This window comes from Phyllobates terribilis, unplaced genomic scaffold (genome assembly GCF_046119375.1).
Source record: "Phyllobates terribilis strain yellow unplaced genomic scaffold, ASM4611937v1 Scaffold_10__3_contigs__length_209671492, whole genome shotgun sequence".
Classification (NCBI taxonomy): domain Eukaryota; kingdom Metazoa; phylum Chordata; class Amphibia; order Anura; family Dendrobatidae; genus Phyllobates; species Phyllobates terribilis.
The window spans coordinates 133,361,884-133,469,892 of record NW_027362770.1 but is presented as its reverse complement, the minus strand read 5'-3'; the positions used below and the strand labels follow the sequence as shown (position 1 = coordinate 133,469,892).

General features: G+C 45.7%; 2 protein-coding genes across 3 annotated transcripts; one reads left to right on the top strand and one right to left on the bottom strand.

The window, feature by feature from the left end:
- The first annotated feature begins 25,582 nt into the window (after positions 1-25,582).
- On the top strand, positions 25,583-50,072 carry DCTN4 (dynactin subunit 4). 2 transcript variants are annotated; one of them, XM_073649808.1, is made up of 14 exons: positions 25,583-25,807; positions 27,714-27,784; positions 38,232-38,410; positions 39,237-39,280; positions 40,958-41,065; positions 42,093-42,113; positions 42,280-42,353; positions 43,256-43,368; positions 43,829-43,938; positions 46,389-46,462; positions 46,631-46,685; positions 47,136-47,243; positions 47,597-47,694; positions 48,331-50,072. In XM_073649808.1, exons 1-14 carry the CDS (start codon positions 25,673-25,675, stop codon positions 48,551-48,553), a joined length of 1,413 nt encoding a protein of 470 aa, XP_073505909.1. In that variant the 5' UTR covers positions 25,583-25,672; the 3' UTR covers positions 48,554-50,072. The 2 variants fall into 2 exon arrangements, with proteins under 2 accessions (XP_073505909.1, XP_073505910.1); XM_073649809.1 differs by lacking the exon at positions 42,093-42,113 and having other exon boundaries at positions 48,331-50,071.
- A 13,933-nt stretch (positions 50,073-64,005) lies between these two features.
- On the bottom strand, positions 64,006-79,357 carry MYOZ3 (myozenin 3). The gene is made up of 6 exons (XM_073649807.1): positions 78,922-79,357; positions 74,260-74,346; positions 70,770-70,924; positions 69,206-69,410; positions 66,893-67,067; positions 64,006-64,763 (listed from the first exon to the last, which is right to left on the bottom strand). Exons 2-6 carry the CDS (start codon positions 74,336-74,338, stop codon positions 64,577-64,579), a joined length of 801 nt encoding a protein of 266 aa, XP_073505908.1. The 5' UTR covers positions 74,339-74,346; positions 78,922-79,357; the 3' UTR covers positions 64,006-64,576.
- Between the last annotated feature and the right edge of the window lie 28,652 nt (positions 79,358-108,009).

Here is a 108,009-nt window from a genome sequence, read left to right as displayed (position 1 = left end):
ATGGCCCCACATAGACCTCCATACAGAATAATGGCCCCACATAGTCCTCCATACAGAATAATGGCCCCACATAGTCCTCCATACAGAATAATGACCCCACATAGTGCTTCATACAGTATAATGGGCCCCACATAGTCCTCCATACAGTATAATGGGCCCCATATAGTCCTCCATACAGTATAATGGGCCCCACATAGTCATCCATATAGTATAATGGATCCATATAGTTCTCCATACAGAATAATGGGCCCCACATAGTCCTCCATACAGAATAATGGGCCATACATAGTCCTCCATACAGTATAATGGCCCCACATAGTCCTCCATACAGTATAATGGACCCACATAGTCCTCCATACAGTATAATGGACCCACATAGTTCTCCATACATTATAATGGACCACATAGTCCTCCATACAGTATAATGGGCCCCACATAGACCTCCATACAGAATAATGACCCCACATAGTCCTCCATACAGAATAATGGCCCCACATAGTCCTCCATACAGTATAATGGGCCCCACATAGTCCTCCATTCAGTATAATGGGCCCACATAGTCCTCCATACAGAATAATGGGCCCACATAGTTCTCCATACAGTATAATGGCCCCACATAGTCCTCCATACAGAATAATGGGCCCCACATACTCCTCCATACAGAATAATGAGCCCCACATAGTCCTCCATACAGAATAATGGGCCCCACATAGTCCTCCACACAGTTTAATAGGCCCCACATAGTCCTCTATACAGTATAATGACCACAAAAAGTGCTCCATACAGAATGATCGGCCCCACATACTCCTCCATACAGAATAATGGGCCCCACATAGTCATCCAAACAGTTTAATGGGTCCCCACATAGTCCTCCATACAGTATAATGGGCCTCACATAGTCCTTCATACAGAATAATGAGCCTCACATAATCCTCCATACAGTATAATGGCCCTACATAGTCCTCAATACAGTATAATGGGCCCCACATAGTCCTCCGTATAGTATAATGGGCCCCACATAGTCCTCCATACAGTATAATTGGCCCCACATAGTCCTCCATACAGTATAATGGACCCACATAGTCCCCCATACAGTATAATGGGCCCCACATAGTCCTCCATACAGTATAATGGGCCCCACATAGTCCTCCATACAGTATAATGGTCCCACATAGCCCTCCATACAGTATAATGGACCCACATAGTCCTCCATACAGTATAATGGACCCATATAGTCCTCCATACAGAATAATGGGCCTCACATAGTCCTCCATACAGTATAATGGACCCATATAGTCCTCCATACAGAATAATGGGCCTCACATAGTCATCCATACAGAATAATGGATCCCACATAGTCCTCCATACAGAATAATGGCCCCACATAGTCATCCATACAGTATAATGGCCCCACATAGTCCTCCATACAGTATAATGGCCCCACATAGACCTCCATACAGAATAATGGCCCCACATAAATAGTAAAAAACTAAAAAATGATAGTGTTGGCCCTCTTAAAAATAGTCTGGGTGAAATGGTGGATGAGGATAAGGAAAAAGCCAATATGCTAAATGATTATTTTTCAACCGTATTTACACAAGAAAATCGCATGACAGAAAACATGATTAGTGATAACATAAATTCTCCATTAAATGTCACTTGCTTAACCCAGCAGGAAGTACGGCGGCGTCTAAAAATCACTAAAGTTGACAAATCCCCGGGCCCGGATGGGATACACCCGCGAGTACTGCAGGAATTAAGTAACGTCATAGATAGACCATTATTTTTAATCTTTAAAGATTCCATAATAACAGGGTATGTGCCACAGGACTGGCGTATAGCAAATGTGGTGCCAATATTCAAAAAGGGGACAAAAACTGAACTTGGAAATTATAGGCCAGTAAGCTTAACCTCTACTGTGGGTAAAATCCTGGAGGCTTTCCTAAGAGATGCTATACTAGAGTATCTGAAGAGGAATAACCTCATGACCCAATATCAACATGGGTTTACGAGGGACCGTTCCTGTCAAACTAATCTGATCAGCTTTTATGAGGAGGCAAGTTCTGGACTGGGCCTAGGAAATGCAGTGGATGTTGTGTATATGGACTTTTCAAAAGCTTTTGATTCGGTTCCACAAAAAAAGGTTGAAACATAAAATGAGAACAATGGGGACAGGGGAAAATATATGTAAGTGGGTTAAGAACTGGCTCAGTGATAGGAAACAAAGGGTGATTATTAATGGAAAACACTCAGACTGGGTCTCAGTTAACAGTGGGGTACCACAGGGGTCAGTATTGGGCCCCCTTCTTTTTAACATATTTATTAATGACCTTGTAGGGGGCATACAGAGTAATATTTCAATATTTGCAGATGACACTAAACTCTGCAGGGTAATCAATACAGAGGAGGACAATTTTATATTACAGGAGGATCTATGTAAACTAGAAGCTTGGGCTGATAAATGGCAAATAAGCTTTAATGGGGATAAATGTAAGGTAATGCACTTGGGCAGAGGAAATAAAATGTATAATTATATGCTTAATTGTAAAACACTGGGCAAAACTGTAACTGAAAAAGACCTGGGTGTATTGGTGGACGACAAGCTCACGTTTAGTGGCCAGTGTCAGGCAGCTGCTGCAAAGGCAAATAAAATAATGGGATGCATTAAAAGAGGCATAGATGCTCATGAGGAGAACATAATTTTACCTCTATACAAGTCATTAGTGCGACCACACTTAGAATACTGTGTACAGTTCTGGTCTCCGGTGTATAAGAAAGACATAGCTGAACTAGAGCAGGTGCAGAGAAGAGCGACCAAGGTTATTAGAGGACTCGGGGGTCTGCAATACCAAGACAGGTTGTTACACTTGGGGTTATTTACTGTGGAAAAAAGAAGGCTTAGGGGTGATCTTATTACTATGTACAAGTATATGAGGGGACAGTACAAAGACCTTTCTACTGATCTTTTTACTCTGAGGACTGAGACGTGGACAAGGGGGCATCTTCTACGTCTGGAGGAAAGAAGGTTTAATCATAATCACAGACGGGGATTCTTTACTGTAAGAGCAGTGAGACTATGGAAATCTCTGCCGCATGATGTTGTAGTGAGTGATTCACTATTAAAATTTAAGAAGGGCATGGATGCCTTTCTTGAAAAGTATAATATTACAGGTTATAAATACTAGATCCCTTGATAGGGCGTTGATCCAGGGAAATAGTCTGATTGCCGTATGGAGTCGGGAAGGAATTTTTTTCCCCAATGTGGAGCTTAGTGTTGGCCACATGGTTTTTTTTTGCCTTCCTCTGGATCAACATGTTAGGCTATGGGTTGAACTAGATGGACTTAGTCTTCCTTCAACCTTAAAACTATGTAAACTATTACATACTGTAGTCCTCCATACAGAATAATAGCTCCACATAGTCCTCCATACAGAATAATGGCTCCACATAGTCCTCCATACAGAATAATGGCCCCACGTAGTCCTCCATACAGTATAATGGCTTCACATTAAATAAATAACATCTGCAGATCTCAGTACAGCAGGAGCGTTGTAATGACGTCATCGCACCCGCTGCGCTGAGACATCAGACATAAAGGTGACGCTCCCTCCTCCATCATTGATTTCAACTGTATCGGTATCTTGGGTCAGAAAGGACTCCCACCCCCAATTGGGTGTGGCATTTAAGTGGTTAAAACAGCAGCAATCTGTGCTAGCTCAGATTGCTGCTGTTGGAGGCAGGTGATAGCTCCTGAGCCTTCACCATACATGAGCACCCAACATCCTATGTACATGTACAGTACGTCTGATGTCACAAAGAGGTTAATGAGACTCTCATTGACTTAGGAAAGGATGTCGATATTTTATTTTCAGCAGATGACCTCTCTGATCCCCAATCACCAGCACAATTAAAGGGATTGTAGCTTATCCTTATTGGACAGGTCCCAGAGTTTGTCTTTCAACCAATCACACATTAAAGGGGACATCCAGCCTTGGGATATACTGTAAGTCTGCAGTCACTCTATGTGACTGTTGACTTGTGAATCCTCACAAAGCAATTCTCTGGTGCCAGCGCCGGGAGCAGAGGTCATGTGAAGGCAAGTATGTGATTTGCATACATGCGGTCACATGCCAACTAGATGAGAGCGGCATGACAAGTCTAGTCGGAATGTGGCCGGAAGTATGCAAATCGCATCCGATCGATCCTGGCGCTGGCGAATCCCCACTGTGTGCAGTGTGAGTGACTGCAGACTTGTACCCCATGGACGCACGTCCCCTTTAAAGGACTTTCCTAAGAATACATGATAAATGTTAAAGTCACAGAGAGACCCTTTAACCCACTAAAGTTCCTTTCTGAACAAATGATATAACAAGTTGATCAACACTCATTTAAAGGCCCTATAACATTCACTGATACAAACTGCATTGGGGCAATTGATTGTTAACCCCATGGTGACGTCGCCAGTTTTTTGCTTCCGTGCTTTCTTCTTCGCCATGCAACAGCCATGACTTTTTCACTTTTCCATTCACATTGTCTGCAGTTGTGAATGATGCCATTCACTTTACCGTACAATGGACTGAAAAATGGGAAAATAGGGGTGGAATTGTAATAAAAAAAAACAAAACTATTGTCTTTAGTTTTTACAACGGTCAGTTAGTGGTAAAAATTACTTTGCTCTTTTGCTCTACGGGTCAGTACAATTATAGCGATATCAAATTTATATGGTTTGTTTTTCTTTGTTTTACTACTTAAAATAAATTAAAAATATTTATATTTTAAATATGTTATTTTTCAAACAATTTTTTAATGTTTTTTACATGCTTTTATTAGTTCTCTTAAGAGAATTTGAACCTGCGATCAGTTGATTGCTTATAAAATACACGGCAATACTGTAATATTTCAGTCTATGGTAGAATTACTGGTCTCCTATGAAGCCCAGTGCTACTGTCTTCATATATCAGCACAGCTTCTATCCTGCACATATTACTCTCTTAATATATCACCACAGCTTCTATCCTGAACATATTACTCTCTTCATATATCAGCACAGCCTCTATCCTACACATATTTCTCTCTTCATATATCAGCACAGCTTCTATCCTGCACATATCACTCTCTTCATATATCAGCACAGCCTCTATCCTGCACATATTTCTCTCTTCATATATCAGCACAGCCTCTATCCTGCACATATTACTCTCTTCATATATCAGCACAGCTTCTATCCTGCACATATTACTCTCTTAATATACAGTTATATGAAAAAGTTTGGGCACCCCTATTAATCTTAAGCTTAATGTTTTATAAAAATTGGTGTTTTTGCAACAGCTATTTTAGTTTGATATATGTAATAACTGTTGGACACAGTAATGTTTCTGCCTTGAAATGAGGTTTATTGTACTAACAGAAAATGTGCAATCTGCATTCAAACAAACTTTGACAGGTGCATAAGTATGGGCACCCTTATCATTTTTTTGTTTTAAATACTCCTACCTACTTTTTACTCACTTACTAAAGCACTTTTTTTGGTTTTGTAACCTCATTGAGCTTTGAACTTCATAGCCAGGTGTATGCAATCATGAGAAAAGCTACTTAAAGTGGCCACTTGCAAGTTGTTCTCCTGTTTGAATCTCCTCTGAAGAGTGGCATCATGGGCTCCTCAAAACAACTGTCAAATGATCTGAAAACAAAGATTATTCAACATAGTTGTTCAGGGGAAGGATACAAAAAGCTGTCTCAGAGATTTAACCTGTCAGTTTCCACTGTGTGGAACATAGTAAGGAAATAGAGGAACACAGGGACAGTTCTTGTTAAGGCCAGAAGTGGCAGGCCAAGAAAAACATCAGAAAGGCAGAGAAGAAGAATGGTGAGATCAGTCAAGGACAATCCTCAGACCACCTCCAGAGAGCTGCAGCATCAACTTGCTGCAGATGGTGTCACTGTGCATCGGTCAACTATACAACGCACTTTGCACAAGGAGAAGCTGTATGGGAGAGTGATGCGAAAGAAGCCGTTTCTGCAAGCACGCCACAAACAGAGTCGGCAGAGGTATGCAAAAGCACATTTGGAGAAGCCAATTTCTTTTTGGAAGAGGGTCCTGTGGACTGATGACACCAAGATTGAGTTGTTTGGTCATACTAAAAGGCGCTATGCATGGCGGCAAAAAAACACAGTATTCCAAGAAAAACACTTGCTACCCGCAGTAAAATTTGGTGGAGGTTCTATCATGCTTTGGGGCTGTGTGGCCAATGCCGGCATCGGGAATCTTGTTAAAGTTGAGGGACGCATGGATTCCACTCAGTATCAGCAGATTCTTGACAATAATGTTCAAGAATCAGTGACAAAGTTGAATTTACGCAAGGGATGGATCTTTCAGCAAGACAATGATCCAAAACACCGCTCCAAATCTACTCAGGCATTCATGCAGAGGAACAATTACAATGTTCTGGAATGGCTATCCCAGTCCCCAGACCTGAATATCATTGAACATCTGTGGGATCATTTGAAGAGAGCTGTCCATGCTCGGTGACCGTCAAACTTAACTGAACTGGAATTGTTTTGTAAAGAGGAATGGTCAGAAATACCTTCATCCAGGATCCAGGAAATCATTAAAAGCTACAGGAAGCGACTAGAGGCTGTTATTTTTGCAAAAGGAGGATCTACTAAATATTAATGTCACTTTTCTGGTGAGGTGCCCATACTTATGCACCTGTCAAAATTTGTTTGAATGCAGATTGCACATTTTCTGTTAGTACAATAAACCTCATTTCAAGGCAGAAACATTACTGTGTCCAACAGTTATTACATATATCAAACTGAAATAGCTGTTGCAAAAACACCAATTTTTATAAAACATTAAGCTTAAGATTAATAGGGGTGCCCAAACTTTTTCATATAACTGTATCAGCACAGCTTCTATCCTGTACATATCACTCTCTTCATATATCAGCACAGCCTCTATCCTGCACATATTTCTCTCTTCATATATCAGCACAGCTTATATCCTGAACATATCACTCTCTTCATATATCAGCACAGCCTCTATCCTACACATATTTCTCTCTTCATATATCAGCACAGCCTCTATCCTACACATATTTCTCTCTTCATATATCAGCACAGCTTCTATCCTGAACATATTACTCTCTTCATATATCAGCACAGCCTCTATCCTACACATATTTCTCTCTTCATATATCAGCACAGCTTCTATCCTGCACATATCACTCTCTTCATATATCAGCACAGCCTCTATCCTGCACATATTTCTCTCTTCATATATCAGCACAGCCTCTATCCTACACATTTTTCCCTCTTCATATATCAGCACAGCTTCTATCCTGCACATATCACTCTCTTCATATATCAGCACAGCCTCTATCCTGCACATCTTACTCTCTTCATATATCAGCACAGCCTCTATCCTGCACATCTTACTCTCTTCATATATCAGCACAGCTTCTATCCTGCACATATTTCCTCTTCATTTGCTGTCCTCCTTTTCTATAGTCTGTATTCTCTGCCCTCCCTGAGACTGTACGTGCCTTCTTCCCTCTCCACACTCTGGAGATCTGTGTACAACCACCTCCCAGCTGCTATCTACATAGGGAAGAGTGGGGAAGAGCCCAAACCAGGAGCTCTGAGGGATTTGTATGTTTTTTTTTTCAGATTACTGAACTATACAAAGGACCTACAGACACGCTACAGCATTAAAAGAGTAGAAAATATTTAAAGAGTAACTTTTTTTTTAAATAAATCAATAGTACACGTGAAAATAAGAAACTTTGTAATAGATTTTATCAGAGAAATATTCTTCTTTCTTCTCCTGGACTGATCATTAACTCTCAAATCATAAGTAATCTGTGTTCGGTGAGTACAGATGTTCCCATTACTGAGAGAGGAGATGACAGTTGGTGCTCATACAATTCTATGGAGAAATGTAACTGTCATTTCAGGAGAACTAGCAGTGGAATGTCTGTGTATTCCGCTAGCTCCTCCCACTCCATATAACTTTAAAAGCACCAACTGTCATCTCCTATCTCAGCAATGGGAAAATCTGATTTCGCGGAATACAGATTTTACCAGTGAATTGAGGATTTCAGAATGAAAAATCAGTCCAGGAGGAGAAAGAAGCGGATTTCTTATTATTGCTTATTTTCATGTGTACTATTGATTTATGAAATAATAAAAATTAAAACAGCGGTTACTCTTTAAAGGTTTGTTCTCAAAACAAATCCTACAAGGAATAGCCCTTTAATGAAGACTATACAGAACACTGTTTAACCACTTTCTGGCCCGGGCATATTAATACGTATCTGTGCCCTGGGCCTTATGGGCCTGATACGTATTAATACGCCCACACACAAGCGGTTTGTTACAGCTGACACCCGGTACTATGTGCAGGAAGCGGTCCCACACCGCTCCCGGCACATTAACCCCCGAAATGCTGCGGTCGAAATCGATCGCAGCATTCCGGTGGCAAGAGGAGGTAAGCGCGATACTTACCTTCTCTGCCGGCGTCCAGCGGCATCTGAGTCCGGTCCCGGATGTTGCCATGGTGACCCGACGTCATCATGACAACATCTGGGTCACCAGGAGGCAGGAAGTTGCTTTGGTCATGCGCAGTGCACGACCAAAGTAACTTCTCCCTGTGCAGCGCTGACAGGCTGCATAGCACAGGGATGGTGCTGCAAAGTAAGAAAAATGTCAGAAAGTGAAAAAATTTAAAAAAATTAAAAATTGTAAAAATCTAAAAAAAAAAATAAAAAAAATAATCAAAAAAATAAAAATATATTGTACCCATAAATAAATAATCTTATGAAAAAAAAAATAAACCAATAAAAGTAAACATATTTGGTATCACAGCGTCCGGAACGACCTGACCTATAAAACTGTCCTGCTAGTTAACCCCTTTAGTGAACACGGTAAAAAAAAGAAATAAAAAACTAAACATAAAATGATGTTGCCTCATCATACAGCCAAACAAAAAATGGAATAACAAGAGATCAAAAAGACGAATGTAAATAAAAATGGTACAGCTCCAACGGCGGAAAAATAAAAAAGTTATAGCTCTCAGAATAAAGCGATGCAAAAACAATTCTTTTTTCTATAAAATAGATTTTATTGTGTAAAAGCGCCAAAATATAAAAAAAATATATAAATGCGGTACCGCTGTAAACGTACTGACCCGAAGAATAAAGCTACCTTATCAATTTTACCACACACAGAATGCATAAAAAAAAAAAAAAACAATTCTGGAATTGTTGGTTTTTGTTTATTCTGCCTTCTAAAAATCAGAATAGAAAGCGATCAAAAAATGTCACGTGCCCGAAAATGGTACCAATAACAACGTCAACTTGTCCTGCAAAAAACAAGCCGTCACATGACTCTGTCTGCCAAAATATGGAAAAATTATAGCTCTCAAAATATGGCGATGCAAAAACTAGTCTTTGCAAAAAAATGCGTCTTTTAGTGTGTGACAGCTGTCAGTCATAAAAACCCGATATGAATCTGGCATCGCTGTAATTGCACCGACCCGAAGAATAAAGACGTCTAATCACTTATACCGCACAAGGAACAGCGTAAAAATTAAACTTTAGGGTTAGGGTTGTGCTAGGGTTAGGGTTGGGCTAGGATTAGGGTTGGGCTAGGGTCAGGGTAGGGTTAGGGTCAGGGTAGGGTTAGGGTTAGGGTTGTGCTAGGGTTAGGGTAGGGTTAGGGTTGGGCTAGGGTTACGGTTGTGCTAGGGTTAGGGTTAGGCTAGGGTTAGAGTTGGGCTAGGGTTAGGGTTGGGATTTTTTCAGAAGTAAAGAAAAAAAAATGACGACGATATGGCGACTAATGTTGAGCGCAAGTGCTCGCTACTTGAGTTTGCATCGGGTGCTCAGGTATGCACCGAGTATGGCGGGTGCTCGAGTGACATGCTTGAGTCTCCGCCCCAAATGTTTTGCAGCTGTTATACAGCCAAAAAAACCTCACGGGGATTGCCTGTCATGCACGAGCGATTCCCCCATGTTTTTTTTGGGTGTCTAATAACTGTGAAACATGCGAGCACGCGCGATACATGGTGCATACCCGAGCACCCGATGCAAACTCAAGTAGCGAGCACTTGCACTCAAGACTAATGACAACTTATTCAATATGATGACCTAATGTTATCTAATTCTGTGTCGTACCTCTGGGTTCAAAATGTTCACTATACCCCTTGATAAAATCCTGGAGGGGTGTAGTTTCCAAAATGGAGTCACTGGGGGGAGGGGGGAGCGGTTTCCACTGTTTAGGCACATCAGGGACTTTCCAACATGCAGCATGGCGTCCACTAATTATTCAAGCAAATTTTACATTCAAAAAGTCAAATGGCGCTCCTTCCCTTCCGAACCCTGCCGTGCGCTCACTGGTTTCCCCCACATATGGGGTATCTGCTTACTCAGGAGACATTGCACAACAAATTTCATGGTGCAATTTCTCCTGTTACCCTTATGAAAATGCAAAATTGGGGGCTGAAAAACATTTTTGTTGAAAAAATGTGAAAATTGTATTTTTACGGTTCAATGTTATAAACTTCTGTGAAGCACCTGGGGGTGCAAGGTTCTCATCATACATCTATATAAGTTCCCTGAGGGGTCTAGTTTCCAAAATGGTGTCACTTGTGGGGTGTTTCCACTGTTTAGGCACATCAGGGGCTCTCCAAACGAAACATGGGGTCCGCTAATTATTCAAGCAAATTTTACAATCAAAAAGTCAAATGGCGCTCCTTCCCTTCCGAGCCCTGCCGTGCGCCCAAACAGTGGTTTTTCCCCACATATGGAGTATCTGCGTGCTCAGGGGAAATTGCACAACAAATTTTGGGGTCCATTTTTTCCTGTTACCTCTGCGAAAATAAAAAAAATTGGGTCTAAAGTAACATTTTTGTGAAAAAAGTTAAATGTTCATTTTTTTCTTCCACATTCCAAAAATTCCTGTGAGGCACCTGAGGGGTTAATAAAGTTCTTGAATGTGGTTTTGAGCACCTTGAGGGGCGCAGTTTTTAGAATGGTGTCACTTTTGGGTATTTTCTGTCATAAAGACCTCTCAAAGTGACTTCAAATGTGATGTGGTCCCTAAAAAAATGGTTTTGTAAATTTTGTTGGAAAAATGGGAAATCGCTGGTCAACTTTTAACCCTTATAGCTCCCTAACAAAAAAAAAATTGGTTCCAAAATTGTGCTGATGTAAAGTAGACATGTGGGAAATGTTATTTATTAACTCTTTTGTGTGACATATCGCTCTGATTTCAGGGCTTAAAAATTAAAATTTTGAAAATGGCGAAATTTTCTAAATTTTCGCCAAATTTCCGATTTTTTCACAAATAAACGCAAGTGATATCGAAGAAATTTTACCACAATCATGAAGTACAATATGTCACAAAAAAACAATCTCAGAATCAGGGGGATCCGTTGAAGCGTTCCAGAGTAATTACCTCATAAAGTGACAGTGGTCAGAATTGTAAAAATTGGCCTGGTGATTAACCTACAAAGCACCCTTGGGGGTTAATGGGTTATCCCTAAAAAAATCAACTTATCCGCTATTTATAAGATAAAGGATCACTTGCTGATGTCTGGAGGTTCGACTGCTGGGAACCCCAGAGATCCCAAGATTGGTGCGCTGGTACCCCATGAATGGGGCTCTGCAGCCATGCCCTGAACAGAGTGTTGGGGGAGATTTATTGTTACACGCACAAGATCCATGGGGATGCTGGGTGTCAGTGGCCGGATAGAAACAGTGAATGGAAATGAACAGCACAGCGCCATAATCTGTGAAGTGGCTGTTCCCCGGTACTGCAGCTCAGCTCCCATTTTCTTCAATATGAGCTAAGCTGCAATATCTAAGAACGGCCACTACACAGTGCTGTTCAGCTCCATTTAATGTTTACATCCATCTGTATTACTTTAGGGGGTCTTGTATAGGATCTGTATTACTTTAGGTCATCCAATCTGGGGTCTTTATTACTTCAGGGCCGGGGTGGGCAATTCAGTTTTCTAAAGGGCCACATAAGATACCGTGACTGTTGCGCATGGCAAAACCAACTGGACAAACTCAACTCAACATTATTATTATTATTGTTTTATATTAATGTTTATCACTTAATATTGAGCAGAATGAAGTCTGGTGACTCTCTGCTACTGCTAACACATTTTAAGGCAGGGCTTATTGTAACATATACTCTTACTGTACCTGTAGCAGAAAATCAAAACTATATAATTTACTGTTTTTTATAACGTTTATAAATCATACGCTCCTGTTATTCAGCCATTGTACCTTGATCAACAGCTCGCAGCAAAATATAATGTCCCCACATAGCCCTTCAAACAATTTGATGTCCCCACACAGCCCCCCTGTTTTGACAAGTTTTTACCACTAAGGTTCGGATACGGCTTTAAAGAAGGCAACCCTTTGCGATATAACGCAATTTTATTTATAATAGTTGATTTAAAAGGTAAAATACATAATTAAAGGAATAGTATGATATGATGATATTGCATACACTTTTGTATATGTTATAATACAAAGGTTAAGTACATATATATATACTAGATGGTGGCCCGATTCTAACGCATCGGGTATTCTAGAATATATATGCGGCAGACCGGGCGCAATCAGCAGAGCGGTGTTTAAATTTGGCGCCAAAATCGCTGATTGTTCGCGGCCGGCAACCGTGACCAATCAGCAAAGCGGTGTTGAAATTTGACGACTATATCGCTGATTGGTCACAGCCGGCGGTCGCGACTAATCAGCAGAGCGGGGTTTAAATTTGGCGCCAATACTGCTGATTGGTCGCGGACGGCAACCGCGACAAATCAGCAGAGCGGGGTTTAAATTTGACGCCAATAATGTTGATTAGTCCCGGTTGGCAACCGCGACCAATCAGCAGAGTGGGGTTTAAATTTGGCGCCAATACTGCTGATTGGTCGCGGACGGCATCCGCGACCAATTAGCAGAGCGGGGTTTAAATTTGGCGGCAAAATCGCTGATTGGTCGCAGCTGGAGTCCGCGACCAATCAGCAGAGCGTTGTTTAAATTTGGCGCCAATCTCGCTGATTGGACGCGTCTGGCGTCCGCGACCAATCAGCAGAGCGTTTAAATTTGGCGCTAAGCTCGCTGATTGGTCACGGACGCGAGCCGCGACCAATCAGCACAGCGGTGTTTAAATGTGGCGGCAAGATCGGTGATTGGTCGCGGCCGCTATTTAAATGTGGCGCCCAAATCGGTGATTGGTCGCGGGCAGCGGCCGCGACCAATCAGCAGAGCGGTGTTTAACTTTAGCGCCAAGAACACTGATTGGTCGCGTGCGGAGAGCGCGACCAATCAGCGAATCGTATTGGTGAGGACCGGGGAGCGGAATCGTATTAGTGAGGACCGGGGAGCGGCGCTGCCTGTGCGGCTACTTCCGCTGCGAGAAGCCGGGAGATGAGCGACTGCTCGCAGCAGAAGTATCCCGACCCGCAGCGCCGCTCCTCGGTCCTCCCTTGACACGCTAGCCGCTGATCTCCCCACAGTATCCGCATGGTGTTACAAAGGTCTGGACATTTGTGTTAAAAATCGCTGATTGGTCGCTGGCGCTGCCCGCGACCAATCACCGATTTGGGCGCCAAATTTAAATATCGGCCGCCAACCAATCAACGACCTTGGCTCCACATTTAAACACCGCTGTGCTGATTGGTCGCTGACACTGGGCGCGACCAATCACCGATATTGGCGCCACATTTAAATAGTGTCTGCGACCAATCAGCACAGCGGTGTTTAAATGTGGAGCCAAGATCGGTGATTGGTTGCGGCCGATATTTAAATTTGGCGCCCAAATCGGTGATTGGTCGCGGGCAGCGTCGGCGACCAATCAGCACAGCAGTGTTTAACTTTTGCGGCAAGATCAGTGATTGGTCGCGGGCCAAGACCGCGAACAGTCATCGATTTGTGCGGCACATTTAAATAGCGGCCGCGACCAATTGGATGTCAGCGCCGCTGCCCGGTCCTCCCTTCACACCCTAGCCGCATGGACGTCAGCGCCGCTCCCCGGTCCTCCCTTGACACCCTAGCCGCTGATGTCCCCACAGTATCCGCATGGTGTTACAAAGGTCCGGACATTTGTGTTAAAAATCGCTGATTGGTCGCCGACGCTGGGTGCGAACAATCACCGATTTTGGCGCTACATTTAAATAGCGTCGGCGACCAATCAGCGATGTTTAACACAAATGTCCAGACCTTTGTAACACCATGCGGATACTGTGGGGACATCAGCGGCTAGGGTGTGAAGGGAGGACCGGGGAGCGGCGCTGCGGGTCGGGATACTTCTGCTGCGAGCGCCCGCTCATCTCCCGGGTTCTCGCAGCAGAAGTATCCGCACAGGCAGCGCCGCTGACTTCCATGCGGCTAGGGTGTGAAGGGAGGACCGGGGAGCGGCGCTGACATCCAATTGGTCGCGGCCGCTATTTAAATGTGCCGCACAAATCGGTGATTGGTCGCGGTCTTGGCCCGCGACCAATCACTGATCTTGCCGCAAAAGTTAAACACTACTGTGCTGATTGGTCGCGGACGCTGCCCGCGACCAATCACCGATTTGGGCGCCAAATTTAAATATCGGCCGCGATCAATCACCGATCTTGGCTCCACATTTAAACACCGCTGTGCTGATTGGTCGCGGACGCTATTTAAATGTGGCGACAAAATCGGTGATTGGTCGCGCCCAGCGTCGGCGACCAATCAGCACAGCGGTGTTTAAATGTGGAGCCAAGATCGGTGACTGGTCGCGGCCGATTAGTCGAGTGATTAGTCGGGTCCGAAGACCGCGACCAATCATCGAATCGTCTTGGTGAGGACCGGGGAGCGGCGCTGCCTGTGCGGGTAGTTCCGCAGCGAGAACCCGGGACATGAGCGAGCGCTCGCAGCAGAAGTATCCCGACCCGCAGCGCCGCTCCCCGGTCCTCCCTTCCGCATGGAGGTCAGCGACGCCGGCGGTCCTTCCGCTGCTACCGGCCGGGAGATGAGCGCCTCGCGCCGGTCATCTCCCGGCTGCATCTCCGTTCCGCAGATGGGTCCGGCGGTCGAGGTCCTTCTGATGGTACCGGCCGGGAGATGAGCGCCTCGCGGCGCTCATCTCCCGGCTGCATCGCCGCTGAGCTCCGTCCCGCAGATGAGCCGCTAACAACCGCCATCTTTTTTCAGAAATCCCGAGGCGCTGATTGGCCGCTGCCGGACCAATGAGCGACGCGGGATTTCCAGGACAGACAGACAGACAGACAGACGGGATAAGACAATTATATAGTAGATATATATTTCTATATACAGTACAGACCAAAAGTTTGGACACACCTTCTCATTTAAAGATTTTTCTGTATTCTCATGACTTTGAAAATTGTACATTCACACTGAAGGCATCAAAACTATGAATTAACACATGTGGAATTATATACTTAACAAAAAAATGTGAAACAACTGAAAATATGTCTTATATTCTAGGTTCTTCAAAGTAGCCACCTTTTGCTTTGATAACTGCTTTGCACACTCTTGGCATTCTCTTGATGAGCTTCAAGAGGTAGTCACCGGAAATGGTTTTCACTTCACAGGTGTGCCCTGTCAGATTTAATAAGTGGGATTTCTTGCCTTATAAATGGGGTTGGGACCACCAGTTGTGTTGTGCAGAAGTCAGGTGGATACACAGCTGATAGTCCTACTGAATAGACTGTTAGAATTTGTATTATGGCAATAAAAATGCAGCTAAGTAAAGAAAAAGGAGTGGCCATCATTACTTTAAGAAATGAAGATCAGTCAGTCCGAAAAATTGGGCAAACTTTGAAAGTGTCCCCAAGTGCAGTTGCAAAAACCATCGAGCGCTACAAAGAAACTGGCTCACATGAGGACCGCCCCAGGAAAGGAAGACCAAGAGTCACCTCTGCTTCTGAGGATAAGTTTATCCGAGTCACCAGCCTTAGAAATCGCAGGTTAATTGCCGCTCAGATTAGAGACCAGGTCAATGCTACATAGAGTTCTAGCAGCAGACACATCTCTACAACAATTGTTAAGAGGAGACTTTGTGCAGCAGGCCTTCATGGTAAAATAGCTGCTAGGAAACCACTTCTAAGGACAGGCAACAAGCAGAAGAGACTTGTTTGGGCTAAAGAACACAAGGAATGGACATTAGACCAGTGGAAATCTGTGCTTTGGTCTGATGAGTCCAAATTTGAGATCTTTGGTTCCAACCACCGTGTCTTTGTGCGATGCAGAAAAGGTGAACGGATGGACTCTACATGCCTGGTTCCCACCGTGAAGCATGGAGGAGGAGGTGTGATGGTGTGGGGGTGCTTAGCTGGCAACACTGTTAGGGATTTATTCAAAATTGAAGGCATACTGAACCAGCATGGCTACCACAGCATCTTGCAGCGGTACGCTATTCCATCCGGTTTGCATTTAGTTGGACCATCATTTATTTTTCAACAGGACAATGACCCCAAACACGCCTCCAGGCTGTGTATGGGCTATTTGACCAAGAAGGAGAGTGATGGGGTGCTACGCCAGATGACCTGGCCTCCACAGTCACCAGACCTGAACCCAAACGAGATGGTTTGGGGTGAGCTGGACCGCAGACTGAAGGCAAAAGGTCCAACAAGTGCTAAGCATCTCTGGGAACTCCTTCAAGATGTTTGGAAGATCATTTCCGGTGACTACCTCTTGAAGCTCATCAAGAGAATGCCAAGAGTGTGCAAAGCAGTCATCAAAGCAAAATGTGGCTACTTTGAAGAACCTAGAATATAAGACATATTTTCAGCTGTTTCACACTTTTTTGTTAAGTATATAATTCCACATGTGTTAATTCATAGTTTTGATGCCTTCAGTGTGAATGTACAATTTTCATAGTCATGAAAATACAGAAAAATCTTTAAATGAGAAGGTGTGTCCAAACTTTTGGTCTGTACTGTATATATATACTCACTTCATCACCAAAGAGCTTTTAAACATTATCCATCTGGAAGATCAGAGAAGCAATTTCACCTAGACAGAGAAACCCCTGGAAGTCTTCACAACACTGCATGGGCAGGTACATACAACACTACACATCAGTGCAGGTACAACTTATGGCGTCTGTCTCAGTATTATTTCTCTGGTCTTATATAGTGAAAGTAGTACACTACTAAATCTAATTGACCTTTGCCCCCACAGTGGCTGGCACTTGGAACAAAGGTAAATGACTGTGCCAGTTATAGCACTGGTTGCCCGTCCAATATAGAGTTCAATTTAAACTTATCACGCTTACCCACAAAGCGCTCCATGCTTCAGTACTCCCCTACATCTCCTCCCTTGTCTCAGTCTACCACCCTACACGTGCCCTCCGTTCTGCCAATGACTTAAAACGAAAATCCTCCATAATCCGAACTTCCCACTCCCGTCTCTAAGATTTCTCACGTGCTGCACTAATTCTCTGGAATGCACTACCCTGGACAGTTCGATTAATTCCCAATACCCACAGTTTCAAGCGGACCCTAAAAACCCATTTCTTTAGACTGGCCTATCGCCTCAACACACTATCTAACTGTCCCAGTTTTGGCCCATATTAAAGTCTTCTTCAATTTCAGGTTCATACCATCCATGTACTTAATAGCCTCGGTCTGGACTGTACACATATTGGCTGGCGATCAGTCCATGTATTATTATTTATCCTATTTAGTATATCAAGGCTGCATCATACAATATATGTACTTTTTACCTTTTGTGTCTCCCCCATTTCCTCATAGACTGTAAGCTTGCGAGCAGGGCCTTCACTCCTTTCGATATGAGATATGCTTATTCTGTATTGTCTGTATGTACCCTATCCTAAGGGGATGGTTTTAGCGGATGATTGACATAAAAATAATAATGGAAGTGTACACTGTGTACAAGAACATAAAGCAAGGCATGAACAAATTATAGCAAAAAATAAATTAGCTGGCGTAATTGTGACGCCTCTCAAGCCCTGCCCTGGGAAGATGGGGTACTCGGAGCCGGGTCAGATGTTGAGAACGGGGGATGCAGTCGTGGCCTGGACCCGTTCCGTGCCCAGGGCCGTCACATTAAAAATGATGTTAGGGCTATCCGGGTAGAGTGGTGGTTTATCGACTACGCCACCTGTGGTGTCTGGTGATGCGCCACCAGCGCCGCTACAGTCCACTGAGGCCCGGTGTCATGACGGCTACAGTTCTCGCTGCTCCCCACAGGCGGAGCGCGGCCTCAGGGCAGGCAAGGCAGGATGATGGGGGAGTAGTAGTGCGGGAGTAGAGACGCGGGCACCGTGTTGCGTAGTATGGCGCGTAATGAACAGTCCGGAGGCCATAGGGATGAACTTCCAAGGCTTTACTCACAGTTCTCATAAGCAGAGCAAGGCTTCTCCCTGCTCCTCGCGGAGTCCTGCGGCCACCAGGGACGAGGGTCCGACTACCTCCGAGGAAGTCCAGTGTCAGGCAGCGTCCCTACACCAGAGTGTTCCTGCACTACAGACTTTACCCCTTCCCGTCTGTGCGTGTGTAGATAGGCCGGGTCTCCCTCTGAGCTCCTCTCAGGTGTATGGCTCGGGTGGCAATTCCTCTCTATCCCAAGCCCGGCGGGATCCTGGACATAGAGTGCGAGGTCGGGTGTCGGGGGCCGGTACCCCTCTTGCAGCCGGAATCCCTCTGAATAGATCAGGTAGGCGAGGACAGGTGGCGTACTCCGCTCCGTCTGCATCCTCCCCGGGACCCATTTGCTAGGGAGCCACACTCTAAAGCTCCCGGGCCTTCTTGATCCTGGTCCTTGGTCGGGTTGAGACATTCCTTGTCTGCAACCTCCCTCTCGTCCCATAGATCGGGCTACGAGGGCTGTGTCCCTTGCCGGTGCAGGCCCACACAGGATCTGCGCTCCCGGAGGGAAGTCACTTTACACACAGTTCATGACAGCACAGTACGACCACTTGACAGACACACCGTCAGAGACCACACAGGTCTGAAGAGCTGAACAGGCCCACACAGGACCATCAGCAAGACAAAAGAGGACCAAAAAGAACCAAGAAGAGACCAAGGATCAAGATGGCATTCTATTAAATATCAAATTAGAAGTGTAACTGACTAACTGTTCCTCCACCCACACCCACTAACTGGTTCCTACCACTTTGTGTTCCCCAGTCTCCCTGTAACCAGGGGAGCAGCACCTAGTGCATACTAGCTCCCTCTGGTGGAGAAATGTGGTGTTGGATGCAAAGCTAGGTAACTACCATCACACCGGACTTACCTCAGAGGAGGAACACCACACTCCATTAAAAAAGTGCAGCACTCCTGTGGCGGCCGAACCCCCAGGGGTGCCACATAATACTCAAAGTCTTCATGGCAATCATCTCCTCTGCCAAAAAACTTTCCCCAATGCAGTTCACACAGGCACACCATGGATTGCACGTGAAGTTCTGGGTCACAGCTTCTCCTTCTGTGTCCTCATCTTGAGTAGCTACCCCTATAAGCTTTGTCCATAACTGTAAAGGGGTCGGTACTGCCACCAAGTCTCAAATATATTGATAGCAGTGGTAACCTTTGTCACGCAAAAATATCTAGTGTTCATCATTTGAGCCAAGTAAATCCATAGATTCTGTTAGGTTTTCCACGACGCCACATTTTCCACGGTTGGCCTCTCGATTTTCGGTTTGAAGATCGCTTGGGTCATCATTTCCAGATTTTCATCTAAAGGGAAAACACATATTATTCTATGGACAAAATCCCGGTCAGTTGGGACGTGTTCCCCCTTCTTTTGCCCGGGTTTCATAACTATCAACACATGGTCTGCTCCTCGAACAATTACCTCAGCAGGTTCTGGAGGACCTTTGTCACCCAGTTGTTTCACCCAGATTTTTGCACCATCATTGATAGGATGTGAGGATCCAAATCCTTCACCTCCTCTGACTGTCACAACTGCAGGGGCCCTTACTCTGACCACCTTCGTTTTAGAAATAGACAGTACCAGTAACTGAGCTATCCTATCTCTCTTCTGTATTATCATGACCTTTTCTTTATCATTCATTAAAAGTACTTTAATCTCTCCCTGATAATCCTGGTCTATCACTCCTCCCATTACCTGAATACCCTTTAAGGCCAAGCCTGACCTTGAGGTTATAAGACCAAAATGCTCAGGTGGCATTTGCAAGCCTATAACAGTCCTGATTTTCTTTACAACTCCTTTGAAGTGACTTTCATTGTCACTTTGAATCTGTATTTGGATACCATAGTACAATACCATTGCTTACAAAGTCTTAATAGTATTGTTAGCATTGGCCATTTTACAGGTACAAATCAATGTAAACCCAGAATACGTGTCCACAACCATGCATACGCATACACATCCTCCATCCTGTACAGGAGGGCCAATGTAGTCCATTTGCCAAATTTTTGGACTATTTGTCTGCTACTGAGTTGAAGAGTCTTTCCAGGGTATCTGAAGCACAAATAGCATCAACATGAAACACAGTCACTTTAATTATTTGTACAATTGCCCAGATATCTTTCCACAATCCTTTTCCGCATACTTCTTTGCTATGTATACTTGTAGTCTGATAGCCCACTGCGTTCCACACACGGTTGTTACCTTGGTAACTAGCTGACCCTTCTGTAAACCACTCTTGTTTCCTCTGCTCAGGAATCAATTGTTCAAAGGATATCTCCTGCTCCTGAAGTCCCACAGAGACTTTGCTTAACTTCTCATGCAATGTGGAGATTCTACTAACTCCTGGTTTTGCTCTGTCCTGAATTGCCTCAATTTGCTTTCCTCCTAATTCTGTAGTTATAACCTTGCACTCACTGAATTGTTTTGGAGGTCCATTAATCAAACTGGCCTCTGCCCCTGTATCTACCAACATTTGTGGGGTGTGGCCAGCATGTCAGTCACTTTTATCTGTCTCCCTCCATCGATCCTCCATTTCAGATGAAGACATCTTATTAGGAGAAAATGATGCCCCCTTCTGTTGGGCTTTGAATTCCTGTATCAAGGATTTAACTTCAGCATAAAGATCCTCAAACCCCTGTGCTGTGGGCTTTGCTGGTGACGAGGAGGGAGTGGGCCCGCTCTCTCCCCGTGTCCTGCCCGACACCTGCTGTGGGGATTCAGAATCTTTTACTGTAACCTTCCTATTATGTGAAACCCCTGACTTTTTATTAAGTCCTCTCTTTTGATACAATTTCTACATCTCGTCAGTACCAATCCCGTCTATTTTATCCCTGTGGACACCATCCTTTATCAGGGCCATAAACATATCTTTCCGGGTAATGCGGGATCTAGGATTGTAATTACTTTTGACATTGTCATGCTGCTCTTCAGAAGGAAAATTACCCTTTTATTTGGGACCCCAATCTCCCAGATCCCCTAACTGTCTAATTGCCTCCAATGTATTGGCGATAGTTTTCCCAGTCTGATTTACCATTAGTGTCATCATGATATGCTTATAGGCTGGAGGGGCATGTCTAATGATATGATTTCTAACAGATACACTCACAGCAACTTGCATATAACCATCATAGGTGCTTGCCGAAATAGCATTTTTCATGACCTCCTCCTTCAACCTCTGAGCACAATTTTTCAATGTAAACCATGGTTTTCATTGGGCGGCCAGTCCGCCTCGGATGGGTATTTATGCTGCAATGCCATGGCCACAACATCAAGCATACTACACACCACATGTGGCTGCTGAATTGTCAAGGTACGGAAGGCCTCCTTCACTACAGGTTCATGACTGAGTTGGACAAATTTTGGGCCATCCACAGCTCCATGAGCCCTTTTCTGCAACATGCTGATATCCATCACATCTGTCCATTAATAACTTATTCTGACGCTGTGCTATAACCAATGCATTCTGGGCCTCACACAACTGTCTTTCCAATTCCTGAACTTTTGTTAATATAGGTATTCTTTCCTCATGCTGTTTTCTATATGCAGACAGCAGGATCCATCCACGCCTACCAACAGCGCCCAACTCTTTATCTTTTTCTACTTTCACTTTCTGCAAGCATGCAACTACATCATCAGGTTCAGCATCCTTCAAACATTTGTCCCATGGTTCACTCAAAGCAACACTGTGGGACCATTTGGTTGCCAAAATATTATAGGGAGTCTGTTCCCAACCTGGAATCTCAATAGACTCACTTACACCTACCTTTCTCTTAAAGAGAGGCATGTTTTACGCAATATCACTCTATCACACCTTATCACACAGAGTCCTTATAAATTCCAGATGATTGTAATTTTTAACAAAAAAGAACTTCTGAGCCTTCTACGCATCCTGCCGACTACGCCAAATGTTTCGCCAAGTTTTTAACACTAAGGTTCGGACATGGCTTTAAAGAAGGCAACCCTTTGCGATATAACGCAATGCAGAATGATGCCCTCACATAGCCATCCACACAGTATAATGTCCTTTCACATCCACTCACACAGTATGATATCCCCACACATCCCTCCATGCAGTATAAGGTCCACCCCCCCCCACACAGTATGATGTCCCTGCACATCCCTCCAAACAGTATATCCCACACAGCCCCTCATGCAGTATGATGTCCCCGCACATCCCTCCACTCAGTATTATATCCCCACACATCCCTCCACTCAGTATGATATCCCCGCACATCCCCCAGGCAGTATGATGTCTCTTGCACATCCCCCACGTAGTATGATGTCCCTTGCACAGCCCCCCATGCAGTATGATTATCCCGAACATTCCTCCACACAGTATGATGTCCTCACACAGCCCCCCACGCAGTATGATGACCTCGCACATTTTCCCAGGCAGTATGATGTCCTCGCACAGCCCACCACACAGTATGTGCCCTGTCAGGAACTCCACAGGGACGACACCGGGGAGATCACGCGATATCTCGCCGTGCCATCACGCTGTCAGTATTTCGTCCATAATCGCGAGCTCACGATCCAGACTACTCACTCCTTAGGTATCGTCAAGCGACCAGTGAGCGTATGGCGTCACACCTCTGGGTTCCAAAGCATGGAATACGTGTTTACGCCCTCCGTATGGTCACTGTCAGTTTCACGATAGCCCAATTATTAATATTCTCTGCCACCACCGGCCGAGTTTGAAATATAATACAGGCCTGGAAGGATGCCTGCGTTTTGGTAGCGTATATGGCTTCGAGGGAGGGAACGATTACAGGACAAAAGAAACAGAACTATTAAATTTTATATTTAATCCAAAAGGGAGGTAGTGTTTAGGAAAAATATATACAAGGATGTTACAAAGGAGACATTAAAATACATAAGCAGTTACACAAATAAAACAGGATAAAAGGAGAAACTTACACTATAAAGAACGCTGCGACGATTCAATATAGGTGGAGGGGAGACACTTCATTTACTGTTATCGAACAGGGTCCTCCACTATGATAAACATATACTCTCGGACAAATAACACAGCTTCAGTCTCAACAAACTATTTTATGCTGAAGGGAGAGACCCCCCTGTGATGACATCACAGGGGCTGGGCTCCACCCTTCAGATTTGTATTAAAACCCTGTTTTTTGGGATAACTCATCGTGCGTTCATCCCAGAAGCCCCAAAGTGATATCATATTTTCTATTATGATTTTACCTTCATTTAGAGACCACACATCGCATAGTTGCAGTCTGCTATTCTGGTGTTTTTGAGCTACAGCTCTACGTAGCATTTTTCAGCGTCAGAAAAATATCTCTATCATTCCCTAGCTGGTCCTACCCCTAAAAATATGGGTCCCGTCATCATCAGAATTATGGAACTTCAGTTATTCCATATTTCATATCGGAGTTGAAGTGTCTGGAGATTTTGTTTTTGAAGCTCGGGAAGCAAGCTCCAACAGTTACACGCAAATTATTGCAATCCTGCCACTAATTACCCCCTGCGTCTGCCAGGGACAAGATGCTCACATTTTAACTAAGTTTTAACACTTCTCGGCTGGCATTTGTTTGTGTAAGCTATTTTGGCTGTGGGTGATAATTTGCAGTGAGACACTGTAGATATATCTTGCATATTCCTCAATATTTCCCTGACATGCCCTCACAGCCCCCCATGCAGTATGATGTTCCCACAGTTTCCCACAACTACTGACAATTTTAAAAAATAAAACTGCTAACCTAGCCCCGTTCCCCTGCTGCTCTGGAATATGTAGTGTATCTCAGTACAGCAGGTGAGCAGGTGGTGCAATGTAGTGACATCATTACACCTGCTGCTCTATCAGACTCACAGGCTCTGTGGTGTAGGCGGGAGCTGACACTGGGCAGGTCTACCCTGGTCCAGCAAGCAGGACAGGACAGCCAAAGGGCCGCATTTGGCCCTCGGGCTTCAGTTTGCACAGATCTCCTTTAGGGAGTCTGGTCTGGGGTCTAGAGTCCGTATTACTTAAGGAGGTCTGCTCTGGATTATTTTAAGCGGTCTGGCCTTGGGTCTGTATTTCTTTAGGGGGGTCAGGTCAGAGTCTGTATTATTATAGGGGGTCTGTATTACTTTAGGGGGTTTGGTCTTGGGTCTGCATTACTTTACAGGTTCAGGTCGGGGGTCTGTATTACTTTAGGAAGTTTGTATTATTTTAGGGGGTCTGCATTACTTTAGGGGGCCTGTATTATTTTAGGGGTTCAGGTCGGGGGTCTGTATCACTTTAGGGGGTCGGCTCTTGGGTCTTTATTACTTTAGGGGTTCAGGTCGAAGGTCTGTATTACTTTAGGGGTCAGGTCGAGGGTCGGTATTACTTTAGGGGTCAGGTCGAGGGTCTCTATTACTTTAAGGGTTCAGGTCGGGGGTCTGTATTACTTTAGGGGGTCAGATCGGGCGTCTTTATTACTTTAGGGGGTCAGGTCTGGGTCTGTATTACTTTAGGGGGTCAGGTCTGGGTCTGTATTACTTTAGGGGGTCAGGTTGGGGGTCTGTATTACTTTAGGGGGTCAGGTTGGGGGTCTGTATTACTTTAGGGGGGTCAGGTGGGGGGGGTCTGTATTACTTTAAGGGGTCAGGTCTTGGGTCTGTATCACTTTTTGGGTCAGGTCGGGGGTCTGTATTACTTTTTGGGTCAGGTCTGAGTCTGTATTACTTTTTGGGTCAGGTTGGGGGTCAGTATTACTTTAGGGGGTCATATCGGGGGTCTGTATTACTTTAGGGGGTCAGGTCTGGGTCTGTATTACGGACCCCCGACCTGACCCAAAAAGTATTACTTTAGGGGGTCTGGGCGGGGTCTCTGCTGGCATTACCCTATAGTGTCTGTATAACTTTCTATGTCTGGGTTGAATTACTGTACTTTAGGGGTCTATTTTATTAAATCTAACCTGGAGTATGTAAGAAAGGAGTCTTGATGAGGGTCTATATTCATTAATGAGGGTCTGTATGTAAAGAATTTTTTTTTTTTTTTTACAAAATTGCCCAGCACATTGTAGACGTTTGAGCCCTGGTCTGTAACCTGCCACTGCGGTCAAATAAATAAGTTTAGAAGAGCAAAGCAGACGGCTCCATCACAACATGCCCTTGTTCATATACTTGTTAATAAAGTTTTGACATTGACAATCAAAACGGAAGGGGGGGGGGGGAATTCGCTAACCGATATCACGTGACCTAGATGTGTTACGTCACAGAGATGGTGTCAGCAGCCGGACCCACCCTGGTTACGTGACCTGGAGGGCGGGGCACTTCGGAAAATGGCGTCTCTGCTGCAGCTGGAGAGAGTCTTGTACTTGGTTCACGGCGAGAATGAAATCCGCGCTCCGTTATCTCAGCTGTACTTCTGCCGGTACTGCAGCGAGCTCCGCTCTCTAGAATGCGTCTCTCACGAGGTAACTCCGCCGTCAGCCGCCTTTATTAATCCGGCATCATTATACACAGTGCTTACCGCTTCCGTCCAATGGGGTAGCAGGAATCTCTCTATCCTCTATTTGATTGGCTATTTTCAGATGTCAGTCACTTTATAAGGGGCTGGGTTTTGAGCTGCGCGCTGTGATTGGTTGTTTGTCGGAACGGTCTGAGCGCTGATTGGATGGCTGCCTGTCACATCTGCTGGGATGATGCAGCACCTGTTCCAGGCTACACCTATAGGAAAGGCCGTGGTCTGAGGCCTAGTCTTGTCCAGGCATGAATGCAGTGCTGTCGTAAAAGTGACTCCACATTTAGATCAGTTATCAATATAGCATTTCTCTACCATTTTGCCAGTCGGTGCGGCGCTGACCCTCTGTTATTCCTCCAGGAGATGTATGACTGTGTTATTAGCAGGATGTTATCGCTTCCTTCATCCACGCGCCCCCTATTGACAAGGGGAAGGATGAGGCTCAGTGTGAAATGGTCTCATACGTTTCCAGGAGGAACAACTGAGGACCGCGCCCATCGCTGACATCTTTGTACTCCTGTGGTGTAAAGTATAAGCCATAAAACAATCACAGCTTCAAGCGCCATATGGGGAATAAAAAAAAAAAAAAAAAAATAGTTAGACTTTTTTTTTTTTTTTTTTAATGGATAAATATTTTTGGGGTTTTCGCACCTTTTAGAAAAATAAAAACACAAATTGCAATTAAAAAAAAATCAAGACGTCATTTATACCCCAAAAAGTGCATCGATAAAAAGTCGTCTAAGTGCCTCCAACTTGTCCCTTAAAAATCAAGCCCTCCTATCGGTACGGGGCTGGAAAATGAAAAAGAAGTTATAGCTTTTGAAGAGCGCAAAAATTAAAATTGTCCGGGGTGGAAAGGGGTTAAAAGAATAAAAGTGCACACAGGTACTGATAAAGCTAAAATAGAAACATGGCAGTCACTCATCCATTTGATCACCCTCTGGTCCAGCACGGTGACCCCTTTTGGGGCAGATGCTTCCTATAAAGGGGGATTCCAACCTAAAGATGTTATCACCTACTTGCTGGAGACATGAGAACTGCTAAGTGGTGTGGGTCAGATATGAGAAGAACGGGGGATCTCACTGACTGCTTTTGTGATTTGGTTGTACCCCCACTGATCCCACTATCCGAAGAAGGACGATTGGTAACTTGTGTGGGCTGGAATACGTCCATATTTAGGGGTTTGTCCTGTCATAACATCATCAATATCTGATCGGCAGGAGTCAGACACCCAGAACTGATCAGCTGTTAATTGCTTCGGTGGCCATGATTTTAAAGGGGTTGTCCACTCTTCAGACAAGCCCTTCTGAATTCGTATGTCCCCCCCTCCCCCAGTAAAATAAACAACCCTATACTCCAGTGCCGTCTCACCGTTCCTGAAGTGTCAGCACCGACTTTCCCGGGGATTGCGTGACATTGTCATGCGATCCCTGCAGCCAATCAGTGCTGGCTTCACACTCCTCTCCTACGGATGTAATCTACATCTGGAGAATGTGAAAGGACAGTTCCAGCTGTTTGAAGGAGGAGAGAGTGAAGCCCCCGCTAACTGGCCACAGAGATCACGTGACATAACAATGTCACACAAGCCCCAGGAGAATAAGTGCTGACACCGCTGGTACGGCATCGGAGGTGATTATAGGGGAAAACATATGGATTGAGAAGAGGTTGTCCGAGTTGTGGTCAACCTCTTTAATGTTGATGACTTATATAATGGATAGGTCATCAATACTTTATGACCTTTTAAAACCCCTTTTCCCGCAATCAAAATAAGGGTGGCAGGAGGGAGTGGAACTGGATCTATAGGACATATAATGGGTCTTTGCTCTACTCGCCATTCATGTTTCCTTTCTTTCCTACAGGTGGACTCTCACTATTGTCCCAGCTGCTTAGAGAATATGCCGTCGGCTGAGGCCAAGCTGAAGAAGAACAGGTCCGTTGTTCTGCCCCACAATCTTGTATTTTGATTTTGCCCCTCTTTCCATTGTGCTTGCTTTCCTTTTCTTTATCTCTTCATTGGGGGACACAGGACCATGGGTGTATGCTGTTGTCGCTAGGAGGTTGACACTAGGCCAAAAAAGAAAAAGCTCCTCCTCCGCAGTATACACCCGCCAACAGGTATCAAGCTCATCAGTTTAAGCTTAGTGTCTGTAGGAGGTAGACCTGGATCCCAACAGATCCAATCCTGTTGTGTTTTATTAATCTTTGTTCTTTATTTTTCAGATACAGCTCTTCAGGGTTAACAGGGAACACTGCGTCCCCTGTTATCCCCATTCTCAAGCGACCGAGAGACTAGTGTGGCATTCCCCACATCGCCCACTCTCGGACCCGCTGGGCAGGACCTATCCCCTGTCACCTTCGGGTGTCTCAGGGTGATTCTTGGTGGCCAGTCCTTGCCTATTTCCCACCCCAGCCCCCTCCTCGGAGCGGCCTGGGAGGGAGACGGTGGTCACTGCGGTGACCTTCCCCCAGATTCTGGGGTCGACACCGTCTCCTGCACCGGTCAGTGCGGGAAGGAGGAAGAGCCAGGATCCCCCCTATCCACGGAGGACCTCCTGTGACCATCCTCAGAGGGGGAGAGGAAGAAGAGATATCGGGACCTCAAACAAAAGTATAATCCCTACCACTCCTGCTGCCTTACAGCTGCTGCCCCCCAGGCCAGAACACTAGACATGGACAACAACAGCTTACTTACAGCAGCGCTTCCCTGGCCACGCCCCCTCTCCTCACATCTTCATGGCATCCCCCGCAACATGGCGTCCACCCCCTCTCCCCCCTCCTTCTTTTTTTTGCGCGGCAAATCTGCCGGCGCTTCCTCCGTTCGGGGGGCGTCTCGGGTGGGGCGTTCTTTTTACCGGCGGGTATACGCCCCCTCCGGCAATCGGCCAATTGGGGCCAACGAGCGTTGTGATGCGTCCGGCACGCCCACATTTCTCCCGGGGACCTATCAGCGATTGGTTTCCTAAGCCCGCCCCCATTTTTTCCACCTATCAGAGCCTCGGCTCCCCCAAGTCACTCAGGACAGCACGCTCTGCTCCTGCCCCGCCCCTCTACGCTTTTCTCTGTTCCTGGCTCTGCCTGCCAGCTTCAGCACCACACCTCCTACAGCGGCTCCCTTCAGCCTCAGCTCCGGAGTTTCCAAGGGGGATAATGAACCGTGGATATTCCCAGACCGGGTAGGTCCTGCCCTGGCACAACACACACCTTTCCTGCCCATTGGCTCCCTCCTCTGCAGTATTCCTGGTTAGGCACATATGCCCAAGCCCAGGGAGCTTTCTGTCCGTCCCGCTCACACAGTCACATACTACGCCTGTGCTCTTCCCCAGAGGTCGCCCTGGGATCTGACTCGGCATCAGATTCTGACTCTGGATCCGACACGGACCAATATTCTAAAATCCACGACATGGTTGACAGCCTTATATCGGCCGTTAATCAGATCCTTCATATTAAAGAGGACGAGAGCCCTTCTCAGGACTACTCCATTTCCTTCAAGAGAATCAAGCGCCCGGCTCGCACCTTTTCTAATCATACAGAATTTGATGGTGTCCTTCAGAAACAGTGGGAGCATCCAGAAAAGCACTTCACTGGAAAGAAACTGTTAGACATGCTATACCCTTTTTAACCACGATCTTGTCAGCAAATGGACGGAGTCTCCTTCTGTGGATCCTCCTGTCTCTCGGCCAAGACGGTGCTGTCTCTTCCAGACGGTTCCTCCCTCAAGGACACTACTGATAGACAGGTTGAGGCCTTGGCTAAGTCAGCCTTTGAGGCTGCTGGCACCTCTCTATGTCCTTCCTTCGCCTCAACTTGGGTATGAAAGGCAGTCTCCGCATGGGCCAAACAGTTTAGGCAGGGCATCCTAACGGGGACTTCCCCGGACGATCTGGCTGACCTAGCGGATCAGATCGCCCACGCAGGAAAATATCTGCTCACGGCGTCCCTTGACGCCGATGCCTGTTGAGCAATATCATTGCTATATGTAGAATTCTTTGGCTGAAGGCTTGGAATGCCGACCCGGCCTCCAAAAAATCACTAACAAATCTCCCTTTTCAAGGCTCCAGGCTGTTTGGGTCTAAGTTAGGCCAGATCATTTCTGATGCCCCTGGGGGGCAAGAGCACCTCCCTTCCCCAGCCGAGACCTAAACGCCCCTTTCCTAGGAGACTTTCCCTTCAGTTCCTTTCCTTTCGTCCGTTTTCTCAACCGGGCCCCTCCTCTCAACAGGACCGTACCCCAGCACAGCGAGAGAGACGTAAGCCTACCTTTAGGCCTACTCCCAACTGGCGCCCATAGGGTCGCTCTTCTAAGCCCTCTGGATCCCGATCACGATCCAACAGATTTTCCTCAGCATGACGGGTCACTCCCACCTGGGACTTCTCCCAGGGTGGGCGGCCGTCTACTTCTGTTCCGAGACTCTTGGGTCTCGGCAATAGAAGACCCCTGGGTCAAGGAGATTGTGATCTCCGGCTACAAGATCGAATTCAACGCCATGCCAGGAACACGATTTCTCAGGTCCCGCCCCCCGCATCCATCTCTGCTTCCCGGTTTCCTTCAGGCCATCACCTCCTTTCTGCGCTTAGGAGTCATAGTTCCAGTCCCCCTTCAGGAAAGGTTTTCTGTTTTTTACTCTCAATCTTTTTGTTGTTCCAAAAAAGGACGGCTCACTACGTCCGGTCCTGGACCTCAAACAACTAAACCGACAGGTACGCATCCGGCACTTCAGAATGGAGTCCTCAAGTTGGTAATCGTCTCGATGGAAGCCCAGGAATATCTATGTTCAGTGGACATTCAGGATGCGTATCTTCACATCCCAATCTGCGCACCACATCAGAAGTTCCTCGATTTGCCTTCCAGAACGCACACTATCAGTTCACTTCTCTCCCCTTCGGGCTTGCCTCCGCCCCAGGGTTTTCACGAAGGTAATGGCGACGGTCATGGCCATTCTACGAGCCAGGGGGATTGTAATTATCCCCTACCTCGACGACCTATTGAGCAAGGGTCCCACTTTCAGGGACTGTCTCCACAATCTCCAGATCACCTTGAACACACTCTCTCGGTTAGGCTGGCTGATCAACACAGACAAATCCTCCCTGGTCCCATCTCAACACGTAAACTTTCTAGGGATGCAGTTCGACACTACCCATGCCCGGGTCCTTCTCCCGAGGGAAAAAGATAAACCCTCTCCACCGGGGGATCCACCTTCTTTCCGACCCAAGTCCACACTCTCTACACCTATGCATGAGTGTCTTGGGAAAAATGGTGGCAGCTATGGAAGCAGTGCCGTTTGCCCAGTTCCGTACCCGGCCTCTTCAACTGGCCCTTCTGTCAGCATGGGACAAGAACCCGTCGTCTCTAGATCGATGCATCAGGTTACCTCTTCATGTGAGAAGGTCATTAACATGGTGTACTCGCCCCTCTTCCTTCAGACCTAGGATGGTAATTCCTACCGCTTCGCTGGCAGGTGGTCACGACCGATGCCAGCCTCATTGGTTGGGGGGGGGGGGGGGGGAGAGTCTTCGTTCACCACACGGTGCAGGGCCAGTGGAGTCCCCACGAAGTATCCCTACCGATCAATATCTTGGAGATAAGGGAGATCTACCTGGCGTTGCGTCACTGGCAGGATATTCTTGCAGGGTTCCCGGTCCATGTACGATCGGATAATGCCACGGCTGTGGCGTACATAAACCGTCAGGGAGGAACGCGCAGCAAGTCCGTCTTGAAAGAGGTGGCAAGAGTGCTAGTTTGGGCCGAGTACACAGTTCCGGCAATCTCGGCAGTCCACATTCCGGGGGTCGACAATTGGGCAGCCAACTTCCTCAGTCGACAGGGCCTTGCCTCAGGAGAATGGTCTCTCCATCCCGAGGTGTTCCATCCGATTTGCTTACGATGGGGCACGCCGGACGTCGACCTCATGGCTTCTCGGTTAAACCACAAGGTTCCATCCTTTGTAGCCCGGTCCCACGATCCCCTTGCGATTGCTCAAGTCGCGCTAGTCATATCATGGTCTCAGTTCCTGCTGCCATATCTTTTTCCCCCTCTACCATTGATCCCTCGAGTCGTCAAAAAGAGCAAGACAGAAGGAGTACCGGTAATTCTAGTAGCCCCGGATTGGCCCAGACGCGTCTGGTACGCAGATCTAGTAAACCTGCTCGTCTACTCCCCCTGTAGACTGCCGGACCGTCCGGACCTCCTCTCTCAGGGGCCTATTCTTCATCAGAGTTCTCGTTCTCTGAATTTAATGACATGGCCGTTGAGGCCGCAGTATTGAGGAAGGCGGGTTTTTCAGACAACGTCATCCAAACCCTAATTAGTGCCAGAAAACCCGCAACCTCGCGCATATACCACAGAACCTGGAGAGCCTTTTTTCATCACTGCGAGAAAGATCTGCAACTCCCATGTCCTTTTCGTTACCGGTCATTTTGGCCTTTCTTCAGTCTGGTCTGGAAGCGGGACTCTCTCTAAACACTCTCAGAGGCCAAGTTCGGCCTTGTCCATTTTATTCCAACGTAACTTGGCTTTCCGCCCTCAGGTCAAGACGTTTCTACAAGGGGTGGCTCACCTGGCGCCGCCTTATCGCCTCCCGGTGGATCCATGGAACCTTAATATGGTCCTAAGCGTCCTCCAACAGCCCCTGTTTGAACCCATTCAAGACATCTCAGCCTCTCTTCTCTCCTGGAAGGTGGCTTTTCTGGTGGCCGTTACCTCTATTAGGAGGGTTGCAGAGCTCGCAGCCCTTTCATGTCTGTCACCCTTTCTGGTCTTCCATCAAGACATGGTAGTGCTCAGGTCGGTGCCTTCCTTTTTGCCGAAAGTAGTCACCTCTTTCCACATCAATGAGGACATTGTCTTGCCTTCCTTCTGTCCAGCCCCAGTGCACCCACGGGAGATATCCCTGCACAAACTGGACCTGGTCAGAGCTCTGCGTGTGTACCTTTCTAGAACGGCTTCCCTCCGGCGTTCGGACGCCCTGTTTGTCATCCCTGAGGGGCGTCGCAGGGGCTTTCCTGCTTCCAAGTCAACCATCGCCCGTTGGAAAAGTTCGACCATTTTGGAGGCATATCGCGTCTCGGACAAACCTCCCCCTCCGGGGGTAAGGGCTCACTTCTTCCGGGCGGTGGGGGCCTCTTGGGCTTTTCGCCATCAGGCTTCAGCTTCTCAGATCTGTAAGGCCGCAACCTGGTCTTCACTCCTCACCTTTTCAAGGTTTTACAAAGTCCACACTTATTCCTCGGCTGATGCCAGTCTTGGACGGAAGGTTCTGCAGGCGGCGGTTGCCAGCAGTCTGACCTAATCTGTGACTATCTTTTGTTCTCCCACCCTAGGGACTGCTTTTGGACGTCCCATGGTCCTGTGTCCCCTAATGAAGCGATAAAGAAAGAGGGATTTTTGGTAGTCACCGTAAAATCTTTCTTGGAGCCTTCATTGGGGGACACTTCACCCTCCCTGATTTTGGGCATATGTCCAGTTGGCCCTGTTGGGCATCTAATTTAGTTTCCACGGTTGTGCCCCGTTGGGCATTGCATAGTTAATTATTTTATGTTACTCCTACTGCTTTAGCCACTATCTGATAAGCTTGGTGCCTGTAGGTGGGTGCTTACTGCGGAGGAGGAGCTATTTTCTTTCTTGGCCTAGTGTCAACCTCCTAGCGACAACAGCATACACCCATGGTCCTGTGTCCTCCAATGAAGGCTCCAAGAAAGAGATTTTACGGTGAGTACCAAAAATCCCTCTTTTTCCTCCTATGTATAATTATGGGGTGTAGCCCGCACAGCCGGCGTCGCGTAACTTCTCGGAGGCTTTGTCTCTGATCCTCGCACTCTCTGTATTTGATCTGTTTCTCCTGGCAGTGTTTCTTTTGATAATATGTCAGGATCCACATTTCACAAGACCTTAATTATTATTATTATTATTTATTATTATAGCGCCATTTATTCCATGGCGCTTTACATGTGATAGGGATATACATAACAAAAGCATTTACATAATCTTAACAAAACGAGTCAGCGACTGGTACAGGAGGAGCGAGGACCCTGCCCGCGAGGGCTCACAGTCTACAAGGGATGGGTGAGGATACAGTAGGTGAGGGTAGAGCTGGTCGTGCAGTGGTGTTTACTGCAGGTTGTAGGCTTGACGGAAGAGGTGGGTCTTCAGGTTCCTTTTGAAGGTTTCCACGGTCGGCGAGAGTCTGATATGTTGGGGTAGAGAGTTCCAGAGTAGGGGGGAAGCACGGGAGAAATCTTGTATACGATTGTGGGAGGAGGAGATAAGAGGGGAGTAGAGCAGGAGATCTTGTGAGGATCGGAGGTTGCGTGCAGGTAAGTACCGGGAGACTAGGTCACAGATGTATGGGGGAGACAGGTTGTGGATGGCTTTGTATGCCATGGTTAGAGTTTTGAACTGAATTCTCTGGGCAATAGGGAGCCAGTGAAGGGATTGACAGAGAGGAGAGGCCGGGGAATAGCGGGGGGACAGGTGGATTAGTCGAGCAGCAGAGTTTAGGATAGATTGGAGAGGTGCAAGAGTGTTGGAAGGGATGCCACGGAGCAGGAGGTTGCAGTAGTCGAGGCGGGATATGATGAGGGCATGCACTAGTGTTTTTGCAGAGTCTTTGCTGAGGAATGCACGGATCCGGGAGATGTTTTTGAGTTGGAGTCGGCAGGAGGTGGAAAGGGCTTGAATATGTGGCTTGAAGGAGAGATCAGAGTCCAGGGTTACCCCAAGGCAGCGAGCTTGTGGGACTGGGGAGAGTGAACAGCCATTGACGTTGATGGATAGGTCGGATGGGGGATGTGAATGAGAGGGTGGAAAGATGATGAACTCTGTTTTATCCATGTTGAGTTTTAGAAACCTGTCGGAGAAGAAGGATGAGATGGCGGACAGACATTGTGGGATTCTGGTTAGTAGGGAGGAGATATCGGGTCCAGAGAGGTAGATCTGTGTGTCGTCAGCATAGAGGTGATACTGAAAGCCGTGAGACTCTATGAGCTGTCCCAGGCCGAAGGTGTAGATGGAGAAGAGCAGAGGTCCTAGAACTGAACCTTGGGGGACACCGATAGATAGGGGGCGAGATGAGGAGGTGGTGCGTGAGTGGGAGACGCTGAATGTCCTGTCTGTTAAGTATGAGGAGATCCAAGATAGAGTCCGTGATGCCAAGAGATGAGAGAATCTGGAGTAAGAGGGAATGGTCCACTGTGTCAAAGGCAGATGACAGGTCCAGAAGGAGGAGGACAGAGTAGTGTCGCTTGGATTTGGCATTTAGTAGGTCGTTGGTGACTTTGGTCAGGGCAGTTTCAGTCGAGTGATGCGGTCGGAAGCCAGATTGTAGACGGTCGAAGAGGGAGCAGGAGGAGAGGTGGGAGGACAGTTCAAGGTGGACATGTTGTTCTAGAAGTTTTGAGGCAAAGGGGAGGAGTGATATGGGGCGGTAGCTGGTCAGAGAGGAAGGGTCAAGGGAGGGCTTTTTGAGGATGGGTGTGATTGCGGCATGTTTGAAACATGAGGGGAAGACTCCGGTTGTTAGTGATAGATTGAAGAGGTGGGTTAGGGTTGGGATGAAGACTGAGGTGAGGTTAGTGATGAGGTGGGATGGGATTGGGTCAAGTTCGCAGGTGGTGAGGTGTGATTTGGAGAGTAAAGAGGAGACTTGACCTTCTGTAATGGTGGAGAAGTGGGGTTTGGAGGAGGAGGGTTGAGTAGATATGAGGAGGGGTTGTGTGGACTTTAGGCCAAAGTTTTGTCTGATGGTGTCAATCTTCTGTTTGAAGAATGAGGCAAAGTCGTCGGCTGAGATGAGAGAAGAGGGAGGAGGTGCTGGGGGACGAAGGAGAGAGTTGAAAGTGTTAAATAGCTGTTTAGGGTTGTGAGATAGGGAGGATATGAGAGATGAGAAGTAGGTTTGTTTTGCTGTAGTGAGTGCGGACTTGAAATTAGTGAGGGATTGCTTGAATGCGATGAAGTGCTCGATGGAGTGAGACCTTTTCCATCTCCGCTCCGCAACCTTGGAGGCCCGGCGCAGTTCTTTGGTAAGTTTAGTGTGCCAGGGTTGCCTGTTGAATGTGCGAGGTGTGGTGTGTGTGAGAGGGGCGATCGAGTCTAGAGCTGCAGCTATTGTGGTGTTATATGAAGCAGCAGCAACGTCTGCATCGTGCAAGGAATTTATGTCTGAGAGGAAGGAGGGATTCAGAGAGAGAGTGTAGGTCAAGGTGTTTGAGATTTCTGCGAGGGTGTGTGAGTTTGTGGAGTGGGGATTGTGCACCCGGAGAGGAGAGGGTAGAGAATGTGAGGAGGTTATGGTCAGAGAGAGGGAGTGGTGAGTTAGAGAGGTTAGATAGGGAACAGAGGCGGGTGAAGATGAGGTCCAGTGTGTGGCCATCTTTGTGGGTGGGTGTGGAAGACCATTGAGTGAGTCCAAAGGAGGAAGTGAGGGATAGGAGCTTAGAGACAGACGAGTGGGGAGTGTCAATGGGGATGTTGAAGTCACCCATTATGATAGTGGGGATGTCAGTGGAAAGGAAGTGAAGCAGCCAGGTAGTGAAATGGTCTAAGAAGGTGGTGGCTTGCCCTGGGGGTCGGTAAACGACGGCCAGTTGGAGGTTGGAGGGGGAATAGATGCGCACACAGTGCACCTCAAAAGAGGGGAGTGTAACGGATGGTGGCAGTGGGATTTTGGTGAAAGCGCAGAGTTCTGATAGGAGGAAACCTACGCCTCCACCATGTTTGCCATTGGGGCGGGGGGTGTGGGAAAGGTGGAATCCACCATATGAAAGGGCAGCTGGGGAGGCTGTGTCAGAGGGGGTGAGCCAGGTTTCGGTGATGGCGAGGAAGGAGAGTTTGTTTGTAATGAAAAGATCGTGGATGAAGGAAAGTTTGTTGCAGACAGAGCGAGCGTTCCATAGAGCTCCTGTTAGTATAGCTGAGGAGGTGGGTATTAGTTGGATGGGTATGAGGTTAGAAGGGTTGCGACAGTTTGAGGAAGGTCGTGGATAGGAGGTAGAAGTAACTGTGGGGATATGGCGAGGAGGACCAGGATTTGGAGATATCTCCTGCAGTGAGGAGGAGCAGAGAAAGTGTTAGCAGGTGGGAGCAAGAGAGAGCATGAGATGGCTGTCTGTGTTTGGAGATCCAGGATTGAATGTTGAGGAATAATTTGGAGGAGGAGGTGAGATGAATGGGGAGGATAGAGGGAGAGATGATGAGTTTCTTACTTGGTGTAGGGATTTGAGGGGTTATTAGAAAGTGGAGGACTATAGAGGAAAAAGTGAGAGCTAACAGAAACATAGTTTAAGGAGAGTAAGTGGTCAAAGTGTTTGTTACCTGACTCCTGCCCTGACTAACTGCCTCTGAAATAACTGCCACTTCTCTCCGAAGCCACTTTGCACAAGAAGACGCGTGCACACCCCAGCACCTTAATGGCCTCTCCGGTGGTTATACCACGATGGACATGCATCTAACACATTTTTTCTGTAATAAATATTGCTGCAAGTGAATGGAAACCTTCTTGTCCAAGTCTAGGACCTGAAGTCCTGTCCTGATCATAGGCTTGTCACACAGGTGCATATAAATAATATAGGGTACTTAGTAAACACAGTTTTTGATCAAAAAAGCGTAAAAGCCATCCCACCACAACAAGGTGACCCAATCGGGATGGTCCTAACCTCTAGTATTAAAACCTCACCTTGTGTCAGCCGACCTCAATGTAGATAAGGGCAGAGCAGAAGCGAGGCCGACTGTTCAGGTACCCAGCCATGGGAAGCTATATAAATGAAAGGCTTAGCTCAAACAGGTGAGCCAAGCCCCTGTGTGTACAAAGTACAAGAAACTGCAGCAAAACCAAAGAAATGAACTGGAGTATAAGAGCATCTACTTTGGTAAGGTGTTAATACTAGAGACATTATAGGACTGTCCTAATTTGGGTACACCATGTCGTGGTGGGATGGTTTTTACGCTTTTTTTTTTTTTTTTTTAAATCAAAAACAGTGTTTACTAAGTTCCCTATGTTACTTACATGTACTAATACGATTTACTTACAGCAGGGTATATGCTCATTTTGTTCCTATCTTAGGTTTTGTCTGTTAGGCGGCCACAGTGTGAACATGCTTCTGCTCCGGCTCATTTCTTTGGTTTTTCAGGATATAAAAAGTTTCATTCACTGGCAGTAATCAGAGATCTGATGTTGACTATGATGAGGTTTTGAAACCCATATTTTATACTGCAGCACTTCTGATTTCCATGGTTTGTATCTGGGCATGTTAGTGTGGTTGTAGGGATTTCTCCTGGGCATTGTTGGCAGATTAACAGGGGTCTCCGGTAATCGCGGCTTATCCCTTTTAATTACTTGATGATGGATTATCGATGGTGACCTGTTCTGTGTGCTCCTGTGCAGGTGCGCGAATTGCTTTGACTGCCCGTGCTGTATGCACACTCTCTCCACCCGGGCCACCAGCATTCCAGCTCCTCTCCCTGATGACCCGGCCAGGACCACCATGAAGAAAGCCTATTACCTCGCTTGTGGCTTTTGCCGCTGGACCTCCAGAGATGTTGGCATGGCCGACAAGTCAGTGGGTGAGTATGCTACATGGTCCAAAGCCCCCCCACACACACACACATTCGGTAGGTGTCTGCCAATCATTCAGCTGAAAGCTACTTCTCCCTACTAGACAGGAACTCTGAACTTGGCCAATGACACCCTTTAAGAACAACTGGGCAGCTCCTCTCCGCAGTGTGACACCCAGTATTGTGCATCTATCCAACGTTGCATGCACAGTATCTGATAGACATCCACACACTGTGTCATCAGTGTGACACGTACCAGCGCCTGGGAATCAGCGGTACAGTTAGCGCTGTTCCCAGGTGCTGAAGGAATCTGTTAATTGTTCCCTGCTGGCGCTGCGATCAGTGCGAGCAAGGGACAATGTTGAGAGTAGTATTCTGCTGCCTCCAAAAAGTGTAAAAATAAGAATTAAAATAAAAAAAATCATTATACTCACCTGGCGTGAGGGAAGCGGCCACACACGCTGAGGAGAATGACTCTCCACAGCTAGCGGGCAGCTGAGCTCACTGAGCGGTATCCTGTCACTCAGTGAGTTCCGCGCAGGTCAGGAGCCCAGTCTTTCTCTGCTCCTCAGCGTATGTGGTCGCCTCAAGTCAACAGACTGCGTCACTTCCATCTTTTTCTTTGTGCCTCTGGTGGGAGAGACATCGGATCAATCACTCGGGGCAGTCTTACTCCCCATGTAGAGGCCACATGGAGATAAGATTGGTGTGGACCATCTAGGGACAGAATATCAGGAATTTACAAGCTCTTGATTAGCGCTTATCTGCCCTTCATTCTTCCCTTTCTCACCGGTTATGAATCCTCTTTGTAAAAGCTTTTGCTTCTCTTTTGCAGCGAGCGGTGGATGGCAGGAGCCTGAGAACCCACACAACCAGAGGGTGAGTTATGGGAGACGCGGAGACTAATGGAGATCTGTCTGCTCCCCACAAGGCCATGTGTAATTGGGATTGTAGCGGTTGCAGAACCCCACCCGCTTCACGCTTCAAGAACGCTGTCACGTGTATGCATACACTCAGGCGCACATATGACATGCTGCTGTCAGAGATTGACAGCAGCATTTAACAGGTTATCTATGAGAGACATACACATGACATTGTGCAAATAGAAATATGCAGCAGAGCTTAACCGGTCAACTGTTTATTCTGTGCATTGGAATAGAGTAGGTTTTACGTCAGTCCTATGCAAAGCTACAGATAAAAGAGCTTGAAGGGCACAGATGTAACAGAGGTGAGTTTCTGCAACAGTCCTAAGTAAAAGCACAGGTATTCTAAAATCCTAGAAAGCACAGATGTAGCAGAGTTTAGCTTGTACTGCTGTCCAACTACATCTGTGCACACTATCACCTCGATTTATCATTTCTAGTTATTTTTTTTTGTCTTGTTGTATTTGCTGACATTTATTGCCCCAAATTATTCAAAATTGCGCACGTTGTTCATGAATTTGTTGCAAAGTTAAAAAAAAATTTTTTTTTTTTTTTTTCTTGTTGCTTCTAATTTTTGTGACTTTGAGTAAAAAGCCTCAACTTTTCCAAAAAGTTGCCAAAAATGCAAATTTTTGATGTAAGGACAAAAGATCACTCCGGGGAGGACCAGCGGGGGATCGCGTCATATTTTGGATCCTTTTAAAATGTTGCAATTGATGGATCAGGTGAAAACATCTGGAATCACTAAACTTCGCCCACAAAAAGGAAAAAAGAAAACAGAACATTCAAGCGCATATAAAACATACTTCAAAAAGGGGCAAATAGAATAATGAATTGGCTGCAAACAAAAAACAGACGCCACTGCAATGACTCTTAGGACTGTAGCACAAACTCAAATCTGCTACATCTGTGCACTCTGACGTTACATTGTTCTGTGTGGCATTACATAGGACTGCAGCACAATCTCAACTATTTAAACCACGGATTATTTTGGAAAATAATTTGGTGCACAGATGTAGCAGTTTTAAGTTTAGGCTGTTATCAGGGGTGCTGAATTAGAATTGCAAAATCATTACACCTTCTGCCCCCTGAGGCTGGACTGCCGTCCTGTTCACGTTTGATTTAAAGGGAATCTGTCAGCAGGTTTTTGCTATATAATCTGAAGACAGCATGCTGTAGGGGTTAAAACACAGATTTCAGTGATGCCTCTCTTATCAAGCTCTGAGGTTTGGTTTGCTTACAATGATTGTTTTAGTACCAGGAGCTTATCATTGCTGTGACACATGCTAGTCGGACATTGTACATACAGAGCCTGGAGTGGGTGGGGTTAGCTTCCTCAGCTCTGCTGCAGTGCTAAATCTAAAAGCTCTGATTGTGTGAGAACGGCTGCATCCAGTAATCTAAGTGATGCATCGCTAGATTCAGCTTCTCTCTGCCTACGTTATGCTTTTCTCAGATGAGGTAGCAAAAAACGTGCTGATAGATTCACTTTAAGCACAGGGTTACAAGATATTTCTGATATACTTTGAGTTAGACGTGATCAGGAAAGGTCACCTGAATGTTTCGGATGACGTCTTATCTCTGGACGTTGTATGTTCTCCATTTGTCCTAAAATGTCCTTTTCTTTCTGAAGATTAACAAGCTGTTGGAGTATTATCAGCAGCTCGCACAGAAAGAGAAGATCGAGCGCGACCGCAAGAAGCTGGTGCGGCGCAGGAACTACATGCCCCTCGCTTTTTCTGTAAGTACCACGTTTCTTAATCCACCACTTGATAGATAATGTGATAAATAGAAAATGTTTCAATCGCTTTATATAAAAGAGCAACATCATTATCTCCGAACGATCATCCTTCCTTCTCTCAAGTATAACCCGTCTCTAGCGGCAAAAATGCCGAGAGGGCGTACAGAAAGTCGGGTGAGTCTTTGACAGACAGGAAAGCAGGAGCAGAGAGAGAGGCTGCAGAAGAGAGAGGCCATTGAGCAATTCATGCTGGGAAGACTCAGCACCTATAGTGCTGGCAAAATGCTGATTGAAGAGGATTCCTAGAGCAGGGCCTCAGAGGCGTTGCATTATATAGTGATTCTTATTCATTGTGTGGATGCAAAGAAAGAAGAACATGCATTAACTATTGTATTCTTGAGGTTGCATCATTAGGGCATGTGCGTGGCAGAGGGGGGTCTTGTGTTCAGGACCCCTTACTTTAGCCATAGAGCTGCTCTGGACGCTGTACTGCAGTGGACGGCCTGGTGTGCATTCCCAGGAACAGTATTTTTGTGCTGTAAAAGCATCTAGGACCTGAGAGAAAAGCTCAGGGGTGGGGGAGGACTTAATCACCAAAGGGGAGCACAAGTTCCCCACAACCCCCCCTACTTTAAGGAGGACACCTCTACAGGAGCTCTAAACAAAATATCGACAGCACTTAATAAGGCTGCATTGCATATTGTACTGGCATTTTGAAGATAGCAGCCCAAAAGTATTGTTTTCTTTGAATTGCACCTTCTATCTTAGGCATGGTTTCCACCATGCTTTACACTGCAGCTCTGTTTGTGCTAGTTGGTATTATTCCAGTAAATCCAGAATGATTCTAACCTGCAGACAAACTCATTATGCACTCTGTGCAAGGAGCATATACCCCGGGGGTCCATTTTAGGCAGGGTTAAACCCTAACTTGGCATATTATGGATGTACTGACGTTCTGTGTAATCTGATGTCGCTCTTTTGTTTTTGCCCTGGTTGCTTTCATGGTTAATATTGGGATATCCTCCAGCAACATACTATTCATGTAGCGGTAAGTCCCCGGCCTCCTGTTCATTAGTACTCTCCATCCATCATCTCCGGCGGTCCGCACCCCATGACCACTAATTATGTCATACACGGGTTATTGCTTTTTTTTCTTTTTGCCCTGATTGTTATATCATTTTTTTGCTCTGAACAAAAGTTTGAATTTTCCACAGGACAAGTATGGCCGAGGTACAAGACTACAGCGTCAGAGACCCGGGGTCCCTATTACCCCTCTGGCTGGACTCACGTAAGTACATTGGCCATCAATCAAAGATGTCCAATAAAGGAACCCAACGGAGACACCTGATATACTGTATACAGGCAGCTTAGCTGCATTTTCTTGACAGCTTCTAATAGCCTGAAATTTTTCTCTTTTATTAGCAGCTTTTTGGTGCTTTTTTTTCCCCCTGTGCTTTACACTGCAGCTCCACTTGTTATATATATAGAAATACGAGCTCCCCAGTAAAGCCCCCGTCTCACATAGCGAGATCGCTGCTGAGTCACGGTTTTGGTGACGCAACAGCGACCTCACCAGCGATGTCACTATGTGTGACACTTTGCAGCGATCAGGCCCCTGTTGTGAGGTCGCTGATCGCTGCAAAGTGTCCTGGACCATTTTTTTTTTGTCGTTGCTCTCCCGCTGGTCATCACACATCGCTGTGTGTGACCAGCGGGAGCAGCGATCAGGCTGGTAACCATGGTAAACATCGGGTTACTAGGGGCACACGCGCACCTAGTAACCCGATGTTTATCAGTGTTACGAGCCTGCTAAAGTGAGAGGTAACCTCCCGCTCACCGTAGCAGAGTGGTAACCATGATAAACAACGGGTTACTAGGAGTGTGTGTGCCCCTAGTAACCCGCTGTTTACCATGGTTACCAGCCTGCTCCTGCTTCAGCAGGCTGGTAACCAGGAGCAGGACATCGTGGAAAGATTCTTTCCACGATGTCGCTGCTCCCCTGATCGTTGGTGAGCCTGCCTGTTTGACAGCTCACCAGCGACCACATAGCGACGCAGCAACGATTCCTGACAGGTCGTATCGTTGTCGGGATTGTTGCAGCGTCGCTAAGTGTGACGGGGCCTTAAGTCTTCACAAGGTGAGCTGATTCTCGTTGGGTTAGTGCTGACGCAGAACATCTTCTCTTCCCAGACTGAAAGAAGGAGAAGATCAGAAGGAGATAAAGATCGAACCTGCACAGGCGCTGGAGGAGGTGGAACCGCTACCGGAGGACTATTACACCCGGCCCATCAACCTAACAGAAGGTAACACGCCCGCTAACCATTATATCCCCGCCAGCGATTAGGATTCCCTCATTAATGAGCGGTCACAGTATTTGGCTGGGAAAAAAATGAAGGCTAAAACCGTCACATCTGTTATTACTGTAAAGAACGCCTGCAGTGACTAGTGCATGTACAGTAGAAACTGCTGCCTGGGGGAATAATTCTCAGGAGCCATCATAAAGAGATTATTGGATGGTAATACCCTTTTACAAAGCTTTTTTTTTTTTAACCAAATGTAGACCGCACTGCTCACTTTCTTAACTGCTTAACTGATCACTAGTACGGGGGTCCCGAGTGCCCAATCGTTACCTCATATCCCTCTTCTGGGGATCTTGGTGGTCCCACTTGTAGATATCGACCTGTGACTTAGTATTGGGAAAGTCAGAGATAAAGATGGCTCTACTGCTCTCCCCATTTTAATGCTTCCTTTCCTAATTTGCAGTCACCACCCTGGACCAGCGCCTCCTGCAGGCCGACTTCCAGCCCATTTGCGCCTCCCAGCTTCATCCCCGCCACAAACATCTCTTAATCAAGCGCTCCCTCCGCTGCCGGGTAGGTATAGTATCTACTATATAATTGGCTTATCCCGTCTGTCTGTCCAGTCCTCCGTTCACACTTGCCGTCGGGAGATCAGCGGCCCTAGCCGCATGGAGGTGAGCGGCGAAGCAGCCGGGAGATGACTGGCGATCCTGCCAGGAGCTGCTGTAGACAGGACAGACAGCCCTGGAGCATAGACAGGACAGACAGCCCTGGAGCATAGACAGGACAGACAGCCCTGGAGCAGATGTAAGGAAAGAAGGGGAGGATTAGTGTTTATTTTTTTAACTGTGCTGTGGAGATGGGGGAATGAGGAGGCCATACAAAACCAGAATGAGGAGGCCATACAAAACCAGAATGAGGAGGCCATACAAAACCAGAATGAGGAGGCCATACAAAACCAGAATGAGGAGGCCATACAAAACCAGGATGAGGAGGCCATACAAAACCAGGATGAGGAGGCCATACAAAACCAGGATGAGGAGGCCATACAAAACCAGGATGAGGAGGCCATACAAAACCAGGATGAGGAGGCCATACAAAACCAGGATGAGGAGGCCATACAAAACCAGGATGAGGAGGCCATACAAAACCAGGATGAGGAGGCCATACAAAACCAGGATGAGGAGGCCATACAAAACCAGGATGAGGAGGCCATACAAAACCAGGATGAGGAGGCCATACAAAACCAGGATGAGGAGGCCATACAAAACCAGGATGAGGAGGCCATACAAAACCAGGATGAGGAGGCCATACAAAACCAGGATGAGGAGGCCATACAAAACCAGAATGAGGAGGCCATACAAAACCAGAATGAGGAGGCCATACAAAACCAGAATGAGGAGGCCATACAAAACCAGAATGAGGAGGCCATACAAAACCAGAATGAGGAGGCCATACAAAACCAGAATGAGGAGGCCATACAAAACCAGAATGAGGAGGCCATACAAAACCAGAATGAGGAGGCCATACAAAACCAGAATGAGGAGGCCATACAAAACCAGAATGAGGAGGCCATACAAGCCAGAATGAGGGGAATGATGGAGCCATACATACCAGCATATGGAAATTTAACAGTAGCTGCTGCATTTCCCACCCTAGGCTTATACTCAAGTCAATACATTTTCCCAGTTTTTTGTTGTAAAATTAGGGGTCTCGGCTTATACTCGGGTCACCGCGGACAGGCACCATGTGACCCCCGGCTGCAGCTGGCTCTTGCTTCCGCTTATGTCACGACTATTTGCACCTGCAGCCAAGGGGTCTCCTGTTTCTCGTTCCACGGTGAGTGATGGGCTGTGGCCGGGGTTATCCCCCATCGTGTCACACCCAGCATTCACCGCACAAGCATACATTGACAGACCGCGCGGTGGATGCTGGATGTGACACGATGAGGGATAACCCCGCCCAGAGCCCGTCATTCACTGTGGTGCGCGGAACAGCAGACCCCTGGCTGCAGCCGCAAATAGTCGTGATGTAAACGGAAGCAAGATCCGGCTGCAGGCGGGAGAATTACGTGCTGGCTGTGCGTCGTCAGCGATGTTGTCACAAGCAGGATTGACAGCATGACGTAATGACAAAATTCATTAGGGGCACCGAGGGGATACATTGTGAAGTTAATTAAAAGTACTGCACAACCCATTTAAACACTGCTTCGCTGCTTAGTCGCGCCCGGTCAGCCGTATACATATTCTAGATTACCCGATGCATTAGAATCAGGCCACCATCTAGTTGTCTTATATACACCCTGGGTGGGTATAGTATAGGCTTATATACACCCTGGGTGGGTATAGTATAGGCTTATATACACCCTGGGTAGGTATAGTATAGGCTTATATACACCCTGGGTGGGTATAGTATAGGCTTATATACACCCTGGGTGGGTATAGTATAGGCTTATATACACCCTGGGTGGGTATAGTATAGGCTTATATACACCCTGGGTGGGTATAGTATAGGCTTATATGCACCCTGGGTGGGTATAGTATAGGCTTATATGCACCCTGGGTGGGTATAGTATAGGCTTATATGCACCCTGGGTGGGTATAGTATAGGCTTATATACACCCTGGGTGGGTATAGTATAGGCTTATATGCACCCTGGGTGGGTATAGTATAGGCTTATATGCACCCTGGGTGGGTATAGTATAGGCTTATATACACCCTGGGTGGGTATAGTATAGGCTTATATACACCCTGGGTGGGTATAGTATAGGCTTATATACACCCTGGGTGGGTATAGTATAGGCTTATATACACCCTGGGTGGGTATAGTATAGGCTTATATACACCCTGGGTGGGTATAGTATAGGCTTATATACACCCTGGGTGGGTATAGTATAGGCTTATATACACCCTGGGTGGGTATAGTATAGGCTTATATACACCCTGGGTGGGTATAGTATAGGCTTACAACCTATTGTGTGTGTTTTTTTTTTTTTTTTAAAATCAAGTCTTTTCTTTTTACAGAAATGTGAACATAATCTGAGTAAGCCGGAGTTTAACCCGACCTCTATAAAGTTCAAGATCCAGCTGGTCGCTGTGTAAGTTTCTTGTACTAATGATCTATATTGCAGGCCCAGGTTTGATCTCTTGCAGCTCCATTATTTTCCTATAAAATGAAGCCTCCGAGCCGTCACCTCCATCGTATAACATGGGGAATGGTCGGACACTTGCACATTGTGACTGGGTCCTTTTGTGTTTTGTTGCAGGAGTTATGTCCCAGAAGTAAGAATTATGTCCATTCCCAATCTACGTCACATGAAGGTGAGAGTCAAAATTTATCCTTATGTTAAAAAAAAATTAAAAAACTTAGGCCCCTGATTCATCAAAGTTTTAAAGGGGTATCCTATCCCAATATGTAGTAGATGTAATAATAATATTAGCATATACCTACAATTAGAAATTTAGTATAGTTCTTCTGATTTGCTATGTTTCTTTCCTCATATGTAGGGCATTGCAGTTGCTTAATGTCCATGGTTACGACCACTAACTATCGCTATATGAGTGGTCGTAGCCATGGGTACCTAAGCTACTGCAATGGCCCTACACATGGGGTAAGCGACACCCCCCTTCACATTGAAAATTGCTAATAAACAGTTAAATCATCGGGGTGCCTCGTGTAAGTACAGTGCTGGGTAAGACATTTATGGTCACTATCCAGCCCCCTTCTTTGTGCATTATTATGATGGGAATCCTTATTCTTTTTTGCTGCAGGAGAGCCAAGTACTGCTGACCCTGACTAACCCCGTGGAGAACCTGACCCATCTGACGCTAATGCCCTGCGAAGATGGAGATCCCTATGATATTAACAGCACTGCCAAGGTAACGCCTGGTACCTCTCGTGTACCTTTTACTAGAAAACCTCCTGAAAATAACAATATTCCCTTAATTGGTTGGTACGAAATCCAACTTAATTTTCATCCTAAATCCAAATATCCAGTGTGCAGAGACCAGCACCGCCCCCACAAGTGATGTCAATTGCGGTAGCGGCGCTTGTCTTTGCATGCCTAGTATTCTTTACAACTCACACTGACAGTGCGCTCTGTTGCCGGCTCATTACTTAGCCAGCGTGAGAGCGCACTGTCATTGTGCACATTGCGCATGAACTAGCTCTGCCCCTTTCAGCTTTGTGTTTCCAGATATTCTGAAGATCCTAATAATTACCTTTATTACAGGTGGTCGTACCAACAAAGGAGCTAGTTCTCGCTGGGAAAGATGCTACTGCCGAATACGACGAACTGGCGGAACCACAGAATTTCCAGGATGACCCAGAGTAAGTCTCCTCTTGTCACTAGGATATGCCATCCTCTTTTTATTGGTCAAGGTTGGACATCTGGGACTGACTGAGATCATGAAAATGATGTCTTTCACTTTGTAGGGATTTGTAGCCATCTTCTTTAAAGGGAACCTCAGGATGTTTCCACATATGGCAGTAGTGGCATGTCTGCATAGGCGCTTGTCCCCCAATTAAAATGATACCTTATTTGTAGAGATCTGGTGTTGCAGTCATAAGAAATCTAGCATAGAAACGATATGCAAATCAGGCTGGAAGTGCTCTGGGGGGGGCGTTTCATGATACTCTGGTTACCACGCCCCCAGTACACTACCAGACTAATTCGCTTATGGTTTCTATACTAGATTTCTCAGGAAGGCCACATCGGATCTCTACAAAAAGATATCCTTTTTTTATTGGGGGACAAGTGCCTTCCCAGCCATACTATATAAAAACAAGTTAACCGTCCCTTTAAACTTTCAGCTATAAGCTGCAATAGTTATAAAACGACTGAGTATTAATCGCCCTCCGTGGGCCGGTGCTAGTTCCTGCCATTGCCCCAGTTTCTGTTGTTAGACTCCAGCGTTGCAGACAGTGGGTAGGCCAATTTTCTAATACTTTTCCTCTCTACTCCAGTGTTGTCGCCTTCAGGAAGGCTAACAAAGTCGGGGTGTTCATCAAGGTGACTCCTCTGCAAGAAAAAGGAAAGGTGATCGTCAGCTTTAAGCTGAAGCACGACTTCAGAAACCAGCCCACCCCCATCCGACCGACAGAAGACAACGAGTCCAGCTCCGAGGCCGTGTGGCTGGCTCATCATGTGGAGCTCGACCTGGGACCGGTGGTACCTGCTGCCCCTTAGACCCCGCGTCTCTTGGTTCCGGCAGAGGAACATGTCAATGGAGGCATGGTCCTTTCCACCTGGAGACCAAAGTGCAGAGGACAAGCTGCTTAATGCACTTGTTCTGGGAGGTTTGTGGACATTTGTGCCTACGAGGCAGTGACTTGTGAGAACGCTCTTCTGGTGGTCTCTCTGTGATCCCCTAAACACTGGACGTAAAGGCAAACTAGGTATGAAACACGCATGTAAACCTAGGAGACCACCATGGCTAAAAATGTATAGGAAACTTGCTGGTATGATTTGTTCTGTTCTAGCAGCAGTTTTTTGGGTTTTGTTTTTTGAGGGGTAGGCATTTACTATATGATAAATTATATTGCAGCAAAAGAAAATGGGGGCAGAGAATCCATTATTTATTTTATTTTTTTTTTTAGTTCTGTAAAAGGAGAGGAGGAGATTTTCAATTAAGTTTCTTCAGAGAATTGTGGTTGCATTTCCATTTGTAGCCTGCAGGTGTCATCGTTGTTCTGTGTTCTTGGCTATGGCGGCTTTTTCACCAATTGTCATGGTGAATACTTAAGACACATCGTAATTTTTGTGGGTGATGTGATGTGGATCCTGACAGTTATCCCTTTAAGATGCCAATGATCTAAACTGATCACGGCAATCTGTAAAATGCTCCTAAAACCCATTAAGACATTTTCCGCTTTCCCAACCAGTTTGTATCGCTTCAATGCAAATGGTCATGATTAAATACCTCCTACCGTTTTGTGGCTGCAGCTCCTAGGCAGAGCGATGCATCTCCATGGCAACCTGCTACAAAACTACATTCATATGTCTTATCTATTCACTACTGTTTTCTAATTTACCAAATGTGTGCTAGTCAAAGGCCTCGATACACATTAGGCTAATGTCAGTTGAACCACCAATATTGACACTGATATGGGGGCACCAGGTGATTGATCGTTGGGGGAGATATTGATTGGACATGTCCAATTTCGGACTGCTGATCGCATTGCTCTCCACAGAGCACACCAGCGCTCCAGTGGTGACACATTGCTCTGCATAGGAGCTGCAGACGCAAAACAGTAAGGGTATCGCAAGCCTAAAAGTTTCATGAAGACTTTTGTGTTGGAGTTCAGTTAGTTGCAACTTGGTTGCCGTCTCTGCTGCTGTGCCGCCATATTAAGGGTTAAAGCCATGAGTCCTAGTCTTATGGGCTGCTCTTGACGTACAGAGATAGAAGAAGAGATGCTGACTCCTAGCTTGACAGCAACCTGAGCTAATTCCCATTTTGGGCCTGATTCGCTCACCTGTGTGCCTGTGCCAAGGTTCATGATGCACGGAGCAGCCATGCTTGTATGAATGCAGCGTTAAGCTGACCTCTTTATTGGGGTATTCCAATTTCCAAGATCCTATACCAATATGTAGTAGGTATAATAATAATATTAGCAAATACCTCCAATTAGAAATGTAGTATAGTTCTTCTGATTCGCTATGTCGCTTACCCCATGTACAGGGCATTGCAGTAGCTCGGGTATCCATGGTTACGACCACTCATATAGTGGCAGTTAGCTAGTTGCTAGAGGTTGTAACAATGAATATCTAAGCTACTGCAATACCTGCACATGGGGTAAGCGACATAGCGAATCAGAAGAACTATACTACATTTCTAATTGAAGGTATTGAGATGGGAATACCCCCTTAACTCCGGGGGGAACAAGCACGATTATTGATTTGCCAATGACCTCAGCAGAAGATGAAGGCTGTGGTTGGTCTGTACCTGTCAATCGTCACAACCATGTAGAAGCAACTGGTCGTGCAAGGCAAGATACTAAATATTATGTAATGTCTTATGGCCACTTTGATCCTTAGTAGGAAGTTTTTAATCAAGACCATTAGCAGTGAAGCAACACAAAATAGTTGTACTGGTGAATGTGCCTGTAACACATACGTGGAGACTTTTGCTGCCTGAGATCTCACGATTCTCCATAGGTATGTATAAGGCTGCATTCACATGTCTGAGCTCCTTGTACTGACCAAGGGTCTCATGATATGAACTCATAACATCATGTGTATTTGCTGACCGATCCCAAAAGGGATTGGATGCAATGATAACGCATAACCTTTTTTTTTTTTTTTTTTGTCCAATTTTTTTGTTTTTTTTTACAAATGCAGTGTTATAAATAAAAATGACACTCTCCTTAGTGAGTCCACCACAGCTCCCTTTATGGCGTGTCCCAGGTCCCCTCATTTTTTTCTCTACCTTCTGGTCACCTTAATTGACTGTTCAACCAATCACTGGCCCACAGTGGTGAGCCTCCATGGCCAACAAGGCAGGATAAAATGAGTATTTATTTTTTTTAAAGGGAATCCCTCAGCAGGTTTTTGCTATTTAATCTGAGACCACTATAATGTAGAGGAAGAGACCCTGATTCCAGCGATGTGTCTTGCAGTTTCAATACAATCAATGTTTTATTAGCAGGAGATTATCACTACTGGACAACTGGCCTCCTAGTCCAACCACGCCCCCATCACTGATTGGCCGCTTTCTGTCATTATACATTGTACACAGAAAGCGGCCAATCAGTGTTGTGGGCGGGGTTATACAGGGCTCCGCATTCTGAGCCGTGCTGCAGAGAAAACTGTGATTCTATCATAACTGCTGCCCCCAGTAAACTAAGTGATACATCGTTGGAATCAGGGTCTCTGCCCCAAAACCGTGTTGCTGTCAGATTACATAGCAAAAACCTGCTGACAAATTCCCTTTAATTTGTTTCAAAGGCATTGAAATGGCTTTCATTATTTTTTACCTTCTATTTTCGTTCCAATCTGGTAGTGACACCATACAAAAAAGTGGCCCTATAATAAGTTATTTGTCTCGAATTAACCTTTTTGTATTTACGACATTTCCTTCCAGAAAGCGGCCCAGAAACTTTCTTCACTTTTTGCCTTAAAACATTTTTATTTAACGCTTTAATGTCTTATGTGATGTATAGCATGTGAAACTTTTTTTATTTTATTTTTTTGTGTGGCAAACACTAAATACATTCTTATGTGATACAACATATGTTACAGCGACGGGTCATATACGTTGCTTTTTTCCCATGGTATGCTCTTGAGATGACTGCAGTAGGTCGCTGTAGCTGATGGGAACGCTTCCATTGCACGGATATCACAACTTTTTTTCCTTTCTCTCGCCGCACTTTCACGTCTCCATCCGTCTTTTTACGTGGGGGTATACAGATCTGCATAGCGTATATCTGTAGGGGGGGATCTTATGGCTTCGTCTTGGCACAGTAGTGCAGACCCCCTGTCATAAGGGCATGTGTGAATAACGCATGCAAACCATTTGTGAACCGTTTCCCATTGAACCTGACCTGGTGCAGAACTCCATAGCATATGTCCAAAGCAAATGGGTTTACCCAGCTACAACTGTTTATGGCCCCCTAAATTGGTTAAGATTGGAAAAATATGGCTGATATTCTCCATAAACTACGACGATCTTGTCCATAAGGCTGCATTGGAGCTCAATGCCTTTTGCGCATGTTGATTTAGATTTGCAATACCACACACAGCCTCTGAGTGGCGCTGTCCCTTGAAGAGAAAGCAACCATTTTTCTGATCTCGCATAATCCCTTTAAGGCCACTAAAACGCTATTATTTGCAGTCCTATGTGTCTCCATGGTAAGTTGGCTTCCTGAAAGGCTATATCTGTCTTCGAAACCAACTTATTCTACTCCATTGCCTTCAAAATGAAGGGTGAGGCGACTTTGTAAATGGTTTTGATTAAAAATCTTTTACCGTTCTATGGCTACAGCTCAAAAACAGACTTGTGTCTCCATGGTAACAGACTACAAACACACACACCCCTGTGTAGTCTGATCTATCAGTCAGACTTCTCCATCTATTCACCAACTTCTTGGTGGTAAAATACATTCAGTATGTGAGCAGGAAGTTGGGCACAGATGGAAGGGATTAATACCCTGATCAGACTACACAGGGATTGTTTGTAGTCTGTTACCATGGAGATGGAACAGTCAGAGATTTGAAATCAAAACAGTTTACAAAGTTGCTTTATTTTTTTCATTTTAAAACGCATTGGATTAGTTTAAAGGGGGTGTCCAGACTTAAAGCTCAAGTCTGCAGTCACTCTGTAGACTTCTGAATCCGCAAAGTGTGCGCCATCACTTTTCTCCAGTGTGATTTGCTTTTTTCTGGCCACATTCCGACTAGACGTGTCCAGCCTCATTCAATTCATTTGTGTTGAGCGAGGCCACGCACGTTTAGTCTGCATGTTTGACCGTATGTATGGAGATATCATATTTGCAGTCATGTACGCGACACAGGCGAATCCTGACAGCGTTCACAAGTCTGCAGTCACACAGACTTGGACCCCAAGCCTGGACAACCCCCTTTAAGTTGGCTGTGAAGGTGGACGTAGCCTCATTTTTACAGATTGATGTGACCAAATAGAGCAGGGAAGTTGTGCGAATTCTCAATTAACCCTTTTTTCGAATGGAGGCCAAACGCCTATCCTAATCCTTCACCTTCCAGTGTAGGTGCTCAGCCATAGATGTTGTGTTTAATGGATCACGGAGCAGTTCCATCTCTTCCCTCCCTGTTGCGTTAGGTCACTGCCAATACACGGACGGCCTTGTTACGTTTTTCACCGTCACCGCTCCTCGAGCATGACCTCCAGGCATAGCCTATATTTATTGTATCTATAGTATTATCACACAGCGTCTGCTTATCATACACGACGTATCAGCACAAGCCTTCCTGCTTCGTGGTTCCTTCATGTCTTCCTGGGCTAAAGAATATAAAGCAAGATCGGTCCAGCTTTGCAGTTCAGTCTACAAGGACTTGTGCAAGAAATGACTTGTTCCTTTCTACTTACAACTTGCCAAATGTAACCGTCTGGTGGGATAGGATTAAGACCCTGGGCTCGGTGCGGGCTGTCAGTGTATTGATGTTTTTCTGGTGTAATGTACAGAGCTGTACCGGATCAGTGACCTCGGGGCCGGATACGTCACAGGGTGGGCTCAGCTCATTAACTGTATGCAGGATTATAGGCAAATGGTGACTTTTGCAAGACTTGTCAGCTGTCCGATGGTTCACCTTATTGCTTATATGTAATGTTGTGACTGTACAGTAATGTTAATAAAGTTAATAAAACCCGTGCAGTTACTTGTGCCGTGATGCTTTCATGTCTTAGATTGCAGATCCGCGTCGGAGGACACTTGGATTTTTGCACTTAATGATCCAAACAAGCGTAGGAGACCAAGCAAACGAAGGTATCCAGCTGTTTGGTTATAAAACGTCACCAATTTATTAGTTCAGGTTCCAGGTACATTATGCAATATCTTTAAAGGCAAAAACTGACGCGTTTCGCTCTTACAGCTGTTTTTTTTTTTTAAGCTAAGGATCTAATTTATCGCCTCTTCCGCCTGGAATCTGCCAGAAGAATTAGTTCTGCTCCATTTTCTGCAAATTTTCTTTTTGTTCATGTGAACATTTATATAAATTACCTCTTTCCCAGATTCTTCATCAAAGCCTGAACATGTAAGAAGGACATTAGATTGTCCCGAACTTGGGGGAAAAAATGGATAAAATAATATGTAATAAATCTAATAAGCTGTAATGCCTAAATGGATGGCATGAGACCACTGAGGTAAATGATTGGCTGCAGCGCTCACTTGGATGGAATGGCTCATGCTTGCTGCAACAAAGTTACTAAAGACTAAGAGGGATCTCTGGAGTGTGTGTGTGTGTGTGTATACAGTACAGACCAAAAGTCTATTCAGTAGGACTATCAGCTGTGTAGCCACCAGACTGCTGCACAACACAACTGATGGTCCCAACCCCATTTATAAGGCAAGAAATCCCACTTATTAAACCTGACAGGGCACACCTGTGAAGTGAAAACCATTTCTGGTGACTACCTCTTGAAGTTCATCAAGAGAATGCCAAGAGTGTGCAAAGCAGTCATCAAAGCAAAAGGTGGCTACTTTGAAGAACCTAGAATATAAGACATATTTTCAGTTGTTTCACACTTTTTTGTTAAGTATATAATTCCACATGTGTTAATTCATAGTTTTGATGCCTTCAGTGTGAATGTACAATTTTCATAGTTAAGAAAATACAGAAAAATCTTTAAATGAGAAGGTGTGTCCAAACTTTTGGTCTGTACTGTATATATAACCCCTTTACAGCCTGGGGTGTAATAGTACGCACCATCAGCACGGGCTCCAGCGCTGAGCCTGCACTGAACCGGGAACATGTCGGCTCATTATTACAGCTGACATGTGCCCGCAACAGCCGCGGGTGGAATCGTGATCCACCCCCGGCTGTTAACATGTTAAATGCCGCTGTCAATCTCCGACAGCGGCATTTAACATCGCCGCGCCAGAAGTGTGTCACTTACTCCGCCCATCGGTGACCCCGTCACGTTATCGCGGGTCACCGATGGGTGGTCGTGACAACCTGGGGTCTGCAGCAGACCCCAGTGGTTGTCATGTACTGATCGCTATGAGCGCCACCTAGTGGTCGGCGCTCATAGCACAGGACCATTTCTGCTACATAGAGGTGATCTGCTGATCACCTCTATGTAGCAGAGGCGATCAGACATGTGCTGCTTCTAGTCTCCTATGGAGACTATTGAAGCATGCAGTAAGTGAAAAAAAAAAAAGATTTTAAAAATAATTAAATCACCCTCCTTTCACCCCATTCAAAATAAAATTATTAAAAAAAAAAAAACTCCATACACATATTTGGTATCGCCGCGTTCAGAATCGCCCAATCTATCAATATAAAAAAAGAATTAATCTGATCGGTTAACGGCGTAATGAGAAAAAAATTCTAAACGCCAGAATTACGTTTTTTGGTCACCGCAACGTTGCAATAAAAAACGGGCGATCAAAACATCGGATCTACCCCAAAATGGTATCAATAAAAACGTCAGCTCGGCGCGCAAAAAATAAGCCCTCACCTCATTCAGATCCTGAAAAATGGAGACGCTACGGGTCTTGGAAAATGGCGCCTTTTTTTTTTTTAAGCAAACTTTGAATTTTTTTTCCACCACTTAAATAAAAAATAACTTAACACATGTTTGGTGTCTACGAACTCGTAATGACCTGGAGAATAATAATTGCAGGTCAGTTTTCACATCAGTGAACATGGTAAAAAAAAAAAAACATCTGTGGTATTGCACTTATTTGCAATTTCACCCCACTTGGAATTTTTTTCCCGTACACGATATGGTAAAACCAGTAATGTCTTTCAAAAGTACAACTCGTCCCGCAAAAAATAAGCCCTCACATGGCCATATTGACCAAAAAATAAAAACGCTATGGCTCTGGGAACAAGGGGAGCAAAAAACGGAAAATCTCAGGGTCATTAAGGGGTTGATAATGTTAGCAAATACCTCCAATTAGAAATGTAGTATAGTTCTTCTGATTAGCTATGCCACTAACCCCATGTGCAGGGCATTGCAGTAGCTTAGGTCTCCATGGTTATGACCTCTCATAGTGACAGACAGATCTCAGTGCTTGTAACTATAGATACCTAAGCTACTGCAATACTCTGCACATGGGGTAAGTGACAGTGAATCAGAAGAACTATACTACATTTCTAATTGGAGGTATTTGCTAATATTAATATTACACCTACTACATATTAGGATAGGTTCTTGAAGGTGAGAACAACCCCTTTTTAAGAGGTTTTTTTTTTTCAAAAACCCTTTCAAAACTTCCAGCTAACATGATAGATTTGCTGAGGAGAGAGAATGATGAAACATTAGTGCTGTGACTCTGCGATGTGAGAACTCTCCGGTGCTGATAAGTGGCGCATCCCCTGCTGACAGCTCCTCCACCTCCAGCACTTACCAGGAGAGGGGGAGCTTTACTTGCGCCTTGAGTCCTTTCCTTTGTTTCTTCCTGACTGCACATCTGAGAGACAATGCTATAATTTAAGTAAGCTTGTAGTTTATTGGGGCACAAACTTGGTTTGGATAAGAAACAACTGAGAAAGAGATGATACTACATCCCAGTCAGGACTATAGACATGTTTTTGGACATGTCGGAGAGCCCAGGAGCTTTGAATTTGATGAAGGGGGAGGCAAAGTACATCTATCATAGATTTTTTTTTTTTTTTTGCCTTCCTAAATGCAAAGTTGAAGGGAATCTGTCAGCAGGTTTTTGCTACCTCATCTGAGAGCAGCATAACGTAGGCAGAGAGAAGCTGAATCTAGCGATGCATCACTTAGATTACTGGGTGCAGCCGTTCTCACACAATCAGGGCTTTTAGATTTAACATGAAGCAGAGCTGAGGAACCTAACCCCACCCACTCCAGGCTCTGTATATGCAATATCCATAGACTGTGAGCTGCCTATCACAGAAGGAGGCGTGTAAGACCAGCAGGCACTGCTGCTGTGTCCAGCAATGATAAGCTACCTGCTAAAACAATCATTGCAAGCAAACAAAGTCAAGGAACTTGATAAGAGAGGCATCACTGAATTCTGTATTTTAACCCCTACCTCATGCTGTCTTCAGCTTACAAAGCAAAAACCTGCTGACTGATTCCCTTTAAGCAACTTTCTAAATTGGATTCATGAAATATTTTCTACCTTTTTGCTGCTTCAGTGACTTACCTATCTGAGTGATTTGCAAAAAAAATATCCATCAGAGCTCCTGTTCTTTGTGTCTCTCTCCTCCTTTCCCTTCTCTCTGTGTTAGAGATAGCAGGAGTGAAGGGTAAGGGGTTCTATGCAGATCTGTAGTGGAGAGAGGATAAAAGTATCTAACGGGATATAGACAAGGAGGAAATAAGTTCAGGATAGAAGCTGTGCTGGGCTCATACAGTCTACATTACTGAGAGAAATACTCCCACAAGGGAAAAAAAAATCTGAAGCTTGGAACAGACTGCAATCTACATATCAGGGGGTCTGAAAATGAATGATGGAATATATAATTGTAATAGTAGTCATTTATTTGAACATTATACACATACATGGTCTACGGGGGAACCTGGATGTAACTGATATCTGACAATCCTCAGCCTAAATCCTACTGCACCATTCGCCTTATCTCCAGCTTTCCTCATGTTCTTGATGACCATTGTTGGTGGAAGTGTTGGACATTATCTCTTGTTCTTCCTTGCCAGATGAAAATAATGTATTTTATTTTATTTGCAGCACGTAGTATTTAACAATGGTGGTAAGTGTTACATGTGCCTGCTGGAAACCTGCTACCTTATAAGAATGTAATCACTGTGTGTTCTCTGTGGTGTCACATAGTAATGCAAGTAACATCTACTACATTAACTACTATGAAAATTATCCCTGGAATTACATAGGGCTGCAGGTAAGATCTACATTAAACCTGAAAGTTAGTGACAAAATGGCATTGTGTGCCGCCATACTGGCTCCATGAACACTGCTATGCCATGTGCAAGAGTCATCAAAACTGTGAGTTCCAGCAACTCGCAGACAGAGAGGTGCACCCATGGGGACTTCCATTCTGATAGGTTGCAGTCCTGACGTGTATTTGGTGGGCTACAAATACCAACTTGGAAAACTACCCATGTGTGGAGGTGGCAGTTGTCATACAATAGTCCATATTATTGCTATGCCATAGATATCCCAGTTGGTAATACCCCTTTAAATTTTATTACCCCCCCCCCCCCCTGCCCTTCCTCCCGGGCATTGGTCCAGTTTGACAGTGTGGCTCTTGGTACAGAAAAGGTTATGTGTCCCTCCCTTAGACACTTCCCTCTACTAGGGGTCATGATCAGGGTTGGACTGGCCCACCAGAGAACCGGAGAATCCACCGGTGGGTCTGGCTTCTCCTTCAGAAGAGTTCATAGTGCAAACCTTGCAGCTGCTCCCTTGAGTTGGGGAGAAAGGTGGGCCTTCAGAATCAAATCCTCTGGTGGGCCCAGTGTTCTTCAATCCGACACTGGTCATGATCCCTATCAACATGCTGCAAAATGTGTAGCCCTTAAAGGGATCATCCACTGCTCTGCTCGCTCCTGAATCAGGTGTCCATCTGAATCGGTAGCATTACATCTATAGACATCCGAAGGCAGGCCTGCACAAATGGCAGCTATTGCTCACCTGCGCTAGTCATTAGAAGCTGGCAGGTATCTTGTCGACGCGGGGCCGGATTACCCACTTCAATCTACCTTCCATTTTTTCCAGTACTTCTTCATGACCACCTAAATAAATATATGTTATTGTGAAAAAAAAAAAAGATGACTACAGGATCAGACTACAGAGGGTTTATTTGTAGTCTGTCACCATGGAGACACAGCTCTGTCTCAGAACTGTAAACATAAAACAAAATATTTTTTTATCAACAATGTTAGCAATGTTGCTTCATTTTTTCTTTTTTTTTATTACATATTATTGCAGACCTACTATTTTAACGCCACAATCTGATACAAGCTTTGGCATGCATTGCAACCGAATGGCCAATTAAATTAAGACCTCCCAAACCCGAGCTTCACTAAGTTTTACAAGGTGCAGATGGCGACACTCTGCTCAGTGAAAAGAATGTTCCAAAATAGCCTTGAACGCCGCCACCTTTTTCTATCGTATTTATGTGCAGTGCAGCCGAATTTTACGACTCAAGCTATAAAAAAGTCTCTCTAAAACTATTTCTTCCTATCAGGATGGGCTAAAATAACCTAGCGGGAATATGATAATGACTGCCTCCACTATATTTACTTTCATGAGAGATTACTTTTTTTTTTTTTTTTCACCATCTGAATGTAAAATATTGCAGAATTGCCTTGGAGAGCTGGAGATGTAAATGTACTTTCCATAATTTATGTTAATCTTCTTCCAGTATGAATAGCCCAGCAGGACTGCGAGAGATAGACGATAAAATCAGTAAAAGAAATGAATGAGCGGCGGCAGTAATCTTTCATAGAGCCCAAAAAAAAGTGCGTTTTATGCACAAAGAAATAACAGCAGTAAAATAAGTTGTGTCTGTACTATGCCGATACTTTATAGTGAACATAGAGGAAAATAAAGAATTATTTTGCCCATCCCGGCACCTTTACTTTTCCTTTGTTGGTCCGCTGAAAAGTATTTCTATATTTTATTGATATGGAAGGTGTTGATGGCAGGCAGGAAGGGCATCTGTCATGGGAAAGTGAATGACCACCCTTGAATTCTGTTACTATCTTACTAGGTTCAAAATTCTTCATCGATTCATTTTAATATATATTTCTTGTAATCAGCTTCGTTTTTCTGCAAATCCTGTCACCACTAGAGGGAGCTCAGGAGCTTACTGCATACTGTCGTGGATTTAAGGGATTGTGGTAGCAGTTTTTTGTACCATAAACCAAACACATCTGTGTAATTCAGATTAAATCTGTACCTTCTTTTTTTTTATTCCTTGCTTTCATTCCAAAGTAATCCCTAATCCAAATTATATGCAAAGAGGCGCAAGTGCAGGGGGTTTCTTCGCCCACCACCATCCGAAGCTCACTGACTGACAGGTCACTTTTGTCTAAGTGACCTGTGTCCCCAGTCCGAAATCTCACGCAGGTGCCATCACTCCCCACACTAGTCGTCTTCATAGAGGGGGTGGCACATAGTCTGCATCTCCCTGTGTTCTGAAGACTTAAAGAGAATCTGTCAGCAGGTTTCTGCTACCTCATCTGAGAGCAGCCTGATGTAGGCAAATAGAAGCTGAATCCAGCAATGTATCACTTAGATTACTGGGTGCGGCCGTTCTCACACAATCAGAGCTTTTAGATTTATCAATACAGCAGAGCTGAGGAAGCTAACCCTGCCCACTCCAGCCTCTGTATGTACATTGTCTATAGACAATGAGCTGCTTAACTCAGGAGGAGGCGTGTCGGACTAGCATGTGTCCCAGCAATCATAAGCTCCTGATGCTAAAACAATCATTGCAACCAATCAAAGCCGCATAGCTTGATAAGAGAGACATCACTGAAATCTGTGTTTTATCCCCCACAGCATGCTGTCTTCAGATTAAATAGCAAAAACCTGCTGACAGATTCCCTTTAACTGCTCATGTCCCTTCGCTGGGAATGACAGCACCTGCACAAGATTTTGGATGGGAGAGGCAGGAAACCCTGTCCCCCGGCTACTGTTAGTTTTAATAAAAAACAATCTGTCCTTTACTCACCCTCCCTAGGTCCAGCTCTGAATCTCCGCCGTTGTTCACAGTGTCTGTTCTTATCTAACATCACATTAACACATTAACTTAGTTCACTGACTCAAGTAGAGCTGCTGACTGCTGGCTGCTGTGCTGTCAACTTGACGTCAGCACTGCAGACAATACCAGACAACATGAACAGAGGCAGAGCTGGACCGGGGAAGGGTGAGTAAAGTAATAAAAAAATGGTAGCCAGGGGAAACGTTTTTTACGAGTCCTGAAAACCCCTTTAGATTCTGTTAAAAGGGTTGTCTGTCCTTTAAGCAAAGTGTACCCACAGCCAGGGTTGGACTGGCCCACCAGAGAACCGGAGAATCCTCCGGTGGGCCCTGGCTTCACCTTCAGGAGAGTTCATAGTGCAAACCTTGCCGCTGCTATGGGGCTCTTGAGTAGGGGAGAAAGGAATCAAATCCTCTGGTGGACCCAATGTTCTTCAGCCTGACACTGCCCACAGCAGTGATGTCTTCACTACGTATTCACCTACTCTAATCCACTATGGCAGGCTAAGCCTGAAATGGAAGCCATGACGTTCCAATCATCATTCAACTAACCAATGAGACGGTGATTGGCTGCAGTGGTCAGATGACTGGAAAAGCACATCATCAAAGGCACATCTGTATTTCGGCCTTTACAGTCACCTAACTGCAGCCATTCGCAGGCCTCAGCTATCAGAAGATCGGGATGCCATGGCTTCATGTCCCTGAGCTGACCACTGTAGGAGCTGGTGCTGGTTTCACGGGGGATAGAGAGGGTAGGTATGTCTGATTTTATTATTTTGAAAACATCACTGTTACATTTTGCTTAGAGGCCGGACAACCCCCTTTATGGAAGGGAATGTGGACCCTTTGGATTACAAAAATGGAGCTTCAAAATACATATTAAGAAAGTAGTCACATTTGAAGACCTGAAAATGACAAGCTGCTTGTTCCAACCCCACCTAAAAGTGACAATATTGGGCCAACTCCTGGGGTAGGACTTAAAAAAGACCTGTCACTTGCGAATAATATGTAATTTTATTATGTGTAAATGCCGCTGTTCTCCTGATTTTGGCATTATTTTTCTTTTGTTCCTGCGCCTCTCCATTCCTGGGATAAGGCCCTCACTTCCTTGTATATAAATCTAATGTTAGCCAAGTGGGTGTGATCTCTATAATGAAGATTTGAGGATGACACCCACTTGACCAACATAAAATTTAATAGCTCTGTTCCACTTGTACTGTAAACCGCTCCCCTGAAGCCATTCACTCTCTGTAACGGTTGTCCAATCATCCTGTATAAGCAAATGGTGGCAGCTAGTTCCTTTTGTTATTGTGGCGTTGGCAGTGATCATACCGCGATATACAGTGCCTACAAGTAGTATTCAACCCCCTGCAGATTTAGCTGGTTGACACATGCGGAATTAACTTGGCATTGTGACATTTGTACTGTAGATCAGCCTGGAAGTGGGAAATGCACTGCAGCAAATTTTTTTTTTGTTTTTTTTAAAACGTTAAAAGTTAATTCAGAGTGTCATTTATTATTCAACCCCTCAAACCACAAGAATTCTGTTTGGTCCCCCTAAAGTATTAAGAAGTAGTTCAGGCGCCAAGAATAATGAGCTTCACATGTGTGGATTAAAGATCTCTTTTGCCAGCCTTTTCTGACTATTTAAGACCCTCCCCAAACTTGTGAACAGCACTCAGACATGGTCAACATGGGAAAGACAAAGGAGCATTCCAAGGCCATCAGAGACAAGATTGTGGAGGGTCACAAGGCTGGCAAGGGGTACAAAACCCTTTCCAAGGAGTTGGGCCTACCTGTCTCCACTGTTGGGAGCATCATCCGTAAGTGGAAGGCTTATGGAACTACTGTTAGCCTTCCACGGCCTGGACAGCCTTTGAAAGTGTCCTCCCGTGCCGAGGCCAGGCTTGTCCGAAGAGTCAAGGCTAACCCAAGGACAACAAGGAAGGAGCTCCGGGAAGATCTCATGGCAGTGGGGACATTGGTTTCAGTCAATACCATAAGTAACGTACTCCACCGCAATGGTCTCCGTTCCAGACGAGCCTGTATGGTACCTTTACTTTCAAAGCGTCATATCAAGGCTCGTCTACAGTTTTCCCATGATCACTTGGAGGACTCTGAGACAGACTGGTTCAAGGTTCTATGGTCTGATGAGACCAAGATCGAGATCTTTGGTGCCAACCACACACGTGACGTTTGGAGACTGGATGGCACTGCATACGACCCCAAGAATACCATCCCTACAGTCAAGCATGGTGGTGGCAGCATCATGCTGTGGGGCTGTTTCTCAGCCAAGGGGCCTGGCCATCTGGTCCGCATCCATGGGAAGATGGATAGGACTGCCTACCTGGAGATTTTGGCCAAGAACCTCCGCTCCTCCATCAAGGATCTTAAGATGGGTTGTAATTTCATCTTCCAACAAGACAACGACCCAAAGCACACAGCCAAGAAAACCAAGGCCTGGTTCAAGAGGGAAAAAGTCAAGGTGTTGGAGTGGCCTAGTCAGTCTCCTGACCTTAACCCAATTGAAAACTTGTGGAAGGAGCTCAAGAATAAAGTCCACATGAGACACCCAAACAACCTAGATAACTTGGAGAAGATCTGCATGGAGGAGTGGGCCAAGATAACTCCACAGACCTGTGCCGGCCTGATCAGGTCTTATAAAAGACGATTATTAGCTGTAATTGCAAACAAGGGTTATTCCACAAAATATTAAACATAGGGGTTGTATAATAATTGACCCACACTTTTATGTTTAAAATTTAATAAAATTCAACTGAGCAACATAACTTTTTGGTTTGTAAGATTTATGCTTCTGTTCATAAAACCTACTCTCGTTTGCAGTTTGAAGGCTCTAACTTATTTGCATCTTATCAAACCAGCTAAATCTGCAGGGGGTTGAATACTACTTGTAGGCACTGTATATATTTCATATGTTGGAATCGGATGTATATACCATACGCTCATTGAGAGTTCCCCAATAACCGGCCTAGTTGTGAAAACAGCCGCGGCCTCGTCCATCACTTGTCAGTCAATTGCGTAATTGTCCTGTCGATTGGAGGAGGCCGACTGTGTTCCCTTGACAGTATGCATGTGAGTGGACGGTGTATGGACACCTTTAGTCCACATTTATTATCTATTTTATGGGCGAAAAATGTAGACCCCTCACGATGAAACTGAAGCGAACTTTCCTCCAGTAATCTTAGTCTCATTCAGTAGAACCAAGGGAAGACTGGGTATTATGGCTTTTTGAAGGAAGCTTACATATGAACGAGAACAAGCATGAATAAAGATTAAAAGGCTCAGTTTTTAATGCAGCAGCAGCAATGCATTTGTGCCCTGTGTAAGAAATGATGGAAGACAAAATTTGATGGACATGGTTTGACCGAGTGTGCACCTCCAGGCTAGGTTAAATTTGGTGAGGGACCCAACCTGACCATCTATCACAGCCACATAAAGGAGAGGTGGATTCCACTCGACTTACACATGTATGGCCACCATGATCATCCATCAGGTTTAGTGGGTTTAGGAAGCTCAATATGATCAAACGTGGTGGAGGTCTATAGACCTTGTATCTACTGATACTAACTGTCCATGGTCTTTACCACCAAATTCCGATAACCCCCTCAACACCCAAACCCAACACCTCTTCTCTCTTTTAGTATAGCATCAGATAGTTCAGATGATTCTTCTTACTCCATCTCTCCATCAAGGAATATGTACGGTGTATCGTTGACCTCAAATTTTTCATCAGGGATCACATTTAGCAAGCAAAGAAATACAAAGCAATGGCCAATAAGCCTGTTGCCCCTTAGAAATCTCCAAATCAGCCTTTGATGTATCTGCAGATAAGAGCCTACAAGTCCGGAGACTCTGGGACATATTTATTTGCCCACCCCCGTGGTGCTCTGTTGAAGCTGGGCCTTTGACACATGAGGTCCAGTCCACTAGTGGATTCCTCAATCTGAGCCTGAAGTTCTTCAAAAATATTTGGAGCATCGCCACCATTAACTACGGATAAACTTCCAAAGGGGATTGGCGTTCTGAAGACAAGAGAAAATAAGAATAATTACTAATCAAAATGATTTACACTCTTGATATATTATTAGAATATTTATTTTTTGGTTAATTTATTCAAATGGTACAACTCCATAGAGACAACTGTTCTACGGCCTACAGAGAGGGGTTACCATAAGTTATCCCTATGAGATGTATGATCCTGCACAGGGCTCACCCGCAGCCACATTATTTAGTTGGGTGACACTAATCTCTTGAACGGATTGTAAGGAAAGGGACAAACAACTCTGGACCTTCTGGACTTGGAAATTTAGGAGATGGAAAGATAAGAGACAAATAGGTCTTAGCTTCATTGTCCTAGTAGTAGATTAGGAAATTATGGGAAAGTCCAGAGTAAAAGGGTATGGTACATTAACCTGATGAAGGGTAACTTTTCAGACTATGCTCTTGTGTGTGTACATGAGAAATAACACTATTTCTGGACATTATTTGGCTTGTGTCCTCCATTTTTTTGAAGCTTAGAAGTTAGTGGGTGGAAATTAGCTGCTCTGATGTCTCCCATGTACAGCACACACAGAGACATGAGGAATTCTTGCTTCCCTTTCTACACTCCTCAACATTTAAATTGCAACACCAAGAAGGAAAAGTCATGGAGTTATGGAAATCACAGGATGGATAGACGTGTTAATGATATGCAAATTATGAAAAAATTGAAGTAATTTCAAAACATCTTAATTCATTCAGCATGAAGTATGCAGAAATCTCTGCACTTACACACCTTGGCGGCTATCAATGAGGTTATTAATGGTTGTCTGAGGAATGTTCTGCCACTCTGAATGCACTTGGGCAAATCATCAAGATCTGCTACTGGCAGCTTCCATTGCAGAAGTCCTAGGTGTGCTCAATGGTAGACAAGTGTGGCGATGCTACAGGCTATGGTAGCACAGTTGGGCCACACAGGCTGTTCACAGTAACACAAGCAACATGCAGCCTGGTGTTGTCCTATTGGAAAACAGCTCCTAATACACTTTGTATAAATGGCCGTACAACTGGTACCAAGATTGATCCATTCAGTACTGGACATAGCATATCGAGCTTAAGGTGTCAAACATTGTCTACACAAACCATGAGAAGACGTTTGCATGACATTAGGCTGAGAGCCAGAAGTCCAGCTACAGGTGTTCCATTGACTTCATGGCTCCGCTCTCAAACACCATCATGGGACAAAGCAAGACGGCAATAGGTGTTGGAATGAAGGTCTATCCTCTCAGTGATGAGTCCTGCTTTTGTCTTGGATGCAATGACAGACGGAGATTGATCTGAGGACCAAATGGGCACCGCCATTAAGAGCCATTCTTGATGGAACTTCACACTGGTCCTACTCCCTGGATTATAGTGTGGGGTGGCATAATGTACTCTCCTAGTCTTTATTCCAGGTACACTGACTTATTGGCGTTACATTGATTTACATGCATTTCACTCTGACTTGATGCTGAATAAATCGAGATGTCTTGAAAATGTTTTTTCCATTTTGTCATCGTTTGTATATCATTAACATGGCTGTCGATTCGGTGATTTCTGTAATTCCATGACTTTTCCTTCTTGGTGTTGCACTTTCAATGTTGAGGAATGTACAGTACATCTTGTATAGACTTTCCATAGACTTTAATAGGCAGCTGTAATGTGATACTTCACTGAGCCTCGCAGTAAGTAATAGTATAGCAGATTTTTTATAGAGTGAAAAGTTGGAAAGAGGAGAAGTGGCTCATAAGTGAAGAAAGATGTATGTTTCTCCGATAAGATTTACTACACCGTTTTTTTATATTTGCTTGCACTATTGTTTTATGCAATGTCTGTTTAAACGTCAGAGATCATTTATGAACCTAAATAAAAATTAACATATGATTAATCTTGTACCAGGTTTGGAAGTTATAGTTGGGACAGGGGATAACTTCCCAATCACTGGGATTCCCACTCTAGTTTTTCCCACTAAGAATGAATGGAGTGAGGTATGTGCTCTCCACCACCTCTCTATTCAGAGCCTTGTTCTTGGGATCGTGAGGGTCTCAGCAGTTGGACCCCAGTCATCGGGATAACTTACAAACTTGCTACGACCCCTTTAAAACAAATTCCATGACACTTTCCCTTAACATACCTGTTATATGTGCGGTATGTGACATTGAGAGGTGTTTGTGGGGGAGGTGGCAGTGCATCGGCTATTACGACTTGATCAGCTGTGTAGCTTTCTACCCAAGGTGACCGGTATGATTTGGGTATGGCGGTACTGTTAAATCTCTCATAAGGTATATCCTTCAATGGCCCGGAATAACCTGCGATAAAAAAATAATAAATATCAGTGTAAATCTTCATCATAATCTAATCAGATACCAAATGACTGCTCATATACATAAAGTCAAAACATTTTATTGAAATTCATTAAAAACACACACAAAAAATCAAGATACCTCAATATACAGGGACACAAGACAAAAAATCAAAATAATATACTGTAAGGACAAGGCCACTATGCAATTACTAATGCTATGCTATCCCTTATCCATGTCATGCTTATCACAAAGTACATACAGCAGCAGAGAGATACCAATAGCATTAAACCATGTGATTACCTACATGTAAACGTAATGGGCTATTCATAAACGTCCTGATCACAGAGTAGAGTGACTTCTCATTCAGGTTATTATTTTTGACACACCCCCTGAAAAGTGGCATGAAACGCGCATTGGGGTAGTGGGACACAAGCACTACCCCGATGCGCGTTTCTTGCCACTTTTTCAGGGGGCGTGTCAAAAATAATAACCTGAATGAGAAGTCACTCTACTCCACCACAGCTTTAAAATAGTAATTACAAAGACAAGATAAAAGTTCTAAATGCTATTTTAGTGTTCTTTCTCCTATAGCCAAAGATCATGTTATGCAATGTGTTACTTGTGTACTGTATGGCACTATTAATAATGTCTCAATATAAGTTGCTTTCTTGGAGCACCTCCTGGCTCCTGAACTTCCAAAACCTCTCTGAAGCCTCCTGGAATCCCGGACTTTTGGAAAGTTTCTTGTGCACAACATCTGTCGTGTGTCCCTCACAAAGCAATGAATAAAAAAGTTGGCAAGTGTAACATCCATGCCATTACTGGTCCTCTCTGTTTCCTTTTCTATTGCCAGGTGGTGCCGCACCTTTTTTGCGGGTGACACAGGACAACAACGTGGCTGTCATCCTGTTTAATTCCTCAGACTTTTAATGCTGCCCAGTTATGGAGCTTTGAGGTTTATTCCTGGCTAGTTTTGTATTACTCCCTAGCTTTGAGCTCTAGGCAGGGGTGTTCTCTATTTAAACTCCAGAACCTCTGACTCCCACTGCCAGTTATAAGTGCCCTATACCTGGTCCACACCTCAGTGCTCAGCTCCTGCAGTTCTCTTGGTTATTCCATTTTTTTTCTCAATTGCCTGACAATTTAGATTTTTTTCTGCCCTCTTAGTTCTTATTCAGCTTCCCGACTTTCCTGCCAGCCCACTTCACTAGCCAGCAGCTGCTTCGAGGACTCAACCCTGGATCACCGTATAAGGTCCACATCTCTGTATAGTGATTAAAAGGTGAAGGCCAGGGCTCTCTTGGCACCCAATAGTTAAAGTATCTAGCGCAAAGTCTGTGTGTGGAAGCCTTTTTTACAGCTACCTGGCTACCTTGGACAGAGCCACTATTACAGCTGTTAGGATCATGCCAACATTTTTTTAAAATCATAGATTTATATGGAATGCCAAAAAATTTAATTTTCTGATGGAGGTAAGGTAGAGGACCATAGTTGCCCATGGGTGACAGATTGAAAAGGGCAAAGAACATAGTTGCAGAGTAGCAGAGTATTGTGCTGCTGCATACCTAAAAATTTTTAGACTTACAGTATAGATTCTTATAGAATACACCTATGGTTGCCATACGACAATCTGAGATTTGAGATTTGCCAACTCTTTAGGGAGTCCGGCAGGTATCTTTTTTACCCACCCATTTTCCGGGAGCCTCCCAGACGAGATCTAGTATGCATTAACAGCACAAGATCGTCCACCAAAACTATAACAGACGCTATTTTTTACTACACACATTGGCCAAACATCTCATATATTCATAGAATTGTTTGTGAATGTTGGCAACCCTGACATAATGTATCTTAAATTGAAGCTGGTGTACTTACTATGAAAATCCATGACAGAATAGCTGATCCTTTCCAAAACTTATTCTTGCCTAATATTAAAATGAGTGTTTTTTTAAAGTCCAGCTCATTGTCACATAAGGCAAGAAAAAGTTTGAAAAAGTTTATATAACCATTATGTCATAGATTTTCAAGGTAAGTACAACATCCTCATCCGGTCTGAGAGGTTTATTAATAATATCTGCAGTTTGTAGTGTGAAATCTGGTGACAGATACATTTTAAGACTGGGTTAATTAACTAGAATTACCTGGAGCTATAGCACCTGGATTCAGAGACATTTTCTTTTGTAAAACCTTTAAAGACTTCTTGGGAACATTGGGTGGAGTCTTGTTGCTTCCTGGGACTATGTGTATTTCTGAGCGAAAGTTTTCCTTTCCATCAACTCCTCGTGTGCCAGATACATCATTGGCAAATGTCTGGTCAGCATTTATGACATTCACATTGCTGCCTGCCTGATAAGCAGAGATGAAGAAGACATTGAAGTTGACATGATGAAGAAGACATGATAAAGAAGACATTTTGGTGTAAGCCATTTTGTGGGCTCAACCACTACAATGACGTGTTTAACCCCATTCCCTTCAGGATCTTTGATGTATAGGTACGTCATAGGTCGTGTCCTTCACATTGATGCAGACTCTGGCGCTGAGCCCACATCTTTTCCGGCACATGATCGCAGGACGCCAATGGGTTGTCTGCCGAAGACCTCCATGCCTGTCATTGTGAATCTCCTATGAATGCCGGCTTGTGGCCGGCATTCATATCAGATCATGATTTTTGCTACACATAGCAGTACTGAAGTACTGCTATGTGTAGCACAGGCGATTGGATGATCGCAGCTTCAAGTCACTTAAGTCGACTATTGAAACCAGTAAAATGTAAAAAAAAAAAAAAAGTTTTAAAAAATCTTTAAAAAAAGTTCATATCACCCCCTTTTGACCCATTGAAAATTAAACAATTTAAAAAAAAATACACATATTTGGTATCGCTGCATTCAGAAATATCCAATCTATTAAAATATAAAGTAAATTAAGCTGATCGGTAAACGGCGTAACAAGAAAAAAAAATTGAAACTCCTGAATTACGGGTTTTTGGTCGCCGCAACATTTCAATAAAATGCAATAACGGGCGATCAAATCATTGTATCTACCCCAAAATGGTATCAATAAAAACGTCAGCTCAGGGTGCAAAAAATAAGCCCTCACCCGGCCATATTGATGGAAAAATAAAAAAGTTATGGCTTTGGAAAGAAGGGGAGTGAAAAACGAAAGCGCAGAAACGGCAAATCGGAAGACCGTTAAGGGGTTAATATTGCAAAAAAAAACAAAGCTACCAATGAGATAGCATATTGCGTAGCTGTTAATCCCAGTGAATCTTAGATTACTAGTTATGCAATTTCCTTGAAGGCTATGTACACCATTAAAATATATATGTTTTTTAATCAATAAAATCCATCAAAAATGAAAAAATAAACAACTTTGCAAAGTTCTAAAAAAAAAACACAGCATCTACATCAAAACTATAATGGTCGTGCCAAGTACTACAGATTCATTTGAATAGGGAGTGGATCCACAGTACCCGGCCGTGGCCACTATAGAAATGACGGCGCTGCTGTCTTTCTGAGAACTTTCGGCCGTTGCCGGTATCAACTGATAGGTGGAGGTGCCGATCAGATATTGATGGCCTACCCTAAGGAAAGAGTAGTGGACAACCCCTTTAAGAAGATGTGCAAATATGCTTCATTTCTATTTTAGAAGCACTTGCACAATACAATGGCATAGACTATAAATTTGACATATTCCATATATACTCACATTGATATAATCTGTGGGGTACTCAAATGTAAACCTTTGCACCCGCTTTTGCCTCTCCAAGTACATGCAAGAGCCACGATTGCGCTGCAGAGAGAGCTCTTCCATCATTACATCTTGGGGGACACTAACTTTTTTACCTAGGTTTAGCAAAGGCACTGTAAAAAAAAACAAAAAAAACAATGAGTAGGACTTCCCATGGCGTATAGAGGGTACAGAATATATACCACAGGATGGCGCTGTTTGCCTTCCTACTACATTTTCCACGTTGAGTACTAATATTCAGCCTCTCCTATTACTGTGCCAGACGGAGCAATAAAATTCCAGCTGTTCTGAACATTGCAGAACTATTCGAAATGTGTTGAGAACATCCTAGATTTATTGACTTCCTTATGTCCAGATGCATTTCACGGGTTTTAAAAAGAAAAGTATATTTCCTAAGCAATATGTATTGAAAAATGGAGTATATAAAGTTCTCCAAATGCATTATGTATTTTATACACCATTACGCCTAGCTCAACAATTTTTTGAACGCTTCTAAGCGCATGTTTAAGAGAAGTCATCAAATATTAACTTTAATGCGCCATTTTTTGGTAGGAAATATTGGTGTAATTCATCGCTTATGTTAGGTGTCATAAAGAAGAAAAAATCTACAAAAAGATCTGATTAAATTCCTGACAAATGTATGGCATGCTCCATTGGATTGTGCAGAATGTCGTAGACGTTTCCTAAGCTGAATCAGCTATTATAGGGGGTCAAATTTTTTCATAATTGTCCCACAGACCATATCTAAAAGGCCACATATTATATGCAAATTTAGGTCTTCCAAGGCAGATAAGGAGTAGGGTGCAAACTGTCCTCAAGTGGAGGGAGGTACTGTGCAAAAGATGTAGACAGGTATGGAAGAAGTGCTGCAAAGTAAGAAGGATTTGGAGAAGCAACATTCACAGAAGATCTGTGGTTAGTTCTCCAAGACGTTTGGAACAACCTCCTGACGAATTCCTTCAAATGCTAAAAGAAAGGGCCGTCACACCAAATATTGATTTGATTTTGATTTTTCTTTGCATTTTGTTAATTAATAAAAATAAACTATTAACATTTCTAATTTTGGAACTATGCAGCATTTTTTCCTCACTTGTCTGAATTTTTTGCCCAGTAATGAATGTCATATTTTGCCCACTCGTGGAGGTGGTGAGAGGTAGGGCGCGGTCACACGAGCGTACATTCTCTCATCCGAGAGAATCAGGCCGATTATGCTAATCACACTCTGATCCAAGTCTGATTCGAGTGTGATCCAATTCTCTCAGATGAGAAGAAGATGGAGAAAGAAATGTCTTCATCTTCTCCATTCTGTCAGTCTGTGGAAATCGTACCGCACTCAGATGTCATCCCACTGCAGTTCGATGTTTTCCATGGACTCACTGACTTGGCCCAGTGCGATCTGAATATCGGATAAAACTTGGGCATGCTGCTATTTTTTCCTTGGGCCAGCTCTGTCCGAGGCAAAAATCAGACATGTGCCCTTTTGTTGCGCAGAACTCTACCGACTTTTAGTATCTTAGACCTTACCCTTTTGTTGTACAGCACTCTACCGACTTTTAGTGTCTTAGACCTTGCCATTTTGTTGTGCAGCTCTCTGAAGACTTTTAGTGTCTTAGACCTTGCCCTTTTGTTGCACAGCACTCTGACGACTTTTAGTGTCTTAGACCTTGCCCTTTTGTTGCACAGCACTCTGACGACTTTTAGTGTCTTAGACCTTGCCCTTTTGTTGTACAGCACTCTGACGACTTTTAGTGTCTTAGACCTTGCCATTTTGTTGCGCAGCACTCTGACGACTTTTAGTGTCTTAGACCTTGCCCTTCTTTTGTTGAGCGGCACTCTACCGACTTTTAGTGTCTTAGACCTTGACCTTTTGTTGGGCACACTCTACCGACTTTTAGTGTCTTAGACCTTGCCCTTTTGTTGTACAGCACTCTGACGACTTTTAGTGTCTTAGACCTTGCCCTTTTGTTGTACAGCACTCTGACGACTTTTAGAGTCTTAGACCTTGCCCTTTTCTTGCGTAACACTCTGCCGACTCTTATTGTCTTAGACCTTGGCATTTTGTTGTGCAGCATTCTGCTGACTTTTAGTGTGTCTTGACACTATAGGCCCCTGTCTGTATGTCCCCTTCTTCATATATACTAAGGGTCTTATATTTATTTGACCCCCATTCTGTTGTCTCTATTTATCTTTGAACTCTCCTGAGGAGTCCCCGCTACAGGTGGATGAAACGCGTTGTGAGGGAAAAAGTAGGGACATTTAGTGGGACAGGACCATGCTTGGTTACTGTCTTTGTCAGGACGGGAGAACTCACATGAGGCACGACAGGAAACAACAAAAGGGCAAGGTCTAAGACACATTTTATAAAACTGTATGGCTACTGTCCCTTCCTGAATTTATGGATGGCCTCCTCTGACAGCATTATGGGTGAGACTGAACCGTATTATTAATTGCATTGGTTTATTTGGGCACTTAACATGTGTATTGTTGCATTATTTTGTTATATGTATTTTCATGTCGGTTAAGCCTCCATTTTTTATCTTTGACATTATTAAAAGTTAGGTTTTATTGATCTAATATATATCTCTTCTTAAAAAAATTAGACATCACTCTGATACCATCTGATACCATCTTGTCCTTTTGTTGTACAGCACTCTACCGACTTTTATTGTCTTAGACCTTGCCCTTTTGTTGTGCAGCACTCTATCGACTTTTAGTGTCTTAGACCTTGCCCTTTTGTTGTGCAGCACTCTATCGACTTTTAGTGTCTTAGACCTTGCCCTTTTGTTGTACAGCACTCTACCGACTTTTAGTGTCTTAGACCTTGCCCTTTTGTTGTACAGCACTCTACCGACTTTTAGTGTCTTAGACCTTGCCCTTTTGTTGTACAGCACTCTACCGACTTTTAGTGTCTTAGACCTTGCCCTTTTGTTGTACAGCACTCTACCGACTTTTAGTGTCTTAGACCTTGCCCTTTTGTTGTACAGCACTCTATCGACTTTTAGTGTCTTAGACCTTGCCCTTTTGTTGTACAGCACTCTACCGACTTTTAGTGTCTTAGACCTTGCCCTTTTGTTGTACAGCACTCTACCGACTTTTAGTGTCTTAGACCTTGCCCTTTTGTTGTACAGTACTCTATCGACTTTTAGTGTCTTAGACCTTGCCCTTTTGTTGTACAGCACTCTGACGACTTTTACTCTGACAGAAAATGATAGAGAAACATTTTTGTTGTTGTTGGTCAACTGATGAAACTCGGATAGTAAAATCTGACTCTCTGACAAAACTCTGATAAAAAAAAAACTGATGAAACTCAGACCGATTTACTGTAAATCCCTGACGTCTGATCGAGCCCTTACACGTATTAGGAGGGTAGCCTGTGGCATATTTTTTATTGGAGCTCCGGACTTTCGGCTAATCTCATACTAGCGATTTTATTTCTTCTCGTTCTTACCTTCCCCTCTTATTTCTCTGACTATGGCTGACGCCAGGCCTTTCCTCTCCTTCACCAGGTCTGCATACGTAGGAAACATTGTCTGGGCTGGAAATAAAGAAAAATAATTATACGGCAGCATCATTTTATCTAATCCGTTTATTACCTCAGACAATGTACAGTTATATGAAAAAGTTTGGGCACCCCTATTAATCTTAAGCTTAATGTTTTATAAAAATTGGTGTTTTTGCAACAGCTATTTCAGTTTGATCTATGTAATAACTGTTGGACACAGTAATGTTTCTGCCTTGAAATGAGGTTTATTGTACTAACAGAAAATGTGCAATCTGCATTCAAACAAAATTTGACAGGTGCATAAGTATGGGCACCCTTATCATTTTCTTGTTTTAAATTTTCTAAACGGTAACTTGGTAAGGGTTTTATACAAGTGATAACGGGTAAAAAGTATTATGGACATTTCCTTTATTCCAGGGCTAGTGAGGCACACTGTTTCTCCCTACTTCACCACAACCGAGCTCTAACGCTATACTCCTGATCAACAACTGTCCCTTACTTGTCCTCAGAGCCGCCATTAGGGCATTACTACCCTTACTACTGTATGGGGCCCGGTGAACAGAAGGAAAAAGGGAGGGCCCGGAGGGCCCGCGGGCAGCCTGTCTGGGCCCTCCCTCTCTCTGCTTCTACTCACCGGGCCCCCGGCCTCAGGTACGCACAGTTCTAATCATCAACATGCATGCACCCCCCGCACCCTGCGGCTGGAAATATGCGCCAAAGTTTGGTAAAAAAAAAAAGCGCCATTTTCCAAGACCTGTAGCGTCTCCATATTTTATAATCTGGGGCCGGGTGAAGGCTTATTTTGACTGTGGAATGTTCGAGGGGTGGAGGCGGAGCTTGGGTGGAGGCGGAGCTGGGGTGGAGGCTGGGCGGAGTCTCAAGGGGGCCCCAAAATTTTAGCAGTATGGGGCCCCGAAATTCCTATTGACAGCCCTGCTTGCCCTGCAGTTCCGCCTTCCATTTCTTCCACTGCTGGTTCCCTGGGACCCTCGCACTCGGGACCCCCACCAGTCCCATGTACTCAGTCCTGTTAATTCTTGGTACCTTCTAGCGTTACAAGCTCAGGGTCTCGTGGCTAAGCGTCCTCTCCTAGGACTCGTTTCCGGAAGGCCACTCTGTCTCTGTCACTTGTTATCTGGATCTTGCTATCCTTTCTCTTCTTCGGTCTCCTCTCACCTAAGGTCACCCCAAAATGTTGCACTTCTCACTTCGGACCTTTTTGTCTGCTCACTAACCGCTCCAGACCCTATCTGACTTCCTAACAGGAAAACAGTCACTTTCTCTTACACTAGCCCCTCCAATTCTGGGCTAGTCCCAACTGTTAACTCTAACTTACCCTATAGTCAACTATGTACATCACATAACACATTCAACACATTACACTATTCACACTACATCACAATATGCACATTACACCATATAACATATTACAACACGATTCACATGACATTATAATAACGCAATTCAACAATGAAACTTGTCTTCTTCAGAAGGAAATTGGAGCAGCAGGTCCATACCCTTACAAATAGTTTGTAGGCCTCGGTAACAGCATGTCATTGGTTTAAAGGGAACATGTCAGCTGATACATGCTGCTCAAACCGTGGGCATGGGTCTTTGAAGCAGAGGACCACCTTATTCACTGGCTATTTTAACATGTGGATAATATAACACTGAGATCTACACCCTTGTTTAATCATAGTGGTTTGGAATTCCCTTTAAAGACCTAGATGAGGTTCCCTTTTACTGTAGGGGGTCTGTAAGAGAAGATATAAAATCCCCTATAATTTTATATGTTTTCATTTATGACACAATACTGTAAGTTGTCTCCAAACAACATGAAAGTCTGTTCCAACAACTCTTAGATTGTCCCGGATTCCATTCCAGATATTGGAGCATACAGACTTCCCGGACGGCTGGATAAAGCTCCAAGAGACACTGAGAATGTGCTTCGCTCGGCACATTGACGTCTTATGGCCTTCTTCATTACAGCAGAGCATGGAGGGCAACTGGATTGTACCATAGTGTACATAACACACAATATACTCATACCTATTAATAGTATGTACTAAGGGTTAAAGGTCTATGTAATTATAGACACATACTAAATTATATTATAAAAGTACTTATAGGACAGGTATTCTTCTTAGTATATATTTCGGTTATTTACATGTGTCAGATTTCTGCAATAATTCAACAGAAAAGAGTCCGACATGGAAATAAGTAGTTCACTACCTATTTTCAAGGAAAAGCTAAGGATTGGTCCTATTAAATAACAATGAGGCCAATCCTTGTGATCAGTGGCAATGCAAAATGCAAATCCGCAGCATATCTGTGTCAGAAATCCAAAAGTTGGTCAGATTTCTGCCTTGATGTGAAAACATAGCTTTAGGGATTTTATTAGTGTCTATACTTTAAGAAAGGAAATCAAAATTTCCATGTATGACCTCAAGTCAAGAGATTGCTTGCACCAGTGGAGATGGATTTATGATGGAGGTCAACACATCACAACAATTTCTCTAGTTCTCCAATTTAACAAGACAATAACTAGGAACATTGAATAAGGTGCCCCACAATGCTTCCAGGTCAACCCATTCATTGGGGTAGATTAACTAAGCCTAATTGTTAAAAAGAGTAAATTTTGATTAGTCTATAAATGGGCCAAATTTATCATAGTGTCTCATACTGGATGATAAATTTGGCCCATCTTTATACACGTCGTTATATTTTCAACACCTATTGGTTTGCTTACTTTGCTCCAAAAATGGTGCAAAAATGCTTGCACTGACTGATGTATTTTAGGCCAGGTTCCCTGTTGAGTGCATTAAAAAAATGTCTAAAACACATAATAAATGTGCTGCAAGGAACATTTTTTTGTTCAAATGAAGTCAGAATTCTGTCATATTCTGCATAGTAAATCTCCCCCAATTGTTTCTGGTTGGCATTGATAGCCATTACACTTGTTATGCATTATGATTTGGGAACCGCTGTGGGTACCATGTTAATGCCACATTAATGAAAGCCACATCTAAATCTCACATTTCAATTTGAAGCAATAGTGTTACCAGTGTCATTCATAAAAGCCAAATTTAAGCAAGTAAATAATTTTGCAATTCTCTGACTGGTTGCTCTGGACCACACTGGTGACAAACTCTAAATTGATTTGTATTTTAGGGAATAATGACGGCTTATTTTTTTTATATTTTTGTTTTGTTATCAATTGTTTTTCCTTATATTCTTTATGCGAGTGTTTGTCAATTTGAGGTACATGTTACAGGTACCCATACATCATAAATTTGCTGTGCTTTTGCCACAGTTTTCCCAAAAAAATCGAAAATAAATGCAATAAAGTCATGATGTGTAAAGATATTGGAGTAATCATCACATTTGTGTAATAGCGGCGGCACTAACTGTGCTGGTGGGGATGGCAGTATGTCTGTGGCATACCCCAGGTAATTATTTCGAGCTTATACATGCATGCCTGAAGAAGGTAACTTGGCTATCGTAAAAAAAAAAACCCAAATAAATCAGTGCGGTATTCAATTTACTTTTTCCCTACGGGAAGTACGTTTTTCAGGGCAAGATTAACATTGATGGAGATACATGGATTAACAATTTGTTGATGGGGTATCCAATCCACTTCCTAAACCTTCACTCCTTGTGACCTGCTATTACAGTCACACATATAATGGCCAACTCTGGTGCATACAGTTGCCAAACGGTTACTAAGGGTTTCATTAATTTTGTATTGAGCATTTGGGGCCCTCGTGATGAGCAGTGAATACACTACCTATCTCCGAACTCTCGTACAGACATTTTTGGCTCTTTGCTTTTGAAGCATTACCTTCCCTAAAAAACAAACTTCCCAACTTGCTGCCCCTATTAAATGTCATATTGCTGCTCCAATAGTGCCCACAATACAATGGTATACTGTTGAAATTATTATAGTGCCGCCATATTGTCCTAAAAACTAATAATGCCTCCAGAAATGAAACTGGAAGTCACATTGGCCCTGATTTATTTAGACTTCCTTATTGTATGCCAGTCTTAAAAGTTCACTGGAGTAAGATGCCTCTTATTGATTAAGAGACCCGCACTTCTCAATGAATGTGCAGCATTTTCGAACTGGCATGCTCTTTGCTTGCATTTCTGGTGTAATTTACGACACTTTTGTGGTGCAAATTATGATGAATTTGATGGGCTGACTTCGCGTCACCCCAGCTTTCCTCACTCTGGCAGAGTTGGCTTAGACTGGCATAAAAACACCAAAAATTAAAAAATTTAGAATTTCACAAAAATATCAACTTTTTTTGGCAGAAAACGAGGGCCATTGTCTTTCAAACTAAGCATAGTGCCCCCCAATGTAAATGTAACACATAGTGCCCCTCATACCCTCCTTATAATCTGGCGCTGATTCACCCATATTAGGGTCAATGTTATAAGAAGCCAATTTACTTATGTTTCCTGAGTGCAGAAACATACAAACATCAAACAGATGTTGTACCAGTCAGGTGCCCAGTGCTGAAAGATAATGGTACTGCCCCCTGAGCCCCTCCAACTGTTTATACCATGGAGTACAGACTACTATAGTCATTGAGTTGATAATCTCACCTGGTGTTGATCAGCTTTATGGAATGCTTATTTCCTCTTCAGATGTTGATATATGATCTTGTCTTGTATATGATTTTGGTTTCTTGTATTCCTTTTGTGCCTATTTTCTTCTGTTGCTCACGTTCAGCCGTTTCTCCCTGTTGGATGCTGTGACAGTTCTGCCTTATCCACTGGTGTATTAGCGTACTTCTTGTATTACTATCCTTTACTAAGTCTTACATCTGCTTCTGTCTATCTCCTTCAATACGTGCCTCCTCCCGCTATGGTGCTTTATTACTGCCTTCTTGTACTTGTTACTATCCTTTCCTTCTACCCTCTTGCTCGGAGCCTCATTCTTCACTCTCGCATCTCACCCTTGACTCGGTCTCAGGATAGCTGTTGTGGGTCATCCTCTAATGACATAATGTCACTATTACAGGGTGACGGGGTAAAGATAGCTCAGACGACACTCCATATGTAAAGATCATCATGGATTTCTTGTTTTAAGTGTTTGTGCTGCTAGGTGTCTTATTACTGATATTGACTGGTGACCAAATGCAATCTCAAGTCTAAAATTAATATTTCAAATAAAATCTTTAAAATATAAAACAGATGTAAAACATCTTATGTTGAAATTTACAATGTGATGGCTCGTCTACTTTTGTTCTACCCAAAATTTAGTTTTTATAAATGTTTTTGGCCTTCAATTTTGATAAAAATGTCTTGAAAAGAAAAGCTCCTGCTATTACCACTTCTTTAAAACGGATATCTTAATCTTTGTTACCAGTTACCATGTATATCTTCAATTTGTGGAACCATATTATGCCATGTTTCTCATTTTCTGCTGCCTTAAAGGGCTTTCCTAGTTTACGTATATAGAGGGTTGTAGTTTTGCAACATCTGGAAAGTCACAGGTTCAAAACGTTACCTACAACACGGCCACCAGCTCCCATGCAACAGCATTTTTTCTAATCACACTTGGACTTCTCACGTTGACTTCTTGAAGGCCTCTCTATGCCCTTCTCCAATCTTTTTGTATCCATTGGACCCAACACAAGCAAACACCAGAAATCTCCACCACTGGTGCCCTGGGCCACAAATTCTCACAGTCGCTCAAGCTCTCCATCCCATTCTCATCCTCTCTTCTAGATCCTTAGGGGCTGATTTAGGCACAGACCTCCGCTATCTCACTGTACTGGCCATTTGACTCATATTCTGTATCTTGACACTACTAACTCCTATATAGATGTGCTTCAATCCCACTTATCATTTCTGGCATGTCAGCACCACAAAGCTCACTTATGACGTCAGCTTATGGCTTACAGTAAAACGGACCCCACTGCCTTACAACTGCACCTCCTGAAAGCTGGGATCAAGGAAAAACGCCTTATTGGTGCTCCACAACTGCATCCTCAAATGGGCTATGGGAGTTAGTTACAACACTGAAGCATAATGAAGAGTAAAGGCCTAGAGCTTTTCGGAACGCAGATCTTCCACTCTGAGATCAGTCTGTTCTTGACCTAAGAATTCAGCCACAGTGTAGAATAAATTGAGATGGTTCAATTTGAGACAGAGGTTCTAGAAAATAAGCTAATGGAAGCTAGGAGGAAGTTCTTGGAAGGTCGGTGAGAGAACTTAAAGAGGTGCTCACGTTGGAGAAAAATGTAACCTAACTACAGAAACCAGCGTTCTGGGGGATGATCTAAGAGGAGAGGCCAGCCGCAAGGGAGGACTTGCTGGGAGTTCGGCCCCAGAATGCACATGCCTTTCTTTTAGTGTTAGCCAGAGTCGTTTGAGCTCAATTTAGGACTTTTAGTGGTAGAGAGCACAATAGGCTCTAATGTTCCAGTATTTTATGAGATGAATGTATTGTGAGAATTAGAGGACTCAGTGACCACCACAGTTACCCTTTGAGGCTAGCCAGCATTTGACAGGAGCCACAGTGCTAGTAGAGTCAGCATTGAAACAGAAAGGGATGGCTTTGGCTTGAACTCCATATTCTGTATAGGTCAGACAGATGCAGTTAAGGATGGTGAATATCACTAAGCAGATGGTGGTTCTGATACTCTGTGAAGAAACTGAGCTGACGCTAAGTAAAATGCAAGATGTTGGTAAAATACTGGGAAAACACCTTCTTGTTTTCTTCCGCACTGAGATGGACTATGGGTTTTCCAAGACGTTAGAGCACAAGATCACAGCAGGATGTGCCAGATCTTGAACAGTGTTGCAGAATTACGAGCCTTCCTGGGATTAGATGGTTATTATCGACAATTCATCAAAAATGTGATGAGAGGCAACACCTTCATATGCAATGCCAAACAGGAAGATCAGGAGCGACCAAGAAGCTTGTTCTCCATTAGTGCCCCAATGAAGCAATTGGAAAAATTATTGACATGTGCTCCTATTCTTACCCTAATCCAGCTGCATCTTATTTTGAGGAATTTAGTAACTGGAGACAATTTTACCCCAAAGTAAAAAATGAGTGATCGCTTATTCAAACAAAAAGTTGGAAGATGGGTAGAAGAACCCAGACAAGCACAATTCTTTCAAGCTGGAGTTTCTAGCTGTCATTTGGGCAATGACAGAGAAGGTTGCTGATAACCTTCTGGGAGAAGAGTCCGAACTATTTTCTTGATAACATGCGGAACTTGTTTGTGTTTAAAACATGCAACTTTTAACTCCAGCCTTGTAATGCATGTAAATTCAGGATTTCTCAGTCCAAAATAAAGACCAAAATAAAAAGAAACACACCACACAATATTTTACTTTTCATATAAAATGTTTTGCTGTGTGAAGTATTCAATTGCACATATCCAATTACAAGAGATAATTTCATCATATTCACCCATGGTGTGTCAGGTTCGACAGACTGTCATATGGGGTCCGGCTGTAGAAGAGGTCACTGCGCTTGGCCTTGCAAACATCTTCCTGATCCTTTCATGATCCTTTCATGATCCCTCTCTCTCTAGGACCCAGCAGTGATCCTCACCTTGCTTGGGGATTATACCTTTAGGACCCAGCGGTGATCCTCACTTTCTGCTGCTAAATACCACACCCTTGCTTTATCCTTAAATACATTCAGTTTCTCCAGAGAGTTGCTGGTGATAGATTGTTCTTCTCTATTCAGGCCTGGAATTCTGGTAGTCGGCTAGAATTTTCTTTGAGTTCCTTCTTGGATTGTTGTCCTTTTCTCTCCAGTGTCATCTTGGAGCTAAGTGTATTCTCTTGTTTGTTTCCCTTGTGTGTATTTTAGCTTGCAGTGGGGCTGACTAGTGCTCACCCCTCTCCCTCCCTACCTAGGGCCTAGCTTTAGGGTCAGCTAGACGATAGGTGCAGAACCTATATAGGGTCCATAGGGGAGTTAGGGTTTGTCATTTGAGCTGTTTAGGGGTCTCCACTCCCCCTTTGCCTACTTGCAGGGCACCCTTCCTGTTTCCTGTCATTATACGCTGGGCTTCCCATACCCAGCAGGACAGGTGTAGGAGGTATGAAGGTAGAAGCTGGTTTTCCATAATATAGATCTTCACATGTTGACCACACTGAGAAGCTGTGAGGCTGCGAGTTGGATCTCACCTGGAAATCCAGATCATGCCTTCTACTGAGTACACTTAATACACCAAAACATTTTATTTGCAAACTAGAACATTGTGTGACGTGTTTCTTACTTATTATAAACTTGTTTGTGTACCTTTCTGTTGAGAAGATTTTGACAATACAATTGCCTGCTGTCTGCACAAGTTATGTCTTGTCTCTCTCTCGGCAACCTAGAGCCACCAACCCACATAAGGATTGGCCAAAAATTATCAGCAATGTGCAAGGTGAATCTTACATGTTTATTATTATCATAGATAACCACACATCGTGTTGGACTGGTTCACAAGGGTATCATCCAGTGGGACAAAGTAATGATGAAATTTTGGTCCTTCAGAATCTTTATCTTTGGTAAGATCAATGTACCTAAAGCCAATTCTAGACTGCACAGTTATTGTGAATGAGTGTATCCTAGGAACACTCGTTTCACGATAATCATGCAGTCTAAATAAGCTTATAATCACTCATCAAAAGAGCAAATTGCTCATTTGTAAGTTGAAATTATCTTTTGGTTCCTTTCCATGCTGAACCTTGTAGTTCCACTGCTGGTAAATCTGTCTTCTCCCTTTCACCTCCTTTCCAACAGTGCCTAACTGTTGCACAGCTTCTGGATACCCACAGTTGCAGTAGAAAACTTCACAGAGCAGATTACATGGGATAACAAGCTTTAACTTCTCAGAACATGAGGTAAAGGAAAAAAACGCACAGTCACTCAGTACTGCACCAGGAAGTAAGAACAAAACAGAAAATACAAGAGAGACTTTTTTCTTTTACAATACAGTAAACAAGGAAACTTTACACGACATCGCCATCTACTGTCAGATCAGCATAAAGTCCTCCTTCACACAAACAAAGAAGTCCACAACTGTTGCATATACCAACACCTTTTCTCAACAGTAAGGACTTATTCAGTCAAACCTAATTTCTTCATTAGTCTCTGATGTTTTTCAGCATTCAGTGCCTTTGTGAAAATGTCTGCTGTCATATCTTCAGTTGGACAATATTCTAATTTCAGGATTCCTTATTCCTTATGGTCCCTCAAGAAATGATACTTCACATCAATGTGCTTGGTTCTTGGGTTAACTCTTTCCATCTGAGCAAGAACAAGACATCCCTGATTGTCCTCATTTATTTTTGTTGGTTCCAACTGTGCTTGTCCTAGGTCTATTAGCAATTGTCTTAACCATAGAACTTCTTGACTCACATGTGTTGCTTCAACATATTCTGCTTCTGTTGACAACAGCGTTACTATTTATTGTTTTTTACTTGTCTAACTAATTGGTCCACCTGCGAGAAAGAAAAGTAGATTTTCTGTCAGTTGGATCTCCAGTCCAATCTGCATCAACTTTTCCAGTTAAAATGCATTTATCACTTGTAGGCAGTTTCAGTTTAACATTGCTGGTTCCTTTCAAGTAACGTATTACTCTCTTCACAGCATTCCAATCCGCTTTATTTGTCTTGGACACTTTTCTACTCAGAATTCCTACTGCTGCTGCAATGTCTGGCCTTCTAACAGTTGCTAGATACAGTAATTTTCCTATCGCCATTCTGTACTCTTTGTTATTTGGTAACACATTTTTCTCACTACTCATCTCTTTAAGATAATTAGTTTCCATTGGAGACTGCTGGTTTTGCATTCTTCAATCCAAATGTTTTGGTTATGTCTTGAATCATGTGATTTTGATTAAGTAGTCTTCTAGACCCTGGAGATCAGATGGAACCAGGCTTAGAGTGGTTCATGGTATTGTTGAGCTTGGTTGACATTGTCTATCCAGACCATCCAACATCCTCCATAAGCCTGTCCTCTGAGCTGGACCACAGAGATGATGGCTCCAGGGCCAAAACCATAGAAGGTGCTGAGATGTACAGAGCGGGGACCTGGTGTCTAAGGAGGCAATTTCCTTTTTCTACATGTTGTCATCAACATATATGAGTACATAGATCCTTCTGTCCATTAGTCTTTTTGTGTACAGGCAAGGATCAGCTTTGCTTCTTTTAAATTTTTCATTTGTGAGCACCTCCGTGATTTTATCATTCCACGCTTTAGCAGCTTGTTTTAAACCGTATATACTTTTCTGCAATTTGCAAACCATGTTTGGGTTACTTTCATCTTTGAACCCTGGAGGTTGTTCCATGTAAATATCTTCTGTTAAACTTCCATTCAAAAATGCTGTCTTTACATCCAGATGTTTCAGTTCCATTTGTTTCATTGCTGCAACTGCAAACAAAGTTCTTATTGTAGTATGTTTGACAACTGGAGCAAATGTTTCATCATAGTCTTCTCCATATTTTTGAGAATAACCTTTAGCTACGAGTCTTGCTCGGTATCGTTCAGCTGTGCCATCTGTTCGGTACTTTACTTTGAAAACCCATTTACATCCTATAGCTTTTCTTCCTTCAGGTAAATCTGTTAGTGTCCATGTTTTTTAGTCATGCATGGATTTTATTTCTATTTCTGTTGCCTCTATCCATTTATTGGCTTCTTCTTCAGGAAGTCGAGATATGTCTTCCCAAGAGGTAGGCTCATAAATTTTACTTGTACTTGCCTTGTATGAAAGGCGTATTGGTGGTTTTCCTTTATTTTCTCTTATTGAATGTCTTGGTTCTGTGTTTTGTAGTTGTTTGTCTTCACTTTCAGTATTCTGTTTTTTATTAATCTCAACTTCTTTTTCATCAGATATTCCTTCAACTATATCATTGCTGTTTTTCTCATTTTTGTTTCCAGTGAAATCATAGTATCTTCATTTAGATCCTCAATGAATGTCACACTGTTACTCACCATAACTCTGTTTTGGGATCCAGGATTCTATATCCTTTGCAATTTTCACTATATCCAACAAATATTCCTTCCATGTACCTATTTTGAAGTTTGGAACGTTTTTCTGTAGGAATGAGTACAAAAACTTTACAACCAAAAACTCTTAAATGATTTACACTTGGTTTCATACCTTGCCACAGTTCATATGTTTTTTTTTCAGTTTTCTAGAAAAAAGTCGGTTCTGTAGATATGTAGCTGTCATTGCTGCTTCACCCCAATATTTCTCTGATAGTTTGGAATCTATCAGCATACACCTTATCATTTCAGTCAGAGTTCTGTTTTTCCTTTCTGCTACTCCATTTTGTTCAGGTGTGTATGGAACAGTCTTTTGATGCTCTATACCATTTTTTCTTAAGTAGTTTTCTATTTTGTGTCCTGTGAATTCACCTCCATTGTCACTTCTAATGACAATTGGCTTCCTCTGAAACTTGTTATTCGACTTTGTCACGTAGTCTACTAGTTTATTGAAAACTTCGCTTTTGTTCTTGATCAAGTATGTGACTGTGTATCTTGAGCAGTCATCTATAAAAGTCACCATATATCTATTGCCTCCTGATGTAGTCACTTTCATGGGTCCACATACGTCAGTATGCACCAAATCAAGTGGTCTTGTGCTTTTCGTTTCACTTTCTTTAGGAATAGATATACTTGTGGCTTTGGATTTTATACAACATTCACATCTTATGGTAATTGAGCAATCAGATAACAAAAAAATCCTTTGCTAATTCTTTCCTTTGTAGCTCCATTATACTTTCAGGATGTCTGTGTCCTAGACGTCTATGCCACATGTGAATACAATTCTTGTGATCATGTGTACACAACTTCATCTGTTCCTTTAATGTGTCTAGATGATATAATTGTTCATCTGTCTTGACATTGGTTATTACTAGTGATGAGCGAGCATGCTCGCTACTGCTCGGTACTCGCCCTAGCATCTCACTGCTCGAGATGCTCGGCGCTCGCCGAGTATTTCCGGGTTGCTCGGCGGGACCTCGGGTCCCCTCCCTTCATGTTTGGCGCTCTTTAGAGAGCCAGTGAACATGCAGGGATTGCCTGCCATGCACTGTAATGCCGCAGCCATGGTGGTTGTGGCATTACAGTGATTGGCTGGCCGCACAGCGTCATCAGGTCTATATCAGACCTGGCGCCGCCATGCTCGTCACAGTCACTCCGGAATCAGGCAGATTAGGGAGAGCTGCTGCTGTGTCAGGGAAAGATTTGCTTGTGTATTAGGTAGTGTAGGGAGAAAAAACGTACATTACACATATCCATCTTAACAAACAGTCCTTCTGAGGACTAATCCATCTGCAGAGATATCAGGCAGGGTGTATAGGCAGGCAGTGTATATAGCACAAGAGGCTCCATTCCAATTCTGCCTTCTGCTGCTGTTAGATATTTCTATACAAAGGCCCAGGTCTCAGGGGCCAGGAATATTTTTTTTTTTATCTTAAACCTCATTATTTGCTTAAAAAGCAATCCAGAGAACACAGTTTTTCTGCGCCATTTGCTTGTTGGCACTGCAGAATACAGCCAGGTTCTTTCCATATTATAGCGCTAGAAATCCAGCTATTTAAAACTATGTTTTCTCCGTCAAACGGATCACATATACGTTGTCAGAAAGTACTTCCATTTCTGGCCACCATTAAAAATTTCCTTTAGTGTGTCATTGAAGCAATTCACCGCAGTTTGCTGTTCAAACTACTTACCTACACGCCAGTTATTTAAAACTCTGTTTTTTCCGTCACACGGATCACATATAAGTTGTCAGAAAATACTGCCATTTCTGGCCTCCATTAACAAATGTTTTCAGTATGTCAGTGAAGCAATTCACAGCAGTTTGCTGTTCAAAATAGTTACCTACAGGCCAGGTATTTAAAACTCTGTTTTCTCTATCACACGGATCGCATATAAGTTCGCTCCAAACTCAGTCATTTGTAGTGAGCGTGGAAGATACTGTCCTCTATTTATAATGGGCAAGGCACGTGGCAAGGGACGGGGAACTGGACGTGATGGTGATGGTGCTTGCAGAGGCCAAGGACAAGGCCGTGGGCAAGCCGAAATTGTGCCACAACAAACACCCAGATCTTCTCGCTTGACCTTCCTGTCCCAATTCCTAGGGGACCGCAGCACACCACTATTGAACCCAGAGCAGTGTCAAAAGGTTGTTGGTTGGATAGCGGATAATGCTTCCAGTCACTTAGCCACCACCACCCTGTCTTCCACACGGTCAAGTCTCAGTAGCCGTAAGTCTGGACCGCATATTCCTCACCCTGATCCTCCTTCCTCCCACCATGCCGAGTGCCCGGAGACAACTGATCCCACACTTGAACACTCTGAAGAGCTGTTCACTTTTCCATTTATAGATTCGGGCCTCTCACCCAGTCCACTTGAAGCGGGGCAAAAGGAGATCGCGTGTAGTGATGCCCAATTATTTGAGCAGCCACGGTCACATGAAGGCGATGGTGGGAAAATGTCACAAGAGGTGGACGTTGATGAGACACAATTGCCAGAAAGTCAGGAGGAGGACCAGAGTGCGGAAGTGGAAGACGAGGTGGTGAATGATATAGTAACTGACCCAACCTGGCAGGAGGACATGCAGTGCGAGGACAGCAACACACAGGGGGAGGGAGGCAGAGCACCCCAATAGGCAAGAAGAAGCAGTGTGGTGGCCGCAGACAGAAGGCAGGCAACCGTTCCCCGTAACACCAACACGAAGGAAGTTGCCAGTACAACTGTTAGGTCTTCCCGAGTCTGGTTGTTTTTTAAAGACTCTGCCGATAACCCCATAAAGGCCATTTGCACCACCTGCCAGGCCAGCATCAGCTGGGGTGGCAAAACGACCAGCCTGACCACCACCAGCATGATCAGGAACATGGCAGCAAAGCACCCGACTTTGTGGGCCGAACCCCAGGGTCCAGGAACAGTGTCTGCAGGTGGCACCATTGCGTCTTCCACTGTTGTGCATGCAAGACAATTCCCTGTCCATGGTGCATGCGAAGATGCCTCCTGCCCTGCACCTGTCGTTGCACACTCTCAAGTAGCAGCATCAGGAAGCACATCCATGTCCTTGTCCCAGCGCAGTGTTCAGCTGTCCATACCCCAGTCCTTGAAATGCAAGTGCAAATATGCAGCCCCACAGGCCACACTACTAAATTCTTAAATTTCACGACTGCTTGCGCTCGAAATGTTGCATTTAGGCTCGTGGAGATGGAAGCATTCCGCAACCTGATGGCGGCGGCCATCCCTCGGTACTCGGCCCCCAGCCGCCACTATTTCTTCCGGTGTGCCATCCCCGCATTACACAAGCACGAGTCCCAAAACATTAGCCGTGCCCTCAACAACGCAGTTACCGGGAAAGTCCACCTAACCACGGACACGTGGACAAGTGCTTGTGGGCAGGGACGGTACATCTCGCTGACGGCACACTGGGTTAACATAGTGGAAGCCGGGACCCAGTCAGACTTTGGGACGGAACACGTCCTCCCGATGCCAAGGATTGCGGACCCTAGGTCAATCAGGGTTGCCCCCATGGTCTACAGCTCCTGCACCTCATCCTCCTCAGCTTCCTCCTCTTCTTCATCCTCCATCTCCGAAATAACCACATAAGTCACAAGCTGGAAGCACTGCAGCACTGCCTCGGCCAAGCGGCAACAGGCTGTGCTGAAGCTAATATGCTTAGGTGACAAACCGCACAATGCTGAAGAATTGTGGACAGCTCTGAAAGAGCAGGCAGATCTGTGGCTCACACAGCTGAACCTACAGCCAGGCATGGTCGTGTGTGACAATGGCCGGAACCTGGTGGCGGCTCTGAGGCGAGGCGAGCTCACACACGTACCATGCCTGGCCCATGTCCTTAACCTCGTGGTTCAACGGTTTCTCAAATCCTACCCGGAGCTGCCAGATCTGCTTGTTAAAGTACACCACCTGTGTGCCCATTTTAAAAAGTCATTTACAGCTTCCGCCGCCCTTGCCTTGTTTCAGCAGCGTTTGCAGCTTCCGCCTCACAGACTGGTGTGTGATGTCCCCACGCGTTGGAACTCTACACTGCAGATGTTGGGAAGGATTTGTGAGCAGAAGAGGGCAGTTGTTGAGTACCAGCATCAACAAGGCCGTCGGTATTCAGTTCAGACTCCACACATAAGACCTCAGGAGTGGACATGGATGTCAAACATATGTACCATCCTCCAAAACTTTGAGGACTCCATCAAGATGGTGAGCGGCGATGACGCCATAATTAGTGTCACCATCCCGCTTCTCTGTCTTCTGAAACGCTCTCTGCTCACAATCAAAGAGGATGCATTGCAGGCGGAGCACGATGAGATGGAGCAAGGAACCATACACGGTGATTACACACAGCCTAGCCTCATCTCACCCCAACGTGGATTGGGTGACAATGAGGAAGAGGAGGAGGAGGAAGGACAGGAGCTAGTTTCATGCACTATAGACGTTACTACCTGCACAGCTGTCATACCGTCTGTTCAGCGTGGATGGCCAGAGGACAGAGAGGAGGAGGAGGAGGAGGAGAGCATGGTCAGTCATCCTCTTGGTGAGGACACGGAAGTCTTGCCTGTTAGTAATCTGGCACGCATGGCTGAGTTTATGTTACGCTGCCTTTCCCATGACCCTCGCGTTCTCAAAATTTTGGGTGACAGTCATGACTGGTTGGTGACACTTCTACACCCACGCTACAAGGAGAACTTTATATATCTTATTCCTGAGGTGGACAGGTCTGCAAAAATGGGGCTGTACCAGAAGGCCCTTGTTGTGGAACTATTAAAAAAATTCCCCTCTGAAAACGCTGGCGGCAGAGGGCACACTTCGTTGGACAACCAAGGAGTACAGGCGAGAGAGACACAACTCCAATCCAGCAGAGGAGGGGGAATACTGTCAAAGTTCTGGGAGAGTTTTCTTAGACCCTCCCATCGCACAGGCCCTGAGGCGCGGGGTACTCTCACAAGGAGTGAAAAGTTTGGGAAGATGCTGAGGGAGTACCTTGCCAACCGTACCAACATCCTCAGTGATTCCTCTGTGCCTTATAATTATTGGGTATCCAAGCTGGATACGTGGAATGAACTGGCTCTCTATGCCTTGGAGGTCCTGGCCTGCCCTGCCGCCAGCGTTTTATCAGAGCAGGTTTTTAGTGCCGCTGGTGGAATTATAACTGATAAGTGCATCCCTCTGTCAACTGAAAATGCTGACAGGCTGACTCTTATAAAAATGAACAAGGGCTGGATTGGGCCAGACTTCTCAACACCACCGAATGATAGCTGCGTAACATAAACTCAAATCCAGTGTCTTTTCTTGGGAGGTGTATTCCCATGCTCCTTTACACACCCACAAATGGGTATATGCTTCCTGATTTTGGCTATTTGCTCTTGTCCTCCTCCTTCTCCTCATCCTCCACACCATATCACCAGGGTCCAATGTAAGTTTCTCAATCGGTGCATATTAAAGATAGTGTGTCTCTTGCTAAATAGCTAGCACCTACTGATGAAAATCAAGGTTGGGTCGTTTGAACATAGTTAAATACTTGAAGAGAAAGAATACGACCATATCAACCCAAAGTTGTAATAAAAATTAACTTTTATTCATAAATAGTATAAAAAGTTACTACATAGTCAATATAGGGCACAGTATAGAAATACGAAAAGACATATAACATGTAGAAAACACCGTCTCACTGAAGGGACGATGTGGTCCACAAATAACGAAGGGGGGGCCTCAGCACCACAGCAAAAACATATATATATCTAGTCCTTCATCTGTAATGTCAATAAGGAGGACTATCGGATAGCCACAGAGAAATACCCATAATAATATCCATATAGTAATGCATGTCACAAGCAGTATTAGAGTACTTGAAGATTTCCTCAGAAGGGACTCATAATCAGTACTATCTGAATGCCATATGTGGACTACTAGACTGTGCTTTTCATCATATCAGATGCACAGTATGAAAATAGGTAGGTGTAGAGTTGAATAAAGGCAAATGTAACGGGTCCGGGAGGCGGAACCTCTGAGCTACTATACAAGGGGGCGGCCCTTGTAAGGGAGCGGGTGGCAGTCTCTGGATGAACGGACAGGGAGATACGGCAAGTGATCAGGGCAGTCTCTGGGTGAACGGACAGGGAGATACGGCAAGTGATCAGGGCAGTCTCTGGGTAAGGGGTAGGTACGACCTGTGATGGCAGAGCCTCCGGGTAGGCTAGCAGGCAGATGGTAGATGGGTGCTCCCAGGTGAGCAAGCGAGAGTCTCTGGAATAGCAGGTGGTCACGGCACGTGACGGCGGAGCCTCAGGGCTGGCAGGCAGGCAGGTAACGGAGAAGCGCTCCCAGGTGAGCGGGCAAGAGTCTCTGGAATAGCTGGTGGTCACCGCACGTGACAACGGGACCTCTGGGCTGGCAAGCAGGCAGGTAACGGAGATGCGCTCCCAGGTGAGCGGGCAAGAGTCTCTGAGATAGCTGGTGGTCACAGCACGTGACAACGGAGCCTCCGGGCTGGCAAGCAGGCAGGTAACGGAGAAGCGCTCCCAGGTGAGCGGGCAAGCTGGTCCAAAGACAGACTGACCGGAGTAGTAAAGCAGACCGTCGGACCTCAGACAAGCAGGCAGGTAGCTAATATGCGCTCCCAGGTGAGCGGGCAGGCTGGTCCTTAGACAGACTGACAGGAGTAGTAAGGCAGACCGTCGGACCTCAGACTGGCAGACAGGTAACAAGTATTCAGGCAGGAAACAGGCAGGTAACTGGCAGGAATCAGGCAGGAAACTGGCAGGTAACTGGCAACGGGACCTGAGGGCTGAAGCACAGGTGAGACACAGGTGCAAACAACATTGCTCGGGCACCTCCATTTTGGAGGAGGTGCCTTTTATATGATGAAGTCCTCCGGCCATTGGCCGGGGACTCTTTAGGGCGGCGCGCGCGGCCCCTTTAAGAGGAGGGGAGCGCGCGCGCGCGCGCCCTAAGCACAGGGGCCGGGAAAGAGCGCGCGCCGAGAGCAGAGCAGGAGGAGGACGCCGGGACGGAGCGCCCGCTGACAGCAGAGCGGGGAGAGGACGCCGGGCAGGAGCGCGCGCTGACAGCAGAGCGGGGAGAGGACGCCGGGCACGGAGCAGAGCGGTGAGGGGAGCAGCGTCCCTGCCTAGCAGAGGGCAGGGACGCCAGCGCTACAGTACCCCCCCCTTTAGGCCCCCCCTTTTTTAGGCCAGACAGAAATTTAGCTAGGATGAGAGGGGCATGGATGTTCTCCCGGGGCTCCCACGTTCTCTCCTCAGGACCAAACCCCCTCCAATCTACCAGAAAAAAGGTCTTTCCTCTTACCCTTTTGCTGGCAAGAATGTTCTCTACCTCAAACTTGTCCTCAGCAGAAACCAGAGCAGGAGGCGTACCTGTAGACTTAGAAAAAGAGTTAAGTACCACAGGTTTGAGGAGAGATACATGGAAGGAGTTAGGGATCCGTAAGTTGGCCGGGAGTTTCAATTTATAGGCTACCGGGTTGATCTGACCGATGACCACCAGTGGGCCGATGAACCGAGACCCTAACTTATAGGAAGGGATCTTGAGTCGGACATATTTGGACGAGAGCCAGACTTTATCCCCAGGACGGAATTGAGGAGGGTCCATCGCTAAATGCTGCCAGGGGGCAGCAGGTACTGGCAGAGGAAGAAGGCGGCCGGCCGACAGGTGTCTCGGAACTTTGTTGCGGGCGCAGGACACACAGGCAGAAACAAAGTCCATAACATCCTTGTGCAGGTTAGGCCACCAGTAGTGTCGGGTAATAAGCTGGAGGGTCTTTTTCCGACCGGCGTGGTCAGCTAGTTTAGACGAATGACCCCAGTGTAGGATTCTCTCCCGATCAGGTACCGATACGAACGTCTTACCAGGAGGGAGACAATTTAGACTCACGGGAGCCACCTGCATTACTCTGGCGGGATCGATGGGGCAGTCACATGGTCTATGAGGTGGTGATGTCTCTGCCTCCTCCTTAACAAAGACATCAGCACTAGACCAATAAGGAATCGGAAGTCCAGGTAGATTAGCTGGGATAGGAGAGGGACGGACGGAATGGACGGGAACCAGGCAGGTTTTATGACAGGCCTGTCCCCAGTGAAGGACTTCTCCGGTTTGCCAGTCAAGCACGGGTGCATGTCTCTGGAGCCAAGGCAGACCTAGCAAGAGGGCGTGAGGGAGACCAGGCAGAACGTGAAAGGAGATACTCTCTGAATGCAGCATTCCCACCTGCAGAGTAATGGATTCGGTGATGAATTGGATGGGGCGAGGTAAGAGGCCCCCATCCACGGCAACAACAGACAAGGGTACAGCCAGAGGTTTGGTGGGGATGCGGAATTTCTCCACCAGGGACTGTGAAATAAGATTTCCGGCTGCTCCAGAGTCAAGTTGGGCTAGTTCGGAATAACGATTCTCCCCGCAGATGATTGAGACTGACAACAGCAGGGATGGAGAGGATTTATTTTTGTCTAGATCGACCCCTCTGAGTGAACCTAGATACAGGCGTTCTCCCGACCTCTCCGGGCAGGCACGGATCAGATGCTCCTTACTGCCACAGTAGAAGCAGCTCCCCTCGGCACGGCGGAAATCCTGACGGGATTTGACCATCTTGGTCTGGTCGACCTGCATAGGCTCAGGAGAGTGTACCTGTGGAGAAACGGAAGGAATGACGGGTTCCTGGAAAGTAGGAGCTAGACGTGGAATCCTTCTCTCACGGGTGACCTCTTTGGCACGCTCCTGGAACCGTAGGTCAATCCGGGTGGCAAGGGTTATTAGATCATCGAGAGTGGTAGGAATGTCCCGACCAGCAAGTTCATCTTTAATACGGCCGGACAGACCCTCCCAGAAGACGGATACCAGGGCTTCGTTATCCCAGGCCAGCTCCGAGGCAAGGGTACGGAACCGTATGGCATATTGGCCCACGGTGAGGCTTCCCTGACGGAGGCGAAGCAGAGAAGATGCGGATGAGGTCCTCCGTCCGGGTTCGTCGAAGGCTTTCCGGAAAGCCATGAGAAAGGCAGGCAAGTCGGACACCAGGGGATCTCCTCTCTCCCATAGAGGATTTAGCCAGGCCAGGGCCTCCCCGGTGAGATGGGACATGATAAAGGCAATTTTGGCTCGGTCGGAGTTAAACTGGTGGGATAATAGTTCAAAATGCAGGGTGCACTGATTTATGAAGCCCCGAGCCAGGACGGAGTCGCCTCCGAAGCGAGGAGGTGCAGAGAGCCGGGGTCCGGAAAAGGATACCATGGTACTGGCGGAGGTTGTTGGTGGATCAGACAGAGTGTTCAGGCGAGTATTAACATTCCGCAGGTGACCCAGGATGGTCTCCTGTTGGGACCTCTGACGGGACAGTTCAAGACAGAGGTCCGAGAGCGAGGGAGCTTGGGTGCCACCGGGTTCCATGGCCCGAGCAAACTGTAACGGGTCCGGGAGGCGGAACCTCTGAGCTACTATACAAGGGGGCGGCCCTTGTAAGGGAGCGGGTGGCAGTCTCTGGATGAACGGACAGGGAGATACGGCAAGTGATCAGGGCAGTCTCTGGGTGAACGGACAGGGAGATACGGCAAGTGATCAGGGCAGTCTCTGGGTAAGGGGTAGGTACGACCTGTGATGGCAGAGCCTCCGGGTAGGCTAGCAGGCAGATGGTAGATGGGTGCTCCCAGGTGAGCAAGCGAGAGTCTCTGGAATAGCAGGTGGTCACGGCACGTGACGGCGGAGCCTCAGGGCTGGCAGGCAGGCAGGTAACGGAGAAGCGCTCCCAGGTGAGCGGGCAAGAGTCTCTGGAATAGCTGGTGGTCACCGCACGTGACAACGGGACCTCTGGGCTGGCAAGCAGGCAGGTAACGGAGATGCGCTCCCAGGTGAGCGGGCAAGAGTCTCTGAGATAGCTGGTGGTCACAGCACGTGACAACGGAGCCTCCGGGCTGGCAAGCAGGCAGGTAACGGAGAAGCGCTCCCAGGTGAGCGGGCAAGCTGGTCCAAAGACAGACTGACCGGAGTAGTAAAGCAGACCGTCGGACCTCAGACAAGCAGGCAGGTAGCTAATATGCGCTCCCAGGTGAGCGGGCAGGCTGGTCCTTAGACAGACTGACAGGAGTAGTAAGGCAGACCGTCGGACCTCAGACTGGCAGACAGGTAACAAGTATTCAGGCAGGAAACAGGCAGGTAACTGGCAGGAATCAGGCAGGAAACTGGCAGGTAACTGGCAACGGGACCTGAGGGCTGAAGCACAGGTGAGACACAGGTGCAAACAACATTGCTCGGGCACCTCCATTTTGGAGGAGGTGCCTTTTATATGATGAAGTCCTCCGGCCATTGGCCGGGGACTCTTTAGGGCGGCGCGCGCGGCCCCTTTAAGAGGAGGGGAGCGCGCGCGCGCGCGCCCTAAGCACAGGGGCCGGGAAGGAGCGCGCGCCGAGAGCAGAGCAGGAGGAGGACGCCGGGACGGAGCGCGCGCTGACAGCAGAGCGGGGAGAGGACGCCGGGCAGGAGCGCGCGCTGACAGCAGAGCGGGGAGAGGACGCCGGGCACGGAGCAGAGCGGTGAGGGGAGCAGCGTCCCTGCCTAGCAGAGGGCAGGGACGCCAGCGCTACAGCAAATACTGCATAATATCAAAAAGGTTACCTGGGCTACAAGCTGTAATGTCGGGGCTCCCCCACGTGGACCGCTCGCCCACCCCAACGCACGTTTCGGCGTTTGCCTTCTTCAGGGGGCGTCCCCTGAAACGTGGATATTATTCTGGGACCTCTAGTACCTTTTTGTCAGTTTTTCTTTTTGTGTTCTGCAACAACCTTCTCTGTCCAGGAGGTGTCCCATTTTTGTTCCAGTCCTTAGTTCTTTTAGGGACCCCTCCTTTATGCTATAGGTCTTTGTTCAGACTAGCCGAGGACTAAGCCGGGTCTGTTCGCAAGAAACAGGCAGCCCGCTACATTGTAGGGATTCAGCTTAGTCTTACTGTAGGGATAGCTTTCCCCTTTCTTTGCATAGTACTTGTTGCAGATCATAACAGTAAGACCAGCCCCCCAAAAAACTAAAGGGAAATAAAATTTGGGATCAGTATGGTTTCCGTCCAGGATTTGGCTCAATGCTTCCAGGGATTGTCTCTGGAGGTGGCCGAGCTCCAGCAACACGTGAGTAGCTGTTGTGGAACCCAAGGCAGGACTGCCTGATGTTTTTTATGGTAAACAGCAAGATTTTTTTTCCTTTAAAAATGCTTGTTTGTTATATTTTTGTTTGAGACCAAGGTCCTCTGGGAATGAATCACAGCGCATTGGTTTTATTATGTCACTTTTGCACAATGAACCACAAGGGTGGGTCTTTTCTCTCCAACCTAATGATCCATACTTAAGGTCGGTAGAAGAATTTTTTTCTGCTATGGGTCTATTATATGACGATCCTGATCGAATCTCATCTGCTGAGGCAGAACTCAGACGTTTGAATCAGGGATCAGGTGATGTTGAAAATTATTGCACACACTTTAGAACAGTGGTCCTCAAGACCCACCAACAGATCATGTTTTCAGGATTTCTTTAGTATTGCACAGGCAATAATTCCATCACCTGTGTAATACTAAGGAAATTCTGAAAACATGATCTGTTGGTGGGTCTTGAGGACTGGAGTTGAGAACCACTGCTTTAGAAGATGGGCTTCAGAAGTCAAATGGAATGATCCTGCTCTGAAATGTTTATTTCTTGCTGGTCTGAGTGAAAGGGTTAAGGATTTGCTATTTGCATTCCCTGCACCTGAGACTCTGCAGGAGGCCATGCAATTAGCTGTTCCTGTGGATAGGAGGCTGAGATCTAGGCAGAATGAGGTAAAGACTCCTGTAATGCCAGGTCCTAGTCCCCAGAAAATCTGCTCAGATGGCGGAGAACCGATGGAGGTTGGGGCGATGTCGCTCCGCTCTCAGGAAAGAGACCAGAGGTTTGCTGAGGGATTGTGTCTTTATTGTGGTAAAGCTGACCATTTGATTAAGTATTGTGAGCTTCGTTTAAGTAAAGAGAAAAAAAAGGTCAGGTACGCCCGTATAGCTTGTTTACGCACTGCAGGAGTGTTTCTTTCAGGGAGTACTACTTTACAGGAAAATTTGATTGAATTTCAGGTATTTGTGGATTGTGGTTCAACACTTAATGTGATTGATAAAGGGTTTTTGGAAAAACTTAAATTGAAATCCAAACCTTTGTCATCACCTATTTCTGTGATTGCAATTGATAACACTCCCTTGAAATGTATTACTCACAAGGTTGCTGCATTTCCCCTCACTATCAATGGGCTTCACCAAGCAATTTTGGACTTGGTTGTATTAAATAATTTACCCTCTCTGGTTGTTCTAGGATTGCCTTGGTTAAAATAGCAAAATCCTTTGCTGGACTGGTCTACTAATATGATAAAGTCTTGGAGTCCGAAGTGCTATGATAAATGTTGTAATGGTCGCATTGCAGCTGTGGAAAAAGGGGAATTACCTGTACCTATTCAAGATTATTGGAGTTTTTTTTCGGAGGAGGAGTCGCAAGTTTTACCTCCTCATAGGGATTATGATTGCACCATTGAGTTTGTTCCAGGTGCTACTCTTCCCAAGAATCGCTTGTTTAATCTAACTATCCCTGAAAGAAAGGCCTTGGAGGAGTACATACAGACTAGCCTGGCTGCTGGTCACATTAGACCTTCTAAGTCGCCTGTGGCAGTTGGATTTTTCTTTGTTAAAAAAAAGAACGGGGGTTTACGTCCATGTCTGGATTTTCGTGAAATTAATAAGATTACCGTATGCAATTCCTACCCATTGCCGTTAATTCCTGACTTGTTTAACCAGTTAGTGGGGGCCAAGTGGTTCTCTAAGATTGATCTCCGGGGGGCATACAATTTGTTACGAGTGAAGGAGGGTGATGAATGGAAAACTGCTTTTAACACTCCGGTAGGTCATTTTGAGAATCTGGTAATGGCTTTTGGTCTTACCAATGCACCTGCCTTTTTTCAGAACCTTATTAATGACATCCTGAGACCTTTGATTGGTAAGAATGTGGTTGTGTATTTAGATGACATTTTGATTTATTCGCCAGATCTGGAGTCCCGTTGGCAGAGTGTACGCGAAGTTTTTCAGTTATTGAGTGATAATTCACTCTTTGCTAAGCTGGAGAAATGTGAGCTCGCTGTGCAGGAAATTAGTTTTTTGGGCTACATTGTCTCCAGCGAGGGCTTTGAGATGGACCTGGTGAAGGTTCAGGCTGTGCAGGAATGGCCTAGGCCTATTGGTTTGAAATCTATACAGAGATTTTTGGGTTTTGCCAATTATTACAGGAAATTCATTAAGAATTTTTCTGTAATTGTTAAGCCTCTAACCGATCACACCAGGAACGGTGCGAATACGGCCCAGTGGACAACTGAGGCCATTGAAGCGTTTAAGTATCTCAAAGAGAGGTTCAGTTCTGCCCCTATCCTTATGCAGCCTGACGAGACTAAGCCTTTTTAGGTCGAGGTCAATGCTTCATCGGTGGGGGTCAGAGCAGTTTTGTCTAAGGAGAACAGGGATGGAGTACATCCTTGTGCCTTCTTTTCGAAAAAATTTTCGTAAGCCGAACTGAATTATGATGTTGGAAATTGGGAGTTGCTGGCTATTAAACTCGCATTTGAACATTAGCGTCATTTTTCGGAAGGCGCTAGATTTAATATTCAGGTATTCACAGATCATAAGTATTTGATCTATCTGGATGCTGCCAAGCGCTTGAATGCCCGTCAAGCTAGGTGGGCACTTTTTTTTTCTCGGTTTAATTTTTCTGTTACCTATATCCCTGGTACTAAGAATGTTAAAGCTGATGCTTTATCTCGCAGCTTCTCTCCTACGGTCGGTGCCGAGGAGGAGGAGAATATTTTACAGAAAGGATGTAGCATAGGCATCTCTGCCTCCTGTCCCTCTCACCTCCCCACTCCCCGCGCGGCGTCTTCCCACTCCTGCGCTCCTCTTCCTGCAGCGGCCGGCGCGCATTCTTTCCTGGGCACTGTGCTTAGGGCGCGCGCGCTCCCTCTCTCTTAAAGGGGCCGCTCGCGCCGTCCTAAGGAGTCCCCGGCCAATAGCCGGAGGACCTCCCATATTTAAGGCACCTCCTCCAAAATGGAGGTGCCCGAGCAAAGTTGTTGCACAGTTACTTATCTCTGCTTCAGCCCTCAGGTTCCGCTGCTAGCCCGACTCCTCGTCCTGCCTGCCAGCCTGTAGTCTGCCCGTTACCTGCCGAGCCTGCCAGCCCGCTCACCTGGAGCGCTCACCTGGAGCGCTCACCTGTTACCTGCCTGTTACCTGCCTTGTCTGTCAGCCCGCTCACCTGGGAGCACCCGCCTGTTACCTGCTGTGTCCGTCAGTTCGCTCACCTGGGAGCGCTCACCTGTCACCTGCCTGTTACCTGCCTTGTCTGTCAGCCCGCTCACCTGGGAGCACCCATCAGTTACCTGCTAGCCTACCTGGAGGCTCTGCCGTCACTTGCTGTGACTACCTGCCTGGTAAACCTAGAGACTACTACTTGCTCTTCTGTCACGTACCGTGACCACCAGTCAGCTAACCAGAGACTTCTGCCTGCTTGCTGTGTCCATCCGTCATACCGGTCAGTCCCAGCCATCTGACCCGTGGGAGCCACCTGCTCTCTTACAAGGTCGTCCCCAGAGTAGCACCTGGTCCCTCTGCCCGGATCCTCCCTGGTCACGGAGTCGTTAGCCGCCGTCCGACCAGGGTCAGTTCGGGTTGATACTTAGTCACGCCCCTCTGGGTCCCTCTTTGCACCGCGGCACAGAGGTTCCACCACCCGGACCCGTAACAGTTTGCTCGGGCTATGGAACCCGGTGGCACCCAAGCTCCCTCGCTCTCTGACCTATACCACGAAGTCTCCCGTCAGAGATCCCAACAGGAATCCATCCTGAACTACCTGCGGAATGTCAACTCCCGCCTGGACACACTGACTGCTCCACCAGTACCCGCCTCTAGTTGCACGACTCGCACCCCGGCAGCACCGCTGCCCATCAATACCATGGTATCCGGCCCCGGTCCCCGGCTTTCTGCACCGCCTCGTTTTGGTGGAGACCCCGCCTTGGCTCGAGGTTTCATAAACCAGTGCACCCTGCACTTTGAACTCTTGGCACATCAGTTTATCTCCGACCAGGCCAAAGTGGCATTCATCATGTCCCATCTCACTGGGGAGGCACTGGCTTGGCTAAATCCCCTGTGGGAGAGAGGGGATCCCCTGGTGTCCGACCTGTCGTCTTTCCTCACTGCTTTCCGGAAAGTCTTCGATGAACCGGGACGTAAGACCTCATCAGCCTCCTCTCTGCTACATCTCCGCCAAGGGAGTCTCATCGTGGGCCAATATGCCATACGGTTCCGCACCCTCGCTTCTGAGCTTGCCTGGGATAACGAGGCCCTGGTGTCTGTCTTCTGGGAGGGCCTTTCCGGTCGGATTAAAGACGAGCTCGCCGGTCGGGACATTCCTACCATCCTGGATGACCTGGTGTCGCTGGCTACCCGGATTGACATCCGGTTTCAAGAGCGCACCAAGGAGACCACCCGTGAGAGAAGGTTTCCCCGCCTTGCTCCTACTTTCCAGAGACCTGTCTCCTCATCTGTCACTCCCCAGCTGCACTCACCCGAGCCCATGCAGATCGACCAGACCAAGATGGTCAAATCTCGCCAAGAGTCACGCCGAGCCGAGGGGAGCTGTTTCTATTGTGGCAGTAAGGAGCACCTGATCCGTTCCTGCCCGGAGAGGCCGGGAAACTCCAGTGTCTAGGACCGCTCGGAGAGGTCGCCCTAGACAAAATTAAGCCCTCTCCATCCCTGACTTTGTCTGTCTCTATCTCCTGGGGAGAGAACCGTCACTTTGAACTCGCCCACCTGGATTCTGGAGCTGCTGGAAACCTCATTTCCCAGTCCCTGGTTGAGAAATACCGTATTCCCACCAAGTCTCTGGCTGATCCATTGTCAGTCGCCTCTGTGGATGGAAGACTCCTTCCGGTGACCATCCTGCTCGTCACGGAACCCATAACCCTGCAGGTGGGAATGCTGCACTCTGAGGAAATCTCCTTCCATGTGCTACCCGGACTCTCTCACTCCCTATTGCTAGGCCTACCTTGGCTCCAGACACATGAACCCGTGTTGAACTGGCAATCCGGTGAAGTACTCTGGTGGGGGCCGGACTGCCATAAGACCTGCCTGGTTCCGGTTCGTCCGGTTCGTCCAACACCTACCGCAGCTAATTTACCCGGTCTTCCGGCTCCTTACTGGCCCTATGCTGACGTCTTCGGTAAAAAGGAAGCAGAGACATTGCCACCTCATAGGCCATATGATTGCCCGATCGACCTGGTACCTGGTGCCACTCCACCCCGTGGCCATATTTACCCATTGTCTGCGGACGAAACCCGGGTCATGTCTGAGTACATTGAAGAGAATCTGGCTAGGGGATTCATCCGGAAGTCTACCTCCCCGGCTGGAGCCGGATTCTTCTTTGTCAAAAAAAGGATGGCTCGCTACGCCCCTGTATTGACTATAGAGGACTCAATCAGATCACGGTAAAGAATAAATACCCCCTGCCACTCATCTCCGAGTTGTTTGACCGCCTTAAAGGCGCTAGGATCTTTTCCAAGCTGGATCTACGTGGAGCATATAACCTGGTCTGTATCCGGCAAGGAGACGAGTGGAAGACGGCATTCAATACCCGGGACGGTCACTATGAGTACCATGTGATGCCCTTCGGTCTCTGCAATGCTCCCGCCGTCTTCCAAGAACTGGTCAACGACATCTTCCGTGATCTTCTTTACTCCTGTGTGGTGGTATACCTGGACGACATCTTGGTCTTCTCTCTGGATCTTCCCACACACTGGAGGGATGTTCGTCAGGTCCTGCTTAGGCTCAGGCAGAACCACCTCTATGCTAAATACGAGAAGTGCCTCTTCGAACAGACCTCTCTTCCATTGCTGGGCTATGTTATCTCCCAGACAGGCTTGCGAATGGATCCCGAGAAACTCTCTGCTGTCCTAAAGTGGCCCTGTCCGGAGGGGTTGAAGGCGGTTCAGCGATTCCTAGGCTTCGCCAATTACTATCGTCTCTTCATTCCACACTTCTCGTCCCGGACGGCTCCCATATCTGCGCTCACCCGTAAGGGGGCAAATCCCAAGGTATGGTCGCCCGAAGCCGAGGAGGCCTTCCTTTCCTTAAAGCAAGCCTTCTCCTCTGCCCCAGTACTGCACCATCCGGACTGCAATAAACAATTCTACCTGGAGGTTGATGCTTCATCCTCCGGAGCCGGAGCGGTGCTCACCCAAAAATCTTCTTCCGGGAGAATGGTAACCTGCGGCTTCTTCTCCAAAATTTTCTCCTCATCTGAGCGCATAGGAGACCATAGGAGACCGAGAATTGCTAGCCGTCAAATTGGCGCTGGAGGAGTGGCGCTACCTGCTTGAGGGGGCTCTATACCCGGTGATCATCTATACGAATCACAAAAATCTGGCATATCTCCAGAATGCCCAAAGACTCAATCCGCGTCAGGCCCGGTGGTCTTTGTTCTTTGCCCGCTTCGACTTCATCCTACATTTCCGCCCGGCAGACAAGAATGTCAAAGCCGATGCCTTGTCCCGATCCTTCCTGTCCTCCGATCTAGAGGAGGAGCCTGTGCACATCATCGATCCCTCCAAGGTGATGAATGTGGCCCCCTTGGATGTAACTCGTCTTCCACCCGGTAAGACGTTTGTAGCGGTGCCAGACTGTGAGAAGGTTCTTCGCTGGGGCCATTCTTCTAAACTAGCTGGCCATGCTGGCCAAAAGAAGACCTTCCAGCTCATTACCCGGCATTACTGGTGGCCTACCCTGCGTAAGGATGTGGTAGACTTCATCTCAGCCTGTTCATCTTGTGCCCGCAACAAAGTTCCCAGACATTTACCAGCCGGTCATCTCCTGCCTCTTCCCGTATCTGCTGCCCCGTGGCAACACATTGCTATGGACTTTATTACCGATCTCCCGGTTTCTGCCGGTTGTACAGTCATTTGGGTGGTCGCGGACCGCTTTTCTAAAATGGCCCACTTCATTCCTCTGCCTGGTCTCCCGTCTGCATCTGAGCTAGCTAAGGACTTCTTTCACCATATCTTTCGTCACCATGGCCTATCCCTCCACATCGTGTCGGATTGAGGGGTTCAGTTCACCTCACGCTTTTGGAGAGCTATCTGTAAGCTGCTGGATGTCACCCTGGATTTCTCCTCCGCTTACCAACCTCAGTCCAATGGTCAAGTAGAGCGGATCAACCAGATCCTTACCAGCTACCTCCGGCACTTTGTCAATGTCCACCATACTGATTGGGTGGACCTTCTACCATGGGCCGAATTCTCTAATAACAATCATGAGAGCGAATCCACTTCCAAGTCCCCGTTCTTTATTGTTTAAGGCCAACACCCCCGGATTCCGTTTCCCGTCTCCGCTTCTGTGGACAACCCTGCTGCGGAGTCCCTGGTCAGTGATTTTTCCACTATTTGGGAGAATACTAGGTCTGCACTTCTTCAGTCTTCCGAGCGGATGAAGAGATTTGCTGACAAAAGACGTCTGGATCCGCCTCAATTCCGTCCGGGAGATAAGGTTTGGCTCTCCTCCAAACATGTGCGGCTCAAAATACCCTTCTACAAGCTGGGTCCACGGTTCATCTGTCCATTTGAGGTCCTTAAACAGATCAATCCAGTGGCCTACAAGTTGAAGCTTCCACCCACCCTACGCATTCCCAACTCCTTCCACGTATCTCTCCTCAAACCTGCTGTCTTTAACTCTTTCTCCAATAATTCAGGTACTCCTCCTGCTCCGGTTGCTGCTGAGGACGTTTTTGAGGTAGAGAATATTCTGGCCACCAAGAGGGTAAGAGGGAAAACCTTTTTTCTGATGGATTGGAAGGGGTTTGGCCCAGAGGAGAGAACTTGGGAACCCAGGGAGAACATCCACGCCCCGCTTCTCCTTGAAAAATTTCTTGCCAGCCTAAAAAAGAGGGGGCGTAAAGGGGGGGGGGGGTACTGTACCTGCCTTGTCTGTCAGCCCGCTCACCTGGTAGCACCCGCCTGTTACCTGCTGTGTCCGTCAGTCCACTCACCTGGGAGCGCTCACCTGTTACCTGCCTGTTACCTGCCTTGTCTGTCAGCCCGCTCACCTGGAAGCACCCGTCAGTTACTTGCTAGCCTACCTGGAGGCACTGCCGTCACTTGCTGTGACTACTTGCCTGGAAAACCTAGAGACTACTACTTGCTCTGCTGTCACGTACCGTGACCACCTGTCAGCTAACCAGAGACTTCTGCCTGCTTGCTGTGTCCATCCGTCATACCGGTCAGTCCCAGCCATCTGACCCGTGGGAGCCACCTGCTCTCTTACAAGGTGGTCCCCAGAGTAGCACCTGGTCCCTCTGCCCGGATCCTCCCTGGTCACAGAGTCCTTAGCCGCCGTCCGACCAGGGTCAGTTCGGGTTGATACTTAGTCACGCCCCTCTGGGTCCCTCCTTGCACAGCGGCTCAGAGGTTCCACCACCCGGACCCGTAACAAAGGAGTTGTGGTGCCGGCATTGAACTCCGTTTTGGAGAATGGGATTCTGAAAGCTCAAGATGATGCTCCATCTAACACTCCCCATGGGAGTTTGTTTGTGCCTAGAGTCGTTTCGTGATCACTGGGGAGCTGTCAAACATGCAGAACTTCCTAACAATCTCGGCGGTCGTTGGGATGCTTTCACACAGCAGCTATTTCAACGATCCACACCTTGATAGGGACTGTACTGTGTCACAAAGGCGTGCATAAAATCACTTTTCCGTGCCCCCTCATCTCCGATTGGTGGACGCTACTGCGTTCTGATTGGGCGGCCTTTGTTTAACATCGCTACTGCGTCTCCGGTCAGATGGGATTGCTACTGCGTCTCCGGTCAGACGGGAACACTGGTGTGTGCATTGTTCCTGTACAGATGTATGGATGTCCATATATTTATATGAATATATATATAGAGATGTAAATGGCCATTTATGTGTATGCATATCTGTATGTTTGAGAGTATGTATGTGTATATATAGTTATCTGTATACAGTACGTATGTGTATATGAGTGTGTGTGTATATATTTATGTACTTAAAAATATGCATGAGTACATGGATGAATCTGTTTACATTCGAGTACATGAATGTATATGCGTGTATGTATGTGTGTATGTATGTATGTATGTGTAGCGCCCCGAGGGTTCGGTTCCTACAGTGGTATTGCACCTCAACCAGAGGTGTGATATTCCACTCCCAGGTAAGGATGGAGTGTGGACCAGGGCTCAGTTAGCTGCATGCACACACACACACTAACCCCATTTCCGGGGGACAGCTCGACGGTGCTCCCATATTGCAGGCACAACTGACCATGTCCCTGGCTGGAGTGGGGAGGGGGGAGAGAACCCAGTGGTGTAGGAGCAGAGAGGGGACGATTTCTGGAGCACAGGAAGGAGCTCATTGGGTGCAGGTCACCTGAGCTCAGAGACAGAGAAGCAGATAAAAGGTGGGAGCCATCTTAAGTTCAGAGGAGAGAAGCAGAGCAGAGTAAAGGAGTAGAGAGCTGACAGGGAGCCGAGGCTCAGTCTAAGCTCAGCTCCACGAGGCAGGCCTAGAGAAAAGGCGGGGGCCAGAGAGGAGAAGGAGAAGGAAGGAAGGAGAAGAGACAGAGGAGTGGAAGGGCTCCAGAAACAAGAAGGCAGAAGGGACCCTAAGAGAGCAGAACGGACAGCAACCATTGCAAACCCGCGTGATATCGGGTGAAAGGGTAAGGCTGTGGAAGGGTACCGGATTCCCAAGTTGGTGGAGGTAAATCATCCCTCAGCCAAGAACCGGAGGTCGTGATCATTTAATGGTGCGACCCCCCACTAAACCTGCTAGGAAGGCACCATATAGGATAGCGGGAAGTGAAGGCCAACGCTTACCCGACACGGTCCGTGGTAACTGGACAGAAGTCAGGACACTGGTGGGGCACGAGAGGCCAGAGAAAGGACAGAAGGGGGTCCTGTGCCATTCTCCTGAACTGCCTGGGGGTTGACCGAGCCCCTCACCTGGTGGACGCAGCACGGCTTGGGCAGTCATTGCTGACAGAAGTGACTTGGATAACAACTGTGAGTAAAAGGCGGACAGTACGTAATTGCATCACGTCGACGAAGAAAGTTGTGAAGCGTGCAACAGGCCAAAACAACAGAGTCTATTGATTTGAGCTTCATGTTAATTGGCGTGTGAAAAACTCTGAAGCGGTTGGCCAGGACAGCGTGTCAGAAAACGTGCTGTGTGGGTGTGTGTGCACGAGACCCCTAAAATATCTGCCCGTGCAAAAGCATATATATACAGATAGAAGCCAAGCCCTCCCTCCCTGTAGAGCAATGATAGCAGATAATTGGTAGATGTCCTATAAATGAATTAAAAATGGAAACTCATTTGAGACCCCAAACAATACCTACCTCGCTAAAGATGTCTGATTTCTTCAAAGTGGAGTCACAGCCGGAGAACGCTGGTGGGATCCGAAAAACAAGGATGCAGTAGCGACCACCAATTGAGGACGAGGGGCGCGGAAAAGTCCAATTTATGCACGCCTACGTGTCTCAGTTTTGAATCGCTAACAAGGTCGTTGATAAGGTGTCAAATACAGCGATGCACACTGCCCAGCGGGAGCGCAACGACCCAGGAATAGTCCAGGAAGCTTTGTAATGATCAGCGATCTCACAGCAGGGGCCTGATCGTTGCTATCTGTCAGACATAACGAGATCGCTATTGCGTCACGAAAACCGTGTCGCATCAACGATCTCGCTAGCGATCTCGTTATGTGTGACGGGGCCTTAAGAGACTTATCAGTCGCAGTTTTTGGTGGCTGTGGACCGTTTTAGTAAGATGTGTCATTTGGTTCCATTCATTAAGTTGCCCTGCGCCAAGACACTCGCTAAGGTGTTTGTTAAAGAGATTGTCAAGCTTCATGGCATTCCCATGGATATTGTTTCTGATTGAGGACCTCAGTTTGTGGCTAGCTTTTGGCGTGCTTTTTGTGACAGGTTGGGAGTCCATTTGTCATTTTTGTCTGGGTATCATCCTGAGTCTAATAGACAGTGTAAGAAGGAACACTTGCCTGGGACAGATGCGGAGCTCCGGCGCCGGAACTGCCAGGGTCCTGCCCAGTGTTGCCAGGGGACGGGATTAAGAGTGCACGGGGGACTTCCTGGACAGTGCTGGGGGACAGAGGAGAGGGATGGAAGAGAGGAAGTCAGGTGTCTGGGCTCGCGCAAAAGAGACAGTTGGTTGTGGAGAGCAGACCGGCAGTTGGGGAGAAACAGTCTGACCTGCCGACAACGAGAGAGAGACATGCTGCCCTGTCCTCGGTGAAATAGAGACGTGCTGACCTGTCTGCGGTGACACAGCTTGCCGCAAACAAGGGGCGTGCGGTCTATGTCAGGCCTACAGAAAGTGATCGTTTAGTTACCTGCATCACCACAGTTTTCCTGACATCTGACGGTGACCTACGGGTGAGGACGCACCCGGGATTAGTGATCCTAACGCAGTTTGTTGTACGCCGGAGGAGCTTGCTACGGCTCTTAAAGGAGTCGCAAACGCTGTTGTGTGGTCAAAAGGACTGGGGGCCCAGTGGGTGAGACCCGAGACCGCCCACTGCCGCCAGAAGACGGACACCCTCCGGAGTGAGTGTC

What these genes read in the sequence shown, in the direction of transcription:
- DCTN4 (XM_073649808.1), top strand. Translation starts at nt 25,673, where the DNA reads ATGGCGTCTCTGCTGCAGCTGGAGAGAGTCTTGTACTTGGTTCACGGC. An exon ending in AGAACCCACACAACCAGAGG is followed by an intron (nt 39,281 to 40,957) that starts GTGAGTTATGGG and finishes TTCTTTCTGAAG; the next exon opens with ATTAACAAGCTGTTGGAGTA. An exon ending in AACATACTATTCATGTAGCG is followed by an intron (nt 42,114 to 42,279) that starts GTAAGTCCCCGG and finishes AATTTTCCACAG; the next exon opens with GACAAGTATGGCCGAGGTAC.
- MYOZ3 (XM_073649807.1), bottom strand. Translation starts at nt 74,338, where the DNA reads ATGTTTCCTACGTATGCAGACCTGGTGAAGGAGAGGAAAGGCCTGGCG. An exon ending in ACCCCACAGATTATATCAAT is followed by an intron (nt 69,411 to 70,769) that starts GTGAGTATATAT and finishes TCTGCTTATCAG; the next exon opens with GCAGGCAGCAATGTGAATGT. An exon ending in ACATACCGCACATATAACAG is followed by an intron (nt 64,764 to 66,892) that starts GTATGTTAAGGG and finishes TCTTGTCTTCAG; the next exon opens with AACGCCAATCCCCTTTGGAA.